Below are 134,879 nucleotides of genomic sequence, written 5' to 3'. Positions count from 1 at the left end.
TTTTGCCCATGTTCTCCTGGTCCCTCCCCCATCCCAATACATCACTGTCCATCACCTCAGGCCAAAGGGCTCGGTGCCTAGATGCCAGGAAATGCTCCCTGGAAGAAACCAGGCTCCCAAGTTCAGGGGGATTAATGGAGCCTAGACCCATGCCCAAAGGGCTTGACACCCTGCTTGAGGGTGGGCACTAAGACAAGCAGGGGTCTTCCCATTATTTCAGGAACAGTGACATTGATAGGGACCCCCTTCTTTGCTACCGGTTCTTCAGAACCTCAGACTAAGAAAAGGTTCTGTTTCCTTTGATGTTGTGGCCTCTCCCACCATGCAGGGGTCTCCAGGGGGTCTGCTCACTACAGTCTACAACTCCCCCAGGCGCCAGGAGTCACTTCCTGACCTTAGGCCCACACTCACCCCTCCAATGTTGGGGCTGTGGGGCAAGGATGGCATGAGCTCTTAACAAGCCCTTGCCCCCAGCTATGGCCACACAGAGGCCAGGTCTTGGTGAATAGCCGGCTTCTCAGAGCTGGGCAGGCAGGTAAGAAGCCACTGTGGGTCCTTGCTTGCTAATAAGACTGGGAGGTCAGGCCCCTGTGCCCTGACTCAAGCCAGAGCCTCCTGGCCTGGCAAAGGAGGCAGAAGTCACAGGCAGTCTTGGGCGCTCAGCTTGTGGAAAATGCCTGATAGTCTGAGCATTTGCCCAGGAGCCTCACACATCACAGCAACACGCACACACACGCATGCACGCATGTACACACGCAGACACACATGCGCGTGCATGCATGCACACACACGCCTTACAAAGAGCGACCAGCTCCATTCCCCAAGGAAAAACCCTAGTCTGCACCATGAAATGGGAACGATTTCCCATTTTTAACTCCCTGGAAATCTACTAGCGCCTGGAAAATTCTCTACCTGGGGGGAGTTTCGTGTACACTTTGCATGAATTTGTATTTTACACAGAAGCCAGCGTCCAAACCCAAGTCAAGCCCTGGCAAATAGCTGCTGAGTTTACCCAGGCCCCCGCATCCCTCAGTCAGGCCTCCCAGCAGATGCCCTCTTCCTGTGTGCTTTGGGGTGAGGGATGACTGAGCCCTCAGGGCCAAAGGAGAACCACGTTTCTGGGGAACCCACAGAGAAGGCTGCCCACAGAGGCGGAGACCACAGGAGCTGTGGGCCAGGTGATTTCTTCTTACTGTAACTTTTTACATTCTTAACAAACAAAAAGCACAATCTCACGTGCACACTGTCTGGACTGCACATCCAGACGGATTGCTTAGGGCACCTCTGAGTCCAGAAGAGACGTTGGGGCCTCTTTGTTGCAGTGGTTATGTACCATGCTTGCTCCATTCGGTGGGTGGGAAGGGATGGGAAGCTGCCGAAACCATTCCTGACCCCAGGACGGCTCATCAGCATGGACTCGGGACCTGGACTCTTGCCCCCGGAGCAGCTCTAGCACCTTCAGGCACGAGCAGCGCCGCGCTCCGCTCCCAGCCGCGCTCATGACCCCTTGAGAAGCTATGAGATTTCTGCACTAGCCTGACCCAAGCCCCTCTTCCCCTTTCTTCTAGCCTCCCCGCCCCCCTCCTTAGGGAAGCTCCCCCTGGCTTTACAAATTATTTTCTATGCTACATGTGCTCTCAGGAGGGGTGGGTAGAGCATGCGGGTCAGGCCTGCAGGGTTTCTTAAACAGTACATTTATTTTTCTGAGCAGCACTCCAACAGAGGACTTGAAGGGTGTCTGAATTAATGATGAATAAAATGTAGCCTGCCACCCCTTGAGCTGTTTGCCTTCTGTCTGTCAGCTTGGAGAATTGGGCTTGGGTGGGAGCTCCCAGAGGGGCTGGTCTACAAAACAACAGTGACATCCATCGGAGCCAGGGACACAAATGAAGCTTGAAGGCAGCTTGGCCAGACTGGACCAAGACCAGTACCTGACAGCCAAGGCCACTGAGGAAACTGGAGCTGCGGGAGTTGGGGAATGAGTCCTACTGCGGCCCTCATTTTTATAGCTGTGCACTAGTCTTTCCAAAGGCACCTTTAAAGATACTGATGCCCAGGTTCCCCCATTCCCACTCCTTCACCCCTGAGATTCTGATTTCAATGGTCTGAGGAGGAGCACAGGCAGGCAATGGAATTTGGGGGAAGCTCCCGAGATGATTCTAATGGGCAACCAAAGTCTGAAGCCACACTTTAACACGGAGCACTCACGATGTGGTGTGGAAAGGGCACCTGCTTAGAAGCTAGGAGGTCTGAGCTCTGCACCTGGCAGTCACTCTGCTCGCTCAGACCCTCAGTCTCTCCATCTCTAAAACAGGATAATGATGTTGTCCCCCACCTCCCAGGAGTCTTATGAAAAGTAAATGAGAGGCTGGGAACTCTGAAAAGTATAAAGTGCTCCATAAATGCAGTGTCACCACTGTAAGAGGCACTTCATGATCATAAGGGACCAGGCAGCCCCTATCACTTCTGCTGGGGACCCTTTCTGCAGGGCCAGCTGGGGAAGCAGGATCCATCTAGATGATAACTTCTGTTCACAGGGCCCTTGCAAACCTCTCCTTTTTGACACCACCTTAACCACCATCATAATAGTGCAAACTCCACAGAGGCACACTCTCCCCTCGACAGCCCCCTCCCCAGGTCATCCTTTTCCTTCAGGTAGCCTTAGACATGACAAGTAATTGGCAGGTCACTCAAGTCCAGACCCTACCCACCTCAATCTGCAAAATCACTCTAGCCTCCTCCAACCCGTTTCCTTCAACTGCAGTGGCATCCATTCTGGTCTTTTTAATGCTGGTCAAAGTAACTAAATTGATTTCATGACCTGCCTTTGAATCACTGCCAGCAGTTTGAAAAACACTGGCCTACAGCCTTTCTGGAAAGAAACCTTCCCATTGATTTGCTTCCAGCTAAGACCCATTAGCCAGCTGTGGCAGTGAGGGTCTGGGCTCCGGTCACCCATCAGCCCTCCCCTCCCTCCGGGTCTCCCGCTGCAGCTGTGTAGTCAGCTCGGGAAGGTGTTTCAGCTGCATCTTTGTTTCAAGTTCTGAGGCCCGTGATTCCTGTGACATTTTAGACCCCCAGCCAGCATCCCTGGATGGACTGCCAGCCCTCTCCCTTCCACGGTCAGTTACCTTTCTGTGAAGATATCTGTTTTCCTAATGAGGAGAAAAGAAAAAGGAACTTAAGTTTACCCAGTCAGGCCCTTGGAAAAGAGATTTGCATATTTATCTCACTATCCCCTATCACCCTAGGGATTTGGTACTTTTCTTCCATTTTGTCCTGGGTCAGAGAGGTTCAGTAATTTGCCTAGGTGGGGGCCGGCATCCCATGTTAGAGCTGGAGAGACAGGGTGAGAAAGATAGCACGGTCCTCAGTCCTGAACTGCAGACTCAGGAGGGGCCGACGGCACTGAGCGTGGCAGGATGAGGGCTCCGTGTCACATCAGTCTGGGCTGCCAGGGGCACCCAGGGACAGGCAGTCAGGGAAGGATCGCAGAGACAACTGTCCCAGCGGAGCCTGAGAGGGAGCCCCACGAGCCTGCTGGTAGGGCAGGAAGTGTCCAGGAGCAAGGAGCAGGATGTGAGAAGAGACAGGAACTGTGTGCAGAACCATAGGCTGGAGCCTGCACAGTGCTCCCTTGACTATAAAATTGGAGTCCAGCCCGGCCGGTGTGGCTCAGCGGTTGAGCATTGACCCATGCACCAAGAGGCCGCCGGTTCAATTCCCAGTCAGGGCACAGGTTGTGTGCCCAATCCCCAGTGGGGGGCATGCAGGAGGCAGCCAGATGATGTTTTCTCTCATCGATGTTTCTATCTTTTTCTCCTTCTTCCTTCCTCTCTTTGTCTAACATCAATAAAGAGGAAAAAACATTTTTTCAAAAAAACAATTGGAGTCCAGCCCTGGCTAGTGGCTCAGTTGGTTGGAGCATTGTCCCATACACCAAAATGTTGCGGGTCCAGTTCCTGGTGAGGGTACATACCTAGGCTGTGGGTTCGAGCTCAGGTCAGCAATTTTCTGACCTAATCTATGTTTTTCTCTTTCTTAAAAATACTTAAAAAAAAAATCAATGAAAAGATACCCTCGGATGAGGATTATAAAAAAGGAATTGGAGTCTGGGCAAAGAAAATTACATTCCTGGCCCCTTCCTATCCATTTTGAAGGAAATGTTCACAGGAGGGGTGATGGTGGAATCTCTAAAGGCTTAACCATAAGGCAACAACACTTGGTAATAAGAGGTCGCTTCTGCTCACTTCTGGGACTGTGAGCAGATCTCCCCTCACTAAGGCTCCGTCCCCATGTCAACAAAGTGAGGGGCTCACCTTCTGACTCACGCTGAGGCTCGGAGGAAGGGGAGGAGAGATGTAGGAGTTCCATGGAATTCCTATGAAGAACCACCGTCAGCAAATATCTGCCAAGTGCCTGACCCCACATGGACAATGTGTGCCAGTTCTTTCTCCACGGACTGAGCTGAGCAGGACCCGCCATCTGGATAGAGGATAGAGAAACGTGTGTCCCGCTGAGGACTGGCCAGCTTCCTGCTGAAAGCTGCCACTTCAACACACATGCCAACCCTGTGAGAACCTTCGTGAGCTCCAGGTCTCTCCTGGCCCTGGTCTCCACTTCCTCTAGAACAAATAACGTCCATTCTCTACTGCTGTGCTGTCCAGTGCGGTAGCCACTGGCCACACGTAGCTATTTCATTCTAAATGAATCTAAATTAAATTTAAAATTTAGCTCTTCGGTTGCACTAACCACACTTCAGGAGCTCAGACAATTAACACCAGCGTTTATAGACCTCTTTAACCCACACTCCATCCTCTCTGCTCCTCCACCTAAAATTGCTTCAGATCAGGTTCGTAAAGTTCATTTTCCCATCGTCAGCTCCTCCACCTAAAATTGCTTCAGATCAGGTTCGTAAAGTTCATTTTCCCATCGTCAGGTCACAGTCTTCCTCTGCCAGGGGGAGTGTCTGCCTGCAGGACGGCAGGGGGAGCCGCTGTGCAAAGGGCCGCAGAGCAGGCCTAGCTGCTGGCCTGAGCCCAGCTGTGGCCACTGAGGCCTGCCTGGCACCTGCAGTTCTTCCTCCACATCTGGGAGCTCCCTCAGCTTTCTTCCCACCAGTGTGAGCCAGTAATTTCCACCTTTGCCCATGGGCTGAATTAGGTTATCTTGCAACTGGAAACACTTGAGCCAACACTCTTTACCCAAATAAACTCCTTCCTTGTTCCTTGGGGCTGAAATGCCTGTTATAGCAATAGCAACTTCCATGGAACAGCTCAGTCTTGGAATGCAGACATCCCTGATACATTCACACTAAAGTGTAAATGACTGGCAGTGGAGCCTCTCCTGAGGCCAGTTTCTGATGGAGCAGAAAGGAAAAGCTTTGGTTCCTGGCAAAGGGAGATGGGAACCATACGAATCAGATAAAGGCCATAGAAAAGGCCGTTTGAGGACATCATGAATCAACCTTGCTGACTCCTGGCTTCAGAGAACTGACGCTGAATGTAAACTCTAACATTCCTTCCTTTAAAAACACATTTCTAGTCATCCCCTGATACATTTCTAACAAATGCTTAATATTTGTTGACTTGAAATTTATGTGACAGGGTCTCTGCCTGCACCCCCCCATCCCCCACCCCCAGCTTCTAATACTATTAACCAAACACTCCACATTCACAGGAGTCTCTCAGTCTGTCTGCTTGTTTCATGTTCCAACTTCCTCGATCTCCTTGAAGCATCCGGAGCAGGAGAGCGGGAGGGAGATCTCGACTGGCTGGAGAGCCAGAGAGCACCTGTTCCAGAACCTTGGAAACTTTGCCCCTCCCAGCCCACCTAGCCTCACCCCACCCTCCCTAATAAGGAATTTCAATTTCCTCTAGTTAAAAATCAAAATAATGAAAAGGGGGAAATGTATTATTCTCACAATTTTGTTCATACTAAACAAGTCAATGAGAATGTTGCAAAGCACTAGAGGCAGAATCAAGCTTTTGGGCCCAGAGACATCTTAAGGTGCAGCTTTCTCTGGATATTGCAGTCCCTCTCAACCTCTGTCCCTGAAGTCACCAACACCCCTCCCGTCCCCCTGCAGCCTCACGTGCACCCCGCCCCCACCCGGGTCCTTTCTGCATTGTGACTGTGGGGCCTGCACCTGGACTCCAGGCTGGGTTCGTGCCCGGCAGCTCCGCCACCGTTGCAGTTCAGGGCTTCACTCCTGCTGCAGAAATTCCAGAGAGATTTGCTGCCATGTCCCAGTGTCCCCTTAGCGGCTGTGGTAAATAAGCCATCTGGCCACAGAAGGAGCAAGCCGAGCATCACTGGCCTTTCGTGTCATGCTTGGGCTCACCCACCAGGGAGGCTGCTTAGAGCCACACAGGAAAGCAGCCTGTGGACAAGGCCGATTCCAGCCTGGTTCAGCCACTCTCCTGGAAGGGAGACGGATGCACAGGCTGCCTTCAGCCACGGTCTAGTCTGATCCTCCTCTCTTACAGAGGGAGCCTGGGCAGAGAAGAGAAGCGACGTGCCCAGCCTCCTGGTTGAATCTGGGAAAAGCCAGACTCGAAGCAGACCTGCTGGCACCCCTGGCAGAGAGCCTCTGCTTTTCCACACACCAGCCAGAGCCAGAGAACACGTCTTGACCCCTAGCCCCAAGGGCAGACCACACTGCGCTGTTTGTGGGTTACCTCTCTCCTAACGTTTCCTCTCCATTACTCACTTCAAGGCCTTCAAGGTCTAATCCCAGGTGACCCCAGTCAACCTGGCTCCCAAGCCCCTCTGTCCACTGGCTCTACAGTGTCATACCCAAAAGTACTTCTCCCCACAGAATTCCCAGGTCCAGTGCAAGTGCCTTAAGTCTTTGCAACCTCACAGGGAGTTTCCTGGATGCCTGTCAACCCCCTGCTGGATGTGAGGGGCGATCTCTGCCCTCCATCCCAGCGATGTGTTCCAGGCACCGTGCACCCACTAGACGGCCACAGGGGTGTATGCCAATACTGCCTGGGCCTGCCAGAGTCATCAGGTTAAGCGCAGGAGCCCCCAAAGGGGTACAAGTAAAGCACGGTTATAATAATCCATGCCCAAAAGATAGAATATGTGAAATAATAATGTCTACAGTTGAAGGCATATGAAGAGAAATGAGGAGGATTACCCTTCTTTTGCTGACAGAAACGTTTTCTCCACAATACAGTGATACCTCGGTTCTCGAACATAATTCGTTCCAGGAGGACGGTCGAGAACCGAATTGTTCGAGAACCGAAGCAATGAAACCAATAGGAAAGCGTGACTCCACAAAGCGTGACTCTCTCTCTGCACTCACACTGATGACGCAAGCAAGGCGCGCTGGGCCGAATGAACGCCATTCGGCTCAACTCGGCTCATCTCGGAAGTTCGAGTTCCAAATATTTGTTCGGATTCCGAGACAAAAGTTGCTCGAATCTCCTGGTCGAATACCGATTTGGTCGAAAACCGAGGCGTTCGAGAACCGAGGTATCACTGTATGCCGTGAGGTGTAAATAACCAGAAAGAAAGGAGATATTGTGGTTCCCGCTCACACTACCATGCCAAGGAATGACTGAACCCTGCAGAGGGCTGCTAGGGCAAAGCTAAAGGGGGCTAGTGGCGAGGGGTAGGCTGGCACAAAGGCTCGAGAGCTTCATGGTTTGACAAAGGCTCACAGACCCAGCCTCAAGGGGCAGAGCAGTCCCGGCAGCTTGTTCCATCGGGGTGGGCCCTCTGATGGGAGCCTCAACCCACAAGTCACCTAGACAGGACTTCTGTGAGGGACAGGCTCCAGCGGGGCAGACCACAATCACACTGGGCAGTCACACCAAGGGTCAGTCTCCAGAACCAAATCCACAGTCAGGGCTCCCAAACCCTTCTGCCTGTTGGCTCCTGGCCCTGTCTCCTCTGAGAGTGACATCAGCTTGAGGCCAGGCCTGGCAACATTGTTCCTGGGCAGAGTTCCCACGGTGTGGCCTCATCTCTCCTCCTCTGAGAGCAGCCCATTTAGCTATCGCCTGCTCTCGGCTTTTACACTCTGGAGTAAGCATTTGGAGTCTGTTGCCTGTGGGGAAGGCAAGGCTGGGGGCCATGGGAGGGGAGAAGGGCCCAAGATAGGCAGGACCAACTAGCCTTGACCTGGGCTCCACCTGTCCCAGCAACTGCATCATAAGGCAGGTTGTTGGGAACGTGGCCACACCTGTCCTCAGGGTCTCTCACACCAAGGAGGGTAACAGTCTTCTGAGTGTTCCATGTCCTGGAGAGGCCAGCTCTTCCCTCCGCCCTTACAGCAGACTCCCGGTCATGCCCGAGCCTGCTCCACTTTAAGCCACTTTAATCCGACATCCACATGCTTTCTGAGTAAACATCACAAAAATCAACTTTTGGTGTCTACTTGGTGCTGGTTGACTTTTAGAGCGTGGTGGGTTTTTGCATTCAGTCTGACCTAGATGAGGGTCCCATTAAGCAAATTCCTTAAAGCTCTCTGAACATCAGTTTCAGCATCTTGGAATGGGAAAACAAACCTATCTTACTGCATTAGTGTGAGAAGTCATTGGATGGTGGTTATAAAGTGCCAGACACAATATCTGACAGAGACTTTCAAATGCATATTAGCTCCTCTTCTTTCCTTCCCTTACCAATCTATAAATTATACTTTTCCTGTGTCAATATTACTATCGGGGCTATCCATTCATCCACCCATCCAGCCATCCATCCATCCATCCATCCAACCATCCAAGTAACCATCCAACCATCCATCCAACCATCCATCCATCCATCCATCCATCCATCCATCCATCCATCCATCCATCCATCCAACCATCCAAGTAACCATCCAACCATCCATCCAACCATCCATCCATCCATCCATCCATCCATCCATCCATCCATCCAACCATCCAAGTAACCATCCAACCATCCATCCAACCATCCATCCAACCATCCATCCATCCATCCATCCATCCATCCATCCATCCATCCAACCATCCAAGTAACCATCCAACCATCCATCCAACCATCCATCCATCCATCCATCCATCCATCCATCCATCCATCCATCCATCCAACCATCCAAGTAACCATCCAACCATCCATCCATCCATCTACCCATCCTTGCATTTATATTACATCATTTATTGAGTACCTTTCATGTAAAAGCTGCTGCAAGTTGTCTACAGACACAGATAATAGAAGCATACAATCTAGAAGCAAAAATTAAATAGTAAGACAAGGATATAAATAACTTGGCAGAAAGTGAAAAGTATCATAAGGGAGGTACAGAGATGGTGTTGGGAGATTAAATACTCCCAGGCCTCCCTTTAAGCCTTCAAGCTCCAATAGAAGAAAATTGCCAGGATTACATTTTATTTGATAAAACATTTCTCTTCCTCTAATGGAGACCGCCAGCACTTTTTTTCCTCCTTTTACAGAAGGATGAAGCTTCAGATCCTAATTATCCGAACCTGGCCAATGGCTTTGTCCTGCCTTTCATTTTACTGTGTTCAGCAATTAGTTGCTCCACTGAGGACCATGTTCAGAGCCCAGATTCCTTCCAAGATTTTAATTGGACCGTCCATGAGGGATTTCAAAGCCAACACAATGAGCTAAATGAGGAGATGATAGATACATTAAAGACAGCTGCCTCAGGCCAGACATTCCCCACACAACAGTGTGCAGGTGAGGGCTTTGCAGCGTCAGCAGCCAACCTCTAGCCCTTTAAAGACCTCTCCCCACCACCTGAGTCCTGCTCACATTTACATCAACCCCAGGAAGAATTAGGGGGACAATATCTCCCTATGAAAGATATGTCATAAACAGCATGGAGTTGCATTTCTCAGCAGATGAAAGAGAAATTGTGTTGCCACAGAGAAGCAATGACCCATCATCGTGATGAATGAAACACTGCATCGTCTCTGCAGGCTACTCCTCACCTCTGCAGGAGGAATCTGGCTGCAAGATTCCTGCAAACATGTTGCTAAGAACATGCTGCTAATGCTGTTAGTCGAGTTGATTGGTGTGGATTTAGAAACAGAAGACCCAGCTCTGCCACTTACCAGCACAGGTGTGGGCAGGCACTTCAGCTCTGAGCCTCCATTCACAAATCCACAGGTGAGAAACCACCCCCGGTAGGAAGCCAGTCCTCCTACCACCCATTAGCTCAGTGACCTTGGGCAAGTGACTTCCCCTTTCTGAGCCTCCATTTCTGCATCTGTATAGATTACAGGTTTGTGTGCAGATTAAATGATATTATGTGCAGAAGCAATGGTGCAAACCAGATTGCTTTTTGGTGTTTGTTCCCTTCCCGTAGACCTTTGCTATCCGCACTCAGTCCAATTTCCCTGGTTCCAGAACAGGAGGTAAGGGTCTCCCTGAGTCCCAAAGCTAAGGCCCACATCCTTTACTAACACCCCAGGCTCAATATCTGCTGGAACCTAGAAAATGATTTCCCAAAACTCTTTCTCATTTCACTCTTCCACCAGGCACAAATTCATGCTCTAATTCAGCCTTTACAAGACTTGAGTCATTTTCCCAGTGCTGACTTCTGTGAGTTCAGGGATTTTAGCTCTTTGAGCCTCAGCACAAAGAAATACTCTTCTTCCTAAAGGCCACTGCTTGGTCATACCCAGCCTCTGTGGGAATGAGAACCAGGCGTCCTCTGAGCACACAAAGCCCGGGCCAGCGCATACAGTGGAGGGAAGGCTGGAGAGTAGCCCACGCAGCCCCTAGCGGCTGCCCTCATGCAAGGACAGATACACCACATCCCCACCCCTGTTCCTTCTACTTCCCCCTCTCCTCTCCCTCCACCCCCAGCAGCTGAGGGCTTGCTAAGAGCCAGGCACTGCTCAGTTTCTCCCAGGCTGTGTCTGTTCTAATCCTCTCTAGTCTCCTAGAAAGAAGTGTGTGGACATGTGCTGTTTTCTTCAGCCCAGCACCTCTTCTTCATTTCTTTGGATCTCGGTACTCCCCCTTTCCTCTGGGGAACCTCTCTGCCCCCCGTTCGCCATGGATCTGGTAGGGTTGCCCTGGTAGCCTTTGCCTCAGGCTAAAGTGACTGGAATCCTGAGATTTTAAATATGCTTTTTATTGTTTTATTGTTTTTTGAGAGAGAGAGAGAGAGACATCGATGTGAGAGAGAAACATCAGCTGCCTCCTGCACGGCCTGCACTGGGGATAGAGTCCCCTGACCAGGAATTGAACTGGGACCTCTCAGTCTATGGGACGATGCTCAATCCACTGAGCCACACCTGCTGGGCCTTCCTGGGACTTTAAATGTAGACCCTGAAGACAGAGACCCTCTTCCCTTTGGATGGAGAGTTGAAAGGATTTGACCCTGTTGCTGTTGGTTGGTGGCCATGACCCCTCACCTGAAGGAACCCGAGGACAAGGCGGGCACTCACAGAGGCTGGGAGAAGAGAGGGAGGCAAGGCCACGCTGTCACTGCCCCAGACTCTGGACCAGGTGGGCCTGAGATCAGCAGCCCCCAACCTAGACAGGTCTTTTTGTATATGTTAATATGGGCTGGATTTCTCTCACCCAAAAGCAAAATGTCCTCATTATTAGTAGATAGACAAGTAAATTAGATTCTATTATTACTCTCATTTCACAGATGTGGAAAATGAGGTTAGGTGTCCGAGGTCCAGGGCAGAGCAGAGACTGCTGCATGACTATATTCGTTCTAGTTGAGTGTCCAGTGTGGCCACATGCTGGACACTGTACAAATAGAACAGTGTAGGAGCGGTTATTTTACTCTTAGAAGTAACAATCTAGAAAAGAAGTCCAGTCACGTGTTACCAACATAACCCTGCTTTGATCAAATCCATGTGTGTAATATCACATTTATGGTTTGCAAGATGCTGCAAAACAACTCACATCCTTGGTGCATTGAGTGCATTTGGAATCTGAGTAATTCACAGAAGTATGAGTCTCAGATGTCTCTTTTGAGACCCATTAGGATTCGGTGGTCATGGGTTTTCGTTCTGGCACACTTAGTACATGAATCATCCAGGGACTCTTTGGTCACAAGCAAAAGAAGCCAAAAAAGAATTGGTGGGCTTAGTGACTCAGACCCCAAGGACTCCAATGACCATGGCCAGCTCACTTTTGCCCCTTTCCCCCCACCCCTCCTAAGAGCTCTCCCCTCTGTGTGCTGACTCAGTGTGTTCCCCACGGCTGACAGGCTCCCCGCGATGGCGGGGTGGGTGGGGGAAGGTGAAGGAAGGTGAGAGGCATGCCCACAGACAGCTGCAGGCAACGTCCCCATTTAACAATCTTGGAGGGAGGATGGTTCACTGGCCCATCTCAATGGCCAGGACAACAGGCCCTGTGACCGGCAGCCCCTTCAGATCTGCAGAAAGGGGCTTCAACAAGACACGTGAGGCGGGAATGTTGAACAGACAAAATACCAGCTATCACCTCACTGTCAGTGCGGATTAGGGACCAAGGAGGCTTAGGGAGGTCATCCTGTCCCGCCTCCCCCAGACACCTAGGGATGGGGCACTCAGGTGCTTACCATCTTCAGTCTTGGCAATTCCACCTCATATCACCTGTGTGGCCTTGGGTCCTTGGTTTCCTCATATCTAGTCAAATACTTGAATTCGATGGAGTTGTCTGAAGACCCTCCCAGCTCTGATCATCCAAGGACTGTCATAGCTACAAGAGACGAAGCCACCTTGGGCTTGAGCCCCAACATCTGCAGGAGCTGGTGCTGAAGAAACTGAAGTGGGGGCTGGCCGAAGGCAGGCAAGGGTAGGACTGAGGCCAGGACGGAGAGGCCAGCCCAAGCAGAGTGAAGATCAGGAAGTCACCGGGCCTGGGTATAACTGGAAGATTAAATTGCTTGTGAATGAAGAAGAACTGACGTCAGTCCATTCAAAGTGGTCAGGGTGTTCCAAAAACTTGGTCCTTAGGCTGCCTGGGAAGGTTATGGGGCCAGGATGGCAGAGATTTGTAAACCCAAGAAGAGGAACCAGAGAAGGTAAAAGCTCTGTGGCGTGAAAGCAACTCAGTTTCAAGCCAAGGAGGTTGGATCTTTCCTTACTTGGCTGTTGGGCTGCCAGGGCCCGGGTGGGATGTACAAGAGAATGTCCTGAAGCTAGAAGAGGCTGAGTCCCCAAGGCTCCCATGGGATGGTACCTTCTCTTGAGCTGTCCCCTGGGATTTCTGGTGACTATAGAATCTGGGCAGGAGTCACCATGGGCCCAGCTCTGAGGGAGACTGAGATGCCTCCACAAGCTCTCCTGGCCACGTAGATGGAATTGCTCACTAACCCCGAGAGACACGGAGGAAGGGCTGCCTTTGAAACTTGAGAGACCAGTTGAGGACAAATGGGAGTCTACCTCACATAGGAGAAACCAAGAGATGGACATGGATTGATTCCAAGCAGTCTGAGAAATAATGTTATTAAGAGAGCCACAAATATCTACGGAGAAAAGTCAGGAGAAAGCAGAAATGGCCTCAAAAAACCTAATGAGGTAACCCTGAGACTATCAGCAGGAATCTGAGAAGGAAGGAATTTGGCCAATAGCCACGTATGTCCTGAACTTGCCATTCTTCCCCCAGAGTTTGCTCCCCAATGACATGTCCTTGAAGCACGGTTTCTTCTCCAAAGGGAGCACAGTACTTACAGTGCTGCCCCTTAGAACTATGACACAGCTTCTAGAACAGAGACTGTTCTTTCTTCCAGCTCCTTTACCTTCTGGCCTGTCAGTTCTCATACCAAGGGAAAACCTGGTGGGAGGATGGATGAGAGAAGAGGGTCATCTTTGTAAGTGTTATGGTCCTTCTGAGAGTCCATAAAACAAAGTAAAACTCAGTAATTACCACATAGATCTGGTGCTCAAAAAATCAGTTCAGGCCCTGGCCAGTTTGGCTCAGTGGTTAGAGCATCAGCCCGTGGACAAAAAGAGCTGTGGGTTCAATTCTGGTCAAGGGCATATACCTCGGTTGCAGTTTGGTCCCCGGCCCTGGTTGGGGTTGTGCAGGAGGCAACCAATTGATGTGTCTCTCTCATATCGATGTTTCTCTCTCTCTGTCTCTCTCCCTCCCTCTCTATCTGAAGATAAAGGAAAAATATCCTCAGGTGAGAATTAAAAAAAAAAATCAATTTAGGTTCATTATTTCCAGCTAAATTAATCAATCCCAAGAGGAGGGGAGGAGAGAAATAATTTCCAAATACATAAGTACCAATTTCTTTTCATTTTAATTTTTATTGAATTTTTTGGTATGACATTAATAAAATTATATAGGCTTCAGGAGTACAATTCTACAACACCCCATCTGTTTATTGTACTATGTGTTCACCACCCCAAGTCATCTCCTTTCATGACCATTTATCTCCCTGTACCCTCTTCTACCCCCCCCCCCACTTTTACCTCTGGTAATCACCATACTGTTGTCTATATCTAAGAGTTTGTTTTTCTTAATCTCTTCACCCCTCTCACCCAGCCCCTCCAACTCCTCCCCTCTGACAGAGGGAAAAGTACATATGTTGGGGTGTATCAGAGTCTCCGCTCAAAGTGTCAATAATCCACAGGGAGCCGACCCTGCACAAGTGTTTCCAGAGAAGGGACTCCATGTCTATCTACTGTGCTCAGAACTGTGGGCAAGACAGACAAGGTCCTGAGTTTTCAGATTAGTCGGATTCAGTGGAAACAGTGACCACAGAACAGAGTGGAGTCTGAAGAAGTTAATTATGAGAAAAAGAGAAGGAAAGAACAGAAGCCAAAGGATTCCCTGAAGGGAAATATACTACGTGGGGCTGCAAATACTGTGGTTAGAAGAGGAAACAGCACCATCCCAAAGCATTTACAAACACCAAATTAAAAATCCCTTGTCATTCCTAAAACATAATTTTCAAAATGAGTTTTGGTCAACGGCCCCTACGAGGTAGGGAAAGACTTCCCCGGGCTCTCTGTGTGGACACGCAATGCAGTTCTGGCCAAGACGCAAGTGGAAGCAATGTGTACATCTTCCATGCTTTCTTACAGGTGGGAAAGAGTATCCTTGCACCTTCCCCCTTTCTACTGCCTACAATGTGGGTGCACTGGTTGGAACTCCCAGCAGTTGTTTTGGGCCATGAGGAAACTTTGGGAAAATAAACTGTGCACAGTGGAGAAACAAGCTCAAAGGACCCAGGATTCTCATGGAGCCACCTTACCTAGATCTCCTACGTCCAGACTTCTTTTACATGAGAGAAAAATAACTTCTATCCTAATCTCATGTATGATAATTTTAGGCAAATCACTTAGCTTTTTCTCTATACCCCAACTTCCTCATTTGTAAAATATAATAATAATATATCTACCTAATAGGTCGTCGAGAATAAACTGAGTGCCACATATGGAGCACAATAATTATTACATCTTATTTAAGCTACCATGTTTATTAACAATTTAAACATACCATATTATTTGCCCATTTAAAGGGTATATTCGGTGGATTCTAGCAAATATCACCACTAGCAAATATCACCATAATCTAGCAAATATCACCATAATCTAATTTTAGAACATTTTTATCATCCCCCAAAGAAACCCTGTATCCATGAGCAGTTGCTCCCCATTTCCCCCTTCCTCCTCTCCAGCCTTGATATATATATATATATATATATATATATATACACACACACATATATATATATTTAAATAATAAACTCTAGTCACAATTTTAAGGGTACTTGAAGATATTTTGATAGTAGATACTACTTGATTTAAGATAGACAGATTTTTTATTAATTTAGATTGTCTCCAGGAGAAGGACCTGTTGGATTTTTCTTTAGATGTTAACATGCAAAGTAAGAACACTATTTACATATACTTTTAGATAGTTTTGTGTTCATTTTTAATTTAATATTGATTTTTACCAAAGTAATAAACATAATTTTAAAAGTCTAATTGTAGTATCATGAGGTTTATAATAAAAAAACAGCAGCCCCGTCTCAATGCTGCCCCAGTGGTGGCCACTTTCAGCTCTGCGCATCCTCTAGCATTTATTTCCACATTTAAAAATAATGTGCTTATACTTATTCTTATACCCTTCTCCATCCCAATATAAGTAGTTGTTTACTATTTTTCTTAAATCACTTGTTGGTGTTTAAATATTATAACTAAATGAGTAAATTCATTTACAATCATATTTACTTTTTTTTATTATTATTATTATTATTTTTTTATCCTCACCCGAGGACATTTTTCCATTTTTTGTTCAGATAGAGCGGGAGGAAGAGAAAGGAAGAGAGAGAGAGAGAAACATCGATGTGAAGGGACACATCGAGTGGCTGCCACCCACACGACCAACCAGGGCCGGGGACAAACTGCAACCGAGGTACATGCCCTTAGCGGGAACCGAACCCGGGTCTCTCTGGACCGCAGGCCGACGCTCCAACCGCTGAGCCAAACTGGCCAGGGCCATATTTACTTTTTAAAAATAATGTTTTGATATTCCTGGAGTTAATAATCTACCCCACCCCCTACTCACCCCCAGATTTTTTCCCCAGTTGCTGTTTCTTTGTACCTATTATTAACTCAACTCAACTCTTCTCACCACGCTCAAACACGCAGGCCCATTTGTTCCATTTGTGACTTGTGTCTGTCCTTCCAGGGACTCCTGTCCTCCAGCTGGTTGCTGTCTAAATTTGTTTCAAGCTACTATTTTTCAGTCTTGAAGGTTACTTATGTTATATCCAATTCTGAAGGGTATTATCTACATTATTTCCTCCTCCCTACTATGAAGGGCTTGCCCCCAAATCTAGACAAGCTCATGGAGCTGGAAGAGGCTTGGAAGTGCTGCTTTGATCTAACTGGCTTTCCCTGCTTGTCTCAGAGGTCCTCTCCCATTCTATCTGCTTGGAATTCACTGGGTCCTTTTTCCTCTGTGTCTGATTCTAGTGAAGGGGCCGCCAAAAGGATTTCAGGGAAAAGTATCAATGGATACTTCCAAGGCCTCAACATACTTGGATCACAGTTAATGAAAAATAAAGCAGCAAAGTGCTCTGTTGCTGATTAGAAAATGGGGAGTTAGATTATTAACATGGCACTTAAAAGGGGAGGGGTGAGGGCGGGGACTCCTCGGGTGGCTATTTGGATGCTGGCATAGGTTAATTGCAACAGAGATTTGAGCTTTTTTCTTCAGCACATATGGAAGAATCATTTTGTATAATCATGAGATATCAGATACCATCCCAGAGAACACAAACTGATGGCCTTTGGACAAAATCAGAACTGCAAACAATTTTCTTGGCCAGCAGTGCTTTTAAACTTTTGAATGCTTTCAGATTGGAGCATTCACCTTAACCCCACTATTTTTTGTACCCCACACCTGCCTCACCCTGCAGATATGGCAATTGAGAACTTTAAGAATCTAACCCTTGTTTTGTTTTTAATCCTCACCCTAGGATATTTTTACATTAATCTTCAGATAGAGCTGGAGGGAGAGAGGGAGGAAGAGAAAAACATCGATTGGTTACCACCCGCACAAACCCAATCGGGGCCAGGGACAAACCGCAACCGAGGTACATGCCCTTGGCTGGAATCGAACCCGGGACTCTTTGGTCCGTGGGTGACGCTCTTACTGCTGAGCCACGTCGGCCAGGGCATAATCCAACGCTTTTACATTACAGAACGGGGAAAAATCCAAGGAGTGATTTCAAGACACCAGCTAAGTGGCAAAGCAACGATGACCCCAACTCAAACAGCTTTCCTGATACACCACATTGCTGGCCACTCTACTCCATGTGTACAGGCCTGTCCGGGCTCACCAAGCACACACTGAGTGATGGAGAAAACCTCCAGGGTTATTCCCTATAGACTGGTTAAAACATTCCTGGCTGAAGACAGAACAGAACAGAACCTCCAAGTCAAGTGACCAGAAGACTGGAGTGCATCAGCTTTAGCACCTTCCTCCAAACATTGCTGACATTTAATTCTAACTCCTCATTTTCCAGGCTTCTGGCTGGCTGACTCTCTTTTCATTTAAACATAATCATTTGTCCAAACACAGTGGGATGCAATCACTTGATTAGATGTCAACATTTGGTGACTGGTGGACTTGTGAAACAATGCAGCTTAATTGCTGTTTCCCAGGTGGGCATCAGGGGCCCAAGGGAATGCCTTTTGCAGTGTCCATGACAGCCAAGAGACAGGCCTTCCACAGGAGTGCCAGCTTCCACAGCAGAATCAGAACTACAGTACTTAACATCTGCACCACACCTCCCTCTACTTTCCTTAACTCCTGTTGCATTGCCCACGCCACTCATTTTGACTTGTTGAGAAAGATTACATTTATCACATGTGTATATCTCAGATTCCTAAATGTATTTTGAGCCTCTGAATGAAAAAAAGGACAGCTCTCAGAGACAGATTGCAGGGGTTAAAATCCCAGCTCTGCCACTTATGGCTGTGTGACCTGGGCAAGTTACTGAATCTGAGCCTATGGGTTCTCATCTATGGAGCACAGATAATAGAAGTATGTTCCTACCTTTTAGTATTAAGAGGAGGAGCCTTTTCAGGAGCCCAGCACACTGCCTTGCTCTTTTCAGATGCTTGCAAAGTCTTTAATGTTGCCAAACTGTTTATCCACATTGTAATATTAAAAATTCAATGTGGAACGTCATTTTCATGATTGATTTGGCTGAGCCAGACAATGTTTAGTAATAAAACATCACTGTGTGAAGAAAAATGGGTAAAAGACATCTTGCTGGATGGATGATGCATATTAAAATTGCAGATCAGTGGCTGAACTGAAAATAGTTGCTTTAATTAGATTTAACTATACTTAATTTGGTTTTAAGCTATCTTCATTCAAAATTATTCATAACAGTAAACTGGTAATTATAATTGAAAATTGTCAACAAAACTCTACGAAATAAACACAATAGTAATAGTGTGATAATACAGGTTAATTGCTATGGCTGTGTTTACTGTTGACTCTGAATACAGAGGAATTCATTACCTCTGTTCTTTTGTTAGAATAAGAAATGGGCCAGACAAAATTTTCCCTCCTTCTAAATTTAACCATTGAAGGGAGTTTATAATTTCATTTTACCTCTTTGAGGTGAACCAAAGACAGCGGCAATGTCATCTTCCATTCACCAAGCATTGACAGTAAGAGCAGATGGTGCAGTGAAAGCCACCGACATCCCACAGTCCATGCCACTGCCGAGTTTCCCACACAGCTGGATGAAAGATGTGTGTGGGTACTTATCTGCACAAACCATGTGCCAAACTATGCTAACATACACTGAATTTGGACCATGTTCTGAATGTTGTCTGACACCACGGATGCTGTACTTCCAGGGAGGTGGGGAAGCTGCTGTGCAAAGGCCAGGTGAGAACTCCCTGTCCCCTCCTCAGAACTGGAGGCACTGTTACTGGCAGAGACTTCTTCTACCTAGCATTGCACCAGAATGTTCGGACATCTGAAAACTGGCAAAGCAGGTAAATTCTAAAGCAGCACAAGCAGAGAAAGCAGTGGCTCCATATTAGCAAGGAGAGTAGGGAGAGCATCAGGCAGAAAACTTTAAGTTGGACTCCACTTCCAGTTTTAGTCTAAAAATATGTGTATCATTCTGGACTTTTCCATCACCTTCCCCGGCCACACCCTATCTCCTTAACCCAACACACTAGGAAGGCAGTAAGAGCTTTTCTTTGTATACGAAAATTCTCTGTTTCCCTTTATAAGCTGATTAACATTGTTTAGTTTATTTCAGATCAGGGACTGGTTTTTCTTCGGACTGATCTGCACACCATTTTCTTCTGGGCACCATTTTAATCAACAGAAAACTAACAAGCTTTAAGAGCCACTCAGTACTGAATCTGCAGCTCATACCATATGCTGTGCGTAAAAACACACTTCCCAAAAAAGCTAAATGCAGAAAGACCAAGGATAGAAGATGCATTTAATACTCAAGAAATCTAACAGGATGTGCTCAGTATGTGGAACACTGAGATTTTAAGGAGAAAAAGTTATTTTTAAAAATATATCTATCCTAAAACATCTTTCTTCTGTTCTGTTACAAAGAGTATAGTAAGCAGGGGGGATCAAATGAATTACCAAAACAATTGCATCTTGGATGGATTCTTAGTGCTAATTTTTAAAAATATAAAACAGTCATATATTTTCTCAGAAATTTGGTTATGTGGCCAACAGATTTCATGATAAACTGTGGTTGTTAGAAATCTTTGATATTTATATATTTGGCTTTATTCTGGCATTTTCCAAGTTCATGTTTGAGTGAGGAGGGAAGGAAACCATATTGCGATTAAAATCTTGAAATCCATTGTCTTTTGACAGATCAGAAATTAGTTTATCTTTTGCTTTACTTACATCACCACTCCAAAAGGAAGAAGGCTCTAAGTGAACGCCTGGTGGATTCATTAACATATCCACGTCATAAGCACAGCTTGTGTCTGAAATATCTTAAACAGGTTTATTATGTGTTTTTTTTTTACCTTTGTTGAATGTATTACAGATGTTCCTCCTTTTTCCCCATTGACCCCCTCCTCTCCACTCCTGGCCCCCTCCTGCCTTTTCCCACACTGTTGTCTGTGTCCATTGGTTATGCACATATTCATATAAGTTCTTTGGTTTATTTCTTCCCACCCCCCAACCCCTTTCCCTTTGAGCTTTGTCAGTCTAGCAATGAATTTGTACTTCTTAATCCCTTCACCTTTTTCACCCATTCCCCCAAATCCCCTCCCAATCTGGCAACCAACAAAATGTTCTCTGTATCTATGAGAATGTTTCTGTTCTACCTGTTCATTTTGTTTGTAGATTCCATTGTTGATAGATATGTATTCATTGCCATTTTGTTTGTTCATATATTTTATCTTTTTCTTCAAAAAGACCCTTCATCATTTCATATAATAACGGTTTGGTGGTGATGAACTCCTTTAACTTTATCTTGTCTGGGAAACTCTTTATATGGCCATCGATTCTAAATGACAGCTTTGCAGGATGGTTGCAGATTTTTGTTTTTCAGCACTCTGAATATTTCTTGCCACTCCCTTCTGGCCTGCAAAGTTTCTTTTGAGAAATCAGCTGACAGCCTTATGGGAACTCACTTGTAGGTAACTAGCTGCCTTTCCCTTGCTGCTCTTAAGATTCTGTCTTGAACCTTTAGCATTTTGATGATGATGTGTCTTGGTGTGGGCCTCTTGGGGTTCATCTTATTTGGGACTCTCTGCTTCCTGGACTTGTATGTCTGTTTCCTTCAAGTTAGGAAAGTTTTCTGCCATTATGGTTTCAAACAGGTTTTCAATTTCTTGTTCTCTCTCTTCTCCTGGCACCCCCAAGATGCAAATGTTGGCACGCTTGAAGTTGTCCCAGAGGCTCCTTACACTGTCCTCATTTTGTTTAATTCTTTTTTCTTTTTGCTGTTCTGATTGGGTGTTTTTGCTTCCTTATATTCCAAATCAATGTTTTGCTTCTTGGATTTACGTACTCTACTATTGAATCTGTGTAAATTATTCTTTATTTCAGTTAATGCCTCCTTCATTTCTGACTGTGCATCCATAATTTCTGACTGGTCCTTTTTTATGCTCTTGAGGCCCTCACTAAGTTCACTGAAATTCTCACTAAGTTGAGCATCCTTATAAGCAGTATTTTGAACTCAGCATCTGTTAGGTTGCTTTTCTTGGGGTTTTGTTCTGTTCTTTCATTTGGAACCTGTTTGTCTCATTTTGGCTGCCCCCCTGTGTTTGTTTCTGTGTATTACTTAATGAGCGGTATTGGGCTAGCTGAGACCAGATGCTGCTTGTTTGAAAGAATTGAGGAAAAACCTGAAGCAGAATCCAAGATAGGCCAATCCTATGGTTAAGCAATTGGCAACAGCTTGGGTGGGCCTGAAAGTTGGGTGGGGCAGGGCCTCAGGGAATCACCTGGGCAGGGCAACCAGTGTGAGCCAGGTTGCTGGAGTCCCAGATATGGTGGCTGTCTGCTGCCCCAGGGAAGGGCTCACCAAAGGAACAAAGGCCTCTGACAGCACGTTTGTCCTGGAGAAAGCCCCCCTCTCCAGCCCTCGCTCCAATGCCAAACAGCCCAGTTCTTCCCTGTATATCTCTGGTACCCCCCCGAGCTGCCTCTCCTCTAAGCTTAGAGGGAGTGAGTTCGATAAATCTGTGCGCGGGCCCTTTAAAGAGCTGCCTGGGGCTCCAGCCGCTTCAGCTTCCCTGAGCCTCAGTTCCTGCTGGTTTTTCCAGCCAGAAGTTATGGGCAATTCTCTTCCTGGCATTGGAACCCTGAGCGGGGCACCTGGTGTGGAACGGGGGCCCCTCAGTCCTCAGGGAGGACCTTCCCAGCTGAGGTGTCCTCCTGATTTTTATCCGCCACACGTGGGTGTGGGACCAGCCAGTCATGCCTCTGCCCCTCCTACCAGCCTGGATGTGGCTGCTGTTTTAATTGTAGTTGTAGGACTTCCATTCAGCTTGATTTCAGGCGGTTTTGAATGATGGTTGTTCTGTAGTTTAGTTGCAACTTTGATGTGGTTGTGGGAGGATGTAGTACCGCCATTTTGACCGGAAGTCCAGCACTGTCACACTTTAAATGACTGTTAATCTGGGGAAAGTCCTGAGAGGTAACCAGACATGGTGTTCATTTTTGACTGGTGATTAAAGAGGTCACTGGTTCAATTCTTGGTCAGGGCACATGCATGGGTTTCAGGCTCGATCCCCAGTGTTGGGGGCGTGCAGGAGGCAGCTGATCAATGTTTCTCTCTCATTGATGTTTCTATCTCACCCTCTCCCTTACTTTCTCTATAACAATCAATAAAAATGTTTTTAAAAATTATTTTAAAAAATTTTGAAGACTCTTGAGTGTCCATTTTTTCAGTGATTTTATAGAAATTCTTTATATAGTCTGGATATAAATCCTTTGATATTTTATAGCTAAGTATATCAAATTTTATGGTGTTTATGACTTAAATCTTTCAGAGTTAAGATCATAAAACTATTTCCCTGTATTATTTTCTAAAATATTTATCTAAACACTATAAGCTTGGTGGTTTTGCCTTGTACATTTGGGTCAAAATTCACTGGAGTTGATTTTTATATATGATGCAATTTCACTCTGTTCCTATATGGACAAGCCATCATCCCATCACCATTTTTTGAAAGACTTTCCTTTCTCCCATATTCAGCAAAGCCAGTCACTAACTTTTAACCTCTCCATCTCTTTCCTGTAAAACAAGAGAAGTAGACTAAGTCATGGTTCCAATATAAAAGGTTTTGTAAAAATCCAGATTTCTAAATCTCTTCACAGACTGGAGGCGGGAGAATGGCAGACAGGGTGGAAATCACACTAGGTAGGACACTCTGGATTTATAATAAGTTCCTTGGCTAATGTGTATGCAGCCAACATGACTCCTGCCAACAGATGGACACTCTGGGGAATCACTGGAAATGATTTCCATGTTTTCTTCCAACATTAAATTCCTTCACTTTTACCAAGTTTCTGTGCTACTTATTTCTTTCATACCATTTGGGAATAAATATGCGTAGAAGCCCTATTACAAAGAAATACAATGCATATCAAATTCCAAAAACTACGTGATTTTATTTATAAAATTCAACATATTGCCTACTAATGCCCATGTCCATTTAAGTATTCTTCAGTAAAAACTATCACTTTACAAAATAAAGATCTGTGAAAATGTACTCAGGTAGAGTGAAGCATTACTAAATATTTTATTAAGTTGATATCCCATGGGCATCAATTGTCAAAACTATGGGAAAAGGATTAATATAAAACAATACAAAAGTATTACAGACAATAGCTTATCAATATTATTTTCATTCCATCAGTGGGATTTTCTCATGTAGTAACCTTTGTTCGTGAAATAATTTCATTTACAAACCCATTATTCTTCGCTATCACCTCAGTTTTCAGCTGTTTTAACTTCATTATGATATTTTCTTCTGACATTTCAGTAAAAGGCATTTGCTTCACCTTGGACAAAAACTCTTGAATAATTTTTTCACCTTGCTGAAAAACAAGTGAACATTCCATTAGTCTTTAAAATGTCTTTTCTAAAAAGTCACATTAAATATGGCCAGGAGACAAATGAAGAAATGCTCAACATCACTAATCATCAGAGTAAATAATATTCAAGTGTTCCATTAAATTTCCATCTAAACACACCACTCAGTATTTTTTAAATGTTCTTTAAATTTTAAGTGTGCACTGTCTAGAATATGCAGTTGACCCTTGAATATAACGGAGGTTAGGGGTGCTGACCTCCCTAGGCAGTTGCAAATCTGTGTATAACTTTTGACTCCCTAAAACACTACTGATAGCCTGCTGATTGACCAGAAACCTTACTGATAACATAAATAGTCAGTTAACAGACATTTTGTATGTTATATGTATCATATACTGTATTCCTAAAATAAAGTTAGCTAGAGAAAAATGTTATTAAGTCAAAGCAGTATTGAAAAAAAATCCACATGTAAGTGTACCCATGCAAATTCAAACCCCTGTTGTTCAAGGATAAACTATATAGCAAAACCCTTTAGTGACCACATTTCTTTATAGCAAGACACTGAGCCCTGGCCAGTCTGGCTCAGCATTTAGAGCATCAGCCTGAGGACAATAAGTCACGGGATCAATTCCAGTCAAGGGCATGTACCTCGGTTGCGGTTCGTCCCCGGCCCTGATTGGGTCGTGCAGGAGGCAGCCAGTTGATGTGTCTCTCTCACATTGATGTTTCTCTCTCTCCCTCCCTTCCTCCCACTCTATTTGGTGATAAATGGAAAAAATATCCTCAGGTGAGGATTAAAAAAAAAGGCACAGTAAGGACATTCATAAATATATATTCAGCTGCTAATGAAAAAGGGGTTGGATACTTTAGTAATTCCCAAATTCCTTAGTTTTTATTTATTTTTTTATCCTCATCCAAGGACATTTTTGCATTTATCTTCAGACAGAGCAGGAGGGGGAGAGAGAGAGAGAGAAACATCGATATGAGAGAGATACATTGAGTGGTTTCTACCCATACGACCCCAACAAGGGCTGGGGACCAACTGCAACCGAGGTATGTGCCCTTAGTGGGAACCGAACCCAAGACTCTCCAGGCCGTGGGCTAACACTCTAACTGCTGAGCCAAACCGGCCAGGGCATTCCTTAATTTCTATAAGTGATATATATAAACTTAAGTCTTCTGGGAGAAAAAAAACTCAAGGTTTACAAATACTATAAGGCATGAACAGTAACTGAAAATTTAACACTCATAGACAGGTTATTTCTCTTTAGATTTATTTTACTGCCCAGTTATTACCATTTCTAAAGAATGCTTATTACTTGCCATGTGACCTGTGGGCAAATTTTTTTACCCACATTCCTCATCCATAAATGAGAATAACACTACCAACAACACAGGGCTATTGTGAGAATTAAAGAGTTAGTATGTGCAAAGTGCAGTATCTGGCAAAGGTAAGTGCTATGTAAATGATTATTACTGTATATGAAGCAGGTCTGCTTCGCACATAGGGAGCTAGTTGGTAATAAGTACCTTAAAGGTGAAAGAAAGGTAGATATCAAAATGATAAGAAGGGGAAAAATACTTCTCTATTAAACAAGAGCACTTTTGTCTCCCTTTGCTTAAAATTTTAAAATACATTGTAATTAATTTTATCAAAAGTACATGACTTCTGTTCCAATTGGAAGCCAGGGATTATATAAAAAGCCTACCTAATCCCAGATCACTCAGAGCTGTGGTGCTGATACCAAGATCATTTCATCTTCAGGATGGCAACCTTCCATCCTTAAAGCTATCAACAAGTTATAACACATTTCTCCTGATTACATAGGTACAATAGATCAAATCATACATTTAAGCTCAAAAACCATATACATCATTGATTACTGTAACAATCAGCTATCCTTCAAGTAAGAAGAACAAAAAATTCACTGGGTAAAAGCTAAAAATGTGACAAATAAGTTGTCATGCACTGGCAGGTTTTGCTTAGCGGTTAGAGCATCTCAGGTTCGATTCCAGTCAAGGGTATGCACTTGGGCTACAGGTTCGATTCCTAGCCCCAGTCGGGGTTGTGCAGAAAGCAACCAATCAATGTCTCCCTTCCTCCCTCCTTTCCTTCCACTCTATCTTAAAAAAACAAAAAACAAAAGAACAGTGGAAAATAACCTCATGTGAGGATTAACAAAAAAGAAAGTTGTGCCCTGGCCGGTTTGGCTCAGCGGTTAGAGCGTCGGTCTGCAGTCCAGAGACCCAGGTTTGGTTCCTGCTAAGGGCACGTACCTCGGTTGCAGTTTGTCCCCGGCCCTGGTTGGGTTGTGCGGGTGGCAACCACTCGATGTGTCCCTTTCACTTCGATGTTTCTCTCTCTTTCTCTCCCTCTCACTCTATCTGAACAAAAAATGGAAAAATATCCTTGGGTGAGGATAAAAAAAAGTTGTCACAATTATACCACAGCAAACATTGCCAGAAACTAGCAGTGAATTAAGATTCTTTTATTTTCACTGTTACAGAGAACTAAAAATCCTTTAATTTTTTTAAAATCCTCACCCGAGGATATATTTCCATTTATCTTCAGATAGAGTAGGAGGGAGGGAGAGAGGGAGAGAGAGGAACATTGATGTTAAAGAGACACATCAACTGGTTACCTCCCACACGAACCACAACCAAGGTATGTGCCCTTGACCAGAATCGAATCCACAGGCTGACGCTCCAACCGCAGAGCCAAACCAGCCAGGGTAATCCTATAGTTTTAAAAAGTACGTTGGGCATAGGCTTGTGCCTTTCTGTGTGAGCCTCTAAATTTCACCCATCCCTCAGAGAAGGCCCATTTCTCCTATGAGAACTGACATCCCGCCCACACAGAACTTTCCTGAGTAAACATTTGTCATATGCCACTTTATTTTCTATGACCATGATTATTCATTATTATTACCTCTCCAACTATATTCTAAACAACTGGAGGACAGGAACTATTTTTATTTCATTGGTATCATCTTAACTAAGCACTAAGTAAATATGCAACTTAACTGGACATGTATTCACTTGGAATTAATCAAAGATCTATCTGGACATCAATTAACTCCATTGAATTACTTATTTTAAAGCTAGACAAAGAGCCCTATCCTCCTACTTTTAAAATTTGGTACTTGAAATGTTATGTTTTGATCATGTAGATGTTTATATAACGCAGAAATCAAAATGATATAGATGAATTATTTGCCATGTAAAGAAATGTAATTGAACATCAATAATGAATGATCAATAAGTAAACATTACAATCATATAGAAAAAAAAATTCATCTTGGTGACCCGATATATATAAAAATACAGAGGTTAAATAACTACAGAATCATTCTGACCTCTCTTTCCAGATAGCACCTCTTTGCCGCTGGTTCCATTTCATCATTTTCTTGTGATTCTCTGATACTCTGAAACTCCTCTAGTTCCAGAGCTTTTTGTTTGGCACACTCTATTACATGCCTAGGAAAATTTGCAAGCTCTGCAACATGAATCCCAAAACTTTGATCACAGATACCTACAAGAAAGTGGGGAGGGCGTTATGGGGAGAGGGACAGGGTAGGAAGAGATAACAGTTTATGTAAATGAAACTTATCCTTACTTTGTCATTAGAAAACTCAATTTTGTATTATTTCAAACACATTAGCCAAATGTTTCAGAGTAACAGAGATAAAGGGATTTTAATTAAGCCTCCAGTGAAAAGTGATTATGACTTGGCACAGTGCTATATTTTATCCTTGACAAATGTAGTAGAAAAATAAAAATGAAAAAGAAAAGGCTTGACAGATAATCCTCAAAGGCCTAGACAAATATCTGAATCTAAAGAAAAATTAATCAACTCTATCTCTCTGAGGTTTTCCCATTTCATAAGGGAGAAATTAAAGTACTGAGAAAAAGAAATAAATGTAAAAGTGTCACTAATTAAGAGGAGCATTTAATTAAAAATATAGTGACTTATTATTAGTGAATGGTCTATCCTCTGGATCTGTCTACATTATTTTCTAGAGATGGTGACTCCAGAAAACTGGCCGGATAAATAAATTTTAAAATAAATAAAAATAAATAAATTTAAATATTTACAATACCTTTCTTAGAAAAGTTAATTACCATTTTTATATAATCTCATTCTGATTCTAAACTATTACAAACAAATGACAAAGAAATTTTTTTACCCAAATCACTAGTAAATTTACAGACTAAGTAGATGATCGTTATCTCCATTTGCAGAAAATAAACTAAAACATTCCTTCCAAATGTTTAATATAAATAATGCTTGCACTTATTATGGAGTTTCCATTTTTGCTTCAATTATATATCAACTGTAAATTGTTGGGGAGCTACTTATATATCTCATGCATTCTTAAGCTGGACACTTACACAAGAGAAACAAATAAAAACAAAATAGAAGCATATGTTTGATGAACATACACAGTGAAGGACAAACTTATTCCTATCTTCTCTGTACTTCATCTGTTTTTTTTTTAATCTTCTGAACTCATTTCTATATCACACAAAACAATAATTTAAGAGCAAAACCTCAACTTTAAGCTAAATGCCAAATCCAACTAAAAGTATCTATATTTTATGTTGATGATAATAATGTAAACACAGTAACTCAAAAACATAAATAACAAAGGATAAAATAACCAAAAATAATTATCTCACTTATGTACAACCTCCTGGTGTAGAAAAACATGTTCACGGAAAACCAGAAAGCCATCTGAACAAGTTATTCCGATGATTGGTGAAATGTTCAATAAAAATTTTACAGAACATTAATTTGATCTCATCAAATCACTAATCTGATGAGCTGCCAGACCCCACAAACAACAAACTTTTCTGAAAGGATGAAATGCCAACAAATAAGTCATTCCTTATGTGTTAACTAACAACTTCAGGAATTCTGGAAAACCCAGCTTTAAATGAACCTGTTTATGTAATACAACTTTGACATAATCAGATAATTATAACAGTCTAATAAACAGTAACAGCTAGAGCCTTGGAACTTCAGAGCTTACTGTTGCTATCCAATAAGTAATTTGATAAGAAAACATACTGTCATGGGAGGTAGTATAAAATTCCTTTGTGGTGATGTTCAAGAGTACACATTATTCTTTCTGTGATGGTTTTAGAATGAGTAGTTCTACTATAAGACATAGAAACAAAGATAATATACCATGTCCCTGCTCCCAAACTGTGAATTAAGAGATAAATGTGTTCTATAAAAATATCAGTAATTCATACTTAGAATAAGGCAACTGCTGACAACTTCAAGGAAGGTTCCCATGTCACACTTTGAACTCTCAGTATAACCAGTGGTCTACACTCACCTTTCTTCACCTGATAAAGCATAGTTAAGGTTTCTTCAGTAGTTAGTGCTGTGACATGTAGATTATTAACAGTTGGTATCTGATTGGCCAAGGCAGTAAGTTCATGAAAATGGGTTGCAAACATGCAGAAAGCACCGATTTTTGTTGCAATGTACTCTGATATAGCCCATGCTAACCCAAATCCATCGTAGGTAGAGGTTCCTCTTCCTAATTCATCTATAATTATTAATGAATCTTTGGTCGCGGACCTGAAACACATAATTATGTGAAATTTTCCCAAAACATAATAATGCAAGAAACAAAATTAAGACAACATAACAGAAAAGATATACCACATACGTAACATATTCACTATTTTAATGTTAAACATTTCAACAAAGTCAATACAAAGCAATAAAACTTCAGGAGAAAACATGGGCATGGACATGAACAATGGATAGAAAAAGAAACAAATGGTGAATAAAACAAATCAAGATTAAAAAATAATAATAACAATAATACTGGCCCGGCCAGGTAGCTCAGTTGGTTAGAATGTGGTCCCAATACACCAGGGTGTGGGTACGACCTCTGGTCAGGGCACATATAAGAATCAAGCAATGAATGCACAGGTAAGCAGAACAACAAAAATCGATCTCTCTCTAAAATCAATAAATAAAAAATTTTAAAAATATAATACCACATGAAGATGGGACAAGGATATAATACTATGAACACTGGACTACACAGCTGATGGTCATGAAAATTTGTGTTCCTGCCACAATACTTAACCAAATGTAAGAGGGAAAAAATTTTTTTTTAATTGGAGAATTTGACAATTCTTCATATAAGTATTGGTCATTTCTTTTTTCTGTGAATTGCCACTGACATCTTTTGCTTATTTCTTTCATCTTTTAAGTTTTGAATATTAAGTTGTTGATTAATTACTATACTGAACAAATAATAATCAACACGTAATTTACTAAGGACACCAACAACCAAAAGGAATAGCCTCTGTGCCTTCAAAGAAGTTCCTGAAAACTAAAATAAAGACGAGAGATTTCAGCCCTACTGGTGTGGCTCAGTGGACTGAGTGTTGTCCCATGGACTGAGAAGTACCAGTTTGATTCCTGGTTAGGGGACATACCGGGGTTTGGGGCTTGATCCCCAGTGGGGGGCATGCAGGAGGCAGCCGATCAATGGTTCTCTCCCACATCAATTTTTCTTTCTCTCTCTTTCCCTTTCTCTCTAAAAATATCAATAAAAATATATTATTTAAAAAAAGACAAGAGAGTTCAGTAACCTCTAAAATAAAAACCTAATAGATATCAGACATGACAGAGAGTTCAATGTGGACACATTCATGACCTTAGGTTCATGTGACCAGAAATAATGATAATAATCATCACTGGAGAGGTAAAATTTCTGTCATTAGGTTCTGTAAAGATTGGAAAGGACTTGGGTAAAGGGCAAGGAGGGACCAGTTCAGGTAGTGTGAACAGTGTAGGCAAAAGCATGGTAGTGGAGGAATATAAGGTGAAGAACTACCAGAAACCTTAAGAAGACAACTTTAAAAATCAAAGCTTTCCGTAAGTATCACCAATCACCCATTTAAGATAATATAAAATACAAAAAGTTCACATAAAAACTATTACACTAGATAAAAATCCTCAGATGTTTTACAGGTGAATCTACAAATGTACTTCTCATAGGACAGGGACATTCATTTCCATTTTCCGGGGACTAGGAAATGCACTCACCTGAGAATGGAAGCCGTTTCTAACATTTCAGCCATGAAAGTAGAGACTCCTTTCAGTTGACTGTCACCAGCCCCTACCCGAGCCAAGATACAGTCCACGATGGACACTTCTGCTGACTCACAGGGCACAAAACACCCTATTTGGGCCATGAGAACTATGACCCCAGTCTGGCGAATATATGTTGATTTACCTCCCATATTGGGGCCTATAAAACACATTATATCAAAAAGATTATTTATTTCTGCTAATAAATTGACCGTTAGTCCTAAATTACACATTGTTGACTAATCACCTAGGTAATATGATGACATAAAAGAAGCAGAAGCATAAGCTACCCAAGGATGTGGACAATGTTGCTGCCAATACTACTTCCCAAAGTAATGCTATTTTCTCTTCAGACTAACCTATACTGCTTCCTCATGGAGAGGACCCACAAAAATGTATTTTACCTATAATCTGACTACGGCCTAGAAAGACCACACAGACATTTTCCACAACTCACGGAGCTGCCTGCAAAATAATTTTATGACATCCAGGATAGTAGTATAGGCCTAACTGACTAAACACTAACTCATTAATAAATGGGCTATTAGTGAATAGATCATTATGGTCAAATCCTTCAAACCACTTAAACTCCACATTGAAACCCCAAGACATAACCCTACTTGTATAAACAACTTGAAAATACATTTGGGGAAACAGGATTGAGCCCAAAGACTCCTAACTCCTTCCCCTTTGTTTTTTGGAATCTGGTTAAGATCTCTCACAACACTTCAGTTTGAGACATGCTACATTAGTCTGTAAGTGTCATGTCTTTAAAAGAACTGCTACCCTAAACTGAGGTCATTCCAGCAGCCCACTCTGCTTGATCTTCAACGACCTCACTACTGAAAGGTCTGGCTCAAAGGTAGCTTTGACGAAAAAAGGGTGTTCATTTTTAAATGCCCTGAACTCCAGGAACAGAAGTTTCTTATAAATACAGTATTTTCTCATAAGCCTCTACCTTCTAATCCAAATGTGAATACATTACTCATTAATATGAATGTTTTTTCTAATATCAAAAACTACGATTTTCTTCACCAATTTTTACTCCAACATTAAAAAAAGAAACATTACCCAAAAAGCCTATAAACTAGGATTTTTTTTTGTTTTTTTACCAGTAATGATGTGAAACATCTGTTTATCTTTTTCAAAGTGAACATCATTGGGAATAAATGCAACTTCATCTTGAACTTCAACACAAGCATGTCTGGATGCTTTCAAAATAATTCTTCCTTGTCCTTTCTCTAAAATGACTGGTCGTACATATGGAACAGGTGCTCCATTTGACACATGAGCAAAGCTGACAACAGCATCTAGCTGAGCTAACACATCATTGAGTGTCTGCATTGGTTCCACATAGCCTATATAAAAACAGAAAATGTTGACAGGAATATTGAATTAAAAAAAAACACACATAGGCAGCTATAAGAATACATTTAACTTCCCCATTTGGGAATTCAAACTCTATTTCCTAATTTATATATATATATATTTTAAATTAACAGAAGTTTGCCACAACTACACTTGAAAGGAACACCTAAAACTCAACATAATGTTAAAATGTGTTGCTACATCTTCCCCCACTATGAACAGATTTCAAAAATACAAAGAGTATGATGGCCCGCCTTACCAAAATCCATTAACATATAGAAGCACACAGCTGCTTATAAAGAAATGAGGCAGATTTTTAAAAAAAAAACTCATCTGGCTCTTAACAATATCAGCTTTCCTGGTTTAATAGCAAGTTAGAAAACTACAAAAATGATCCACTACATTTTTAAATTTAATTTAATTTTTTTTGCATTTATCTTCAGATACAGCAGGAGGAAAAGAAGGGGGAAGAGAGAGAAATATCGACATGAGAGAGACACATCGACTGGTTGCCACCCACGCGACCCCAACCAGGGCCGGGGACAAACTGCAACCGAGGTACGTGCCCTTAGCAGAAACCGAACCTGGGACTCTAATCGATGAGCCACACTGGCCAGGGCCAGGGCTACATTTTTAAATAAAGATAGTTTTAAATGTGTATGTTAGACCAAGAAGAGGTTTCATTTAAATTCAAGGTGACTCCAAATACAATACCTTCTATTTATTTATTGATTTTTGAGAGAGAGGGAGAGAAAGAGATAGAAACAGCGATGAGAGAGAACATCGAATGGCTGCCTCCTACATGTCCCCCCACTGGGGACTTGGCCCACAACCGGGGCATGTGCCCTGACTGGGAATCGAATCGGCAGCCTCTTGGTGTATGAGTCGATGCTCAATCACTGAGCCACACCAGCTGGGCATCAACATACTTTTTAAATGACTTTTACCCCCAAATAATTCAGCGTGCATATCCCGAGAACAAGAACATCCTCCTACTTAATCATAATACACATTCAAGAAATGCGACACTGATACCACATTATTTCACATTAAATTTTGCAAATTTGGCCCTGGCAGGTTTGACTCAGCAGTTAGTGTTGGCCTGCGGACTGAAGGGTCTTGGGTTCGATTCCTGATCAAAGGCACGTAGCTGGGTTGCAGGTTCGATCCCTGGCCTGGTCAGAGTAGTGCAGGAGGCAATCAACTGATGAGTCTCTGACATCAATCTCTCCCCCCCTCTCGCCCTCCCTCCTTTCCACTATCTAAAAAAAATCAATGGAAAAATATTCTCGGGTGAGGATTAACAACAACAAAACTTAGCCAATTTGTCCCAATAGTGTACTTTATAGCTATTCCCCAACTCCTAAATCCTTCATCCAGTCAAGGTTCATCCACTGCATTTAACTGTCCTGTCTCTTTTAAGTGTCCTTTAATCTAGAATAGAGTCAGCCCATTCTTTTTTTTTGCTTCCATGACACTGACATTTTTAAATAATTCCAGCCTTTAAAAGAATGTGCCACAATCTAAATTTACCTGATTTTCTTATTTATAATCAGATTAAATGTTTTTTGTCAAGAATATTACATAGATGGTATTGTGTCCTTCCCACTTCATCACATCAGGAAATGTAAAATGTCATTTGTCCCATTACTGTGATGCCAACTTTGATCACTTCGTTTAAGTGTTTCTTTGGTATATTTTTACAAGGCACAATAAAGATTACAGTCAATATCCACTGATGATAGGCAAAGCCTTCCAGCTTAACACATCTCCGCATACCCTGTGCCAAACATACATTCATTCCATGCGAAGGGCTATACCATGATGCCAAATCATGCTGTCTCTTTAATTATAAAACAATCACCTCAAACAATGCCTCTAGAATGGACTCTTAAACTCTATAAATTGCACGTAGAACTTAAAAGGGCTTGCTTGCCTCTTGTATAATTTATATTTGCTTTTCAGTGGTATTTATTTCCATAACCTAGAGCATGAGCTCATAGATAACAGTCCTTGGCTTCTTTCCCTTGTTACAACTATAGTAAGTTTTGTGCTTTTTTACACATCTTTGTTTTTCAGGGTATTCCCATTCCTTAGCCAGTATTAGCTTATCTTCCTATGTACCAGAGTAATTTCCAGTTACTTTTCCTACCACAATACATATGCATTATTTGGAAGGTGGACTAACATAATTAATAGTGTAACAGCTTTTTAAAAGACCAGTTTTCAAACATCCTGATGTTCTGTTATTATAAAAAAACAGGTCATATTCAGAATGTATTCGCTCTGTTATTACCTGAAGAAATATTGACAATTTCTTTAACAATGGCATCCTGGGCTTCCTCGTACTCAGTTTTATTTTTGGTATATTCTTCATTAAGAGAAGTCAAAGCACTGCAAATCAAGATGATATTATTTTTTTAATGAAAATATGTACTGAAGATAATGTACACTATATAAAACATATCCAGACTATTCATCCTATGAAGCATCAAAACAATAATTAAAATGGAAATATCAGTAGAAAATGAGCAACTCATTAGGGAATGATGTGGTTGGAATTCAGTGCATTAACATTTATGCTGTTTGCAATACTAGCATAATTATTTCTCTAAGTTATTCCATTGAATAAAACTCTGATCTGTGACCTTTTCTAAAATATTTGAATGTATTAAATCTTCATCCTTACTTACAACAGAGGCCACCCCCCCCCTTTAAAATACATACACACAGTTTCTCTCATTATTATAGTGTACTTGTCTTTTGATACTAAAAGTTGTCAAAGGAAAGTATTTTGAAAACTAAATCTTATTGAGGAATTTAAAGAGAAAATAAAAATCAAAGCTTAAAAAAATACAGAAGATGAGAACAAAAGTGAAAAGTATTCATTCACTGGTATCAAAGGGAAGGATTAAAATTAAAAACAAAAACACAAATGAGGGCACATAGACAAAAAGAAGACTGGGAAATACTTATCAGTAAACCAAGACAATCACTGTGAATTTGATGAAATTAACCAATGACATAATACATAGTACACAGCTCAAGAACAGTACATGGGCAAGAGTCAGCACAAAAAGACTGCTACAGAATATGCAAATTAAAGGAATTACAGAAAGAAAAGCAAGAGGCAAAGATGATAAAAATGAGACTGCTGTGTGAAGGAAAGAGCTGCAAGAAATAAAAGCAGAGGTGGGCAGGGACCAGACTGTATAGGCCATAATAAATATTTCAGTTTTCTGGATGACAGACATTGGAAAATTTTAAGAAAAGAAAACTGTATGATCAGATTAGATACAAAGCAAGCAGTCAATCTGGAGAAGAAAAATATCAAGGAATTTTTCACAATTTTTGGAATCACTGTGGTCATTCAGTTCAATCTCTGTTACAACTAGTAAATGGGTGGCTTGAAGATGATTATGACACCCCAAAAGTTCTATCTTATCTAAGCCAAAATATATATATATATATATTTCTTAGATCAGGGATAAAGCATGATGGGAAAGCAACTACTACATTTAGCAACAGGAGACCTAGGTTTGAGTACCTAGCTGTCTAACCCTGGGGAATTGGGAGTTTCAGCTTCTTCCTCTAAAATATGAGTGAAATATACCCAACCTATTTATTTCAGAGAACTGTTATGAGGAACAAACTAAACAGACTGTTTTATCACTGGGGTGTCTGAACACCTAGAATATCTGCACATATTAGACACTCAAAATACTTGTTAAATAAATTGCCCTGGCCATTGTGGCTCAATGGTTAGAGCGTTGGCCCTCACACCAAAGGGTTGTAGGTTCGATTCCTGATCAAGGGCACTGACCTGGATTGCAGGTTCGATCTGTCCCAGGTTGGGGCTTGTGTGGAAGGCAACCAATTGATGTGTCTCTCGCATCGATGTTTTCCTTTCTTTCCTTCCTTCGTTCCTTCCTTCTTTCCTTCCTTTCTCTCTCCCTCCCTCCCTCCTTCCTTCTTTCCTCTCTCTCTCTCTCTCTCTCTCTCTCTCTTCCTCCCTCCCATTTTCTCTAAAAATCAATGGAAAAAATATCCCCAGGTGAGGATTAACAAAACAACAAAAACAAAACAAAACTTGTTAAATAAATGAAGGAATGAAGGGGGATCATATAAACAAAAGTACTGGGGCCCCGGCCAGTGTGACTCAGTTGGGCATTGTCTCATGCACTAAAAGTTCGCAGGCTTAATTCCAGTCAGGGCACATGCCTAAGTTGCAGGCTGGATCCCCAGTAGGGGGCGTGTAGGAGGCAGCTGACTGATGTTTCTCTCTCCCTTCCTCTCTCTAAAAATCATTGAAAAAGCTGCCCTGGCCGGTTTGGCTCAGGGGTTAGAGCGTCGGCCTGCGGTCCACAGAGGCCCGGGTTCGGTTCCCGCTAAGGGCATGTACTTTGGTTGCAGTTGGTCCCTGGCCCTGGTAGGGTCATAGGGGTGGCAGCCACTCGACGTGTCCCTTTCACGTCGATGTTTCTCTCTCTCCCTCCCGCTCTATCTGAATAAAAAAGTGGAAAAATGTCCTCAGGTGAGGATAAAAAAAAAAAAAAAAAATCATTGAAAAAGCTTTAAAAACCCACACACAAAAAAATTTTTTTTTAATGTACTGGGAATATTCGGGAGAGGTGAAATTAAGGCAAGCCATAAATTCTAGTACACAGGAGAAAGGATAAATGCTCCCCCACCCAAGTCACAGAAGATTTATTTTAAAATAACTTTCTTCATCTGTGAATAATTTGCCTCAGGAACTTCCTAACATCAGCAAAGGAAAATTAGGACAAAACTGGCAAGAGATTTTTCAACCTGGACCACGATTTTTTTAAAAGCTGTAATCAGCTAGGCCAGTGTGGCTCAATGGATTGAGAAGTTCTGGTTTGATGGCCAGTTGGGGCATATGCCCAGTTTCAGGCTCGATCCCCAGTAGGGGGTGTGCAGGAGGCAGCCGATCCATGTCTCTCTCTCACATGGATGTTTCTCTCTCTCTCTCTAAAAAATAAAAATAAAAACACATATTTTTAAAAAGTCTAATCTAATGAGTAGACATCTCCCTAAACTAATTTATACAGCCACTTAATATACCAGAAGAATTTTTTCACTTGATAAATGATAGCAAAGTTTTCTTAGAAAAAATTAACATGTGAAAATATAACTAAAGCAGAGATAAGAGGGGGAACTAACTCTGATATGGAAACATACTATAAAAGAAATATAATACAATCTATTTCATATTGACAAAAGAATCATGAGACAGCTATGTGACAAAATTATCTTAAAAATAGACCAAAGTGCCACTTTGGTTAATGAGGAAAAGAAGGATCATTTAACAAGTGGTATTGGGACACCTGACTAGCCTCATGTGAGAATATAAAGTTTTAACCTTACCTTATGCCTTATCTCAATTAACAGTTTCATGGTAAAACTTCCTTATCATAGATCATTCACATTTCATCAGAGAATAATTTAGTTCTCTGGAACTACTGAAGACTTAACAATATAATAGAGGCTTACAAACCTGTTGGTAAATTTAACACCATTCTTCTGGATATCTACGGTACTGAAGTTTTTATTGTTACGAAGGACTTTTTCTTCTTTACACGTTACGCGAAAATAATATCCAAACTGTGAATTAGAATCTAGTTTAATCTGTTTGCCAGATTCCAAACCTTTATGATCAGGAAAAAAAAAAAGTCTGTCATAGATATCAATGGCCATTTCTCCATGTAAATGTTTAAAATAACTAAATCCAAGGAGTGAAATACATATTTTTATTACATGATAGCATACTAAAAATTATTAATATTATTTAGCTAGGAAAGATACAAATCCTACTTCACTCAAAAACTACACTAAGGATATCTATAAGACCCTTAAACTCCCTTAGTGTTAGCTTTGATGTGGAAGTGCTTTCTGGGTAAACCCAACCAAGGATGCAGAGCACCAGCAGTGGGAAGCACAGCACGCACTGTTCTAGATGCTGGGGGCATGAAGATGAATAAGACATAGGCCCTGCCCTTAAGGAGTTCTGCATGAGGGTTCTGTAACCAAAGCATTTCTCTGGAAGATAGAGCAAATGAAAGTGAACAAATACACTTTCCAAACAAAAAGTGGAGACTCTGACAATGAAACTCTAGAAAAACTAGGACAAACATTTTTTTGTTAAATGTAGAAAACTTCACAAAACAAGTGATGATAGATTAGCTAAATTTTATGAACAAAGATTTTTGAGTTTTTAAAAGTCTCTCCTCTCCTCATAATCTCACTCATCAAAATGATGTTTAGACCACAAAATAGAAGAGAGAGACAGTATCTACAAATTCATTTGATGAAGCATAGCTATCAAATGTTGTTAACAGCAAACAACTAAAGACAGACCTCACTTGACTGGAGAGCAAAGGGACTTTAGAGAGCTATGATGTGAGGAGGGTAAATTTCAATATTATTCAAAGGCAAAGATTGACTCTAGAATCCAGTCCATATATAGATTCTCCACAGAAACTATGTGCACATTTTTAAATATAAAGATATGGGCATATTTCTGAGAGGAGGATCCATAACTTTCCTCAGATTCTCCAAAAGTTTAAATATTGCTGCTCTGAGGGGTCTTCTAGTTCGAATGCAAAGATTCATTTATCCATTCAGCACACATATGAGTGATGCTCAGAACAAAGAGGCTTACAAATTTATAACAAAACAGTGTGAATAGTGTGAGACTAATTAGGGAATTAATCTAGTATAGCAGGCAGACATTTTATTTTATTTTATTTATTTATTTATTTATTTTATCCTCACCCAAGGACATTTTTCCTTTTTTTTTTTTCCAGATAGAGCGGGAGGGAGAGAGAGGAAGAGAGAGACAGAGAGAAACATCGAAGTGAAGGGACACATCGAGTGGCTGCCACCCACATGACCAACCAGGGCCGGGGACAAACTGCAACCGAGGTACGTGCCCTTAGCGGGAACCGAACCCGGGTCTCTCTGTACCGCAGGCCGACACTCCAACCACTGAGCCAAACCGGCCAGGGCAGCAGGCAGACATTTTAAAAATTGGTATTAATGAAATGCTCAGGAACTCCATAGCCAAATAAATGAACTATATCTAGTAGAATAAGGTTTATAGAGGGGAAATCTAAAACAGATCTTTAGCCCAGCCGTGTGGCTCAGTGGTTGAGTGTCGATCTATGCACCAAGAGGTCGCTGGTTTGATTCCCGGTCAGGGCACATGCCTGGGTTGCAGGCTCGAGCCCCAGTGGGGGATGTGCAGAAGGCAGCCAATCGATGTCTCTCTCTAACATGGATGTTTCCTCTCTCTCTAAAAACCAATAAAAACATATTTTAAAAAAACAAACAAACAGGTCTTTATTTAAAAGACATAATGCAAGGGCCTGTTAGGTTATTTGTTTGGCATGAATGGGGTGTCATACTGGGGTTTGGGGAGTTAGTAAGAGATAAGTCTGGAAGAGAAGGTAAGGCTTTGAATGTAAAGTACCTTGTGTGCCAACTGTGTTTGTAATTTTATTCTGTAGAAAAAGCATCTCACACTTTAAATAAGGAAGTTGGCACAATCAACTGTGTCTCCTAGAAAAGAAATTCTGACACCTGTGTGGATATTATGTAGACAAAAGAATTATTCAAACCCTCAACAGCCCATTCTTACCTAGATCTCTAGCTGTACTTATTAATGTTGATTGCATCTTCTTTTCTAAGTCATCCATTATTTCTCTTAATTCACTCAGATTAGGATCAAATGAAGGTTTTACAAGGAATTCATGGTTTTCCACCTGTAGACAGAACAAAGAGTAGTTAAATTTTAAGATGGAAGTTATGAGGCAAGTATATACTTTAACTTACTTATTAAATTTCACTGTTTTGAGTTAAATGATTCACTACCCATAAGTTACTCAGTCACCATTCTAAGAGCCTTCTATTTATTTATTTATTTATTTTTAAATATTTTTTTCTTTATTGATTTTAGAGAGAGGAAGGGAAGAGACAGAATTCATCGATGAGAAAGAACATCGACTGGCCGCCTCTTGCATGCCCCTGACTGGGCATTGGGCCCACAACCTGGGCTGTGCCTTGACCAGGAATCAAGCCAGCGACCGGTAGATGGGTCGATGCTCAACCACTGAGCCACAACGGCCAGGCAAGGCTTCTATTTATTAAGAGATGTAAAGTTCCGTTATTAGGAGCTTACAGCTCTAAACGTATAAAATTATCCATGTGAAACAGACATGGCGCTATTGATGCATATGTCACCAATAGTATTATTTTTATTTACTCTTCCCCTAAACAATGTTCAAAACATTTGTTTTTCTTTATCGATTTTTAGAGAGGAAAGGGGAGAGAGAGAAAGACAGAAACATCAATGAGAGAGAACACTGATTGGCCATATCCTGCATGCCCCTCCACTGGGGATTGAGCCCACAACCTGGGCATGTGCCCTGACTGGGAATCACTGGTGACCTCTTGGTGCATGGGTCAACACTCAACCACTGAGCCATACCAGCTGGGCTCAAAACATTTTTCCTAAGCATTACTAAAGAATGCTCCATGTTCAAAGCCTGTAACAGAATGTTTAGTTTATGCCCAAACCAAGGATCCACCTTAGCAATCTCAAAAAATCAGCTCTAAAAAAAATTATAGAATTATATATATATTTTTTTCCCTCACCTGAGGACATTTTTTGCATTTATCTTCAGATACAGCAGGAGGGAGAGAGGGGGAAAGAGAGAGAGAGAGAGAAACATCAATGTGAGAGAGACACATTGACTGGTTGCAACCCACATGACCCCAACCAGGGCCGGGGACAAACAAACTGCACCTGAGGTACGTGCCCTTAGCGGGAACTGAACCCAGGACTCTCTGGTCCGCGGACTGACGCTCGAACTGCTGAGCCAAACCAGCCAGGGCTGAACCACTTATTGAAAGAAAACAAAATGACTAAAATTTAAAAAGCAAAATTATGAAAGAATTAAAAAATAAAGCCTACCCTTATAGATATTAATGACTATTAAAAATAATTATAAAAGAATATGATAGTTTTCTAAAAAAGAAGATTTTTTAAATTTCAATGACTTGGAATAATATAAATTCCCAATTACTCTCCACTTATTCAGAGCACACATTTGTATGAAGACCACAAAAATAAGGAGTTAAAATCAAATTACAGAAAAGCTAGCAAAAGAGAAAATAAACTCTCAATTTAAACCAACAAAATGAATTATAGAATTAATTATATAACATTAAAATTTAAGTTATTTTAATAAACCTAACTTTTAAGTATTATTTTATTGCGTTTTTAGAAAGGAAGGGAGAGAGATACACACATCAATGTGAGAGGGAAACATTGAGCAGCTGCCTCCTGCATGCCCCCCACTAGGGATCAAGCCTGCAATGCAGGCATGTAGCTGCGACTGGGAATTGAACCGGGACCTCCTGTGGACTGACACTCAATCCACTGAGCCACACCTGCTGGGCATAAACCTAACTTTTAAAAAGACAAAACAGCTCTGGCTGGAGTGGCTCAGCAGTTAGAGCATCAGCCGGAGAACCAAAGGGTCATGGGTCCGCTTCTAGTCGAGGGCACGTGCCTGGGTTGCAGGTTCGATCCCCTGCTCTGGTCAGGCACATGTGGGAGGCAACCAACTGATGTGTCTGTCTTCCCCCCACCCTGTCCCTCTCCCTTCCATTCTCTCTAAAAATCAATGGAAAAAAAAACCTCCGGATGAGGATTAACAACATTTATAATATATAATTTTCTTTTATAACAGCACTTGTTTACATGTATGAGAAAAACAGCAAGGTCATTAAATGTATAACATATAACTCACAGATGAGAAAATAGGTAGTAAATAATCCCAAAGGAAAATACTAAAGCACCATAATGATAAAATGAATATTTAAGCAACTCTAAGATGTTATTCTACAGCTTTTTTTTTTTGTAAGAAAAAAGAACGCACCACCAAATCCTAATGAGGCTACAGTGAAATTAATGTGCTCATTCATTTCTAGTGAAAATCTAAGTTGGTATAACCTTTAAAACAGAAAAAAAGCAATGTGACAAAACTGAGATATCTGTTATATTCTGACACAGCAATTCTACTCATAGGAATTCAAACTAAGGATATAATACAACAAAAGCAAAACAACACAGGAATTAAATCTGTGCAGATTTATTTGTTATAGCAAAACCCAGAAATAATAAAACATCAAATATTTGCATAATGGTACATAACAGAATATTATACAATTACTTACAAAGACAATGAAGATGATCTAGAAACAAGGACCAAGACTTATACTGATAAGTCCAGGGGGAAAATATTATGCTACAATTGGTGGGATGACACTGCTACAGAACTTGCCTCTCAATGAATTTATGAAAAGTGAGGCTGATTGGCTGGTGTGACTCAGTGGTTGAGTGTCGACCCATGCACCGAGAGGTTGCCAGATAGATTCCTAGTCAGGGCACATGCCTAGGTTGTGGGACCAATTCCCAGTGGGGGGCATACATGAGGGGGCCAATTAATGTTCTTTCCCATCGATGTTTCTACCTCTCTCCCCCTATCCCTAAAATCAATGAAAAGAAACAAGATAAAAAAAATGAGGAAGGAAGTTTGGACCTAACAATATAATTAAAGTATAAATAAATTGCCCTGGCCAGTTTGGCTCAGCAGTTAAAGCATCGGCCCGCGAACCAAGGATTCCCGGGTTCGATTCCAACCGAGGGCACATACCTCGGATGCGGTTCATCTCCAGTTAGGGTCGTGCGGGTGGCAACCAATCAATGTGTCTCTCTCACATCGATGTTTCTCTCTCTCTCTTCCTCCCTATCCCCTCCCACTCTATCTTAAGATAAATATAAAAATATCCTTGGAAGAGGATAAAAAAAATTTTTTTAAGTATAAATGAACACAACATAGCAAAGAAATCTATTGAATCAAATGTCTTGTACTGACATAATAGAAAGACTTGATATAATCAGAAAATTCACATGAAAGCTAGAGATTAAATTAGAAAGGAGAAAAAGAAATATGGAGAATACTATGTATCTTAAAAAAAAATAAGCTCCATTATCCCAGAGAAACTAGATAAAATATGAGCATTTTTCAAATAAATGTATAGATAAATTAGAGTTCTGAATTCCTGCGAAGAACAGAATCTACAGCATAAGGGAGGGGAAGCATTTAAAACACTCACCTCATGATACATAGCAAAAATAGGGAAACCTGCCTGGGATCCTGGGAAAGGGAAGGTGGGGGTAGTAGTAGGACTAAAGGCCCGCCTTCCCTGGAGTTCGGATTTCAAACATCTGCTATTTGTTTTGGCAGTGGAAAAGGCTGCTGGTTGTTGGCCATTTCTATTAGCCCCACCTTCTACAGTGATAGAACTAACAAATTTTCACAGGAAACATAAATACTAAGAACAAAGATGACATCTTGCAGGTAGATGTGGGCAAGACTAAATTCTGGTCATTAGAATGTGACCAGAGCCCTGGCCGGTTTGGCTCAGCGGTTGGAGCGTCGGCCTGCGGTACAGAGAGACCCGGGTTCGGTACCCGCTAAGGGCACGTACCTCGGTTGCAGTTTGTCCCCGGCCCTGGTTGGTCATGCGGGTGGCAGCCACTCGATGTGTCCCTTCACATCGATGTTTCTCTCTCTCTCTCTCCCTCCCGCTCTATCTGAACAAAAAATGTCCTCGGGTGAGGATTAAAAAAAAAAAAAAAAAAAAAAGTTTATTCCTAGAATGTGAGCAGAAATAATGTGTGCCATTTCCAGAATATGTCCTCCTCTTCCCGTTTTGTCTTCTCCCATTGGTTGGAAGGAAGGTAAGGTAGCAAAAACCACCCCGGACCTTAAAGATGAAGGCAACATCCTAAGGATGCTGGAGCACAAGGACTCACACAGTGGGACTGTTCTGTCAGCCCTAAGTTACTATATCCACACTGTTGACAGAATTTTAAACCCCTATTCTTATTTAAGCTACCATTATATATTTGGGGTTTATTTTTTAGCAGCTGAATCTTCATCCAAACAAATCTAGAAAGCTCTAGGCTGAGAAATTAACTTAAAAGTGTTTCTAGGTTTTTTACATTGTGGGGTATATGGCAAAAGCAAAAGCAATTTTCTTTTTTTTTAATCCTCACCTGTGGATTTTTTTTTTCCCCCTCACCCGAGGACATTTTTCCATTTTTTGTTCAGATAGAGCGGGAGGGAGAAAGAGGAAGAGAGAGAGAAACATCGACGTGAAGCGACACATCGAGCTGCTGCCACCCGCACAACCAACCAGGGCCGGGGACAAACTGCAACTGAAGCACATGCCCTTAGCGGGAACTGAACCCGGGTCTCTCTGTACCGCAGGCCGACGCTCCAACCGCTGAGCCAAACCGGCCAGGGCCCGAGGATACATATATATATTTTTTTATCCTCACCCGAGGACATTTTTCCATTTTTTACTCAGATAGAGCAGGAAGGAGAGAGAGGAAGAGAGAGAAACATCGATGTGAAAGGGACACATTGAGTGGCTGCCACCCACATGACCCAACCAGGGCCGGGGACAAACTGCAGCCAAGGTATGTGCCCGTAGCGGGAACCGAACCCGGGTCTCTGTGGGCCGCAGGCTGATGCTCTAACCGCTGAACCAAACCGGCCAGGGCGGATATTTTTTACATTTATCTTCAGACAGAGTGGGAGGGAGAGAGAGAGAGAAACATCAATTGGTTGCCACCTGCATGACCCCAACCGGGGCCAGGGATGAATCCCAATGGAGGTACATGCCCTTGGCCGGAATCAAACCTGGGACTCTTTGGTCCGCAGGACAACGCTCCAACTGCTGAGCCAAACTGGTCAGGGCAAAAGCAATTTTCTTTTCTGGAAAAACATATGATTTGCCTGGATAATTTGCACAGACAGAACCCAGATAAATGAGAATTCATAATCTAAACACACATAACAAGCAAGGAAATAAGCCAGTCAGTAGAAACAAGGAGCAGATTTAAATCCAAGAAAATTTAAATATGTAATATTAACAGTTTAAAGAAATATGAGAGACTGGAACACATGAGCAAAGAACTAAACACTACTTAAAAAAGACTAGGACCCTGGCTGGGTGGGTCAGTGGTTGGAGTGTCATCCAGTATACCAAAAGGTTGCAGGTTCGAGTCCCAGTGAGGACACGTGCATAAGGCAACCAATCAATATTTCTCTCCCTCTCCCCTTTCCTCTCTAAAATTAATTAAGGAAAACAAAACAAAACATATCCTTGGATGAGGATTTTTTAAAAAGTTCACAAGTTGATTGTCTAACAGACAAATTATGAACAGGAAGAAGAGTGTGATGGGGGCACAAACAAATTATATTAAAAATAAACTGGGAATATATCTGCAAATACAGCAGCACTTTTACAAATAGGAAGTAATCACTATGAAAAACTTTGGCAATGGGAAAACTCCTAAAGAAATGTATTATTTTCTAGAAAAGGAGGCTAGTGTCCAGAATATATATAAAACTCTTATAAATTAACAAAGACAAAAAATTTTTTAAAATTTTTCCCCCTTTTAAATATGTTTTCATTGATTTATTTTTTAGAGAGAAAGAGAGCGAGATAGAAACATCGATGTGAGAGAGAAACATCAATTGGCTGCCTCCCACACATCCCCTACTGGGGATTGAGCCTGTAACCCAGGCACACACCCTAACCAGGATTTGAACTGGTGACCTCTCAGTGCATGGGGTGACACTCAATCCACTGAGCCACACCAGCCAGGCTTCCCTTTTTTTTCCATTAAATGTATTGGGGTTACTTTGGTTAATAAGATTATATAGGTTTCTAGTGTACATTTCTATGATATATGATCTGTATACTGCGTTATGTGCCCACCACCCAAAGTTATCTGCAGAAACATTTCTCCAGAGAAGATAGTCAACAAACAAGAAAAGATGCTAGATGCTCAACATCATTAGCCAACAGGGAAATGCAAATCAAAACCACAATTAAATACCACTTCACATTCACTACGATGGCTATTTAAAAAGGCAAAAAAGAAAATAAAAAGTATTAGCAACAATGTGGAGAAACTGCAATCGTCATACATTGCTGGTGCACATGTTAAATGGTGCAGCCTTTTTGGAAAACAATTTGGTGATTCTTCAAAAAGTTAAATATAAATTACTATATGACATAGCAATTCCACTCCTACATACACACTTAGAAGAATTAAAAACAAGTACACAAATACTTTACATAACTGTCTTAGCAGCACCATTTATAAGAGCCAAAAGACAGAAACAACCTAAATGTCCAGAACAAGTGAATAAACAAAATGTGATATATCCATACAATGGACTGGACTATAAAAGGGAATGAAGCACTGGTAATGCTACAATGTGGATGAACCTCAAAACATTCTTCTAAAAAATATCCATTGAGCCCGGCTGGTGTGGCTCACTGGCTGAGCGTCGACCCATCACCAAGAGGTCGCCGGTTCGATTCCCAGTTAGGGCACATGCCCAGGTTGTGGGCCAGATCCCCAGTGGGGGGCATGCAGTAGGCAACCAATCAATGTTCTCTCTCATTGATGTTTCTATCTCTCTCTTTCTCCACTCCTCTCTCTCTAAAATCAATAAAGAAAAAAATATATATCCATTGAAGTCCACAGAGACAAATAGAAGATTAGTGTTGCCAGCATATGAGCAAACAGGGCAAGGGAAGTGACTGCTAATGGGTATGGATTTTCTTTTAGTGATAATGAAAATATTTGGAACTAGACAGAGTTGATGGTTACACAACATGGTGAATGTACTAAATGCCAGGAAAGATTATACTTTAAAATGGTAAATTTTATGTAGCTTCATCTCAATTAAAAATAAAAGGTAAGTGCCCTGGCCAGTTTGGCTCAGCGGTTAGAGCGTCGGCCTGCGGTCTGGAGAGACCCGGGTTCGGTTCCCGCTAAGGGCACGTACTTTGGTTGCAGTTTGTCCCCGGCCCTGGTTGGTCGTGCGGGTGGCAGCCACTCGATGTGTCCCTTCACGTCGATGTTTCTGTCTGTCTCTCCCTTCCTCTCTCTCCCTCCCACTCTATCTGTACAAAAAATGGAAAAATATCCTCGGGTGAGGATTAAAAAAAAAAAAAATAAATAAAAAAATAAAAGGTAAGCAATGGGGGGGGGGGTGGAATACGATGTACATAGGCAAGTACCTTCCTTATGCCACCCCAACTTGACTGGGCATGTGTCTTATCTTTCCTTCGTTGGATTCCTTCCCCCAGTGTTTTGCAGAAAATTGGCCAGGAGAGTTCCTTGGAGAGTGAAAAATTGCAGCTTCCTGGTGAAGCTGCCCAAATGACATGCCTATGTCTGGCCTTCCCTTTACACCTTTCCTATTATTAATAACTAGCTAATTACAATGGTATCAATTTCACTAATATTGAATAATAATACTCTCTCGTCTCTTCCCCCAAAGCAATGCCCTAAGTGGAAAATAAAAAAGTTGTCTTCTCTCATGTTCCATATTTACCTCTATCCTCTACCCTTTTCCAGTGATTATACTTTTCCTTCTCTCTTGGAATTAAAGTAAAACTCAGCTTGCATAGGTGAAATCTCTTATTTATGAGGTTTCCTTTACCCAGACTAATTATACCCAATATTCATTTCCTCTTTTAATCTTAATTTTTATCCACTGAAATTGTTATTTTAAAAAAATCTTTCCCATTACTTAATTTTACATCCACTATCTCAAATGAGCCTCACAAAAGTGCCAAAATTAAATACTAAAAAGAGAAATCTGAAAAGTTTAGATATGCCTTTGCTTTTCAAAAATATTCTGCTGCTTGAATTAGAGTATATTACATACCTGATCCATATCTAAAGTTGTTTCTATCATTTCCTGAAACTTGGAGAAATCAGACCGAAGATCAATAAGGGGAGTCACAAAAACTGCCAACAACAATGTTTGATGTTTTCCTAAAAGATATAAAAATATATATAAATGAAGTCGTATTTTTAAAAATACAAAACTACAGATCCCAGAAATTTGACTGAGATAATAAGCATCATTTAATCCAAAAACACAAATACCACAGCAGGTCTCCAAAGTTACTATTTACCCAGGTAGTCAAATGTGTTTAGTACTTGTCTTATAGAAAGGGAGATAATCTGGTACTCAAAGCTTCCTAATAAAACACTGCCTCTCCCGTCTGTCTCCCTCATTAGGAATACTAGAGATGCAGAGATGTGACATTAATTATAACTAAGTAAACTGCATTTCTTTTGTAGATTTAATAATTCAAAAGTCATTAAAATAAAATACCTCTAACATATTTTATATCCCTAATTTTCATTAATAATACTAGTGTTCCAATTAAAAAAGAGTAAATCAAGCCAAGTATTTACACTGGAACTTTGCTTTTTGCTTTTTAAGAGTAGATGCTGGGGCCCTGGCCAGTTTAGCTCAGAGGTTAGAATGCCAGCCTATGGAGCAAAGGGTCTCAGGTTTAATTCCCAGTCAATGGCATGGGTTGCAGGTTCCATCCCTGGCCCCAATCAGGGTCGTGTGGGAAGCAACTAATCAATGTGTCTCACATCGATGTTTTTTCTCTCTCTCTCCATCCCCTTCCACTCTATAAATAAATAAATGGGAAAATATCCTTGGGTGAAGATTAACAACAACAACAACAAAAACAAAGTGCATGCTGGGAAATTATGTGGGGAGTAAGTGAAGTAAAAAAGTCTACATTGTGAAAAGTGTGAATCAAAACCTAGATGCCAATCCCAGCTCAGTTACCTACCAGCTTTTGTAATCTGAAGCATGTTACTGAGCCCCCCCTTTCCTTCTCTATTATAGTGGGAATAATAACAATAGCTACCAGAAGATGAATAAATGAGGTAACTATAGACAACATTTAACATAGTGCTTCACACTTAACAGAAATCCAACAATTACCATGTATTTCCTTATAAGAATTCTGCAAGTGACCTCCAGCACTCTGTATTTCACTGCTAAGCAATAGTTCCTAACCTCTTCCAGAAATATCAGTAGCTCCTTTATTTTTTTATTGATTTTTTTTAAGAGAGGGAGAGGTAGAAATATCCACCTAAGAGAGAAATATTGATCAGCTGCCTCCTGCAGGCCCCCTATTGGGGATCAAGTCCAAAACCCGGACATGTGCCCTGACCGCCCCGGGACCTCTCAGTCCATGGAACAATGCTCAATCCACTGAGCCACACTGGCTGGGCCATCAACATAAATTTTTATTCACATTTCAAGCATTTTATTGAGGACAATGATTCCTTTTTTTTTTTTTAAATCCTTATCTAAGGATGTTTTTATTGATTTTAGAGAGATGAAAGAAGAGGGAGAGAAGGAGAAAAGGTGAGAGAGCGAGACAGAGAGAGAGAAACAGAGAACCCCAGGAGGCTCTGCTGGAGAAACTAGATACAGGACAGGATTATGCCCATGAGGCCAATAAAATAATATTTTTTTCTTTATTGATTTAGTGGGAGTGGAAGGAAGAGAGAGAAGGAGAGATAGAAACATGATAAGACAGAACATTGACTGGCCACCTCCTGCATGCCTCATACTGGGGATTGGGCCCACAATGTGGGCATGTGCCCTGACCAGGAATCGAACCGGCAACCTCTTGGTGCATGGGTCAATGCTCAACCAGTGAGCCACACCGGTCGGGCCAATAAAATAAATATTAAAAAGCCCAGCTGCCCTGGCCTGTTTGGCTCAGTGGTTGAGCACTGGCCTGCGGACCAGAGAGTTCTGGGTTCGATTCCCACGAGGGGCACGTACCACAAAAAATGAAAAAATAAAAAGCCCAGCCAAGACTCCATTTTAGGCTCCCTGGTTGAGATGCTCTTCACACATTGGTAGTAACTGATTTGAGAAAGAAAGTGTATCTCACCATAGACCTTTCAAGGAAGGACAATGGGAACCTGCACATGACCTCTCTGGACACCTTGCTATGATGGCCTTTAGCTATAATGCATACATGTTTACTTTAGTGCTACTGTTAGATTATATCCTTTTCCTAGAGCAAACTATAATTTTGTAAGCACTCTCATTTTGGGTCCTATGAGTCTTTTGTAGCAATTGAGCCCTGTTCAACTGCCATTGTGGGTTTAATAGGCCTATTAATAAACCCAGTAACCCTAACATTCATTTCTAAAAAGCAAAAATCCTAAGTTGTCTCATGACTTATAAACCACTTATTAGAAAAACTTAGTCACCAGAACCACATTTGTTCTATAAGGACAGCACATTTGCTAAGTATATCGATAGTGAAGGAAAACAAAAACAAAATTATTGTGTTACCTTCATATTTTTCCAGAGCCTGTATAACATTAGGGAGTTGATTTATACCCTGATAGAGTCGGTAACAATCTTGTAAGTTTGCTGCTTGTCTCTGAAATTTCTTAGCAAGTCGGTTAAGATCTGGAAATCGACGAAGCAAATCTTCTTGTAAACTCTGTCTCAATTCTGCATCTTCTACAAAAGCTTCCACTAAATTTAATCTGAAATAAATTACACTAGAATTAATCTTAAATATTTTAGTATAGAATTAAAATCTGTCAACTTAGGTACATAAGTCTCAATTAAATGAACTCAAAAATTCCAGGTAAGGCGTTTGAATGTATTCTGAAATGTTAGCTTTTTATAGAAGATAGAAAACTCTGTTAACATTGTAATGAAAGCAGTTTCTAATTAGTTGTTAACCAAATTAATGTTTAATTGAATAGTCTAAGACAGTAAAATATACCAATTTTGTTTAACTTTCATCAGACTGACATTTCTTAAATAGAAGTTTCATGATTAGGGCATTGTTGTTTCTGACACATAATGCACATGTAAACAATAATCTTTTTTTTTTAAATCCTCACCTGAGGATATTTTTCTCTTTATCTCCAGATAGAGTGTGCGGGAGAGAGAGAAGCATCAATGTGAGAGGCACATATCAACTGGTTGCCTCCCGTATGAGCCCAACCGGGCTGGGGATGAACCACAACCGAGGTACATGCCCTTGGCCAGAATCGAACCCGCAACTCACTGGTCTGCGGACTGACACTCTACCACTGAGCCAAACCGGCCAGGGCTGTAAACAATAATCTTTAATGAAAGAGAATTATAATGCAAAAAAGTTGTCAAATTCAGTGTTTATTCTATCAGAGGTCTTACAAATTTTCAAAACACATTCAAAAATTACCTGACAGTACAAAGCAAAAATTTTCTAATCGAAACCTGAAATAAGATTGTTGCTTCCCAAAGTCAATAAATAAAATCTTAGCTTGTTTCAAGAACTATGAAACATGCAGTTCATATTGCTTTTGCAATTTATTGGAATCAGTAATTTTCCATTTTGTTTTCTACTGTAATCCACAGCAAGGACTGTTGTTACATCATGACCCAGCACATGCATGCATAGATACTGTGGGGGCCTCAAAATATGCCACTATAAGAACTACTGTGAGTTGAAAACAACTAAGAAGCAGAAAAAAGAAAAGCTCTGTCTTTTCCCTATTTGCATAAAAACAGGACAGAAATTTATCTAAGTTCCTTCCACCTCCTTAATTCTTTACCAGGAAGGACAAAAGTTAATCTCCTAGATAACTTTAGACCCTTATCAGCCTGGATATGGCACCAAAGGAACCTATGTAACAAACTTTACTAGTTTCCCAAATATTTGGCCTTCCCACAATTTGAGCCCTAGAAACTCAGTCTTGTCACGTCTCTAAATAGTTTTGGTCCTTTGCGAAACTGTTATATAAGGCCAAATTCTAACCAACCCCAATATTATTCATCTCTGAGTGTTCCCAGGTATAAATGTAAACTTCTGTTTTGCTCTTGTTAACCTGTCTTTTGTCAGTCCAATCTACAGGGCCCCAACCACATAACCTAGGAAATTAGAAAAAATAAATTTTCCTTCCCTACATAATTAAAATAGTTGTCATAAAACAATGCTAACTATATGTGATGCAGTGTTATTTTCCTATCATATTTGATTTTTCATCCACTACACTATTTCACAACCCACTACTGGGTCACAACTTGCAGTTGGAAAAACAATGTTGTAGATGTTACTGACGTTAACAGCTGAAAGAAATTTTAACAATCAAAGGTAAGGAAAATGGCCCTTGGCCAGTGAGGCTTGGTTGGTTGGGTGTGGTACTGTGCACTGAGGGGGGGTTTGATTCCTGGGTGGCCTGGAGGGGCACACAGGAGAAAGCCAACTGATGTTTTGCTCTTGCATCAATGTTTCTCTTTCTCCCTTCCTCTCTTTTGGAAAACCAATTTTAAAAATCTTAAATAAATAAAGTAGGGAAAGTGGCCATGGGTATAGCAAATGACCTAAGATCAGAAGGCTATCAGATAAGCAACCTTTTACTTATCTTTGTAAACTATATGAGCAGTAAATTAACCCACAGGGTGTTACACAAGACAGGGTAAAGAAACAAATTAGCTTTTTAAATCAAGTCTTAACTATTTACTGGTCTCTCCATCCGCATTTATAATTCCTGCAACATCAAAATGTTCATCCAATATATCACATGGGGAAAAATATGCTGCCCCCAGCATAATCACATGATTGTATATATTTTAAAGCAGGATTTCTCAACCTCAGCAATACTAACATTCTTCGTTGTAAGGGGCTATTTTGTGGTGTTTAACAGCATCCCTGGCTTCTACACACCATACTGTCTCCAGTGTGACAACCAAAAATGTCTCTAGGAACTGCCAAATGTCTCCTATAGGGAAAAATTGTGCCAGGTAGCACTGGTTTAAAGGTACTCAAATAAAAATTTATGTTTTACAAGATGAAAATAAAGAGAAAAGTAACTAAAAAACTCTCTAGAAAGCCAAGAAAATATCTAGAGAGTTGACAGCAAATATATTTATTGTGGCAAATGCCGAATTAGTGGGAAAATAATCTGCTACCAAGCTTGTATTATGAACCAGTCACTGGGGCTATAAACAAACATTGAGAATAATTCAGGCACTTACTGCTGCAGAAAAATTTCCATGTACTTAAATTTAAAAAAAAGAACAACAAATGCAGCCACAGCCAAGTTACAAAATCCAATAAAGCAAATGTGGGCCTTCCAAGCGATGCCTCTGGCTCTATTTGGGCTTTTTCAAGTTTGGTCCAAGATCACCAGCATCAAAATCACTTGGAGATGGATAATATTACAGAATCTGGGGTGGGGCACAGCTATGAAATGTCAATGACTTTTATGCACAAGAGATTCTTATGCACACAACAATTTGAGAAAGTCTGAGTCCTAACAATCATAAGATATTCCTGAGTTATCTGGATAAAGAGGGAAGAGCCCGGCTAGTGTGGCTCAGTGGTTGAGCACTGACCCATACACCAAGAGGTCGCTGGTTCGATTCCCAGTCAGAGCACATGCCCGGGTTCCAGGCTTGATCCCCGATAGCGGGTATGCAGGAGGCAGCTGATGGATGTTTCACTCTCACATCAATATTTCTCTCTCCCTCTCCCTTCTTCTCTCTCTAAAAATCAATAAGAAACATTTTTAGGAAAAAAAATTTAGTAGTAAAACATCAAGGAAAAGAAAAAGCTTCTAAAACACACAGTAAAAGGCAACATACACAGCCCCCTCAATCTTTGGTTTGGGTATCATTAAAAGCTTAATAGCCCTGGCTGGTTTGGCTCAGTGGTTATAGCATCGGCCTGCGGTCCTGAGAGACCTGGGTTCGGTTCCCACTAAGGGCACGTACCTCGGTTGCAGTTTGTCCCGGCCCTGGTTGGTTGTGGGGGTGGCAGCCACTAGATGTGTCCCTTTCACGCCGATGTTTCTTTCTCTCTCTCTCTTCCTCTCTCTCCCTCCCACTCTATCTGAACAAAAAATAGAAAAATGTCCTCGGGTGAGGATAAAAAAAAAGCCTAATAAATTGCTAGTTTCACAAGTCTATTCACTATGCCATTTCAAAATTAATTACAGTGTCAGTTTATGTTCTGACTAACAGACTTTTTTTAAAATGATTGCTCTGCTAACTGCTTCCATGACAATGCCATTTTTACATCACAATTTTAGAAGTACCAAAGTAACTGTTGGCATAACAGAAGTATACCCGCCAACCCTACTCAATAAAATTATTCAGCTGTACACAATTTACTACATTGATTTTCAAACTGACTAGAATACAAGATAATATTTTAGGGTCAGTTAATCTCTAAAATTCCAACAGATTAAATCATGAAATTTTTGGTATTTTGAAAATCAACTTTCTGTCCTTACTTTATAACTAGCATTTCTGATTTCTCATTGTAAGAACAGATGACTGAAACTTCATGATAGTATACATGGCTAAGAACAAATTTGATACCTAAAGAACAGCAATTTTAAGTTTTGAGTTTCTTCATTTATTCTTTACATAATTTAATGCAAGCAAAACCACTTATTTGATAAATTATGTAGCAAATATTCTGCTAGGCCTAAGATTTAAAATAAAACAAAAAACATTATGACAAGATAAAAGAAATGCTTTCAAGGAATCAAGGAATATTCAATCTAGTGGAGAACAAGGACATATTCCATCAGTTAGTGCTGAGTAACAGTGAAATATAAAATTCGGTACAATGTATTATAAATAAGAAAGCAAGGAATTCCCATGAGAGCTGGGAAACTTCATTTTGAGGTATTTCATTTGCCAATATTCTGAACAGTTGGGATTTATAGAGGTAGGATTTGGGGGAAAATACTTGGGAAAAGACAGGCAACAGCTTAAAATCTTCCCTCGAAAATCTAAAATGGTTTTATAGGCAAACTCCACCAAATATCAAATATGCAAGTAATTCCAATGTTACACAAACTATTCCAGATTATAGAAGAGACAAAAGAGGGGGAAGCACTCTAACTCCTTTTATGAAAAATAACCTTGATAGCAAAATCCCAAAATATCACTGCAAAATAGGAAAATTACAGGCCAAACACACTCAACACAGATGTGAACATTCCTTAAAATATTATCAAACTAAATCAAAATTAAATTTCTATAAACCAGCAATAAATAAAGCAATCACAGCCCAGCCAGTGTGGCTCAGTGGATTGAGCATCAGTCCCATGGACTGAGAGGTCCCAGTTCGATTCCCGGTCAGGGCACATGTGGAAGGCAACCATTTCATATATTTTTCAAATCGATGCTTTTCCCTCCCTCCCGGGTTTCTGGCTCGATCCCCAGTGGGGGGCATGCAGAAGGCAGATGGTCGATGTTTCTCTCTCACATCAATGTTTCTATCTCTCTCCCCCTTCCTCTCTCTCTAAAAAATCAATAAAAACATATTTAAAAACTAAACAAAAACAAAGTAATTATACTGTTAGTAATAAATAATGGAAACAACCCAGATGCCTATCAACAGTAAAATGGTATTAGAAATTATGGTATATTAATAAAATGGAGTCCGGTCGGTGTGGCTCAGTGGTTGAGCATTGACCCATGCATCAAGAGGTCGCCGGTTTGATTCCCGGCCAGAACACATGCCCAGATTGTGGGCCCAATCCCCAGTGGGGGGCATGCGGGAGGCGGCCAATCGATGTTCTCTCTCATCGATGTTTCTACCTCTCTCTCCCTTTCACTTCCTCTCTCTCTAAAATCAATAACGGAAAATAAATAAAATGGAGTATATTCAGCAATGAAAATCAATAAAGTACATCTAACAAGCCATAACATCGGTGAATCACTAGAGTATAATACTGAAATAGTCATGAAAGACATATAATAAAATTCCACAGGAGAAAGTTTTTAAACATGCAAAATCACTAAACATATGTGACAAAACTATAAAGAAAAGCAAAATCCAAAATAGTGCTCCAAAGGGAAAACAAGGTAATAGGATCAGAAATAACAAAGGTAACAGTAATGTTCTTTTCTTTATACCTTCTGCATACTTATATGCAACCCTTCATAGCCCTGGCCAGTTTGGCTCAGCGATCAGAGCGTCGGCCTGCAGACCGAAGGGTCACAGGTTCAATTCCCGGTCAAGGGCACATGTGGAAGGCAACCATTTCATATATTTTTCAAATCGATGCTTTTCCCTCCCTCTCTAACTAAAAATCAGTGAAAAAAAATATCCTCGGGAGAGGATTAACAACAAAAAAAGCAATCCTTTATAGTTATTCAATATTGAACTTAAAAAACAGAAAACTATTAACAGAATGAACAACTGATAGCTCCTCGCATGGTTCTCTTCCATCTCACATGCTCAAAATTTGTCCCAGTGTTGGGAAGGACTGACTATGGCTTACCATTCCATAACAATAGGTAAGAATTTTCTCAAAGCTCTTGTTCTTTTTTTTTTTTTAAGAGGGAGAGAGAAACATTGATCAGTTGCTTCCCTGACCAGGGATCGAACCGGAGAAGTAGGTACGTACCCTGACTGAGACTCGAACCCAATACCTTTGGTGCACAGGGACGATGCTCCATCCAAATGAGCCACTGCAGCCAGGGCTCCAAGTTCTTTTGAATGTTTTGTGTTTTTTTTTAAGAAATTCAGGAATAGCCCTGGCCAGTACGGCTCAGAAGTTGGAGCGTCGGCCTGCGAACCAAACAGTCCAGGGTTCAGTTCCCGCTAGGGGCACGTACCAAAAAAAAAAAAAAAATCAGAGATATATGCCAAATAGAGTTTGTTCACAATGTTTTTAACTAGCCACATATTAAAACAGCCATCATTGCCCTGGCCGGTTTGGCTCAGGGGTTAGAGTGTCGGCTTGCAGACCAGGGAGTCCGGGTTCGATTCTGGCTAAGGGCAAACACCTCGGTTGCAGTTCATCCCCGGCCCTGGTTGGGGTCATGCAGGTGGCAACCAGTTAATGTTTCTCTCTCTCTCTCTCCCTCTCACTCTGTCTGAAGATAAATGTAAAAAATATCCTCGGCTGAGGATTAAAAAAAAATTGTTTTTAAATAAATAAAACAGCCATCATTTGCTCTGAAACATACTTAGTAAAATAACAATCTTACCATATTCTATTACCATGTAATTTTTAAAACTTGAAAGCTATTCAAGCTTTGCCAAAGTCAATCATAACATAAAAAATTGTTCAGTGATTTTGGAATTTACCCAATCCAAACAGTACAGACAGAAAATTTTTGCTTGAATTAAAAAACAAAATCTTCGCCCTGGCCGGTTTGGCTCAGCGGTTGGAGCGTTGGCCTGCGGTCCGGAGAGACCCAGGTTCAGATCCCGCTAAGGGCATGTACCTAGGTTGCAGTTTGTCCCGGGCCCTGGTTGGGTTGTGCGGGTAGCAGCCACTCAATGTGTCCCTTTCACATCGATGTTTCTCTCCCTCTCTCCCTCTCTTTCCCTCCCACTCTATCTGAACAAAAAAATGAAAAAATGTCCTCCAGTGAGGATAAAAAAAAACAAACTTCAATTTTAAACTAGAAGGCAATTAAGAATACCAAATTCAACATATGCAAGTTATTTTATCAGCAATTTCATGAGTGAATTATTTTACATGCTAACACATAGTCAACGTTCTTTAGAGAATTCTAACTGAAAAAATATCAAGGGTTCAGATGAATCTATGGAAAGATCCCTCCCCTCGCCCCAAAAAACTTTGTAACATTAAAATCAACAGTCTTAGCATACATGCAAACATGAAAAATCTTGGGACCTATCAGAAAGTAAGTGAAAAAATAGTAATATGGACACAGTTCTCATTATAATTTCTAATTTGACTGTTGGATATAAAGTACACATAGCTATATATTATAAATATCAAAGAAATTATCTATCCCAGGAAGAGAAAATGAGGGAGGAATATATTTAAGAAGGAGGATCTTACTCTTCCCATTCCTTGGACCAGCAGGAAAAGAGGGAAGATGTGGATAGAAGTCTTCCTTTTCCCCAGGGTTCCCTCTTTTGTGCATTACCAATTAAGAAAACAGCACCCCTTGTTGTTGGTGCTAAGTGATCAGGAAAGAAACTAGGGAGGGGCAGGTCTGAGGTCTTGGTCAGAGGAGGGAGAGGAGTTAGTTTTCTAGGCTCACCGGCACTTAGTTTCCCCAGGAAAGGGGTCACAGCCCCATGATTTTTATAGTGGTGGGAAGATCAAGAAAGGGGCTGGGCCAAGCTCCAGAAACAAGTGGATAATCCTCTCTGCCTGGGGAGGAAGGATTAGGGTGGGTTGGGCTTCTTCAATTAGCCCCTCAAAGACTTTCCATTTCACACAGTTAACATTTTTAAATCCAAGGCCAGGAGAGAAGAATCCAAAAAACAGTATTTTTATCACATGCCAAAAACAGGGGATAGAGAGGAGTGGTAGGCCTAGGTAGGCCCTTACAATTGTCCCTTGGGGGTTACTCCTCAACCCACCTCAATATGGTGCTGGGTAGAGGGGATATCTGGGTTCTAACCTCTAAATAGGGGAGACCCCTACCTGTAGATAGAGGCCCTTATATTTTTTATTCTGATTAGCCATTAAAAATATTTCTTCCTTATTGATTTGAGAGAGGAAGGGAGAGGGAGAGAGAACATTGATTGGACGCCTCCTGCATGCTCCCCACTGGGGATTTGGCCTACAACCTGGGCATGTGCCATGACCGGGAATCAAACCGGTGACCTCTTGGTGCATGGGTTGATGCGTAACCACGGAACCACACCAGCCAGGCAAAAGTTTAACATTTAAAGTATTATTTCCTGGCATTTAGTACATCCACCATGTTGTGTAACCATCAACTCTGTCTAGTTCCAAAATATTTTCATTACCACCAAAAGAAAATCCATACCAATTAGCAGTCACTCTCCTTGCACTGTTTCCTCAGATGCTGGTAACCACTGATCTACTATTTGTCTCTGTGGACTTCAATGGATATGTATGTTTTTCTTTATTGATTTTAGAGAGAGAGGGAGAGATAGAACCATCAATGAGAAAGAACATAGACTGGCCGTCTCCTACATGCCTCCCACTGGGGATTGGGCCCACAACCTGGGCATGCACCCTGATCAGGAATCGAACTGGCAACCTCTTGGTACATGGGTCAATGCTCAACCACTGAGCCACACCGGCTGGGCCTGATTAGCCATTTTAAACCAACGAGGAATAAAAAGAAATCCTGATCTAAAAAATAAATAAAGTACAAAAAGTAAGAAGTACCGCCCTGGCTGGTTTGGCTCAGCGGTTGGAGCGTCGGTCTGTGGTCCAGAGGGACCTGGGTTCGGTTCCCGCTAAGGATGCGTACCTTAGCAGTTTGTCCCAGCCCTTGTTGGTCATGCAGGTGACAGCCACTCGATGTATCCCTTTCATGTCGATGTCTCTCTCTCTCTTCTCTCTCTCTTCCTCTCTCTCCCTCCCACTCTAACTGAACAAAAAATGGAAAAAAATGTCCTCGGGTAAGGATTAAAAAAAAAAAAGTAAGAAGTATCCTTCTCACTAGAGATAAAAATATTTAAGCCGTTAAAAAGTATTTGCAGTACAATAAAGTGATTTCCATGGATATAACTTAAATAAAAACCAAAATAGTAGTTTCACTTCTGATAATAAAATCCAATTTAGGTCAAATTAAATACAACTGATAGTACAACAATTAAGGGCATGGGCTCTGGAGCCAGACCAACCTGGCTTTAAAATCTAGTCTCCACATTACAGGTGATGAGCAAGAGATGCTTAGCAAAGTACCAGGCACAAAGTGAATATACCAGTCTTATCATCCTCCTCCCCCTTAATCGCATCACAATCATTTAGAAGTAATCCCATTTTCATCAGTATTCTTGAAACTGTGTAGAACTGGACTACAGTCCTTGACAAGATGTATGTACCAAATTCAAAGATCTGGTCACACTTGTCCCTATCTCTGCTTTAATAAAAATTAAAAGAGAGAAATCTTTGCTTTCCTTTTTGGAATTCACACCACAGCCACACACTTTTTTTCCTTTATTGATTTTTAGAGAGGGAGGAAGGGAAAGGGAGAGAGAGAGATAGAACATTAATGAGAGAGAAGATCCACTGGCTGCCCCTGAGATTTGGCCCACAAATGGGCATGTGCCCTGACCAGGAATCAAACTGGCGACCTCTTGGTGCATGGGTTGACACTCAACCACTGAGCCACACCACAGCCACATACTTTAAAATTAACTCCTCACTTACCGTTCCAAGAGAATAAAGATATTTCCACTATCTTCTCTTCTGGAAAATCACTCCCAAACAATAACAGTAAGAAACAGAAAAACATGATTTGATGTCTAACCTTAAAGATCAATTCTAAATGCTTAGAGAAGATCACAGGTTTGTCTTGAGAACCCCAGGAAAGCAGCATTAAGTATCACAGCAGGTGGAGTTGAGAAAGGGTGATAAAAACATGAAAATTATTTAAACAAAAGCCTGCATAAGTACAACTTTTTCTCCCTACTCTGAAATTTCAGCAGTTGGCCTTGAAAACCACAAACCTTCCTACTGGCTTAAAAAAAAAAATCTCACCAAGAGAAAATGGAGAAAATATTTCCTCTTATCCTACAGGTGCAAAAATCCTCACAAATTTAATTTCTAATAAATAGGTCTAGTAAGACCACTAAGATTTTAGACATTACTGCTATGTCCTATAAAAATAAGCTTTATTTACCCTTTAAAGACTTTTAATTGGGTATCTTGCCTTCTAAATAATTTGTTACTCTGGTAATAATATGTAAGCCACATCTCAGGTTTCTAAACAGTCTAAATATATGCATGCTCTAGTTGTTAAGCCTTAAAGGGCCTACTGACACTTGCTCTGTTCTCACAAGTCCTAAATTAAAAATATACTCAATGTCCCAGAGCTTGAGACTTACTTAAATTTTGCTTGTTTAGCCACAGAATTTCCTTGGAAGAGTACCCATGAAACTGGTAAGAGTGACTGCTCCCAGGGCAGCAGTGGCAATTCACAGAGTACAGTAAGAAATGCCCCTGTGAGTTCCCATAAGGCTGTCAGCTGATTTCACAAAAGAAACTTTGCAGGACAGAAGGGAGTGGCAAGAAATATTCAGAGTGATGGAAAGCAAGAACCTACAACCAAGATTACTCTATCCTGCAAAGCTGTCATTTAGAATCGATGGCCATATAAAGACTTTCCCAGACAAGAAAAAGTTAAAGGAGTTCATCACCATCAAACCGTTATTATATGAAATGATGAAGGGTCTTTTTGAAGAAAAAGATAAAATATATGAACAAACAAAATGGCAATGAATACATATCTATCAACAATGGAATCTACAAACAAAATGAACAGATAGAACAGAAACATTCTCATAGATACAGAGAACATTTTGTTGGTTGCCAGATGGGAGGGGGTTTGGGAGAATGGGTGAAAAAGGTTAAGGGATTAAGAAGTACGAATTGGTTGCTAAACTGACAAACCTCAAAGGGAAGGAGGCTGGGGGGGTGGGAAGAAATAAACCAAAGAACTTATATGCATAACCAATGGACACAGACAACAGTGTGGGAAAAGGCGGAAGGGAGGCGGGAGTGGGGAGGAGGGAGCCAATGGGGGGAAAAATGTGGAACATCTGTAATACATTCTACATTCAACAATAAAGATTTTTTTTAAAAAAATCACAAGAACAAAAAAAAAAAGAAAGAAATGCCCGTGTGTTGCCTGGTCAGTGTGCTCAGTGGATTGAGCATCGACCCATGCACCAGGAGGTGCCTGGTCAGGGCACATGCCCAGGTTGTAGGCCCAATCCCCAGTGGGGGGCATGCAGGAGGCAGCCAAATCGATGTTCTCTCTCATCGATGTTTCTATCTTTCTTTCCCTCTCCCTTACTCTCTCTCTAAAATCAATAAAGAAAAAAAATTTAGCCCTGGCCGGTTTGACTCAGCGGTTAGAGAGTCAGCTCAGGGATCAGAGAGTCCCGGGTTCAGTTCCCGCTAAGGGCATGTACCTCGGTTGCAGTTTGTCCCCGGCCCTGGTTAGGGTCATGTGGCTGGCAGCCGCTTGATGTGTCTCTCTCACATCAATGTCTGTCTGTCTGTCTGTCTGTCTCTCTCTCTCTCTCTTTCCCCTTCCCTTCCTCCCGCTCTATCTGAAGATAAATGCAAAAATGTCCTCGGGTGAGGATAAGAAAAATAAAATTAAAAATAAATTTTAAAAATTTAAAACAAAAAAATGCCAGTGTGGCTCAGTTGCTTGGAGAGTCACCTGGTACACCAAAAGGTGGCAGGTTTTATTCCATCAGGGCACATACCCAGGTTTGATCCCCAGTCAGGGTGCATGCAGGAAGTAAACGAATAGATCTTTCTCTCTCTCTGTGATGTCAGAAGGACAGTGATTACTCTGGGAGTGAGAAGGGGTAGTAACTAGCAAGAGAATCAAGGGGAGTTTCTGGGATGCTAGTTATTGTTTCGTGACTTATGTTTACACCAATGTGTTTACTTTGTGAAAACCCATCAAGCACACTTAAGATTTGTGCTGTGCCCAGGTCAGCTTGGCTCAGTGGTTAGAGCGTTGGCCTGCAGTCTGGAGAAACCCAGTTTCAATTCCCGCTAAGGACACGTACCTCGGTTGCAGTTTGTCCGCGGCCCTGGTTGGGTCATGTGGGAGGCAACCACTCGATGGGTCCCTTTCACGTTGATGTTTCCCTCTCTCTCTCTCCCCCTCCCACTCTATCTGAACAAAATATCAAAAAGTGTCCTCAGGTGAGGATAAAAAAAAAAGATTGTGCTGTTATGTATATTATATTTCATTTTAAAAGTTTTAAAACTCAGCCCGGTCGGTGTGGCTCAGTGGACTGAGCATAGTCCCATGGACTGAGAGGTCCAGATGCGATGGCTCCATCCCCAGTAGGGGGTGTACAGACGACAGCCCATCTATGTTTCTCTCTCATTAGTGTTTCTCTCTCCCCCTCTCCCTATCTCTCTATCTAAAAAAAAAAAAAAAAAATCAATAAAAAATATATATATAAATCATCTGAAATATATGCTTAGACTATCTTAGTCCTTTCTAGAATAATCAAGTGCTTCCTATATGCCAGATCTTGTTCAAAGTACTTTATATATATTAAATCACTTAATCCTCATAACAACCCTATGAATTTGGTATGTTATTACTGTTATTTTGAAAGTGAAGAAACTGTGACACAGAGGTTGAGCAATGTGCCCAAGATAACACCTAGTAAGTGGCAAAGTCAAAATCTGTACGAAGGTACTCTGGCTCCCAAGTTTATGCTCTGAAACATTATCCTTAACATCTCTCCAATAAAATTTTACTTTATAGTGGAAAAAAAAACATAATTAAGAAAATAAATTATTTAATCAATCTAAATCATTGCCACTCTATTACTACTTAGCTCTCCATTCAGTTAGATGCTAAAATACAGGTGCAAAATTGCATATAAGAGTAAGTGTCATGCCCTGGTCAGTTTGGCTCAGCAGTTAGAGCCTTGGCCCAGGGACCAATGAGTCACAGGTTCAATTCTGGTCAAGGGCACTTACCTTGGATGCGGTTCAGTCCCTGGCCCTAGTCAGGATCATGTGGGAGGCAACCAATAGATGTGTCCCTCTCACATCAGTGTTTCTCTCTCTCTCCCTCTCTCCTACTCTCTCTGAAAATAAATGGACAAGTATCCTCAGGCGAGGATTAAAAAAAAAAGAGTAAGTGGCATAATCAAATGGAGTAACTGCATATTACTCAAAGCTCAAAAATTATACACTAGTAATATACCTCTCTTCTATTCTGTTCTTATCCATGAGAGGCTGCTTAATCCACTGGTTAACCAGTCTTTGTCCTTGAGGGGTTTTGCATTTATTCAGCAATGCAGCCAGAGACTGAGAGCCAGTGGTATCTTCAACAGAACCCTAGTAAACAAAAAATAAAAAAGAATGGCATTCTCATTAGTGAAAATTTTACTGTGCCATGAAAAATAATTTTAAGAACAAGAACATTTAATATTCTTCAAATATTAAATGAGAAATCAGCACAAAAGTTCTAAATTAAATTTTCAAACTGTGAGTCTATATTTTCTGCTGTGTATTCCCCTAAACCAAAACCACTTTATAATTATTGCAGTTTTAGACACAAAACTTATTAACATGTATATATTAAAAACTGCTGTAATAAAGAAAGTTTTCGCATGCCAGTGTAGCTCAGTGATTAAGCATAAACCCATGCACCAAGAGGTCACCAGTTCAGTTCTTGGTCAGGGTACTCGCCCAGGTTGTGGGCCCAATCCCCAGTGGGGGGCATGCAGGAGGTGACCAATCAATGTTCTCTCTCATCAATGTTTCTATTTCTCTTCCTCTCCCTTCCTCTCTAAAATCAATAAAAGGGGGGGAAAAAAGTAAGCCCCTTAAAAAGATACTTCAGGATATATCAGAGGAAACAATTTTAACCATTCAATGTTTTCAAGACAATTTTCTTTTTTAATAATCATCTGTATATTGTATTGTGTATTCACCATCCCAAATCTTCTTCCATCACCATTTATCTCCCTTTACCCTCTTCTACCTTCCCCCACCCCCCTTCCCTGATAATTACCATACTGTTATCTGTATCAATGAGTTTTATAATTCAATGTGTTTTTTTCTTAATATATTTTTTATTGAATTTTTTGAGAGAGAAGAAGGGAGAGGGAGAGAGAAACACAGCGAGAGAAAAAGAAACATCGATCAGCTGCCTCCTGTACACCACCTACTGGGGATCAAGCCCACAACCCAGGCATGTGCCCTCAGCAGGAATCAAACCAATGACCCTTCGATGCATGGGATGACACCCAATCAACTGGGCCACTCCAGCCAGGGCAAACCATTCAATGTTTTTAATCCATGTATTATTACATATTTTTTTTACCTGGAAAAGGTTAAGGGCTCTGACTGCTGCAATATCCAATTTCATGTACTGGCGAAAGTCAAAAGTAGTCAGTTCAAATTGTCCAAAGTTTGAATCATCTGATAAGAGTTCTAAAAACTTGATAACTGCAGACAATGATGAAACTGCAACCTAGGATTAAGAATTCAAAATAAAAGATTGCCATCATTAGAATTCTAGAGATTATTTTAAAGACAAATGGAAAAAAATAAATGAATTCCAAATACATCATTTCCTTGGTGTTTCTTCTCAATCCAAACCAACAAAATCAAAGTTTAAATAAATCTCTTAATGTTAGAAAATCATTTTTAGAAAATGGAAATATACTGCAATACCAGCACTGTTCATAATAGAAAATACTCAAATGTCCTTTAAGAGCAAAATGGATAAAGTTCGGCATGTTTAATGGTCACCCTAAGGAATACTACACACAATATAGGCAAAAAAAAATCCACAACTACATGCAATATGGATAAATCTCACAAACATAATAATGAATAAATGAAACCAGAGGCAAAGATTATATATACTATGATTCTATTTACATAAACTACTGAAATAAGTCAAACTAATCTACACTGTCAGAAGTAAGAATCAGGGTTACCCTGTATAGGGGTAATGACTGAAATTCATACACTTTCCTACGTGTATATTTAAGTAAGATATTTAAATAAATTATTGTGTGTGTTCTGACTGTTCCACCAACCAGCTGTTCCTCTGGTCTCTCTCCTCAGGCCTCCCTCTTTCCGGAGACACTGAAATTAAGGTGATTAATAACCCTACAATGGCCTCTAGGTGTTCAAGTGAAAGGAAGAGCCCCACGTCTCTCACTTTAAATCAAAAGCTAGAAATGATTCAGCTAAATGATGAAGGCATGTCAAAAGCCAAGATAGGCCGAAAGCAAGTCCTCTTGTGCCAAACAGGCAAGCCAAGTTGTGAATGCAAAGGAAAAGTTCTTGAAGAAAATTAAAAATACTAATCCAGTGAATGATAAAAAAAGCAAAGACTTTTTACAGATATGGAGAAAGTTTTAGCAGTCTGGATAGAAGATTAAACCAATCACAACATTCTCTTAAGCCAAAGCCTAATCCAGAGCAAGACCCTAACTCTCTTGACTTCTATGAGGGCTAAGAGAGGCAAAGAAGCTGTAAAAGAAAAGTCTGAAGCCAACAGAAGTTGATTCATGAGATTTAATTAAAGAAGGAAGCTCTCTCTATAACATAAAAGTGCAAGGTGAAGCAGCCAAGTGATAATCTAGAAGCTACAGTTAAGTTTCCCAGATCTAACTAAGATAATTAACGAAGTGACTACACCAAACAAAAGATTTCAATGTAGATGAAATAGCCTTATATTGGAAGAAGATCCCATCTAAGGGTTTCATAGCTAGAGAGAAGTCAATATCTGGCTTCAAAGCTTCAAAGGACAAAATGACTCTCTTGTTAGGGGCTAATGCAGCTGGTGACTAAGTTGAAGCCAGTGCTCATTTATTATTCTGAAAATCTTCAGGTCCTGAAGAATTACACTGAATCTACTCTGATTGTGCTCTAAAAATGGAACAAAGCCTAGATGACAGCACATCTGTACTGAATATTTTAAGTTCACAATGGAACTTACTGCTCAGAAAAAAAAGATTCCTTTCAAAATATTGCTACTCACTGACAATGTACCTGGTCACACAGAAGCTCTGATGGAGGTATACTGACTAGGTTAATGTTTTTATGTCTGCTAACAGAACACCCATTCTGCAGCCCATGGACCAAAGAGTATTTTCTACTCTCAAGTCTTATTATTTAAGAAATAAGTTTCAAGCCCTGGCCAGTTTGGCTCAGCGATTAGAGCGTCGGCCTGCGGTCCGGAGAGACCCGGGTTCGGTTCCCGCTAAGGGCACGTACCTCGGTTGCAGTTTGTCCCCGGCCCTGGTCGGTCCTGCGGGTGGCAACCACTCGATGTGTCCCTTTCACGTCGATGCTTCTCTCTCTCTCTCCCTTCCTCTCTCTCCCTCCCATTCTATCTGTACAAAAAAAAATGGAAAAATATCCTCGGGTGAGGATAAAAAAAAAAAAAGAAAAAAAAAAAAAAAAAGAAATAAGTTTCAAGCCCGGACAATGTGGCTCAGTGGTTAGGCATCAACCCATGCATCAAGAGGATGTCAGTTTGATTCCCAGACAGGGCACATGCCCAGGTTGTGGGCCAAATCCCCAGTGTAGGAGGTGGCCAATCGATGTTCTCTTTCTTCGATGTTTCTATCGCTCTCTCTCTCTCCCCCTTCCTCTCTCGCTAAAATCAATAAAGAAAAATTATTAAAAATAAATAAATAAATTTCGCCCTGGCCGGTTTGGCTCAGCGGTTAGAGCGTCAGCCTCCGGTCCAGAGAGACCCGGGTTCGGTTCCCGCTAAGGGCACGTACCTTGGTTGCAGTTTGTCCCCAGCCCTGGTTGGGTCGTGTGGGTGGCAACCATTAGAAGTGTCGCTTTCACGTCAATGTTTCTCTCTCTCTCTCTCTCTCTCCCTCTCACTCTATCTGAACAAAACATCGAAAATGTCCTCGGGTGAGGATAAAAACAAATAAACAAACTAAATAAATAAATAAATAAATTTCAAAGGTTATAGCTGCTATTAATAGTGATTCCTCTGATAGATCTGGGAAAATAAACTGAAAGCCTTCTGGAAAGGGTTCACCCTTCTAGGTGTCATTAAGAACAATCTTAATTCATGGGAAGAGGTGAAAATAAACCTCAACAAGAGTTTGGAAGAAGCTGATTCCAACCTTCAAGGATGCTTGGAAAAGTTCAAGACTTCAGTGGAGGAAGTAACTGCAGATGTGATGGAAACAGCAAGAGAACTAGAATGAGAAGTGAAGTCTGAAGATGTGACTGAATTGCTGCAATTTCATGATAAAACTTTTAACAAATGAGGAGTTGCTTCTTATGCACGAGCAAAGAAAATGTTTTTTTGAGATGGAATCTACTCCTGGTGAAGATACTGTGAAGACTGTTGAAATGACAACAAAGGATTTAGAATATTACATAAATTTAGTTAATAAAGGGGCAGAGTTGAAGAGGATTGACTTCAATTTTGAAAGAAGTTCTGCTGTGGGTAAAGTGCTATCAAACAGTATCGCGTGGTACAGAGACATCATTAGTGAAAGAAAAAGTCAATCAACATGACAAACGTCATTGTGTTCTTTTTTTTCCTTCATTGATTTTAAGGAGAGAGGAAGGGAGAGGGAGAGAGAGATTGAAACATCGATGAGAAAGAACATTGACTGGCTGCCTCCTATAGGCCCTCCACTAGGGATTTGGCCCACACCTGGGCATGTGCCCTGACCAGGAATCGAACTGGCAACCTCTTGGTGCATGGGTCGACGCTCAACTACTGAGTATGTCACACCGGCAGGGCCATTGTGTTCTTAATTTAAGAAACTGACACAGCCCTGGCTGGTTTAGCTCAGTGGTTAGAGCATAGGCCCACAGACCAATGACTGGCGGGTTCAATTCTGGTCAAGGGCACGTACACCTTGGTTGCGGTTTGTCCCCAGGACTGGTTACGGTCATGTGGGAGGCAACTAGTTGATGTGTCCCTCTCACGTCGATGTTTCTCTCTCTCTCCCTCTCCCATTCTCTTACTCTACCTGAAGATAAATGGAAAAATATCCTCCGGTGAGGATTTAAAAAAAAAGAAATTGACACAGGCATAGTTAGCACCCATTAACATAAAAGCAAGACCCTCCACCAGCAAAAAGATTACAACTCCCTGCCGATTCAGATGATAGCTAGCATTTTAGCAATAAAGTATTTTTTAATTAAGGTATGTACACCATTTTTTAGAATGCTATTGCACTTAATAGACTACAATATAGTATAAATATAACTTTTATATGTACTGGAAAATAAAAAAATTCACTTTATTGAGATATTCACTTTAATGTGGTATTCTGAACTTAACCTTTAATATCTCCAAGGTATGCCTATACTAAACATAATATAAGTTCAGGACAGTAAACTGACAGCCCAATGACAAATTCTACTCATTAAAATATACTTGATACTAGATTCCTTATAAATGTACATATTTTTCCTAATTGATAACTTAGAGTTTGGAAATGGCAGATAGATAACTAACAAAAGTATAAGGCTGTCATAAGAATCTCCTGTCACCAGGAGACACAGATAAAAACAGTTTCTAATAGCCTTAAAAGCTTCTTCATATTTTCAACAGAGAGATAAGTTTCTCTAATACTGGAATCAAAATCCATATTGGCTTTTGATTATGTCACCAAAAAAAATGTAAAAAAGATAAATTTACTTTATAAGGAAGAAACTATTATGTGGTAAGCAATCCCTATAAAATCATGAGTCATAATAGTCTCAGTTCATTCGAGTTGAAAACTACTTTGAAAATTACAAAGTTTGTTCTGTCTTATTAAATATACAATAGAATTTTCCATTTTGCTCCAGTGATCCACAAATATCTTGTCAATAGCTTCCAATATTTTACCATAAAAATACCTCTCCCAAGCCATACCCACCTCGAAGAGTTGAATATAAGATAAACTTTAACCACTGAAAATCCCACAAAGTTACATTTTTTGAGCCAATTTGTTTAAATGTAACTTTTACTATGCAGTCATTATATGCCGTCTACATTTTCACCCTTATTACTTCCCAACCTTCCTAACAATCCTTAGACAGGTATTTTTAATCTTATTTAACATATAATGAAAGTGCCTCTCAGAAAGGTGAAGTAATTTATTAATGATTCCACAGTTTATACATTAAAAAGCTTTGATAGGTCTTTTCCCTCTCTCTAGTCAATATGCTTCCTCACATACTTAAGTGACCTAATCAGGCTTTCACACAAAACCAATAAAACTCTTCCTTTTACCAGGGATATATATTTTGTAAATATGATGGAATTATATTTAAGGTTACGTTAAATTTTTCTAGACATTTGCTTGAGTTTTCCATAGGCTTTATCATAGATAAAGTAAGCTTAATATCAGTGATCCACAGTTTAGATTTGAGACATATGTGACAGAAGGGGCCTTCTTAAAAAGTCAATTATTACAGTTTAGGACAAATTCACATTTGTAATCCACATACCTGATTCTCCATTTCTGGCAAGACAGCACTATTCACCTGTTCTCCTTTTTTGCCTTTCAACAACCGGTTAAGGTCCTGATAAATATCTTTTGTGGAAAAGTCAGCTCTTTTTCTTTCTGTGATAAGAATACCTCCTCTGTGAATAACCTATTTTACAAGAAATATCTTAAATTACTATAAGAAAAGCAGTAAGAAAAAGAAAACTATAACAATGACAAATACAAAGTGACAATAGCTAAAAAATTATTAACCTACCTTAAATTTTCATACAACATTCAAGACATTGGTAAAACGTGTATTAAGATGTGTTTTAAAAATCTATAAACTAGCCCTGGCCGGTTTGGCTCAGCGGTTAGAGCATCAGCCTGCGGTCCTGAGAGACCCGGGTTCGGTTCCCGCTAAGGGCATGTACCTTGGTTGCAGTTTGTCCCCGGCCCTGGTCGGTTGTGCGGGTGGCAGCCACTCGATGTGTCCCTTTCACATCGATGTTTCTCTCTCTCTCTCTCTCTCTCTTCCTCTCTCTCCCTCCCACTCTACCTGAACAACAACAAAAAAATGTCCTCGGGTGAGGGAAAAAAAAAAAAAAATCTATAAACTAAATTTTCATGGATATTTAAAATTATGTTCACATAAAACTTTCAAAAATATAGTCCCAAAGGTAAAAAAAATCTTAACAGAATAATTCTCCTCAAAACTTGTTTAGATACTTATCTTCACTAAAAATGCCATCACAGATTTGCCATCTCTCAAGCAGTTCTTACAGTATTTGAGGCCCATAAAAACAAAAGAATCCTTGGGGAATACAACATATCCCTTTAGACTTACCTAACAAACCATACACTTATACAAATGGCACAATCAAAAATTTTTGTTTTTATTTTTTAATCCTCACCTGAGGATATATTTCTACTTTTGTTCAGAGAGAGTGGGAGGGAGAGAGGAGAGAGAGAGAAACATGGACACAAGAGACACATGGACTAGTTGCCTCCCACACAACCCAACCAGGGCCAGGGATGGACCGCAACTGAGGTACGTGCCCTTGATCGAAATTGAACCTGCAACTCATTGGTCCACAGGCTGACACTCTAGTCGCTGAGCTAAACCGGCCAGGGCCAATAAAAATTTTTTTTTAAGTATCAGGCAGCCCTGGCCAGTTTTGCTCAGTGGTTAGAGCATTGGCCTGCAGACCAGAGAGACCTGGGTTTGGTTCCCACTAAGGGCACGTACCTGGTTGCAGTTTGTCCCCAGCCTCAGTTGGGGTTGTGTGGGTGGCAAACAGTCAATGTTTCTCTCTCTCTCTCTTCCTCCCGCTCTATCTGAAGATAAATGCAAAAGTGTCCTCAGGTGAGGATAAAAAAATAAATAAATAAAGTATCAGGCAAAGTTCCACCCAAACTTTTCAAAAAATCTTGACAGTGTGGTGATACTAGGGGAAGGGGAGGTGGGTAGAGGTGGAGGAGGGTATAGGGGAGATAAATGGTGATAGAAAAAAAATAAAATAAAGCAAAAATAAATCCTAAAGAATTGTATTTTATTTATTTGATAAATCCATGCTAGATACAGGAATAAATTGGTTTTTTGGTACATGCCCCTACCAGGAACCGAACCCAGGACTCTCTGGTCCACAGGCCGATGCTCCAACTGCTGAGCCAAACTGGCCAAGGCTAAATTGTTTTGTTTTGTGTTTTTTTTATCCTCACTCGAGGATATTTTTCCATTTTTTGTACAGATAGAGTGGGAGGGAGAGAGAGGAAGGTAGAGAGAGAGAGAAACATCGATGTGAAGGGACACATCGAGTGGCTGCCACCCACACGACCAACCAGGGCCGGGGACAAACTGCAACTGAAGTACGTGCCCTTAGCGGGAACCAAACCCGGGTCTCTCCGGACTGCAGGCCGACGCTCTAACCGCTGAGCCAAACTGGCCAGGGCTAAATTGGTTTTTTTTTTAAGTGGCCCTTTATCCCTGAACTGTGAAAACGTTCTTTTTTATCAACTGAACTGATTTGAATGCTTTATGGCTCAAATTCTGTTACTCTTAAGGGAGGGAAGGAGGGAGGAAGGAAAGGAGGGAAGAGAAATGATATGAAGTAGAACAAGTCCTAAATAAGAAACAACTTATTCTAGCCCGGCTGGTGTGGTTCAGTGGTTGAACGTCGACCCATGCACCAAGAGGTCACCAGTTCAATTTCCGGTCAGGGCATATGCCCAAGTTGTGGGCTCCATCCCCAGTGGAGGGCATCCAAGAGTCGGCCAATCGATGTTCTCTCTCACTGATGTTTCTATCTCTCTCTCTCCCTCTCCCTTCCTTTCTTTCTAAAATCAATGAGAAAAAAAAGTGAAAAAAATAAAGTCCCATTAAAGACAAAGTTTTCATCAAGGATAAAAATCAAAATATGCCTCAAAATAAAACATTACTATAATTAAAGTTTTAAAAAATTTGACTTTTAAATCACTTTTTTCCCTTAAATAAAATAGTATCATGTTAATTAGAGCCTTTCCTAAGTTTGGTTTGTCTATCACTAGACTAATAATTCCCTTACCTGCCTCAGTTTTCCCATATCTCCAGCAGTCTCTCCTCCTGGTAAAACACATTCCTTTGGTCCAATTTGAATCAGAAGAGCCTCCAGATTGGAGAACTGATCATTATCAGGGAATTCACACAATCCTAGCTTCCTCTGTATGGAGTCAACATACCCAACTCCGACCTGTCTTTGGCCATCAACTGTAGACATTTTAACACCCACAACACCAATGGAAGCTGACATATCATTGTTACCAAAGAGAATATCTTCAAACTGAGAAAGATTACCAGGAGAAGCCTAAGCAATGATAAAGAAAAAGTTTAAGAAACTGATAAATATACTTTAAATTTTTATTAGCAAACAAGAATTACACAACCTGGATGAATTTAACAAAATGATATTTTACTTAAAAAAATTGCTTATAACCATACATTCCAATAATTATCACCAATTTTCAATGAAGAATCCACACTGCTTTCCCAGTTATTTTCAGAACACTTGGGCATATTTGAAAATCACTGTATGAAGTGATTTTCGGTTTGAAATTTAGAAGTTGATATTATACACAATCAAGAAACCCAAAATGGTCATCCTGTCAATGCAAGGTTTAAATTTCTACATTCTGCCAAACCACTGCTGCACTAAGCAGCTATTCCACACAAGAGAGCAGGATTACTAGTTTAAAACTGACCTTGAAAAGTCTCTCTATATCAATATACTTGTGTGTAAAATGCAGATTGTTCTAGCCCTGGCCAGTGTGGCTCAATGGTTGGAGCACTGGCCTGTGCAACAAAGGGTTTGGGGTTCGATTCCTGGTCAAGGGCACAGAACTGGTTAAAGGTTCAATCCCCGGGGGGGGCAAGTTCAGGAGGCAACTAATCCAAGTGTGGCTCTCACATACATCTTTCTCCTTCTCCCTCCCTTTTACCCTTCCACTTTCTCTAAAAATCAATGAAAAAAATTTCCTTGGGTGAGGATTTTTTTTAAAAAGTGAACCAGTAGCTAATAAAACGGGATTATTGAGGATCCTTGAAAATGACATGACTGGTAATCTATGACACAGATAGTATCTAAGGTCCTTTCCTGCTCCAAACTTACAAACTACTGAGAACATGGAAAAGAAATCAATCGCAGAGATCAACTATTTTAAATATCACCAATACTTCATAATAGAACCAATAAGCTAAAAAATATAAGATAAATCCGTTTTAGTGCAGTACTTCTTAAAATGTCAGGATAAAGATACCTTTTTAACCTGATAAAGATACATATTTTAACACAGACACACACACAAAAGAAGTAAAAAGAATTCATCTTGCCCTAGCCTGGTAGTTTAGTTAGAGTGTCATCCCTGATATACCCAGGTTGTGGGTTTGATCCCCAGTCTGGGCACATACAAGAATCAACCAATGAATTCATAAGTAAGTGGGATAACAAATCCATGTTTCCCTCTCTCTCTTTTGCTCTCTCTCCCTAAAGTCAATAGATTTTTTTAAAATTTTTAATTAATCTTGAAGGATTCTGACATGACATAAAGGAATGAGGTGTGACAGACTGATTAACCATGGTAGTCACTTAAACTTATGATTGTTGTTGTTACTGAGTTCTGTGAGGAATGAAATAAAAGAAACATCCTTTGTGGTATCCTCAATTTTCTATTTTTTTTTCTTTTTTTTTTTTTTTTTTAATCCTCACCCGAGGATATTTTTTCCATTTTTTTGTACAGATAGAGTGGGAGGGAGAGAGAGGAAGGGAGAGAGAGAGAGAAACATCGACGTGAAGGGACACATCGAGTGGCTGCCACCCGCACGACCAACCAAGGCCGGGGACAAACTGCAACCGAAGTACGTGCCCTTAGCGGGAACCGAACCCGGGTCTCTCCGGACCGCAGGCCGACACTCTAACCGCTGAGCCAAACTGGCCAGGGCTCAATTTTCTATTAAAATCTTTCAAAACATAGACTAAAACTCTAAAATTCACTTTTCTTAGTATAGTATCAATAAAAATTACCAGAAAGCTCCATAATATAGAATGCTAAAGTCTCCCAGATATAATCCTCATTAAGTGTCTATTCTTACAAATGGGGTGGGGGTGGTAATGAAATAAAGACTGAAAAATATTATATTTGCCCTAGCCAGGATGGCTTAGTTGTTTGGGCGTCATCCTGTGCACTGAAAAGTTGCTGGTTCCATTCCAAGTCAGTACACATGCCTGGTTACAGGCTCAACTCCCAGTAAGGGGCGTGCAAGAGGCAGCCAGTCAACGTTTCGTTCTCATGTTGACGTTTCTCTCTCTGTCCCTCTCCCTCTCTAAAAAAAAAAAAAAATCTATAAAAATATTTTTTTTAAATAAAAATATTATATTTGAAGCAGCACCAACATCAAATGTTTAAGTATTGCTTTAAACTCCACAAGAAAAAACACAGAACTTTCAAATTAAAAAGCATCTTAAAAACTTTCTAATTTTACTATTTATGAAGAAACAGACAAAACAGAAGGTTGGGATATTTGCTAAGGTCACTCAGAGACAGAGAAAAAAGAAAACTGCTTGTAATAACTATGAATGGTGCCAGGCGGGTACTTGAAATATCGGGGGGATCACTTTGTAAATTATCATTGTCTAATCACTATGCTGTACACCTAAAACTAATATAAAATAATATTGAATAAAAATTAAATAAAATACAAGCAAAAAAAAAAATTAGCCCAGCCAGTGTGGCTCAGTGGTTAAGCATCAACACATGCACCGAGAAGTCACGGGTTGGGTTCCTGGTCAGGGCACATGCCCAGATTGTGGACCAAATCCCCAGTGAGGGGTATACAGGAGGCAGCCCCATCAGTGTTCTCTCTCATCAATGTTTCTCTCTCTCTCTCTCCCTCTCTGTTCCTCTCTCTCTAAAGTCAATAAGGAAAAAAAAAAGAAATGAAATCGACTGACTACAAGCTCAGAGCATTGTCCCCTTTCCATACGCACTTATTCTCTCTAAGAAGATATCTCACATCCCCAAAAACATTTTAACCATTTACTGAAAACCTACTTTGTGCAGGTATTATGTGTGAACAAACAAAAGCATGATTTTATAGACTAACAAGAAAGACAGCTACTAAATAAATAAAACAAAGTAGCACTATCTCCTTGAAGGCATTAAAAGCATGCATGTTAATGAGCTTTCCTAGGCACACCACACTTACAAAAAAATTACAATCTAATGGAAGAGAAAGGCACATTCAAAAATACAAACACATGTGTACAAGTGAGATATTTGGAAGACTGTAAATTTATGTAAAATTACTTTAAAAACAGTAAAATCAAATCCTTACTTAATGCTGTATTCAATTTTATGTAACAGGTATTTATTATTTATCTTCCAGAGACAGTGACAAAGATCAGAGTGTTCATACTTATAATAAAGATCTACTAAATTCCTGAGTTATTATTAAACTGCAATTCTTAAAAATCAGATGCTAAAGATTAAAATTTCTCAAAGCACTTTACTATTATACCTGGTAAAATATTAAAACACAAATAAGAATTCCCTTACATTTTAATTTTTTGTGTGCTTAAAAATAAAGGAAGAGAGATAATTACCTTAAATGCCAAATACCAATCATTCTCCTTGGAGGCCTTATTTCCAGCTCTATTCTTATAAACTTCAACTCTATACTGACGAACTAGAAGAAGATCTTTTACAAAAGACTCAAAATTCATTTTACTAAGCACAACACTCTCCAGAGTCTTTGCTCCTAAAGAAAAATATTAAAAATAAGTTACCGATTTGAAGATTTGAAGTAATGTGTTCCAAGTACCTAACACAGCGTTGGCGGTATAGTGGTGAGCATAGCTGCCTTCCAAGTACCTAACACAATATTTCCCCCCAAACTACATGGTTCTCTCAGTAATTCCTTCATTCAATAAACTGTTTATCAAGCAACTATTATTATATGTCCTAAGGACTTTGGTAGATGAGAAGTATAAAATGGTGAGTAGACACAGCCTCCTGCTTCTGTGAAGCCTATGAATCAAAATAAAAAATTAAGAAGATACAAAGATAAAAGAACGAGTAAAAATATATAGCTAATCTTCTTTCTTGTAATTCCTTTTTCACAATTTTGAATACAACTCATATATTAACTATACAGTATTTGTACAGAATGAAATCAATTTTTTCAAAAGGTTCATAAAAATGAATTTGTCATTATGCATTGCAAAATACTCTAGGTAATATACTCACATAGCTAAAAATTGAAAGGTTCAAAATGAATGGCAAAGTTCCTCTTTCACCTCTTCCACTATCCCTTAGACATCTAGTTTACCACCATAGTTTTATTAGTTTATAAAATATATGCCCAAACATAGTCTATGCATACACAGCAAATATAAAGCATTACTTTTTTCCTTTTACATAAAGAAAAAAAGTTCTGTATCTTGATGTTGTTTTATATATACATATATAATACATATGTGTGTGTGTGTGTGTGTGTGTGTGTGTGTGTGTATTTTTTTTTGTATGTGCCGCTAGTGGGAACCAAACCTGGGGCTCTCTGGTCCGCAGGCCAACGCTCCAACCACTGACCCAAACCGGCCAGGGCAACTTTAATATATTTTAAACATTGTTCCACCAGTACTTAATCAGTTTCTTTTATTTCAGAGCTACAAACAATCCAATGACTCTAAGGATGTTCTATAATTTAGTCTTTTGCTCTGGTCGGTTTGCTCAGTGGTTAGAGCAACGACCCACAGACCAGAGAGAGAGTCCTGGGTTCAGTTCCCTCTAAGGGCATGTACTTCAGTTGCAGTTTGTCCCAGGCCCCAATTGGGGTCGTGTGGGTGGCAACCACTCAATGTCTCTCTCACATAGATGTTTGTTTCTCTCTCTCCCTCCCTCCCTCCCGCTCTATCTGAAGATAAATGCAAAAAATGTCCTCGGGTGAGGATTAAAAAAAAAGCCCTGGCCGGTTTGGCTAAGCAGTTAGAGCGTCGGCCTGCGGTCCAGACAGACCCGGGTTCAGTTCGGGCTAAGGGCGCGTACCTCGGTTGTGGTTTGTCCCTGGCCCTGGTTGGTTGTGCAGGTGGCAGCCACTCGATGTGTCCCTTTCACGTCAATGTTTCTCTCTCTCTCTCTCTCTCTCTTCCTCTCTTTCCCTCCCACTTTATCTGAACAAAAAATGGAAAAATGTCTTCAGGTGAGAATAAAAAAACATTAAATAAATAAAAAAAGTTTTTAGTCTCTTACTGATGCATGTTTTTAGTCTTTGTTATATATAACAATGCGATCTGAACAGTCTTATCTGTGCTTCACTCTAAATATGTGAGCATATCTGTGTTTTGTTTTGTTTTTTTATGTTTTTACTGATTTTTTTGAGGGAGAGAGGGAGAGATAGAAACATCAATGGGAGAGAGAGAGAGATCAATCTGCTGCCTCCTGCATGCCCCCTACTGAGGATGGAGCCAGCAACCTGACAAGGAATTTAACTGGAACCTCTCAGTCCATGGGAGGACACGCAATCAATTCAGCCACACTGGCTGGGCTGTAAGATAGTCTTAAAACTGAATTTTATCAAAGGATATGTGTGATTTTTTTTTTTTATCCTCACCCAAAGACAGTTTTCCATTTTTTGTTCAGATAGAATGGGAGGGAGAGGAAAAGAGAGAGAGAGAGAGAGAGAGAGGGAAAGAGAGAAACATCGACGTGAAAGGGACACATCGAGTGGCTGCCGCCCGCACGACCAACCAGGGCCGGGGACAAACTGCAACCGAGGTACATGCCCTTAGCGGGAACCGAACCCGGGTCTCTCCGGACCGCAGGCGGACGCTCTAACTGCTGACCCAAACTGGCCATGGCCGGATATGTGTGATTTTGATAAATATTAGTAGACTATGCCCTGGCCAGTTTGGCTCAGCGGTTAGAGCGTCCGCCTGCGGTCCGGAGAGACCCGGGTTCGGTTCCCGCTAAGGGCATGTACCTCGGTTGCAGTTTGTCCCCGGCCCTGGTTGGTCGTGCGGGCGGCAGCCACTCGATGTGTCCCTTTCACATCGATGTTTCCCTCTCTCTCTTCCTCTCTCTCCATCCCACTCTGTCTGTACAAAAAATGGAAAAATGTCCTCGGGTGAGGATGAAAAAAAAAATATATGTATATTAGTAGACTATTCCCTGGTTGGCTGTGCCAATTAACATGACCATCCATAAAGTATTAATGCATATACTTTTTTACCCTGTCCAGTGAACAGTTTTCAAACTTTCTGGTCTCCATCTTAGATCATTGATCCTCAACATGGGGTGATCTGGCTCTCCTAGGAGACATCTGGCAATGCCTGGGGCCATTTGGATTGTCACAACTCGGTAGTGGGGAACACTAATGGAATCTAGTGGGCAGAGGCAGGGATGCTGTTAAACATGCACAGGACAACCCCTCACAACAATGAATTATTCAGTCCAAAATATCAATATTGCTGAAGTTGAGAACCCATCTTAGATGGAAAATAAGTGTCTCAGCTTAGTTGTGATTTGCAAGCACCAATTTCTTTACAAAAATAAATAAAATCACCCATACTACCAAATAAAGTCAAAACTGAGCCCTGATTGGTTTGGCTCAGCGGTTAGAGTGTCGGCCTGCAGTCCAGAGAGACCCGGGTTTGGTTCCCACTAAGGGCATGTACCTTGGTTGCAGTTTGTCCCCGGCCCTGGTTGGTCGTGCAACACTCAATGTGTCCCTTTCAAGTCGATGTTTCTCTCTTTTCCTCTCTCTTCCTCTCTCTCCCTTCCTTTCTTTCTGAACAAAAAATGGAAAAAAATGTCCTCGGGCGAGGATAAAAAAATAAAAAGATTTTAAGAAACCCTAAATTTTCATATAAGTAATGCCAATTATTCACTTACAAGCAATTCAGAATATTTTCTCAATCCACTGAAACACACAGGCCAGGACAATTTAAAAAAAATTTTTTTTTAATGAGAAAGTATATCAGGCAAAGGAGGAATCTCCAGGTCAGAGGGAGCAGCTACTCAGCTCCAACCCACTGCTTAAGTACGGGTATATTTTTGCCCAGTTTCCACTGTGTCAATTTTTCAAAAAAAAAAAGCTCAAAGCCTTGGCTGGCTAGCTCAGTATTAGAGTGTCTAGCTCAATTGGTTAGAGTGTCGTCCTGATGCACCTAGGTTGCAGGTTTAATCCCAGGTCAAGGAACATACAAGAATCAACCAGTGAATGCATAAATAAATGGAACAACAAATTGATATTTCTCTCTCTCTCTCTCAAATCAGTAAAAAAATTTTTAAAATAAAAAGCTCAAAATCCAAATTTTTTCATGAACTTTCCCAATCTTTGTAACAAAATTTTTAAGTTACAGGCAATTAATTCAAACTTTATCAAAACACCATTCAGGCCACCAATTTTTGAACTTCAAGACAGCCACATTTTTCTTCAATTTGAATAGTAGACTGCTTTCTTTGCTTGCATTTAAAAAGCAAGTTGAAAAACGAAAACAAAAAGCAAGTGGAATGAAAATTATGTTTACCCCAGAATCCCATTCAGCAAGGCATGTACTCATAGTTTCACAGGCATATGCAGGAATTTAGGCCTATCCAGGCCGCAGCACTCACATCTCCCAATACTCAGAAGCAGAACCTCAACATGAAATGGCAGGCCCCATTTAAATTCTTTCCTGTTTTTGCCTAGCACACATGCTGGTTTGCCCAATATTTTTCCAGTTTTAGTACTCAAAGTCCAACATCCGAGGAGCCCTCTCATTCCTAGGCAAACCACAATGATTGGCAAACCCTATCAGCCATCTAACTGAATTCCACATAAATAACATTATTCCTATCATGATACATCATCATAAAAAGACAAAAACAAAACTTGTTCAACAAAAGTACTGAACGAGAGTTAATACAAAATCAGAGAGGAATTTCTCCCAGAAACACCTATAAATGCCATTGTGAATATAGTCAGCAGCCTCTAGTAGATACAGCAGTGAGTTTCAAAACAGTGTTTTTCAGTATCACCCTTCAATTTGGAAGGCAAAATATAAAGTGCAACCCAGCAAAAAAAATTCTGGGGAAAGGGAAAAAACACACTGATCTGGCATAATTCTTAAACAGCTCTTAAATAATCAGTCCAGTAGAATAGCCAGCAGAATTGTCTAGCCAATAATGCTTTTTAAAGTATTTGAATTTGTATACTTATCACAGGAAGAACAAGCATGCTCAGACCTACAAGCCCCACCCACCACTCCCTATTCTTACACCTGACTACTTTGCACATCAATGTTATCTGCCGAGTGAAAATATCCAGAGCTGCAGTTGTTTTATTGACACATTTAACAAAACATTGGCTGGCAACTGTGGTGATGTCTTAACAGTGGGTGGGGACGAGGCAGTGAATGAGGTGATTCCCCTCCCTCCCAAGGCTTCTTCCTTTACCTCCATTACTAACCTACAGATAAACTGCCCAAACTCCAAGGTTATCCTCCCAAGATAATGTCTCTCAAAGGGGTTTTTGTAATACATTTGGGTGGCAGTTTTGGGTTTTTTTTCTTTATTGATTTTAGAGAAAGAGGAAGGGAGAGGGAGAGATAGAAATATCATGAGAGAGAACATTGATTGGGGTGGCAGTGCATTTTAAATCATACTTACCTCGGAGTACCTGAAGTGCAGCTATTTCCTGGTGAACAGCTAGCTAAGATCATATACTTTAAGTCAAAATAGCTGGGAAATAGGACTGACCTCCTGATGTGATATAAGAGGAACAGGAAAAGAAAGCTACCCAGCCTCCACCTGGGTTATAGCAGATGGAACAACCTTAGGCCAGTACAACATTCATCTCTTCAAGAATAATGTGGCCCTGGCCAGTTAGGCTGAGTGGTTAGAGCATTGGCCCTCGGACCAGTCTCGGGTTCAATTCCTGTCAGGAGCAGATACCTCGGTTGCAGTTCAGTACCCAGCTCTGGTCAGGGTCATGAGGGAGGTAACCAATCAATGTGTCTCTCTCACAGATGTTTCTCTCTCTCCCCCTCCCTCCTACTCTATCTGAAGATAAATGGAAAAATATCCTCTGGTGAGGATTAAAAAAAATTATAATAATGTGGAGCTCCCCATCTTCATTCAGCTCACAATTACCATGTGGGCATTGTGCCAGGTGCTGGGGTTCAGAGGTGGAAGCTGATTATAAAGCAGTTCCTGCCCTACAGAAGCTTTCAGTTTATTGGAAGAGATGGAAAACAGAGTAGAATAAGTGCTATGTCTAGGGCAGGAAGAAGGTCCTGAGGGACAGGGCAGGGGGCAGGGACCACATAAGAGGGACAGTCTTAACATGGGAGTTAAGAAAGGCTTCTAAGCTGAGTTCCAACACCAAGAGGCAAAAGATAAATAACTTTCTTTTGCAGTGACTCAAATTCCTTATTTATAAATTGGAAATAGGTACTAAACCATTTCACAGGGCTTAATTCTAATAATGTATTTCTAGATCTTGAAGATTAAAAGAATGAACCAAAGAGAGAGAAAATGACCAACAGAAAGTCACCTGAGCACAGCAAAAGGCTCATCTTTTCACTGGTACAATACAAAAGAAGGAAAGAATGGGTATGGATGAAATTAAAAGTATCGGTTCAAGAAATAACCCAAATGTCCATCAACTGACGAGTAAACAAAATTTGGTACATCCATATGATGAAATATTATTTGAAAATAAAAAGAAAATGAAGTATTGCTCTGGCAGCTGTGGCTCAGTTGGTTAAGTGTCATCCCATGCACCGAATGGTCACTGGTTTGATTCCTGGTCAGGCACATAACCAGGTTTCAGGCTCAATACCAGGTATGGGGTGTGCAGGAGGTGGCCGATCTATATTTGCTCTCACATGGATGTTTCTCTCTCCCCCTCTCTTTCTAAAATCAATAAAAACATTTAAAAACAGAATGAAATATTGATAGCCCAGATGAACCTTGCAAATAATGTTAAGTGAAAGAAGCCAGTCACAAAGACTACATATTGTATAATTCCATTTACAGTCAGCCCTCTCTGACTGTGGTTCTGCATCCTCAGATTTAACCAACCTCAGATGGAAAATATTTGAGAAAAAAAAAGATATTGTTGCTGATGTTTACTATGCAGTTACTCCTACAACAGGTTGTATCTGTATTGAACATATACGGACCTTTTTTCCTTGCCATTATTCCCTAAACAATACAGTGTAACAACTATTTATATAGCATTTACATTACATTAGATAAGTGATTCAGATTATTTAAAGTATATAGGAGGATGTATCTAGGCTATGTTCAAATACCATGCCATTGTATATAAGGAACTTGAGCATCTGGATTTTGGCATGGGGGAGAGGTCCTGAAACCAATGCCCTGTGGATACCAAAGGACAACTGCTTATGATATGTCTAGAATAAGCAAATCTGGACATGGAAAGTAGATTAGCAGTTGCTCGGAGTTGGGAGGATGGGAGAGAAAGGGTGGGACAGATAATGGATAAAGGGTTTCTTTCTGGCGGTGATAAAAATGTTTTAAAATTTATTGTGGTAATAGTTCCTTCACTTTGTATATATACTAAAAACCAGTGAACTGTATACAGAGTGGGGCTAAAGTAGGTTTACAGTTGTTCCTATGGAAAATAATACAGTAACTAATAAATAATACAAGAATAAGCTCTGTTTCGCATACTCACAATTGTAAATCTCCTTTTACCCCATCCTGTACTTTCAGTGGGTGAATAGTATTGCATGTGAACATCTCAACAAACCTGTTATAACTTTGAGGGCAGGAAATCCAGGGAGTTCTCTTTTAATGATATCTATTTTCAATAGTCAGAGGAAAAATTGACTGCTAAAGAATGTAGGGAAACGTGAAAGGGTCCAAAATTTAAAACTTGGAGTGCAAGGGATCTTCGCTACGTATTTATAGTTCCTAGAATCCAGATGTAATTTACCAATCTGGGGTCATTTTTGCAATAAGCAATGCTACCTAGACACACAGCTAACCTTCTTAATCTTATCAGATTTCCAGAGGAGCAAGGGAAAAGGTTTTCTTAACCCTTTACCCAAGTGTGGTAAGAATTCCTCCCAAGAAACAAGTTTGGCAGCCTTATATCAACATACATTATAAAAAATATTCTCAGAGAGGTATCACCTCACACCTGTCAGAATGGCCGCCATCAACAAATCATCAAATAAGTGTTGACAAGGGTGTGGAGAAAAGGGGACTCTAGTACACTGCTGGTGGGAATGCAGACTGGTGCAGCTACTATGGAAAACACTATGGTGTTACCTCAAAAAATTAAAAATTGAACTGCCATTTAACCCAGTGATCCCACTTCTAGGAATATACCCTAAGAAGTCTGAAACTCCAATCAGAAAGAATATATGTACCCCCATATTCAAAGCAACACTATTGACAATAGCTAAGATCTGGAAACAGCCCAAGTGTCCATCAGTAGACGAATGGATAAAAAAGCTATGGTACAGCCCTGGCCAGTTTGGCTCAGCAGTTGAGTGTCAGCCTGCGAACCAGGGAGTCCCGGGTTGGGTTCCTGCTAGGAGAACGTACCACAAAAAAAAAAAGAAGCAGCTGTGGTACATATACACAATGGAGTACTATGCAGCTGTAAGAAAGAAAGATCTCTTATCCTTTGAGATGACATGGAGGGACCTGGAGAGTATTATCCTAAGTAAAAACAAGCCAAGCAGAGAAAGACAAGTATCACATGATCTCACTTATTTGTGGAATATAATGAACATAACAGTCTGAGAAACAGGGTAGACCCAGAGACGCGGAAGCACGGTATAGACTGACAACCCTAGGGGGTGGGGGGATAAACCACAGAACTTATATGCATGTATGCATAACCAATGGACATGGACAACAAAGCTGGGGACTGGGTGGGGGGAATGGGGAGGAGGGTGTCAATGGGAAAAAAAGAGAAACATCTGTAACAAAAATAAATTTAAAAAAATGTGTGTGTGTGTGTGTGTGTATGTATATTCTCAGAGCCCAGTCGGTGTGGGTCAGTGGATTGAGAATCATCCCATGGACTGAGAGGTCCCGGTTCAATCCAGGTTAGGGCACATGGCCAGGTTGCAGGTTCAATCCCCATTGGGGGGGGGGGGGGGATGCAGGAAGCAGCTGATCGATGTTTCTCTCTCATATGGATGTTTCTACCTCTCTCTCCTTTCCCCTCTCTAAAAAAAAAATCAATTAAAAAACATTTAAAAGATATATATATATGTGTGTATATATATATGTATGTATATGTATGCTTAGTCACATTTCACATTGGACAGTAAAAACTGCAAAGCATCAGCTTTTGAGATCAAAGATGCTTTTTGTTTTTGAGCCCTTCCCTTTTTCAGCTACTTCAGCAAACTTCTAGTAAATTACCCATCTTTTTAGAACTCTTTATTAATCTATTCAAATAAATATTAGGACAATCCTTTACCTAAAATGTTCCTTTGGCATAAATCTCTAATTAAGAAATTGAATCTTGAGAATAACTGACATTCACTCTTTTTAATGAGTAATTTTTTTTAATTTATTGATTGATTTTGAGAAAGAGAAAGAAAGAGAACGAAACACAGACTTGTTGGTCTACTTATTTATGCATTCATTGGTTGCTTCCTATATGTGCCCTGACCAAGGATTTAACCTGCAACCTTAGCTAATTGGGACAACACTCTAACCAACTGAGCTACCTGGCTGGGTCCTCACATTCACTTCTAATCACCTTTAACCACATTCTCAATAGGATTAAGACCAGGTGACTGTCTAGGTTACCTATTCTTAGAAATATCCTTGGCAAAAACCAACATTCTAACTTTCACTGGCAACAAAAGGAAAAATTGTTTTTAAAAAATCTACACCCAACCCTGGCCGGTTTGGCTCAGCGGTTAGAGCGTCGGCCTGTGGTCCAGAGAGACCCAGGTTCGGTTCCCGCTAAGGGCACGTACCTCGGTTGCAGTTTGTCCCCGGCCCTGGTTGGTCGTGCGGATGGCAGCCACTCGATGTGTTCCTTTCACATCGATGTTTCTCTCTCTCTCTGTTCCTCTCTCTCCCTCCCACTCTACCTGAACAAAAAATGGAAAAATGTCCTCGGGTGAGGATAAAAAAAAAAAAAAAAAAAAAAATCTACACCCAATATTAAAGATTCCTGGATGTTCATACTAAATTTCCTTCCCAATAAATGATGTAATGCTTAGCATTCATTCATTATTCCTTTCACAATCTAAATTAGACAGAAAAATAAACCTATTTGATTATTAACAGGTACTTAGAAAAAATCAGTCATCCAATTTATACAAGTATGTTTAAAACTTTACACATTTTAAATGCTTAAACTATTCTAAACCACGTAATAGAAAGTATACTAGCCTAGAATAACAGGAGTCATATCATCACTTTAAAGTGGAAAGCAATTCAGACAGTCATTAACTATGAAGCCACCCATAACACTACCTCTAGCTGGTCTTAACTCGTCCCCACACCTCTACTCTTGCCCCTTCTGCCCCATCCTCCACACTACAGTAGAAATGATCCAACACACCACTCCATCTTTGCTTAAATTAAGTCTTCAGACTTCTCACTGCCCACCTACAACATAAAATTCTAACATCCCAGCACAACATAAAAAGCTTTTCATCATCTGACCCCACCTACCTGGGCCACTCTCCTCACTCATCATTTTCTGCTCGGCAATACCAATCCACCTCTTTTCAGGCCCTCTCCCCAGCAAACTCTTTGTCCAAGACTCAAGTGGAATTGAGCCTCTCACACAATACCTCCCCAGATGTCTCCAGTCTTCGGAAGTCCTGCCTCTACGCCTCTTCAACAATTTGTTACGGAGCATGCTCTTCACCTTGAATTGTAATTATTTATGCCTTGCTCACCACTAGAGTGAGCTCTGTGAAGGCAGAGATACTGCCTTTTCATCTGTGTTCAGCGTCCCATAACCCTGGCTGCCATGCCAACAATCAAGAAATTCCCACCTAATGAATGAAACATCTTTTATCAGTAATATCCAATTTGCACGTGGCAAAGGCAGGAGGAGAAACCCACAACTCCTTACTCCCCCTAGAATGTTCTTTCCACTATCACAATGGAGCCAGGGAGGAAAAAGAACTTACAGAACACCTAGCCCACACAGAGTGAGAAGTCTGTAGCTTTCCAGGGAGAGATGATGCTGGAGATGAGATGGGACCGAGTTAGAGGGCACTGAATGCTGATCTGCGGCACAAACATACATTACTAGCCCACGGTCACACAGCTAAAAAGTGGCTGAGCGGCAACTTGAACCCAGGCACTCTGGCCCCAGACGGAGTAGGAGGTCCTGACCACTACGCGACACTGCTTCTCCACAGTCCATGCCCCTGTGGTATAAATCGTGTGGGCAAAACGATGTTGTTGACATAAACCGGTCTCCCAAACCCACTCTATCCTAAATCTCTGGTGTTTATAACAGAGATCTGGCGTTGCTTATGAGACTCACAGGGCCCAGGTGGGGATGTAGAGCAGAGACCCACGCGACTGCTGTTAAATAGAGTCATATAGTAAAACGCTGCCTACGTGTTTGTTATTGGTTCGGCTTCGGGGCGGCTGCAGGACAGACTCAGGGCGGAGGTAGGGCAGGGTGCGGTGGCGCCCCACAAAGCCAGGCAGGGGCCAAAGAAACACAATTCTCCACAGGGCACCTACGTCCCCACCCAGGCCCTCCCCGCCCGAACCCGCTCGCCGCCCACTTCCTGAGAAGACCCCACTCCGCAGGGTCCGTCCGGAGCCCGCACCCTCCAGATCCTCACCTGCTGGCCCCATGTACCTGACCACCCCCTGGGTCTTGAACACCTCCCGGGCGGCCAGCAGCGCATCCTCACGGTGCGCCGTGTAGAAGTCGCCCCGGTCGAAGAGGCGCACCGTGGTGGTCGGCTTCTCGGGCATGCTCTGGAAGAAGCGTACAAAGCCAAACTCAGCTGCACTGTCCAGCTGCAGCGTCTCTTTGGGCTGCACCGCCATTTCGGAACCTCTCCACCACCTGGCTGAGGGAACTGCGCGACCCCACACCCACTAGGCTGTTTCCCGCCTCCCCTCCTTTGCCCCCCGTGCGGCGTAAGGCCTCTGCAGCCTGCCCAATCAGCACCCAGCGCCGCGTTTCGGTGGGTGGGAGTCCACCGCCGCAGCCAATCACAAACGGACGCGGCCCAGCTTCCCGCGCACGCTGATGACTGTCTACTGCGCATGCGCGAGCCTAGGTCGCTTTCGGACCCTGGCAGACGCCCATCCTAAAAGTAATTCGGAAAAAAAATAAAATAAAATAAAAGTAGTTCAATTTTCCAGGTTTTCTGGACTGCACGGACTAGGATCCGATGGGTGGACAACGGCCAGAGGAGGCGGTTAGGTGGGACATGTCGACAAGTTTTGCGTTTTTTAGGTATCCAGAAGCGTGGAAGTGGAATTCAGAAAGAAACTTAAAAATAAGGAAAAACTAGACTTCTCCATTCTCAGTAATTTTTTAAACCTACGGTCTTGCTCGCCCCCCCCCCCCATGTGGCTCAGTGGTTGAGCGTTGACCCATGCTCCAAGAGATCCCCAGTTCGATTTTGGGTCAGGGCACATGCCCAAGCTGTGGGCCAGATCCCCAGTGTGGGGCATGTAGGAGGCGGCCAATGGATGTTCGCTCTCATGATGTTTCTATCTCTGTCTACCTCTCCCTCTCTCTCTCTCAAATCAATAAAGAAAATAAATAAATAAAGAATAAACCTGAGGCCCTCTCCCCCACCCCCAACTGCCTCCCTCTTTCTTTTAAAAAAAACTGCCAACATCAAGATTACAAGTTTAAGCCCTGGCCAGATAGCTCAGTTGGTTGGAGCGCCTGATAGCCAAGGTTTCGGGTTTCATCCCTGGTCAGGATACATACAAGAAGGAACCATCAATGCATAGATGTTTCTATCTCTCTCTCTCCCTCTCCCTTCCTCTCTCTCCAAAAGTCAAAGAAAAAAAAATTATTTTAAACAAAAATCCAGTGCCTTTGTTCAGCTTACATCCTAAAGAATGGATTCAGCATATATAGTAAGTAAACTAAATGGTATGTTAGAAGATAAGCATTTAGGTAAAAATAAATAAATAAATTGTGCTGGCATGTTTATAACCCCATAATTGATGATTGGTAAATTATTGTGCTGCTCTATAATTGATGATTGGGAAGTCACTGTGTGCCCTCTAACTAAACCTGTTTAGTCAAAATAACCTCAGTAAATTGGAATACTCCCTGAACCAAGAAGTTGTTGGGAGCCGGCTACATGTTTGACAGAGTCCACGGAGCCTGGAGGTCTTGAATCAGACACTGGACCTCCCCCACAATCTTAAGGAATTAGGCTTGCATTGTGTTTGTGCAGCTCGGGGCTAAGAGTGACCCAATGTACCTTGAAATACCTGGATGTTCCTGGATGGGCCTGGGTAGGCCTGGGTGGGCCTGGGTGTTCCTGGGTGGGCCTGGGTGTTCCTGTTAGCCGTAAGGCAAACTAATTCCATACAGCATTGCTGTGGCCCTGGGCATTATATCAAGAAGATCCTATTTGCTATAAGGTATAAAAGGCATGTAATAAAGCATATCGGGGATGATGTCGAAGACTCTGTCACAGAGGTGTTCGGAATCAGACGCTGGCTGGCTAATAAACGGCTCTTATTTGTTTGTTTTTATCCTCACCTGAGGACATTTTTCCATTTTTTGTTCAGGTAGAGTGGGAGGGAGAGAGAGGAACAGAGAGAGAGGAGAGAAACATCGATGTGAAGGGACACATCGAGTGGCTGCCACCCGCACGACCAACCAGGGCCGGGGACAAACTGCAACCGAGGTACGTGCCCTTAGCGGGAACCGAACCCGGGTCTCTCCAGACTGCAGGCCGACGCTCTAACCGCTGAGCCAAACCGGCCAGGGCTAAACGGCTCTTATTTGGACTTCAGCTCTTGAGTGGTCTTTTTTGACTCTGTAGCACCACAACATGTGGAGGCCCCAGGGCTGGTCCCCGAGAACTCAGGATCAGTCTCCGGCTGGCTATGCTCTCTGTTTGGCTTTAATTTGGCCATGGTGGTCTCGGTTCTCTCGCGCCACAACAAAATAAAGGTGAAGAAGAGGGGTTGAAATTTTTTTAAGTGTTGATCAAAAACCTGAAGGAGGTCCTGCACAGTAACTGCCTTTCTGCCAAGGAAGTTGCCCCAAACCTTGATTCAGCAAGCACCTTGATTCAGCAAGCAGAATGACCCCAGGGGCTTTTCAAACTAATTCCTGAGCTCCATGGGTTAGAATTTCTGAAGGTGCAGTTTGGGGATCTTTTTTTTCTTTTTATCCTCACCCAAGGACATTTTTCCACTTTTGTTCAGATAGAGTGGGAGAAAGAGAGAGGAAGAGAGAGAGAGAAACATCGATGTGAAAGGGACACATTGAGTGGCTGCTCCTGCATGACCCCAACCAGGGCCAGGGATGAATCTCAACCAAGGTACAAAGTACATGCCCTTTGACTGGAATCGAACCTGCAACTCATTGATCCGCAGGCAAACGCTCTAACTGCTGAACCAAACTGGCCAGGGTAGTTTTGGGATCTCTAAAAAGCTCCCTAGGTATGCCTGGTAATCAGCTCAGTTTAAAAACCATTGGCCCACAGATGAAAATTCAAACACCTTACAAAGCAGGAAGCAAAGTTTGGATCATCTGATTATTGACTACCCAGCAGGGCTAATTCCAGCCCTTTTCCCTCCTCTCACCCAAACTCTATGATGTAGGGCAATAAACTTCCCCTTCCCTCTCAACACTTGTGACTCCAACACGGACTGTCCCTCTACTCTGGAATGGCCCTTCCTCTCCCTTACAATCACTTTGTGTAACAAACTCATAGTCATCCTTCAGCCCTCAGCTCAAATATCTCCTCAGAAAAAAGCCCAGTCTCCCCCAGCGGAATTAGTTGTATTATCGTCTTGCTGCTTAATTTTACTCAGTCCTTCCACCATCACCCTCCAACATTGCTGCATTATTTTAGAAATATCTCTTCATTTTTTTTTTTTATCCTCACCCGAGGACATTTTTTTGTTTTTTGTTGTTGTTATTGTTCAGATAGAGCACGGGGGTGGGGGGAGACAGAGGAGGAGAGAGAAACATCAACGTGAAAGGGACACATCGAGTGGTTGCCACCCACATGACCCAACCAGGGCCCGGGATAGACTGCAACCGAGGTACATGTCCTTAGCGGGAACTGAACTCGGATCTCTCTGGACCGCAGGCCAACGCTCTAACCGCTGAGTCAAACCAGCCAGGGCAATATAAAAACATTAAAAAAAAACCAAAAAATGACAAAATACAGATTAACAGGCATATAATTTTTATTAATATTTATGTGCACAGGAGTGCACAGAAAGTAAGTAAATTTTTTTTATGTTTTTATTGATTTTAGAGAGGAAAGGAGAGGGAGAGAAACACCAATATGAAAGAGAAACATCCATCGGTTGCCTCCCACACATGTCCCAACTGAGGATCAAACCCACAACCTGGGTATGTACCCTGACCAGGAATTGAACCCGTGGCCTTTTGGTGTGTGGGACAATACTCAACCAACTGAGCTACACTGGCCAGAGAGAAAAGAAGTAAATCTTAAAGAAGCAGTTAGACTCAGGGGCTTATATACCCTTTACCAAAGAAAAAGGATTTTTGGTTCAAGGGATGATAAATTGTGGGAAGCAATCAGGAATATATGAGAGATTTAATGGAAGAAAAGGCCTATTTTATTAAGGTCTGTTTATGCAAACTCCTCTCAGTGTGGACTCTACATCTCTGATGATAAGTTGCTCTTCACTCCCTGGTACAAAAGGAAACACCTTCACAAAGGGAAATGTATGTCCTGCACAGTTTAGAGGAGGACAGAGAACTCTTCCTGCATCTGATGATTTTAATTGCCTTCAGTTTGGGGGGTGGCATATCCTGATCCCCTTCATGTTGAAAGAAGTAGGAAGAGCTGAGGTTAATGTGCTAAGCTTTCATGAAAGAAAGGGATATTAACCTGGGCCTTGACTAAGTAGAGATTATAGTAGGAAATAAAGTAGATTGTGACCAAATTTCAGTTGTTCTGGAAATGGAATACAAAAAAAAGCTTGAGAATGGGAAGAGCTTGGTATTAGGGAAACCAAAAATCACCCCATTGTGGGTGCCCATGAGTGTCTTCTCAACTCTTCTTCCTTCTTTTTATTATCAGATTCCAAGTCCTACATGAAGGTCCCTGTGCCCTGGCTACTGAGAGAAGAGGGGGGATCTCTACCCTTAAACTTCTGCAGAGGGAGGCGGAGAACTGTCTCTCACTAATACCATACACAGAATCCTCCACAAATTGAAGAGAGGATGGGGTACTGGACAGCCAAAAGGAGAAAGAATGCCCATTACAGGGCCAGACTGTGATAGGCCTTGTATACCCCTCTGGCAAGTGACAGTAGTAAATTTCATGTAATATAGAATGCTATAATCCCTTTAGGAAATAATTCTGGAAGCAATGTGGGGTTTGGGCTAGAGAGAGAATAGCTTGGTGGCAAAGAGAACGGTGAAAATGTGTAAGAGAGGGCAGGATTAGAGGAACATTATTTCTGAGGAAGAATCACAGGGCCCAATGACTAAAGGAACAGAGAAAAGAATTTGGGACTTGGTACATGGTGATGTCATTAACTGATTCTGAGAACACAACAGGTGACTAGGTTTGTGAAGGAAGATGGCAAGATTATTAAATGCTTGTTAAGTGAAACAATTTAGTGTAGAATTCAGGATGAAGGGCAAAAATAGAGATGGTATTTTTATTATCATCTAGGCTTAGAAGGTAACTAAGGCAAGGGAATGGATGAAATCTTCCAGGAAGGGAAAAGAGGAAAATTAGAAGGATAAATCCTGAGAACATCAGTATTTCAGATTCAGTAGAAGAGGAAAACAACCAGAGGAAACTAATGTCAATGAAGCCAAAGAAGAAACTTTGTAAGCAACATACTGGGGTAGGAAATGAAGCAGTAACGTGGTGATAAGCTGTGGAGATCAAATGATGGAGCACTGGGGAGAAGGCCATTGGCAATTAGCAGGTCAGTGTTGACCTTAGCAAGATTAGCTTTATTAGAGATCAGGCAGAAACTAGAGGACACTGGGTTAAAGAGTGAGCCCCTTACCTATATACCGGGTTAGCTCCAAATTCACTTCTGTCTGCTCTGTAAAAATGGATCTGAAGCTTTGTCAGTAGAGGGTGCTGGAGAAACACTGCAAGGGGAGAGTTGTTCCCTTGCAGCACCATTGTCTTCCCCAGTGCCCAGCTCCTGCAGACCCAGGGCTTTTCCATCATCTGGCTCTTACAGCATGGGTGGCTTCTCCAGCACAATGCTGCCCTCCAGCAGCTTCCCTGAGAACCCACTCCACACTCCAACTATAAAAGGTAGCTTTATAGAGTGGCTTTGGTGTCTAGTAAGATACCTTCCTATAAATGGCTTTCCCCAACACTCTAAAGTACAGGTCAGCAAACTTTTTCTGTAAAGGACCAGAGTAAATATTTTAGGCTTTTGCCAGCCATTGATCTAGTCTGTCACAACTACTCAACTCTGCCCATTGTAATTTGAAAGAGCCACACACTTTATGTAAACAATAAAACTTTATTTATGGACAGACATTTTTATTCCATCTAATTTTCACTTATCACAAAATATTCGTTTCCCCCCCAACCATTTAAAAACACAAAAACCAATCTTAGCTCCTGGGCTGTATAAAAACAGGTGGTGGACCCCTGGAATTGGGCAAGGAGACACCTGATTGGTAGTGTTGCTCTAATAGCAATCAGGGAAAAACAGATGTAAAGTCCTTAGTTCATCCTAGCTTGATGCCAGTATTGGTGGCCAGAGCTGTTTCATGCATTAGACACATAAAATTAATTTTTCATAAAACAAAAAACAGGTGGTGGGGTGATGGGCCAGCCTGTAGGTTATAGTTTGATGACTCCTGCCCTACAAGGAAGATTTTCATCTAGTTCCACAAGGCTGATTGTCCAGTGCTGCCAGTACCATACTGCAGCAACCTCTCTGCTCTTCAGAGAGCCACAGTGCCTCTCCCTCAAATTCTGGGGTTCAGGATATGGGGCTTAGGGGCAACAGAGGTCTCTTCCTTGGGTGTTCTATTCCTATTTTCTTTGAAATTCGTGTTACTTTCTACTAACTATATTAATTTCTATCACTGTATAACAAGTTATCATGTTTTAGCATGTTAAGACAGTAAGTACTTAATATGTTTCCAAGGATCAGGAGTCCAGGCATAGCATAACTGGGTCCTTTTCTCAGGATTTTAGATTGCTGAAGATGTCAGCCAGGGCTGTGATGTCCTCTGGAGCTGGGGTCTTCTTCAAGCTCACTGGTTGTTGGCAGAATTCAGTTCCTGTGTCTGAGTCTGAGGCCCTCAGCTCCTAGAGTCTGCCTGCTGTTTCCTGATAGATGACCCTCTCCACAACATGGCAGTTTGCTTTAAGGCTAACCTGTGCTATTACTGCTTAAGTCAAGTCCCCACAGTAATCTCCCTTTCAATTCAGTCAACTTATTAGGGTTTCTAATTAATCTGCAAAATCCCTTCACCTTTGCCATATAATGTAATTTAATTTTGGGAGTGCTGTATATAGGGCATATATATACATCAGGGGTAAGAAATCTTGGGGACCACCTAGAATTCTGCCTACTACATAAAGGATAGAAATCATGCTTAGCCCTGGAGAGTTTTGCTCAGTGGTTAGAACGTCAGCCCATGAACCAGAGTCGCAGGTTCGAATCCAGTCAAAGGCATGTACCTCAGTTGTGGTTCAGTCCCCAGCTCGGGGGGCAACCAATCGGTGTGTCTGTCTCACATCGATGTCTCTGTATCACTCTCTCCCACTCTATCTGAAGATAAATGGAAAAATATCCTCAGGTGAGGATTAAAAAAAAAAATCACGCTTAAATACACTTTCTACATTTTCTTTTTCTTTGTTAAAAAAATTTTTTTTTCCTTTATTGATTTTAGAGAGAGGAAGAGGGAGAGATAGAAACATCGATGAGAAAGAATAATCCAGTATAAGAAAGAATATCGATTGGCTGCATTCTGCTGCCCCCTGCTGGGGATCAGACCCACAACCTGGGCATGTGCCCTGACCGGGAATCGAACCAGTGACCTCTTGGTGCATGGGTCGATTCTCAACCACACTGAGCCACACTGGCCAGGCATCTTATACAACTTTTTAAACGTATTTATTGATTTTTTAGAGAGAGGAAGAAACATCGATCGGCTGCCTCCTGCACAACCCTACTGGGGACTGAGCCTGAAACCCAGGCATGTGCCCTGACTGGAAATTGAACTGGCAACCTCTTGGTGCATGGATCAACACTCAACCACTGAGCCACACAGGCTGAGCATCATAGTATTTTTTAAATTCTCCTATCAAAAGGAAAATATTTAACTTCATATAAACTACAGGATGGGGCAAAAGTAGGTTTACAGTTGTGAGTACACGCAAGTTTATTCTTTTTTTTTCTTAAATCTTCACCCAATGACATTTTCACATTTATCTTCAGATAGAGAAGGAGAGAGAGAGAAATATTGATGTGAGAGAGACACATCGAGTGGCTGCCACCAACACAACCACAACCGGGACCAGGGACAAACTATAACCGAGATACGTGCCCTTAGCAAGAACCGAACCCAGGACTCTCCAGTCCGTGGGCTGACGCTCTAACCACTTAGCAAACCGGCCAGGGTGAAAGTTTATTCTTGTATTGAATAATTATTGTACTATTTTCATACGAACTGAAAACCTATTTTTGCCCCACCCTGTATACTTGTATCATAATTATTCACTATGTAAGATGTTGGAAAACTGGTGCTTCTAACTTGACCAACCATAGAATTCGTGGTTCGTAACATTCTGTATCAATTCTGCCTCAAGACACATATTTGCTAAAATGCCAATTTGTCTAAAAGAAAATCTTTAGAGTCATTCTGAATAAAACTGATTTTTCTGTGTAGAAGTTATATAATATAGGTTACACATTTTATATTGAATACACATGATTAGAAGTACTCATGTAAAACTCTAATTTGTAGGTAGCATTCAAAGCATTTCTTAACCTGTTCTTATGTGCATACTATGAAATTTGATTCAGTATGATTCAAAGTTAAGAAATTCAGTTTTAAAATGTTTATTTCATATTCATAAAAAACGTTTTTATGTACAAGACTCAAAAGTAAATAGGAAGGCAGTTTTCAATCACAAATGGATGAGACAAAACTCTACTGAGGAAGTATATTTAACACACAATCCTCAATGTTTTCTATAAATAATTTTAACTCTGCAGTCCAAGTTCTGGGACTATCAGATTCTGGGATATCAGATCTGCATGTATATGACACCTGTGGTCAAACTTTAAGATTGGTAAAGTCAATTTTAAGCTGTTTATATTTTGAGTACAAGTTTCACAATTACAAATATCTGTTAACTAAAATAGTCTTCAAAGATTTCTCTGTCCCATGCTCATAAATTTATAATCTGAGTCCATCTGCTGATTTCCCTTCTTCCAGTTACCATTCAAATGACAGCAGTTATCCATGGAGTTCCCTATGCATCTCACCCATCTCCTTTACCTGAAATAGAGGAAAAAAGAGAAAAAAAATTAAATAATTTTCTTCTTTTTAAAAAATCTTTATTAATTTTTTATTTTATTTTTTGGTACATGCCCCTAGCGGGAATCGAGCCCAGGACACTCTGGTCCGCAGGCTAACGCTCCAACTGCTAAGCCAAACTGGCCAGGGCTTTATTGATTTTTTAGAGAGACGAAGGGAGAGGAAGAGAGAGACAGAAACATAGATAAGAGAGAACATTGATTGGCCTCCTCCTGCATGTCCCTCACTGGGGATTTGGCTCACAACCTGGGCATGTGCTCTGACCGGGAATCGAACCAGCGACCTCCTGATGCATGGGTCAATGCTCAGCTGCTGAGACACACTGGCCGGGCTAAAATAATTTTCTAATCTTTTATTCTTTCTGAAAAGTTAAAAAAAAAAAAGACTAAAGAGGAAAGCAAGATGTTCTCTGCCACATTTATGAGATTTATTTAAATTTTAAAAAAAGAAAGCTATCTTACAAGGAAGTGTGCATGGGATACATGATTCAAACTGCTGTTTAGAGAGCTAACATGGCCAAAGTGACAGGGGAAAGTAGCAGGTAACCTAGATCTTTAAGAATGGATAAGATTTTTTATTAAATGTATACTATTTTTACATCTAGGAAGAACCAATACATTTTCTACTAGCAATCTTTTATGGGTGAGGAAATTGCAGTTCAGAATTAAGTGGCTAGTCCCAGATCACATAATTAGTTCTAGACAGAAATGAGACATGGTGCCAACTACGGCAAACATTTTGCTCTGTGGCAAGCATGAGACAAACACTTTACACGGGTTACTTTGTCTAATCCTCATAACGAATCTGTACTATCATCTTCACTTCACAGAGAAACATGGAAGCTTAAAGAAGTTAAATAACTTGTTCAGCTAATAAGTGGCCAAGCACAAGTCGATATTGTTCTTAACCACAGTACCACACTGTCATCGACTTTCTGTTATGATTCAGTTCAGGGATAGCCCTCTAAACCAGTGGTCACCAAACCAGGTAAGCCAGATGATTTATTATGGTATGGGAAGAAAATGTTATTAACTTTCTGGTTCCATTAGATTTTTTCAATAGTCTTTTATATTTATGTTATTTGGTAAAACCTCAGTAAATAGCACACAGGCAATTATAAAAAAGCATAAATATACAAAATTGGTGGGTATACTGAAAATGTTATTGATGGATTCAAGGACAAGTGAGTTCATATCAAATTCCAAATGACTGAAACACACTAGCAATCTCACACTTAGATTTCACACTAGTGTTTGTGATCAGTTAGTATGCAATGATTTGACTAGGACATAAATTAAGTTTATTTTTAATGATTATTTCACTGGCATAGAGACAATAAATCAGGTGACCAGTCATACTGAGTTTCTCTAATATGAATCTACCAGAGTATGCTTCTAAAAGATTCAACTAAATGTTAACACTTAGTAAAAAAAATCATAGGCATCCTATCCCATTATTCTACGAGGCAGAATTCATTACAAGCTGGTTTGCCATGAAATCTGAGCAAGAAAATCTAGGTAAGGGAGCACGGTAAGACTATCCCTAAGACACTATAAACAGTATTACAAAGGACTCCAGTGTAATTGAGACCTGTCAGTGTCCAGGAAGATACAGTGATTATTAGGAGTAAAAAAATTAAACAAAGCCCCTTTTATTAAGTAATCCATTTACCTCAGCCTTCTCATATTTTGTTGTTCTTTTCTTTCTGGAAATAACCTGAATGGAAGAAAAATGATTACAATTTTAGGACTGTTACCCAAACAAAAAGTTGGTCTAAATCAGAGACTTTATTTATTTTAAATTTTAAAATTATTATTATTTTTACTTTTTATTGTTGAAAGTATTACAGATATTCTCCCTTTCTTCCCTCATTAACTCCCTCCTCCCCACTCCCATCCTCCTCCTGCCTTCCGCACACTATTATCTGTGTCCGTTGGTTATGCATATAAGTTCTGTGGTTTATCTCTTTCCCACCCTCTCATCCCCCTTAAAAGGTCCTGAAATGTAAAAAGTATATATATATATATATTTTAATTGATTTTAGAGAGAGGAAGGGAAAGGGAGAGAAACATTGATGAGAGAGAGAAACATCCATCGGCTGCCTCTTACACACCCCTACTGGGGATTAGACCCACAACATGGGCATGTGCCCTGACTGGGAATCGAACTGGTGACCTCTTGGTGCATGGGTCGACGCTCAACCACTGAACCACACCGGCTGGGCTAAACTCACATATTCTTAATGCACAGAATTCTTATATGAACAAATTTAATTTTAAAATACAAGTAGCCCTGGCCGCTTGCTCAGTGGTTAGAGCGTGGGCCTGTGGTCCAGAGAGATCCGGGTTGAGTTTTCGCTAGGGGCACGGACCTCAGTTTCAGTTTGTCCCCGGTCCTGGTGGGGTCGTGCGGGAGGCAGCCACACGATGTGTCCCTTTCACGTCAATGTTTCTCTCTCTCTTTCTCTCTCCCCCTCTCACTGTATCTGAACAAAAACTGGAAAAATGTCGAGTGAGGATAAAAAAATAAAATACAAGTAAAGACATTTCTTAAATTAAAATTCACAACTTAAAAAAAAAAATGTTGCCCTGGCCGATTTGGCTCAGCGATTGGAGCGTTGGCCTGCGGACCAGAGTGTCCTGGGTTCGGTTCCCACTAGGGGCACATACCAAAAAAAAAAGTCTACCACAACCAGTGAAACAAACCAAAAACAATGCACTGAGAAAACAAAATCATCTTCAATGAAATTTAACAGCCCGGTGTGCATTTTCTCACATATTGTTCCATTGTAATACAAACATAAACATATGGAATCATGCAATAGATTTCACAGCCTGTATCGTCATAGGAACCCTACCAGATCAAAAACTATAGCTTGAACTCATTCTTTTCAATTGCCACTTTATTCCATAGCATGAACATACCATGCTCAGGTTGTTTGCAGATTCACCATTACTTGCAACACTGCAATATATAACCTGACCATGACCACTTGTGCATTCATTTATACAGTACAAATCCAATGATTTCATGACTAATCTTTCATGTTTATTATTATCTATCCATATCTGTGGCCATTTTTCTTTAATTTCCTCATTAATTTGCAAGAGCTTGTTATACATTATGCATAATACCCTTGTTTTGTTTTATGCACAGTGAATCTTTTCCCCCCAGCCTATCACTGATATTTTCTACTTCACAGTATCTTTGCCATACAGATGCTAATTTCAGTGAAGTCAAAGATGTATCTTTTCCTTCACAGATTCCAGATTTCTTGCTTTACTTGGTTTCCTTTGCCACAAGGTTATTTCAACACGGGTGCACTGCCTGACTCCTTTCACATTTGCTTTGCCATTCACACAGTTGAACAATGGTGGGGTGAAACTGTTGTAACATGTCATTGAGATAACCAGAGATGCACAGCTGAACTGTAATGGAGCACTTTATTTGCCAGCGGACTGGGGGGATAAAGCTTCCCCAAATCCTCAGCCCTGAGCCTTCTTTGTTGCCCGCTTTTAAAGGCACAAACTACAGGGGGAAAAAAAGAAAAACTGCATTCTCTTGGTGCTGCTTTGGGCACCGTTAAGGGGGGGAATTGATAGAAGAGGGGCAAGAGGAGCTGTTACAGAGGTCAGGGCAACCATTGTTTTTCTTTTCATGATTCCTTTGAGTTTCCCAAGGCTATTATTAACCCCTTATCTTTATAGTTTTCTTTGGGTTTCTGAAGGCCCTTATGTTTACAAAGAAGGAACTGCCAGGGTGTGTACGTGCAGTAACTGAGGGTCTGAATGGAGTTATTGCGAAACGAATTCAACTTTTGTTTTCTTTCCAAGTGGACAGCCAAGTATGAAAATTCCACTGAACTGAAAATGTAAATTTCCATACACCCTCAAATCTATTTCTGAATTCTTTATGTTGGTAAGATTTCCTGATGCTAAAGCATCCTTACATTTCTAGCATAAACCCCGCTTGTTCATGTGATACAGCCTTCTTCTGAAGCACTGCTAAATTCAATTTGCTACTCTCTAATTTAGAATTGCTGCTTCATATTTATTACTTTTATAAAATCTTTATTGTTGAAAGTATTACAGATATGTCTCTTTTTCCCCCCAATTAACCCTCTCCTCCCTGCTAATATTTATCACTTTTAACTTCTTTCTATGCTAACCTTAATTTGTATTCTGTTGTTTCATTTCATTGAATGATTTGGGAGTTCAGGTATTTTGCACTAATCCTGGCAGGAGTGTTGAACTGTTTGCAGTGAGAACTGAATATCATTTGCTGCTTGACAGCAACGTAACTGACTTGTGAGGCGTTCAGCTACAAGCTTTACTCAGATTAGTTTCCTTCCTTGCTTCATGAGGTGATTGTTTTAATAAAAAGGAACCAGAAATGCATTAAATGCACTCACCATAGAGAATTATTATTATTATTTTATCTTTATTTTTATTTTTTTAAGTGCAGAAACTTCTGTGTACACTTGATGCTTTTATTCTTTTTTTCCCCCCTCACCTGAGGACATTTTTGCATATACCTTCAATTAGAGCAAGAGGAAGAGAGGGCAGAAGAGAGAGTGAGAAACATCGATGTGAGAGAGATACATCGACTGGTTGCCACCCGCACGACCCCAACCGGGGCCAGGGACAAACTGCAACCGAGGTACATGCCCTTAGCGGAAGCCGAACCGGGGACTCTCTGGTCTGCAGGCCAATGCTTTAACCACTGAGCCAAACTGGCCAAGGATAGAGAATTATTAAGAAAAAAAATTTTTTTGTTTCAATTATATCATTTTGGAACACTGATGTAGCCTTTCGATACTGTCGCCTTTCTTGAAAGAATACACCCTTAGCCCTGCCGGTTTGACTTAACAGTTAGAGTGCTGGCCCAATGACCAAAGAGTCGAGGGCTTGATTCCTAGTGAAGGCATGTACCTTGGTTATGGGTTCAATCTCCGGCCCCTGTTGGGGTTGGGAAGGAGGCAACCAATTGATGTGTCTCTCTCACATTGTTGATTCTCTCTCTCCCCCTCCTCCCAGACTCGATCTTAAAAAACAAACAAACAAAAACAACCCTTAAATGAAATTTTACTTGTTCTATACTCACCAGAACAACGATTCCAGCAATAAGTGCTATTGTTACAACCACAATGACAGCAATAATACCAGCTTTTAGTCCCTGCATTGAAAATTCAGGTGGTTTTTCATCAATATAGTAAATTGCAGTTCGACCAGGATCCAGATCCAGTTGTTCCCCATCTACTTTCAGGTCCATTCTCTTGGAATGAAATAAGGATTCATCTTTAACCTATATTGAGAAGAAAAGCAATTTTATTTTTTAAAATATTTTTTTCCTTTATTGATTTTAGAGAGAGAGGAAGTCAGAGGGAGAGAAAGATAGAAACATTGATGAGCAAGAACCTCGACTGGCCACCTCCCGCATGTCCCTCACTGGGGATCGGGCCCACAACTTGGGCACGTGTCCTGACTGGGAATCAAATCAGCGACCTCTTGGTGCATGGGTCGATGCTCAACCACTGAGCCACACTGGCCGGACGAGAAAAGCAATTTTAAATATTGAATACTATAATGAAGTCCCATGTACCTATCACCAGATTCAACAATATAATCACCTGACTGATCTTATTTTACCTGTTCTCCCTTCTATCTTCCCCACCCCACCTTCCCCAGACCAGATTATTTTGAAGCAAATCCCAGATTTCATCTAAAATAGCTTATAAGCTATAAAGCTTAATGTTATCACATTAGTTACACAGCATTTCTCACATATATCTTATTCATGAAAATAACAAGGAAAGGCTATACACAAAAACCAAATAACTACCAACGAAGAGGTAATAGATAAGAATTATGTGAAGAGCCCTGGCCAGTTTGGCTTAGCAGTGAGAGCGTCGGCCCATGACCAGAGAGCCCCGGGTTCAGTTCCTGCTAAAGGCATGTACTTCGGTTGCAGTTTGTCCCCAGTTCTGATTGGGATCGTGTGTGTGGCAACCAGTCGATGTGTCTTTCTCACATTGATGTTTCTCTCTCTCCCCGCCCCGCCCTATCTGAAGATAAATGCAAAAAAAAAAAAAGAATTATGTGAAGATATTCTAGGCTGAACAACTTGATAAAAAGGCATAAATAGCCCTGGTCTGTTTGGCTCAATGGTTAGAGCGTCAGCCCACAGACCAGAGTTTTGGGTTCAATTCCCGATCAAGAGCATGTACCTTGGTTGCAGATTTGATCCCCAGCCCCTGTCGGGGTCAAGCAGGAGGCAACCAACTGATGGGTTTTTCTCAATATTTCTTTCTCTCTCCTCTCCGTCTCTCCCTCTCACTCTATCTAAAAAGCAATGGAAAAATATCCTCAGGTGAAGATTAAAAAAAAAAGGTGTAAATATACAAACAAGTAAGAAAGGTGCATGAAAGTGACAGGGAAGACACATTAATTACAGCACAAGAACTACTAGAAAAACAGTTAAGATATGGTTGATCTACATGGAGAAACAGATGATGAAAGATCTTGAATCCACTGAGGCATGACAAACAACATTACATTTTTAAACACAAGAATAAAACAAGGGAAGATTATACTCACATCTTTCTCAAAATAATAAGCCACATCAGCTATGTCCACATCATTCTGAGTTTTCTGAGAAGAATTTTGCACCAGATCAATAGTGATAATATCATTCTCATACTAGGGGAAAATTGAAAAAAACAAAAAACAAAAATGAATATTAACCAAAATCATGAAAATATCATTGTTTAATAATTAGAACTTTTATAATAATTTAATAATTCACTGTTTGCTTTTCTATAATCTATACGCATCAGTGTTGTTTCAACTAGTAGATAGTTGAGTTTATCATTAATAATTAAAATAAAAACCTTTGGCCCGGCCGGCGTGGCTCAGTGGTTGAGCGTCGACACATGCACCAAAAGGTCGGCAATTGGATTCCCAGTCAGGGCATATGCCCAGGTTGTGGGCCCAATTGTCAGTGGGGGGCTTGCAGGAGGTGGCCAATTGATGTTCTCTCTCATCGATGTTTGTCTCTCTCTACCTTTCCCTTCCTCTCTCTCTCTAAAATCATTAAAATAAATACATAAATAAATAAGTAAATAAGTAAAAATCTTTGGGTCCTGGCTGGTTTGGCTCAGCGGCAGAGCATCGTCGTCGTCCTGCGGACCAATGAGTGGCTGGTTTGATTCCAGCCAAGGGCAGGTACCTTGGTTGCGGTTCTTCCCCAGTCCTGGCTGGGGTCCTGTGGGAGTCAACCAGTCGATGTGTCCCTCATGTTGATGTTTTTCTCTCTTCCTCCCTCCCACTCCATCTGAAGATAAATGGAGGAATGTCCTCAGGTGAGGATTAAAAACTAACTAAATAAATAAATAAAAATAAAAATCCTTGGGAGGTTTTAAAATCTATCCAAGGGAGCTAAGACAACAATACAATGATAATTACAATGTATGTCTTCTTTACCAAGAGAATTTTCTTCTCCAGAAAAGATTTTAGAATAAGATATTAAAGCACCGTATTTGGTTAAAACTACTTTAAATAAAACTAAAATGCTAAAGAAGTGCAACCCAAAATGCAGTATGCATTTACCATGATCTGCTGTTAGGAAGCAAAAAAGTATATTCCTTCCAAAAAGTCTCTAAAAAATATCAGTTTTAACCTAGAGGAATTTAAGAATAAATTCATACTGCTTTGAAAGAGTTCCATCACATTATTCAAGCAATTTTCAGAGTTGAAAAAGTTAAGGAAGGGCTAACTGGTTAAGGAGTAGCTCCTGAAACCAGAGGAGATGGGAGGTAGGGGCCCAAAAGTAAATATGTGTCAATAGCAATCACAGAGAGAAGTTTTCCATGGTAAAAAGACTGGCATGTGTTTGGAATACTAAGATACTATATTTTCTTTAAAGGTAAATTGAGGTTTCCATAGGCAATAGAAGACAAACAAAACAGGAAATTTGCTTTATGAAGTGCCCAGGGCTGAAACAACAACTCAAATGCAATTTAATGAGTACCAAAAACCAGACCCAAACCATACTGCTTCACCAACTTTCTGCTAAAGCTCATTTATTTAAAAAACAAAACAAAAAACCTTACCAGAATATTTGTGATAAATTTTGAATCCAGTTGATAACGAGTTGTGATTATCTCCTTGAGTGCACTGTAAATAATTAAAAATCATGTATTTTTTAAAAAATGGTTGTACTACACAACATTAAGAAGCACTACCTTTTTTAAAATTGATTTTTAGAGAGAAAGGAGGGGAGAGAGAGAAACATCGATTGGCTGCCTCCTGCACATCCCCTGCTGGGAATAGAGCCCACTACCTGGGCATGTGCTCTGAGAATCAAACCAGCTACCTCTTGGTGCATGAGATGACACTCAACCAACTGAGCCACACCAGCACGGCAAGAAGCACTACCTTTTTTTTTAAATCCTCACCTGAGGATATTTTTCTATTTATCTTCAGATAGAGTGGGAGGGAGAGAGAAGGAGAGAAAGAGAAACATCAACGTGAGAGGGACACATACTGGTTGCCTCCTGCATGACACCAACCAGGGCTGGGGACGAACTGCAACTGAGGTACGCGTCCTTGGTTGGAATCGAACCCGAGACTCATTGGTCCGAGGGCCGACTCTACGCTGAGTCAAACTGGCCAGGGCGAGAAGTACTACTTTTTAACTAAGCAGATAGCTCAAGGCTTGGAAATGTCATTAACCAAACTTATTGGAAATTGTATGCCATTTTGCAAATATAATAATTGATTCATGCCCAGCCGGTGTGGCTCAGTGGTTGAGCATTGATCCATGCACTAAGAGGTCACCGGTTCGATTTCCAGTCAGGACACATGCCCAGGCTGTGGGCCTGATCCCCAGTGGGGGGCATGCAGGAAACAGCCAAATGATGTTCTCTCTCATCGATGTTTTTATGTCTCTCCCTCTCCTTTCTAATATCAACAAAGAAAAATAAATAAATAAATAAATAATTGATTCAGGCTAGAATCATTCATTTGATGCTAAACAGTTAAGTTCCACTTTGATTAGAAACAGGGTATCAAGCATCTGCCTACAGATTATATTTATTAATTAAAAAGAAGAAAAAGGCCCTGGCCGGTTTGGCTCAGCGGTTAGAGCGTGGGTGGCAACCACTCAATGTGTCTCTCTCACATTGATGTTTCTCTCTCTCTTCCTGCCCCCCCCCCCCACTAGCTGAAGATGAATGCAAAAATGTCCTCAGGTGAGGAAAATAAATAAATAAATAAATAAATAAAAATACATAATTGTTTAAAAAAAAAAAAAAAGAGGAAAATGGGGCCCAGCCAGTGTGGCTCAGTGGTTGAGCATTAACCCATGCACCAAAAGGTCACCGATCTGATTCCCGGTCAGAGCACATGCCCAGGTTATAGGCCAAATCCCCAGTGGGGGGCATGCAGGAGGCAGCCAATCAATGTTCTCTCTCATCCATGTTTCCATCTCTTTCTCCTCTCCCTTCCTCTCTCTCTCAAATCAAGGAAAAATAATAATAATAACTATCTTGGAGAAACCTGGCAACACTACCTTAACCACAGTTAACACCAATACAGGGACAAGATGACATCATGTCCTTCCTGATGCGAATACTCTGAAGTACATAATATCACTTAAGTGATTTTTCTGTCAAAATGTATAATCTGCTTGCCAATGTGGCTCACTGGCTGAGCATCAACCCATGCACCAAGAGGTCACCGGTTTGATTCCCAGTCAGGGCACATACCCAGATTGTGGGCCAAATCCCCAGTGAGGGGCATGCAGGAGGCGGCCAATCAATGTTCTCTCTCATTGATGTTTCTTTTTTTTTTTTTTTATCCTCACCCGAGGACATTTTCCCATTTCTTGTTCAGATAGAGTGGGAGGGAAGGAGAGGAAGAAGAGAGAGAGAGAGAGAAACATCGATGTGAAGGGACACATCGAGTGGCTGCCACCCGCACGACCAACCAGGGCCGGGGACAAACTACAACCGAGGTACGTGCCCTTAGCGGGAACTGAACCCAGGTCTCTCTGTACCGCAGGCCGATGCTCTAACCGCTGAGCCAAACCTGCCAGGGCTCATTGATGTTTCTATCTCTCTCCCTCTCTTGGTCTTTCTCTAAAATCAATTTTTTAAAAATTTAATTAAAAAAAGAAAAGTATAACTTGACAGTCACTATATTAAGATGATGTATGTATCCCAGACCTAGTTCCTTTCCTAGGACTGGTTTTATAAATGCTGGTGATAAATCAAGAAAAAGAAAAGAAAAATGTATACCCTGAACTAAATTAGAAGGAAACACCACACAAACAAACTTTGAGGTACGCTCCATAACACAACTTGCCCAGCCCTGGCTGGTGTGGCTTGTGCACTGCAGGGCCACAGATTCAATTCCTGGTCAGGGCACATACCTAGGTTGCAGGTTCGACCCCAGTCAGGATGCACAGGAGAGGCAACCGATCGAATGGAAAAAAAAACAAAAAAACTTGCTCATATTCTTCAAAAATATCACAGTCATGAATGACAAAGAAAGGCCAAAACAGTGTTCTTGTTAGAAAGAATAAACAGCCATGACAACTAAATGCAATACATGATCTTAGACTGGGTCTTGGGTCAGAGGATAAAAAATTGTTACAAATTGTAGGACAACACTGGGAAAACTAGCACAATATGGTAACTAAAGTTCTCTGAATTTGGTAATTTTACAGAGGTTATGTAAGAGAATGCATTTTGTTTCTAAGGAAAGATATACCACAGTATTTAGGAGCATGATGTCTACAATTTATTCTCACATGGTTCTGGGAAAAAATATACATGCTTAGATAGATATACAAAGCACACACACATATAAAGAAAAAATGTGGCAAATATTCATTGGTGAATCTAAGTGAAGGGTACCATAGAAATTTGTACTATTTTACAACTCTATTTTAAAATAAGGCTTAAAATAGTCTGCATAGTATCTTTTTAAAAAATACAAAAAAGCACTGAGACGTGTTTTAGTTTTTCTAAAGTAGGATGGAAGATCTGAGTATTGACTGTGCAAATATAATGCACTGAATAGTACTTACGTCTGCAAACTTTGAATATCATAAGGTTTTTCTCTTGTTTTGTGTTTTAGTTCAATAATGATCCAGCTGTAAAGTAAAAAGACAGTATTGACTATCGGGACTTTTACATTTTTAAAAATTTTATTCAATGATTTTGAGAGAGAGAGAGAGAGAGAGGTCTATTGTTTCACTTATTTATGTATTTACTGGTTGATTCTTGTATGTGCCCTGACCAGGAATGAAACCTGAAACCCTGGCATTGCGGGATGATGACCAGTTGAGCTACCCAGCCAGGGCTATATTATTTTCTTAATAAGCTAGTAGAGGTAACAGAAAAAGGATTTATGCAGTAGACATGCCTTTAATTTTTTCCTTGGCCCTCACATATCTTTCGTAAAGAACTCATCTAGTGGCTCTCTCTGTGGAGCATGCCCACCCTTCCCTCCCCTTCCACCCCTCTCTCTTTCTCCTAAACTCCAAGGGCCCTTCTTTTGCCTCTATAACTTGTTTCCTGAACCTATTTCTATGACTCACCTCTTCTACCTCTGTAACTTTCTAAAATAAACTTTTCCTTGTATTTGAAAAAAAAAAGAACTCATCCAGGAGGGAAAACCCTTTCTAACACTGACCTTCCGGCCTCTGGCCACAATACACAAGGTTATGTGAAGTCAAGGCCTGTTGGGCCCTGGTCAAGTGAAGACACAGAAAGGCACTGAGAGAAACCAAAAAATAATCCTGAGGCTCCAGAAGACAAAATCGTAGAGAGAGCCTATCTTGGTCTTGATACCTTTTCAGTTTCCAGTTCTTTCCAATAAACGTTTTTGCTTATGGTAGCCTGAGTGTGTTTCTATTCTTTTTCATTACACAATCCCCAAGACAACCATATCTCACTTTAAAACACTATAAATGAGCAAATATATAAATAGCTTAAATCATTCATATACATTTAATACTAATACAACTTTAAAATACTGAACAGTGTGCCCGGCTGGTGTGGCTCAGTGGTTGAGCGTCGACCCATGCACCAAGAGGTCACCTGTTCAATTCTGTCAGGGCACATGCCCAGTTTGTAGGCCTGACCCCCAGTGGAGGGCATGCAGGAGACAGCCAACTGATGTTCTCTCTCATTGGTGTTTCTATCTCTCTCCCTCTCCCTTGCTCTCTAATGTCAATAAAAAGGGGGGGATTAAAATACTGAACAACGTTAAGTAAAAATATAAAAGGAAAATTATGTTTCATATGCTACCATAAGAAAAAAATAAAAATATAGCCCTGGCCAGCTTTGCTCAGCAATTAGAGCATCAGCCTGTGGATGAGAGAGTCATGGGTTGGATTCCGGTCAAAGGCATGTGCCTCAGTTGTGGTTCAATCCTGGCCCTGGTCAGGGTTGTATGGGAGGCAATCAATCAATATGTCTCACATCAATGTCTCTCTCTCTCTCTCCCTTCCCTCCCTTCCTCCCCCCTACTCTATCTGAAAAATATCCTCGGGTGAGGATTAAAAAAAAATTTGCTATAAAAATTCATAAAATTGTCCTGGCCGGTTTGGCTCAGGGATTAGAGCATCGACCTGCGGTCCAGAGAGACCCGGGTTCAGTTCCCATTAAGGGCATGTACCTCGGTTGCAGTTTGTCCCCGGCCCTGGTTGGGTCGTGCGAGTGGCAACTACTCGATGTCTATGTCTCTCTCTCTCTGTCTCTCTCTCCCTTCCTTCCTCCCTCCCACTCTATCTGAACAAAAAATGGAAAAAATGTCCTCGGGTGAGGATAAAAAAAATAAATAAAAATTCATAAGATATCTCTGGAAGGTTGTAGGGTAAACTGGTGACATCAGTTCTATGGAGGTAGGCTGGGTAACTGGGGGACTGAGACAGGATGGGAACTTTTCACCGTATCCTCTTTTCTATCTTTTAAATTCTAAATCATTAAATTGTACTACATATTCGAAGTTTAATTACACAAGTCTGAAAAGCATGAAACAATATAGGCAGCCCAACTCACTAGGTCCTCACTCGTTCAGAGCAGGCTTTTTCAGTGTCCTTATCGGTTCTTCTGACCCCAGCAGTGTTCACACACCAGCACGTGGTGGTGCCATTGCACTGTTTGGCTTTAAAGTGTCCATTCTCATCACAGTCAGGATCATAGAGTCCGTCATTATTCTGAATAGCGTCGTCGGGTTTTGGTCTTCTCCCAGACTTTGAGTGAGACATTTCTGCCTTCATCACCAAACATTTGGTAGCCACTACAAAAAAAGCGTAACGTCATACTGAAAAGTAACTGCAGTTTTATGCTTAAGAAAATTTTAATTTACCTCCAAACTCCTAGGGCCATTAAAAGGCTTCCCAACTCAAAACACACTGAATAAAGAAATATAAGTAAAAATAAAGTTTAAAAGCAATGAAGATATTCTACTCACATTTTGAGCAAATGACGGAATGTTGTGTACCAATTGAAGTACACTGGCATTGACCTTGAGTGTTCATAGAGCAGTTTGTGGTCAGTTTGTAATTTTCACAGACACATTCTAGGGGGAAAAAAAATCCACTTTAAAATGTGAATCCATGTCTGGCCAGTGTGGCTCAGTGGATTGAGTGTCGTCCATGGACTAGAGGTCCCGGTTCGATTCCCAGTCAGGGCACCTGCCCAGTTTACAGGCTTGATCCCTAGCAGGGGCGATTCAGGAGGTAGCTGATCCATGTTTCTCTCTCACATCGATGTTTCTATCTCTCCCTCCCTCCCTTCCTCTCTCTTACAAAAATCAATCAAATGTGAATCCAACTATCAACTCCGGTGTCCCAGCTAAATTATGTTCTGACAATAGTGCCCAAGTTACAAGGACACAAAGCCACAAAAAGTGGTCCTGAATGTTCTATTTTTCAGCTATAATTAGAGTAGCTGACATAATCTGTACAAATTATATAGTCTAATTTGCACACATTCTGTTTTGATTTTTTAAACCAAGAATACAGCCCTCCAAATACCATATTCAGATTAGCCCTTCCTGTTCTGCTAAGCCCTTTCCTGTCAGTTACCTCTCCCCAAAATTAGCAATTCTATTCCCTTCCTTTCTACCCCATCTGATTGATTTTCTTATTAAGAGATGCTTGCTTTGGGGCTTAATGGGAACATAGTCAGCCCTGGGACTATATTATATCTTAGAAAAATTATACTTTCCAACTTTGCTGTCCATTCTGAGTACTGATGTCAGTTTAATAGTTATATCCTTGACCATCTCAAAAGTAAATTTAAAAAAATTTTTTTAATTTTCTTTATTAACTTTAGAAGAGAGGGAGAGATAGAAACATCGATAAGAGAAAACATCAATTAGCCGCCTCCTGCATGCCCCCTAACTGGGGATTGGACCCACAACCTGGGCATGTGCCCTGACCGAGAATCGAACTGGCAACCTCTTGGTGCATGGGTTGATGCTCAACCACTGAGCCACACCAGCCAGGCTCAAAAGTAAATTTTAACTTCAAATTGGCAAGTCCACATAATTTCTTTCGCCTGGCTAAGAGAGTACAATCATTAAAAACAAAAAATAGTATAACAAACCAAAGAATTTTAATATTGATCCTTCATGTCCCAAGTTGGCTTTAATTTTTCCCTGTTTAAATGATAACAGTAACAACCTATATAATCTGACCAGCACTAAATTCAATGTTAGGGTCACAAATGGAGAGAGTATAGTGATTATCCTCAAGGAGTTAAAATCTTATGCAGCACTATACCTGCTCAAAGCACATTTTTCATGTCCAAGCAAAGTCAAACTTAAAACAGACCAATCAGGTACAGACTTTCTGAACACAGGCCTATAGCAGCTATCATCGCTTTAAAGTGATTTAAGATTTCAGTATTTAACCCCAGATGGAATGAAGAAGACCATGAGTTGGTTAAACTGCATTATTTTGAAAGTGTAATTACTTAGGCTATGCCCTGCTGGTAAGGGTATAAAAACCTTTCCAGAAAATTTTGGTCAACTGCCATATCACTTCTGCCCACCATCTTATAGATGATAGTAGCCAAGATGTTTATCACAGAGTAAGAAAAGCTGGAATCAAACTACAAATTGGACATTTGCAAAATGGTGTGACCTTCCATGATACAGACTGTTCTGTCACCATTTAAATAGTGTTTTTCAAGACCAAAGAAAATGGAAAACTCTGGATGTGATATGGGTGGTGTGGAAATCAAGATATAAAACTATATGTTTAGATTTAGGACAACGTTTAGAGCTATGTTTATTGTTTTTATTTTTTAGATAGAAGCATCGATGAGAGAGAACATCAATTCTCTGCCTCTTGCATGCCCCCCACTGGGGATTTGGCCCACAATCTGTGCATATGCCCTAACTGGGAATAGAATGGAACCAGCTATCTCTTGGGGCGACCTCTTGTGCATGGGTCTATGCCCAACTCCTGAGTCACACAGGTTGGGCTAGAGCGATCTTTAAAAGAAAAATACACCCGCCCTGGCTGGTTTGGCTTAGCGATAGAGCATCCGCCCGCGGACCAATGAGTGAAGGGTTCGATTCCGATCAAGGGCAGGAACCTCCATTGTGGTTTGTCCCCGCCCTGGTCAGGGTGGTGCAGGAGGTAACCAGTCGATGTGTCCCTTTCACATCGATGTTTCTCTCTCTCTTTTCCCCCTTCTCTTCCTCCCTCCCACTCTATCTGAAGATAAATAGAAAAAAAAAAAATATTTCCTCTGGTGAGGATTAAAAAGAAAGAAAAGGCCCTGGCCGGTTTGGCTCAGCGGTTAGAGCGTCGGCCTGCGGTCCGGAGAGACCCGGTTCGGTTCCGCTAAGGGCACGTACCTTGGTTGCAGTTTGTCCCCAGCCCTGGTTGGTTGTGCAGGAGGCAGCCACTCGATGTGTCCCTTTCACGTCGATGTGTCTCTCTCTCCCCCTCCCACTCTATCTGAACAAAAGATTTTTTAAAAATGTCCTCGGTGAGGATAAAAAAATAAAAAGTACACCCAATTATTAATTATGAGATTCTATTAAAGTGTCAGAATTATGGATGTTTTACCCTATAGGGTGATCCATATTTCTGGGTTCCTTACAACGAACTTGGCGTTACTTACATGATACTTAGAAAAAGGAATCACCTACATGCCTTGTAGTCAAAGTCTAAGAGACTTCCTCCCGCGCGCACGTAGGGAGCGGCCCGGTGGCCTCCCCGCAGCCACCTGTCCCCTCCGGAGACCGACATCCGGGGCCGCCGCAGGTGCACCGGGAAGGGCGGGCTGGAAAGTCGCCGTCGCAGGCTCCCCTCCCGGACGGAGCTGGTCTCCGCCACTCCAGAAACTCGAGTGCGCCCCGACCCCCGTCGCACACACTGAGTCCGAAGAATCCCCAGTGGTGGCCACTCGGTTCCCTGACTGCCCCTCGGTCTCTGCCCGGACCACTTCCCTTAAAGAGGGGTGCAAAGCCGCCAAGAGGATGCTCCCTCCGCCCCGCGCGGGTGGGCGCCTCGCACGGCTTCCCCGACGCGGTCCGGTCTCTAGCCAGGAAAGCGCGGCAGCCCTCCCCTTCCCCCCAGTCTCCGTCTCGGGTGCTGGGAGCCAGGCCAACCCCACAATTCCGCTCCCTACCTTTCTGAGCCGCGGCCACCGCCGCCGTCACCAGGAGCAGCAGCCCGAACGACAGGGCCTGGGGGGGCGCCATGCTGCGCACACGCCGAGGAGGGCGCGCTGAAGGAGTCGGCCGACTGGAGCCGGCTGGAGGGCCGGCAGGCGCGAGCGTGGGGCGCGCGAGTGCGGAGAAGACCGCCGCTGGATGCTCCTGGGGCCCTGGGCACGACGTGATGTCGCCGAAGGACTGCGCACTCTGGGCGCGGGGCGGGGCAGAGCGGACCTGCCCGACCTGGCGGCCCCGCCCTCGGCGCCGGTCGGGGGCTGCTCACCTCTGCTCGCCGCTTCTCGGCGATGAGTCACCGTCCCGGGGCGGGGGCGGGGCGGGGGCAGGCTCCCCTCCCCCACCACCGCGCTCCCTGGGGCGCAACCCCTATCCCGGTGTGCCTCCTGCCCCGCAGGGCCGCCAGGTGCTTTCTTCCGCGGTGGCGGGGATGGCCGTGGGCTGCAACAGTGACAGCCGGTAGGGATCCTCAGTGGCCACGGAGAAGGTTTGAAGATAAAGCGACTTCCTTTTATCGGAGAGCGCACGACTCTGAAACTTTGAAGAAATGGGGCCTGGAGGAGAGAGTGAGGCGACTAGGAACTGGAACGTGGAAGCAGAAATGGAAAACAAAGGAGAAGCTAAAGCCCTGGGACCGCGCGCGCGCGCACACACACCTTTGAGCTTTACCTAGCAGTTTAATTGTACTTCTTTGAAACTAGAAAAAAAATCTCCCTGGCTGGTGGAGGATGACAAATTCGTGTGCTTTATAATTATTCTCAATAATTCTTTCTCCCTTTTTAGCCCTTGGAAATGTAAGAAAAGTTGTTCCCATTGAGCCAAATGCTGGAAACTGAGATTATTCCGGTTTTTAGTAATATTAGAAAACAATATTGATGAGTCTTTCAAAAGTATAGTGAAGTATAAATGACAGGCAATAATTTATTTTAATGCAAATGACTTCAAATTACGATGTGCTATTATAGTCTTAAAATAATTTTAATGACAGCATTCAATAACAAAATATTAAGTGCCTTTAAGTTTTTTTTGTTAGTTAAAATATCATTGTAATCTGTTATTTATTTTTGAATCTTTTTTTTCCTTTTATCCTTACCTGAGGACATTCTTTTCCATTTTTTGTTCAGATAGAGTGGGAGGAAGAGAAAGAAACATGGACATGAAAGGAACACATCGAGTAGCTGCCACCCGCACGACCAACCAGGGCCAGGGACAAACCACAACTGAGGTACGCGCCCTTAGCGGAAACCAAGCTGGGGTCTCTTTAGACTGCAGGCAGTTGCTCTAACTGCTGAGCCAAATTGGCCAGGGCTATTTTTGAATCTTTATAAGAGTTTATTTGAGCCAAAACTGACCACTATTGCACAGAAGCAATATCTCAAATGCTCCCTAATCTGCTTTTTTTTGTTTTTGTTTTTTTATCCTCACCTGAGGACATTTTTCCATTTTTCATTCAGATAGAGTGGGAGGGAGGGAGAGAGAGAGACAGAGAGAGACAGACATCGACGTGAAAGGGACACATTGAGTGGCTGCCACCCGCACGACCCAACCAGGGCCGGGGACAAACTGCAACAGAAGTATATGCCCTTAGCGGGAACCGAACCCCCGTCTCTGCAGACCACAGGCCAACGCTCCAACAGCTGAGCCAAACTGGCCAGAGCAACTAAGTTAATTTTTATAAGTATATATCCAGTTAAAAATTATGTTTTTATTGAGCAATCATTTAAGTGTGTTGTACTCCCCTGTTGAAAGCGAATTAATGTAAATAGTCACATTGTTACAGTAAATAGCTGTATAATTTGAATTTTACTTGGACATTAAATAAGCTATTTACTTGATTATTATTTTAAAATTTTTTAATTTTTATTTTTTAATTGATTTTTTAGAGAGAAACATCAGTTTGTTGTTTCATCCATTCATGCATTCATTGGTTGATTCCTGAATGTGCCCTGACCAGGGATGGAACCTGTAACCTTGGGTTATGGGGATATCTCTAACAAACTGAGCTACCCCACCAGGGCTTAGTTGATTATTGAGGTTTTAAGAAATCCTATCACTGTTTTAAAACTGTAAATCTGAATTGCTAGACCTAGTTTTGGAACTTTGCGATCTGTTCAGCAACTTGAAGTTAAAAGAATAGTACTATCAAATCAGGAACAAGTTAACCAGATTGTTGTCTTCTGCATTTTGGATGCTTTCAGGAAGTTGCCCACAGCCAGACTCCAAACTACACATACTTTAAACCAGAATAATCTAACTGCTTATTGTGGCTTTACTTGCAAAAGGTTCCATTGTCAGGTCTTACTTAATCTGTTACCTAATCAAGAAGCACCTCATCTTCTTATAAAGTTGACAGATGTTTATTAAATTGTCCATTGCAGTAAAGTGAGTTGAGTAAACATGTTTATTAAATAAATGACAAAATACCACACAAAGCTCTGACTTATAATATCTGAGTATCCATCTAAGATATTTATTTTTTTAGCTCTTTAACACCTCAATTTGTTACTGTTCAAAATTACTCTCATTTTATGCCATGATTGTAACTTTTGTATAGTTCCAGTGCTATATTTAAGAATATTTCTTAATATTTTTGTAAGATTTCATACCTAAGTATATTCCTTAAATTACTATTAAATTTTATAGATGTTGCTCTTTAATGTTGACAAGTCATTTTGACAGATAATATTTGACTAAGAAATATGACAAGATTAAAAACTATATAAAGATATTTTTTGAATTTTTTTAACTTCAAAAATTATTTTTAAAATTATTTATTTTTTTCTCTATTGATTTTAGAGAGAGAGGAAGGGAGAGGGAGAGAGAGATAGAAACATCGATGAGAGAGAACATCAATTGGCCGCCTCCTGCATGCCCTCTGATGGGGAATCAAACCAGTGACCTCTTGGTGCATGGGTCGACACCCAACCACTGTGCCACACTGGCCAGGCAATTTATTTATTTTTTAATTGTAGTTGTCATATAATATTATATTAGTTTCAGGTGCACAACCCAGTGGTTAGAAATTTATATAACTTAACAAAGTAATCACTCCAGTAAATCTAGTACCCTTCTGACACCATCCATAGTTATTACAATATTATTGACTATATTTCCTATGCTATACTGTAACTTCCAATTTGTACTTAATCCCTTCAACGTTTCACCCATCCTCCCAACCCCCTCATCCCATCTAGCAACCATCAAAATGTTCTCTTTATCTATGAGTCTGTCTCTGTTCTGCTTGTTTATTTTATTTTTAGATTCCACATATAAGTGAAATCATATGGCATTTGTCTTTGACTAATTTCACTCAGCACAAGACCCTCCACATTAGCAGTTTTCAACCAGTGTGCCGTGGCACACCCATGTACAGAAAGAATTTTTAAAACTGCTGCATAACCTTACCCTCATTATAATAGTAAAAAACACACCCCTGGGTGGAGAGTTAACATGCTAATGAAACATGCGATGCATGAAGAAGTATGTAGTTCCACTTCGCAAGCTCAAAGAGTCCTTGCCTCTACATACTTTGACATCACACTTAGACATTATCTTTTCTGCCTCAATTAAAAAAAATTTTTTTATTGATTTTAGAGAGAGGAAAGGAGAGGGAGAGAAAGAAACATCAATGAGAGAGAACATCAATTGGCCGCCCACTGGGGATTTGACCCACAACCTGGGCATGTGCCCTGACTGGGAATCGAACTGGTGACCTCTTGGTGCATGGGTCGACACTCAACCACTGAATCACACTGGCTAGATTGTTCTGCCTCAATTTTAAAACTGTTCCCCTGATTCAGGGAGTAGCAGTCATTTCTTTCTCCCTTTAGATGCTGTTTTCCTTATGTGCATAAGCTTTTTTTATTAATCTTTACCTGCCTGGCCAGTGTGGCTCACTGGTTGAGTGTCAACCCATGCACCAAGAGGTCACCGGTTTGATTCCTGGTCAGGGCACATGCCCAGGTTGTGGGCCAAATCCCCAGTGAGAAGCGTGCAAGAGGCGGCCAATCGATGTTTCTATCTCTCCCTCTCCCATTCCTCTCTCTAAAATCAATAAAGACAAAAAAATTTTTCTTTAATATATAATATTAATCCTCACCTGAGGATATGATTTCATTGAATTTTAGAGAGAAGGAGGAAGGAAGAGAGAGAGAGAAACATTGATTGATTGCCTCCCATACACGTCTGTATCAGGGATGGAACCTGAAACCTAGGTATGTGTCCTGATAGGGAATTGAGCCTGCAATCTTTTAGTGTATGGGAGGAAGCTCAAACCAACTGAGCTACCTGACCAGGGCCACATGAGCTTTTTACTTGTTTTAATTAATTTATTTATCTTTAATATTTTTAATTGATTTTTTTTTAGAGAGCGAGGAAGGGAGAGAGATATAGAAGCATCAATGTCAGAGAGAAACATTGAGTAGCTTCCTCCTGCATGCCCCCTACTGGGGATTGAGCCTGCAACCAAAGTATATGCCCCTGACCAGAATGGAATCCTCAACTCTCTGGTCTATGGGTTGACACTCTAACTGCTGAGCCAAACCGGCCAGGGCACAGCCTTTGTTTTATTTATTTTTATTGTGATTTTTAAAAAAAATTTCTTTATTGATTTTAGAGAGAGAAAGGGAAAGAGAGAAACACTGATGTGAGAGAAATATCAATCGGCTGCCTCCTGCACTGCCATCCCCACAATGGGGACCGAACCCAAAACCCTGACCAGGAATGGAACCAGCCCTCTCAGTCCATTGATGATGATCAATCCACTGAGCCACACCGGCTGGGCTAAATCAGGAGTTTTAACATCATCTCTAGTGCTTTCAACTGTCACATGGCCATAAACCAAAGATTCTAATAATTTTAAATGATCAGATACTATTTAGGCAATAGTTTTCATGCATCAGTACCTTTAATGTTGGGTACATAAAATTATAGTAAACTGATGACTATAAACAAGATGTAGGCCCTGGCCGGTTTGCTCAGCGGTTAGAGCATCGACCTGCGGTCCTGAGAGACCCGGGTTCGGTTCCCGCTAAGGGCGCGTACCTCTGTTGCAGTTTGTCCCTGGCCCTGGTCGGTTGTGCGGGTGGCAACCACTCGATGTGTTCCTTTCGCATCGATGTTTCTCTCTCTCTCTCTGTTCCTCTCTCTCCCTCCCACTCTACCTGAACAAAAAATGGAAAAATGTCCTCGGGTGAGGATTAAAAAAAACAAAAAACAAGATGTAGTCCCTCCATTTCCATGAACAGCACACTGCATCACAGTAAAGTTTATATTCCACCTTCAAGTGTGGTCCTCCCATTAGTTCACTTTATTTTATTATTTTCTAAAATCCTCACCTGAGGACATTTTTCCATTTTTTGTTCAGATAGAGTGGGAGGGAGAGAGAGGGAGAGAGAGAGAGAGAAACATCGACGTGAAAGGGACACATTGGGTCCTGCAGGACCCAACCAGGGCCAGGGACAAACTGCAACCAAGGTACGTGCCCTTAGTGGGAACTGAACCCGGTTCTCTCTGGACTGCAGGCTAACGCTGTAACCACTGAGCCAAACCGGCCAGGTCCATTAGTTCACTTTAAAAGGGTCATTGAGAATCCCCCCCACCCCCACCCCCCGCCAGTGTGGCCCAGTGGGGATCATGCAGGAGGCGGCCAATCGATGTTTTCTCTCATCGATGTTTCTATCTCTCTCTCTCTCTCTTCCTCTCTCTGAGATTAATAAAGAAAAAATTTTTTAAAGAATATCTTCAAATCCAATGGTCTCAGCATTACCTTTCAAAATATCCAGTGAAGGGTCTGAGCTTGAAAGAAATGGAAGACACTGAACCTGTTGCACTGCCTTAAATACTATTTGCAATTTTAGTCGTGCAAACAGACCCTGAATTTTTTTCAGTGTGGGAAAATTAATTTTATCTTGGTTGACATGGAATTTTTTCTGATAGTTCAAGAGAATGACTGGGCAAAAGTTCATTTTTCACACAAGAAAAACGTTTTTGAAGAAGATCATGACTTTCAAAAGGTCTACTTGCTGAAAGTTCAGTAACTGGAATACTGTCCTTTAGTTGAGATCCAAGTCCTCTGGTATTCATATTCAGCCCAACTCTGTTACCATCAGACAGCCCTGCTGCTCACTTCCCGTTATTCATATTTCTTATCTTTTTTTTTTCTTCTTCTTCTAAAAGAAGATCCTTTAACATTTTATGTAATAGTGATTTGGTGGTGATGAACTCCTTTAGCTTTTTCTTTTCTTTTTCCTTTTTATTTATTAACAAGAAGGGCTAGGAAGAAACCTTTAGCTTTTTCTTATCAGGAAAGCTCTTTATCTGTCCTTCAATTCTAAATGATAGCTTTGCTGGATAGAATACTCTTGTTTGTGGGTCCTTGCTTTTTAAACATTGAATATTTCTTGCCAATCCCTGCAAAGTTTCTGTTGAAAGATCAGCTGACAGTCATGGGAGCTCCTTTGTAGGTAATTGATTTCCTCTTGATGCTTTTAAGATTCTCTTTGTCTTTAACCTTTGGCATTTTAATTATGATATGGCTTGGTGTGGGCCTCTTAGGTTTATCTTATTTGGGACTCTGTATTTCCTGGACTTTTATGTCTATTTCCTTCACTAAGTTAGGAAAACTTTCTGTCATTATTTTTTCACATAGGTGTTTTTTTTTCCTTTCTTTTTATTTATTGATTTTTGAGAGAGAAAGGAAGAGAGGGAGAGAGAGAGAGAGTTTTGTTCTATTTATTTATGCATTCACTGGTTGATTCTTGTGTGTACCCTGACCAGGGATCAGACCTGCAACCTTGGTGTATCGGGATGACGCTTTAAACAACTGAGCCACCCAACCTGGGCCCAATTTGTGCTTCCTAATCCCTTAAACTTTTTCACCCAGCCCCTCCATCCCCCTTCCATCTCTTTATCAATTATTATTTTTTGTATTTATTTATTTATTTATTTATTTATTTATTATCCTCACCCGAGGACATTTTCCACTTTTTGTTCAGATAGAGTGGGAGGGAGAGAGAGAGAGAGAGAGAGAGAGAGAAACATTGACATGAAAGGGACACATCGAGTGGTTGCCACCCACACAACCAAACCAGGGCCAGGGACAAACTGCAACTGAGGTACATGCCCTCAGCGGGAACCGAACCCAGGTCTCTCTGGACCGCAGGCCGATGCTCCACCACTGAACCAAACTGGCCAGGGCTTATCTCCCTTTTATACCCTCTTCTACCTCCCCATATCGCCCTCATTTTATTTTCTTTTTTCTTTTTATTTTTTTATCCTCACCCGAGGACATCTTTTTTTTTTTCATTTTTTGTTCAGGTAGAGTGGGAGAGAGAGGAACAGAGAGAGAGAGAAACATCGATGTGAAAGGAACACATCGAGTGGCTGCCACCCTCACAACCGACCAGGGCCGGGGACAAACTGCAACCGAGGTACGCGCCCTTAGCGGGAACCGAACCCGGGTCTCTCAGGACCGCACGCTGACGCTCTAACCGCTGAGCCAAACTGGCCAGGGCTATTTTCAACATTATATTATGAAAATGTTAAAAAATATGACAAAATCAAAAGCATTTTACAGTGAACACCTGTATGCCTGCCACCTATATTATACCATTGAAGTTTTACTATATTTACTTTATTACACACCTATTCGTGTATTACCTATTTTGATGAATTTTCAAATCAACTGCAGATTTTAGTACACATCTTTTTATAACTATTTTAGTATGTATATAATTAACTACAGGTCATGTTTTTATTTATTTTTTATTTTTTAAAATATTTCTTTATTGATTTTAGAAAGAGGGGAAGGGAGAGGGAGAGAGAGATAGAAACATCCATGAGAGAGAACACTGACTGCCGCTTCCTGCATGCCCCACACTGGGGATGAGGCCCACAACCCGGGCATGTGTCCTGATTGGGAATCGAACTGGCAACCTCTTGGTGCATGGTTCGATGCTTAGCCACTGAGCCACACTGGCTGGGCATAGGTCATGTTTTAAAAGAGTTATTTTCCTTTGCAGTAAAACAATAAAAAGCAAAAAAAAAAAATTGTGTAGCATTAATGAGTTTGGTAAATGCATACCTCTATGATCCAGGCTCTTATCAAGATAAATATGCCCTGGCTGTTGTGGCTCAGTTGGTTGGAGCATCATCCTGTGCACCAAAATGTGGCGGGTTTGATTTCCAGTCAAGGCACATTCCCAGGTTACGGGAGGCAACCAATTCATGTTTCTCTCCCACAATGATGTTTCTTTTTTTCTCTCTCTCTCTCCCTCAATTTCTCTCTAAAAAAGCCAATGAAATTTATTTTTTAAAAAAGATAAACACAGACCTCATTTCCAGAAGGTTTTATTTTTTCTTTCTGTTCTGTCCCTATTACCTTTAGATGCAATCCTAATTCTGATATATTTTGTTCCACCATAAATTAGTTTGTCTATTCTGACATTGAAAGCCAGATTCATGGGCATGCAACCTATGCAGTACATAGGACCAAGTACTTAGAAGGGCCTTACACTTGGTATAATGCTCTGCTGTAATAATTTTGAAAGTCTTAATATTTTAACAAGGGGCCCACTTTTTCATTTTGTACTAGGCCCTGGGAATTATTTAGCTGGTCCTACTAGAACTTGCATGTAAATAGAATCAAACCATATGTAATTTTTTTTTTTTAAACTTCTTTCGTTCAGCTTGTTTTTTATGTTTAATAATGTTTTTGAGATTTATCATGTTGCATGTGTTGATAATTTTTTCTCTTTTATTGCTGAGTAGTATTTAAATGTATGAATATGCCACGGTTTGTTTATGTATTCTCCTACTGATGGACATCTGGGATATTTCCAGGTTTGGGCTATTATAAATAAAATTGCTATATACATTCTTGTACAAGTCATTTTTATTTATTTTTTATATTTTTAAAAAATGTTTTTATTGATTTTTTAGAGAGAGAGGAAGGGAGAGAAAAACATCGATGTAAGAGAGAAACATCGATTGGCTGCCTCCTACATACTCCTCATTGGAGATCGAGCCTGCGCCCGCAGACATATGCCCTGACCGGGAATCAAACCAGGACCTCTCAGTCCATGAACGACGCTCAATCCACTGAGCCACACCGACTGGGCCAAGTCTTTTTTTAAAATATGTTTTTATTAATATTTTAGAGAGAGAGGAGGGGCGGGGGAGAGAGAGAGAGAAACATTGATGTGAGAAACATTGATCAGCTGCCTCCTGCACACCCCCTACTGAAGATCAAGCCCACAACCCCGGACATGTGCCCTGACTAGAAATGAGACTGGTAACCTATTGGTGCATGAGATGATGCTCACTCCACTGAGCCATACCTGCTAGGCCTTGTGCAAGTATTTTTGTGGACAGAAGAATACCTTAGATTAGGTGTCTCAATATGGGACACTTTTGGAATTTTGAATAGAATATTCTTCAAAATATTTCAAGGAAATTACCTCTACCCACTCAGTCCCTTCAATCATTTGGAAAACCTCAAAAGGCCTCTATAATCTCTAGCCCTCTGGGGAAGGAAGTGCCACTCTGATTAAGAATTACTGCCTTGGCTCTGGCTGGGTAGCTCAGTTGGTTAGAACATCGTCCTGATACACCACGGTTGCAGGTTTGATTTCTGGTTAGGCACATACAAGAAGCAACCAATGAATGCATAATTAAGTGAAACAACAAATCGATGCCTCTTTCAAAAATCAATGAAAGAGTTACTGCCTTAAATAATAGTATACTGTACTTTGATTTCAGCAATGTATTTGACCTAATTTACTACTACTGTAGATGAGATAGAAAAATGTGGACTATACACAAAGTATGCTAGAACAGAAAGGCAGTCAATGGGACTAGAATTTGGTGGTTGAAAGGGGAAGGGTTTGAGGACTTTAAAGGAGCTGCATGTTTAGAAGGAAAGTAAAGAAATAATTTGGAAATGGCAAGCAGAACATTTACTACACCTCTTAGCCCTAGGGTGCGGGATATGAGGGGACTGCTCAGAAGGGGTGGTAATCAAGGCCAGCCAGGTTCATTCTTCCAGGAGGGGAGGAAATGTTCAGAGAAGAGGAGGAGGCTATAAGGACCTTTGATGGTGACAGATCCCGAGTTGCAAAGGGCACAGTGGAAGAGATTGGGGAGGGTAGGGAGGGGTTCCTTCAGACGAGGTTAGGAACTCATGGGTACTGGGATGAATATCCAATGTTGATATCAAGTGACTTGGAAGCCTTGTTTTTCTGGCAATGACCGAGGTACATGGGACTATGAGGCACGTTAGGATTAGCCTGACAGGCTCTTGGAGTGAGATGGAAAATGAACCTGAGCTGTGTGGATTTTGAATAGTTAGTAGGAAGGTTAAGGAGCTCCAGGGTGACTGCCCTCCCCTGCAGAATATAGTGGTGGTGGAAGACTTTGCAAAAAGAGACAGAAGTGTTTTCTCTGAGAGGATATGGTAAAATAGGGGATATGGGGGACCAATCATAGCTTAATGACTACCTGAATGGTAGGACAATCATTTAACACTGTAAAAAGAATATTGTTCTTAGAGCCAGCTGAGAGAGGAACCAGTTGGCTCCAGAGATTGTGTTCTGGCTTAAACAGAAGGAAATAGAATGTGGCAGACAGAGATGAACCTTAACCTTTGCTTTATCAGGATCAGAGACGGGTGGGGTCTTAATGATGGGTCATTTGCAGTATATGCAAGTGCTCTGATAAAACCTAAGAGCTTTCTTCAGTGTTCTTTTTTTTTTTTAATATGTTTTCAGATGTGAAAGAGAAACATCGATTGACTGCCTCCTGCACAGCCCCTACTGGGGATCGAGCCCGCAATCCAGGCATGTGCCCTGACTGGAAATTGAACTGGGACTTCTCAATCCATGGGACAATGCTCAGTCCACTGAGCCACACTGGTCAGACTTCAGTGTTGTTGTTTAATGACATCTCTGAAGCAACCAATTATGCTACATAACTGTGAGGAAGTTCCCTCACCTGGTAACTGGACAGAGTCAAACAGGGCTGTCTCCATGGGTTCTTATGTTGCTGGTTGGGAACTATTGCAGTAGTGGTTTGCAAGGCATGATAAGGAAACAACAGCCCTGGCCGGTTTGGCTCAGCAGTTAGAGCATTGGCCCACGGACCAGAGAGTCCCAGGTTCAGTTCCCACTAAGGGCACGTCCTTGGTTGCAGTTTGTCCCCGGCCCCTGTAGGGTTGTGTGGGTGGATGCCACTCCATGTATCTCTCTCACATCGATGTTTCTCTCTCTCTCCTTCCCGCTCTATCTGAAGATAAATGCAAAAATGTCCTCAAGTGAGGATTTAAAAAAAAGAGAGAGAAACAACAAAGGAGCTCTGGCCAGTTTGGCTCATCAGTTAGTGCGTCGGCCCGCAGACCAGAGAGTCCTGGGTTCAGTTCCCGCTAAGGGCACGTACCTCGGTTGCAGTTTGTCCCCGGCCCTGATTAGGTCGTGTGGGTGGCAACCAGTCGATGTGTCTCTCTCACATCAATGTTTCTCTCTGTCTCTTCCACTCTCTCTCCCTCTCGTGAGGATAAAACAACAACAACAAAGGACATGTTATATTATCTGCATGTCTCAATAAGATGACTGAGATGTCTCTAGAAAATCTGAGTGTATGATAAGAATAAACTAAATGTTACAAACATAATGTCATTGGTATTCTTAGTCAGGATGAGTGAGTTATTGTGTCATAGTCCAGCTGAACCATGCACAAACACATTAATGTATACAATACTGACTCAGAATATACCAAACTTGATAATGATCCTGGGAGTCCTCTGTCCTAGTATTAAGGATCAGCAGTCATTGAGGATTGAGTGAATAAGAGAGAGAGAGAGAGAGTGTATGCTGTGAATTAGTAGAAGGAACTGAAAGAAGGAAATAAAAAATGTGGAATGGGGAGGGGAGGATGTCATGTCTTTGTTGGTTCCCTGTTTATAAAAAAAGAAGTGGGAACTTCAGGAGTCTGTAGGGAAGTCTTGTGAACTGATAGAGTAATGGCCACATTTCCATTTCTGTGCAGGATTTATAAGGCAAACTGGCAGCAGGTTACAATAGTGGAGTTAGTGGTGATGATGATGATATAAAATCCTGTAGAAAACAAATCTGCCCTGGCCGGGTAGCTCAGTTGGTTAGAGTGTCATCCTGAAATACCAAGGTTTCGGGTTTGATCCCCAGTTAGGGCACATATAAGAATCAACCAATGAATGCATAAATAAGTGGTACAACAAATTGGTGTTTCTTCCCCCCCCCCCCCTTTCCTCTCTCTCTCAAATCAATTAAAAGAAAAGAAAAGAAAGTAAACCTACAGTGAGCATTTTCCCCCCTTAGCTGCAGCTGACAGAACTTGTTGAAATACTACTGCAGCTAATGGGTGTTGAGTTGAGTCACTTACACAGTTGGAGCACTGTCAGGGACCAGGTTTCTATCTCGTTTTGGTAAAAAAAGATAGCCCAGAAAAAAATAGTATGTGGGTCTAAATGCTATAAATAGCTCAAAGAATATCTCAGATTGGTAAAGGGTTGGTGAGCCATTTTGACATGAGGACATCACATTTTGCGTCTATCCTTAGGTACAAAAGCCTTTGTAGGAAAAAAACAGAGGGTCTGTTGAATGGAGACTGCTAATCAGTGGAATTATGTAAATATAGATTAGGACATAGGCATAGCTTGGCTTGTCATTCAACCTGGCTCACTCCTGTAAAAATAGTCTGTCCATAAATTAATTTTTAAAATTTTATTTTTCAATTACAAATGACATTCATTATTATTTCATATTCATTTCAGGTGTACAGCATAGCAGTTAGATAATCATATAACTTATAAAGTGATCCCCCCGATATTTCAAATAACCCACTTGGCACCATACACAGTTATTACAATATTATTGACTATATTACCTATGCCGTACTTGACATCCCTGTGACTGTTTTGTAAGTACCAATGTAAATTCATTTGATGCATGTTGTTGGGCATACCATAGGGGCAAAAATGTGAAAGCTGACCTATGAATAAGCCTTAAAGGGATCCAAAATTAGCTAAGGATATTGGTATTTCAGGACTAATTGATGGGGAGAGGAGATAGAGTAATTCCGTTTTAATCAACAATCAAACTTTGAGGCTCCACTCTAGTCCTGTGGAGATTCAGATTCAATAAGAAAGGGCTTGCCCTGGACGGTTTGGCTCTGTGGTTAGAGCGTCAGCCTGTGGTCCAGAGAGACCTGGGTTCAGTTTCTGCTAAGGGCACGTGCCTCGGTTGCAGTTAGTCCCCAGTCCTGGTTGGGTTGTGTGGGTGGCAGCCACTCAATGTGTCCCTTTCATGTTGATGTTTTTTTCTCTCTCTCTCTCCCTCCCACTCTATCTGAACAAAAAAATGGAAAAATGTGCTCCGGTGAGGATAAAAAAATAAAAAATAAGAAAGGGCTCTTAGGATTCTTGGTCCCCATACATTCCCTCAAGGAGTTCCTAGCTTCAGTAGTGAAACAGATACCCACACCGATCACCAGTCCATAGAATCAATAGAATCAGGGTTGGTCTAGTTACCATTCAGTTGTAGATTATTGAAACACTGATGAAACAGTCTGCTTTTGTTTTCACAGCTTAACGTTTAGACTCTTCTGACTCTTGAGAGGTTTCGGAGCCTTATTTGGCTATTGGTCTGAAATCTTTCTTAATAGTTAATTCAGCTGATCATTTAGAAAGGAAGAAGGGAAAAATGAACACCTGATAAGCACTCACAGTATGCTTTCTTCACAGTATCTTATTTCATTTTCACAGAGATTGTATTACTTATTTCCATTTTAAAAATTAGAGAACTGGTTAGGCCAGGGATTTCCAATTGTGTGCTGCAAGAATTTTTAAAATATGTAATACCTGACTATTTAGTCAGGGACACTAACCTCTTTTCCCTTAGACTGTCAAATTAAAAAAGATAATGGCAACAGCCAACACAACAATAGTTGTTCAGTGTGAATGAATCAAAATTACAGCTTTTTTTTGTGTGTGTGCTCATATCAGCAAAAAATATATTTTTTGGTGTGCCACAGAATTTTAGTGATTAGTTTATGTGTGCCATGGGATGACAAAGGCTGAAAATTGCTGGGTTAGGCAAAGTTAGCCAATGCTCAACACCCCACTGGTGAATGGAGGTACTAAGGTTTGACCCTAGGTATGTGCAACTCCAAAACCTAAACTCTTTCCCCAGACTGTGTAGCTGCAGAGTTATCATCTCTAAAATGTATGTCTTAATAGTCAAAACTTAGAGAAATGTTTACTTGTGTATCAGATAAGCTCTGGCACTTAATAACTTCTCATTTATTCCCTAAGGAACTTGTAGTGAGCTGTGTATCTTTACAGGGGGCCTTTATTCTTTGAAATGTGTCACACGTTCTATCTGAAAAGCTATAAAATATTTTGTACTTTGCTTACTTGTAAAAACGCCCATAGGAATGAAAGTAATAAAGCAACAGCCAAGCCCTGGTAACCACAGGCACCTTCCCTGCCTGCTTCCTGCTGGGGGTTGGTGGAGGACAGAGAACCCTGCCTGGTGGCCATGAACTCCCCACTCACTTTGGGATGTTGCTGATTTCTGATTCCTGCCCATCACACTAGCAAGCAATTCACAAAAACAAATCCTGGAATTATATACACTGGGGCACTTAGGCATAGGTATATCACATGTGGGCATAGGTATGTTTTTTTTTTTTTTTTTTTTTTTTTTTTTTTTTTTTTTTATCCTCACCCGAGGGCATTCCTCCACTTTTTGTACAGATAGAGTGGGAGGGAGAGAGACAGAGAAACATCGACGTGAAGGGACACATCGAGTGGCTGCCACCCGCACGACCCAACCAGGGCCGGGGACAAACTGCAACCGAAGTACGTGCCCTTAGCGGAACCGAACCCGGGTCTCTCCAGACCGCAGGCCGACGCTCTAACCGCTGAGCCAAACCGGCCAGGGCGGCATAGGTATGTTTTTATACAGATCACTCAGAATTCAGAAGCTATATTGGTTGTGGGTCAAAGGCCACACCACATCAACCCATCCCCCCATAATTTGGGGAGGAGAAGGGCAGTTCCAGATGATAATTTGATTTAATAAAGCCCTCTGCTTACCCCATAAATTATTTCTCTCTGCTCCCCTACATTGGTCCTCATTGCAACTGCAATGAAATTAGCAGTTATTTTGGAATACAGAATAGACTGCAAAGAGCACTGGACTAGCTCCTAATCACCACTCAGACAATGCTCTGAGTGTAGCCTTGGTCATATGGGAACTCATCCACTTAAATACTTGGCTCATACACAGCAGTGCTGGATTAGTTTGTGAGGGCTCAATGTTACAGATCAATTCTGGTTGTACTGAGATGCATGCTAACCCAGTTAGGCATTCCCCTACTCCACCCCATAGGTGTCCACCCAGTGGACTCATGCTCCATGCTCTACCCTTCATCTGTCACAGCTATCGTTGGGGTGCTCCATCTAATCCACACCCAAAGGCGAGACCCTAGGTTCTCTGGCTCTTTCCCTGGACACAATCCCTACGCTCAAGCTCTTTGGTAGGAAACTATTAAAAACCATTTACTAGTGAGTGACACCTCCCAGATTAGATATTTACATTTTAATGCAGGCCTTCTGAATATAATGTTTTATCCAAAGGAGTCAAGTGATCGGAATTTTAGGCACAGAAGCATGTCATCGAGGGATGTGTTTGAGGCAGTAGGGTCAAATCATTCCACTGAAGCCCAGGGCTGGCATGGGATTAATTTGTACCTTGTTTACTCAATACATATTTACTAAGTACTTAAGTTACTGAAGTTATGAAACTCTGTACTAAGCATTAATGGTGGCCAGGAAGTAGAAGACATAGGACCTCAAGAACCTCCAGACCAGTTGGGAGAGATCAGACCCACATGAAGTTAAAAATTAAAGAGCTGCATATTAACACCAGACAATAATAGTAGGATACAACATTGGGCTTTTTCGAAGAAAGATACATTATGGTACCCAAATCCACCATGAGACTGGTGTCTAAGGAGTCCATAAACTAATCTCCAGGAGAATATTTCAGGGGAACTTAATTGCTTTTCTTTCAGGGCTCCAAAGTTCAGCCTGGCTACTGATGTCCTGAACACCAAAGAGAGTGCTCATTCATGGTAGACCAGTGGGTAAGTATTTCAGTTGAGAGAGAACTTAGACTAATAATTAAGCATCATTGTTATTATGTTTTTATTTCTCAAGCAAGTTCAGTTTTAACAAATTGTAACAATTGGACCTCAAGCTACATTTCTATAATTTGTGACATCATAGCTAGCCTTAACTCATTGAATGTTGTTATCAACCCTGTAGTTTACATCTGAGTCTTGAAAACTGAGAGAAATATTTATTTGCGTATTAGATAACTGTGGCACTTACTAACTTCAGATTCGATTCCAAAAGAAGCTTGTACATCAGGTCCTTGAATAAGTCATTGTGTTACAATGTTGATGATATTCTGTAGATAAACAAGACAGGGTGAATCTGCTCAAGGAACTCTGAGTCCAGGACTCAGGGAGGTGAGATAACTACAGCAAAGATAAGTGGTATGGTCAAGATGCTCAAATTGTCCTGAAGAGGAACAGGAGTTTGTCAGGCCAATGGAGCAGGGGGAGATGAGGGGAGAGCATCTGCAGCAGAAAGAAGAGCTTATAGGTCTAAAGATGGGGAGCTCTTTCCAGCTGGCACCAAGCCATAGACATCTCTCAGAAGCATTGCAAGACCAGAGGCAAGAGAAAGCCCTACCACAAGAAGGGAAAATATGAGCTGGGATGCCCTGCTGCCAACACTAAGATTGGGTGCCACCGCCCACACACAGTCCAAGTGCAGGGAGGCAGCAGGAAGTACCATGCCTTGAGGCTGGACGTGGGCAACTTCTCTTGGGGCTCAGAGTGTTGTACTCATTATTGATGTTGTCTATAAGGTATCCAGTGAAGAACTGGTCCACACCAAGCCCCAAGTAAAGAACTGCCTTGTGCTCATTCACAGCACATTGTACCAACAGTGACAGTGGTATGAATCTCACCATTCACTGCCCCTGGGCCTCAAGAAGGGGGCCCAGCTGACTCCTGAGGAGGAAGAGATTATAAACAAATAACAATCAAAGAAAATTCAGAAGAAATATGATGGAAGGAAAAAGAATGCCACAATCAGCAGTCTCCCAGAAGAGAGGTTCTAGCGGGGCAAGTTCCTTGCATGCATCGCTCCAACACCAGGCCATGGTGGCCACGCAGATGGCTGTGTGCTGGAGGGTAAGGAGCTGGGTTCTAGCTGAGGCAAATCAAGGCCTGGAAAGGCAAATAAATCCTCCTCCCTCCTATCTTGGCTCATGTTATAAAGGTATTTATTGTTCTAAACAATAACAGGGAAAACTATGTGACAAGTAAAAGTAGTTGAATATAGTGAAATTAAAGGGAACATAGAGGGAGATGATGGGAGATGAGGCTAAAGGTAAAGGTCAGATAATAAGGATATTTGCATTTTTATCTCAGTGATGACTAATCCAGGGAGTGATGTGGTCAGGTGTGTGGAAATTTTCCTTTGGTTGTTACACAGAGGACTGAGGCAGGGAGATCATATGAAAGGAGAGAGCAAACAAAAGCCTAAACTGACGTTGGTGGGGAGGAGGTTCTGGAAAAGAGAACACAGACCTATGAGATGCTTGGGAGGTAGAGTCAACAGGATGTAGGAGATAAGAAAAGGGAGCAAGCCCTGGCTGGATAGCTCAGCTGGTTAGAGCATCGTCCCAATACATCAAGGTTGAGAGTTTGATCCCTGGTGAGGGCACATACAAGAATCAACCGATGAATGCATAAATAAGTGGAACAACAAATTGATGTTTCTCTCTCTCTTTCTCCCTCTCCCTTCCTCTCTCTTTCTAAAATCAATAAAAAGAAAAAAGAAAAGGGAGCAATTTAGGAAGACTCTAGTTTTCTGGGCATGATGACAGGGTAAATGGTTGTACCATTTACAGAGATAAGGAACGAAGGGGAGGAAGCAGGTTGGGCAGTAGATTCTAAGGAGAAAATGAGTTTGTATTTGAGTCTGAGGTGCTTGGGGACAGATATTTTAGTATATGGTTAAAAACACATGTCTAAAGCTAAGAAAAATGTTTTCAGATGGATCTATGGATAGATATTGGAGTCATCAGTATCTAAGGTCATAATTGAAATTTTAAGTATGTATAAATTAATCACCTAGGAAGAGAAGGAAAGAAAGTTGAGCCTGGATCTCTGGGAATACCAACACTTAAGGGACAGAAAGAAGCACTAGAGTCTTTACAGGGTATTGAGAAGAAACAATTTAGAACAGTTCAAAGAAACTAATGTGCAGAGTTCAAGCTAAGGCAAGAACTAAAATTGTCCACCGTGGTTGACGACCAGGAGGTGGGAGTGATTTCAGCAAGAGAAATTTCAGTGGAATGTTGCAGGGAGCAGGGTGGGCAGAAAACAGAGTGGGTGGGATTAAATTGGAGATGAAGAGATAGAGGCACTGAGTATAGCCTTTCCCTGACCTTGGAGTAAAAAACTGTAGGAAGATACACTTCAGGTCTACAAACATTTGAGAACCTACTATGTGTCAAGCATTTGATTAAGGAGTGGGGGAGGGAGAAGTGAAGGAGATGTAGGAGACCTAGTCACTGCTATTAACAAGTGCTCATGCTAATGAAAGAGATGATCATAATACAGTACACTAAAATGAATGCCAGAGTAGAGGTAGAGACAAGGGATTTTGAAACCACAAGGAGGAACAGAGGAAAGGATGAAGGTGTGTGGCAATGAATGGTGTGAGGTGAAGGTGTATTTAATCAGGGTACCCAAAAACTCCCGAATCCTAGTCTCAACTAGCCACCCCTTTCCTACATCCATGCGTATACCCCTTCCAATTCATTCTTTTCATGGCAACCAGAGGAATCGTCCAAAACACAAATCTGATTGATTGCCCAATCCCCATCCTAGTGGCTTCCCATTGTCCTAAGGATGAAACCCGCATTCCTAACACCATCAAGGCTCTGCAAAGTATGGTCCCTGCAGCCTAAAAGGCCTCATCAAGTTCTTGCCACTCTAGTCTTCTCCTCCAGCATGATGTGCTCTCCCTTGCACCTCCCCATTCCTGCAGAACCTTGCCCATGTTCACCTGGCCCCCACATCCTATCTAAAATGCTCTGCTCCCTCAGTTTTGTCTAATTAGTGCCTACTCATTCTTCAAACTTCAGCATGATAATTGTTTCTTCAAAGAAACCTTTACTGACCCTACCAGGCAGGTCAGATCCTCTGAGAGTCCAAAATAGCTCTTTTGTGGTCTTATTATGTATGTAATTCTGTATTTAGAGATTATTGAATAATGTCCTTCTCTCATATCAGACTATGAGTTCTGTGAAACAAAGAGCAAGTCTTTGTTGTCCATGATATCCTTTTTGTTTTTGTACATGCCCCTAGCGGGAACTGAAGCCCGGACTCTCTGGTCCACAGGCCGATGCTCCCACCGCTGAGCCAAACCGGCCAGGGCAGTCCATAATATCTTCAGCAATCAATGCAATGTATTGTTTATGAGACAGTAAATATGTTATGCATGAATAAATGATAAATGAATGAAGGTCTTGATGAGAAATACATACACTGCCCTGGCTGGTGTGGCTCAGTTGTTTGAGCATGGTCCTGTACACCAAGAGATGGTGGGTTTGATTTCTGGTTAGTACACATGCCTGGGTTGTGGGTTTGATCCCCAGTCAGGGCCTGTGCAATCGATTTTTCTCTCTCTCCCTCACTCCCTTCCTCTGTCTCAAATCAATGATAATAATAGAAAAAGTATAAAAAAAAACAAGAAAAAACATACATAGAGGTCTGTGGTTAGAAAAGGAATATAATGTTATAGGTGAGGCTTTGGTAAGCAAAGACAGAAAATATGAGGAATTACTTTTGCTTGGGATAGGGGTGATCTAGGTCAAGAACCAAAACAGAGCTGCTTTTCCTTCTTGTCCCTTAATTTCTTGCCTAAATCTTGGCTCTTCCCCCTCCAGAGAGTAAAGACCAGTGATTCAAAAATGTGATAACCCAGGCCCGGCCAGGTGGTTCAGTTGGTTGGAGTGTCATCTCATGCACATACACCAAAATGGTTTCAGGTTTAATTCCCACTCAGGGCACATACCTAGGTTGTGGGTTCGATCAAGTTTGGGGTGCATATGGAAATAACCAATAGATCTCTCTCACACAAATCAATAAACATCCTCAGGTGAAGAAAGAAAAAAAAAAAAGACTGTGATAACCCAAACAATAACCATGGTGTTTGCATCTATGCTTGGAAGTTCTCAGGTAAAAAGTGATATATTTTCAAGATGGGCAAAATTTGAGCATACTTGGTAGTTGAGGGGAAGGCATCAAGGAAGAAAGTAAAGATATAGGAAAGAGAGAGAGTGGGATAAGCTTCTGCAGAACAAACATAATCAGCCTTATCCACATCTAGCCTTGCTGGATACTGCTGGAGGAAAACCACATCACAGAACAGTTTGGTGCAAATGACGACGCATACAGGGTTGGTGGTTTATAGAGCTGATGATCCAAGTGGACCAGGAAGTGAAGGTAAAATTCAAACATACTTTTCAAAAATTTAAAAATGATTCTGATACAAATGTAAAATGAACTCGTGTGAAAGATTCATCAATTAATAAGTGACCCAGTAAGATGGTAAAGCTTGTTCCAAGAGCATTGAGAAACTGCGTAATTATCAGGGGTGGGAGTGTGGGTGGGTGGGAAGAAATGTTGAAGGAATACGTTTATTTAGATACAAAACTGAATAATGTTTTCCAGGGCGACAAAATCATAATTTATCTTTCCCACCAGGAAGAAATCATTTGCATCTCTACTGGACAAAAATCTTTACACTAACAGAGTGCCTGGGCTGTAATGAATAGCAAACAGCAAAGTCAAACTTGGATTCCTTCTTCATGAAATAATCTTGGGTGAGCATGTTAAACCATGCTATACATCGAAAGGACAGGCAGTCATTCCCTTGCTTTGTTTCCAAGTTTGAATAATTTTCTTAACAGCATCGAAACTGCTGGCAGGTGATATTCTATGAGGCGTAGTCTGGAAAAGAGATAAAAGGAAGCCAGAGGAGGTGATGGACTGAGATAAAAGGGAGCAGTCAAGGGCAGGCAATCTAGATGCAGTCCAGGAGCAGTTGTAGTGAGGGAAAATGAGTAAGAAGATCTGAGGAACACGAATTTGTGCTGGGAGAAAGAGGGGGAGCAATTCCACACATTCTCAGAGTCCAGGGTGTAGCCACAGCAGAGGACTACCCAACAGGACTGCTGGGTTCCAAGTCTAAGGTTGTGGGCCAAATATCCAGTGAGGGGCATGCAGGAGGCGGCCACTTGATGTTTTCTCTCATCGATGTTTCTATCTCTCTCTACTTCTCCCTTCCTCTTTCTCTCTCAAATCAATAAAGAAAAAATAATAATAATAAAAATAAAAAGCTCCCAGCCTGTGTGGCTCAGTGGATTGAGCATCGTCCCACGGACTGAGAGGTCCTGGTTCGTTTCCCGGTCAGGTTTCAGGCTC

The 134,879-nt window shown here is 41.3% G+C and overlaps 2 protein-coding genes, 1 non-coding gene and 2 pseudogenes across 5 annotated transcripts; 3 read left to right on the top strand and 2 right to left on the bottom strand.

Annotated features, from left to right (window-relative positions):
• Positions 1-23,516: 23,516 nt before the first annotated feature.
• Positions 23,517-87,957, bottom strand: MSH2 (mutS homolog 2). 3 transcript variants are annotated; one of them, XM_036263110.1, is made up of 17 exons: positions 87,674-87,957; positions 76,472-76,626; positions 72,902-73,180; positions 70,360-70,506; positions 65,240-65,389; positions 64,115-64,248; positions 50,780-50,979; positions 48,314-48,423; positions 47,661-47,759; positions 40,120-40,243; positions 37,978-38,128; positions 34,756-34,853; positions 32,204-32,449; positions 31,047-31,251; positions 29,311-29,558; positions 27,322-27,497; positions 23,598-23,970 (listed from the first exon to the last, which is right to left on the bottom strand). In XM_036263110.1, exons 1-17 carry the CDS (start codon positions 87,882-87,884, stop codon positions 23,800-23,802), a joined length of 2,904 nt encoding a protein of 967 aa, XP_036119003.1. In that variant the 5' UTR covers positions 87,885-87,957; the 3' UTR covers positions 23,598-23,799. The 3 variants fall into 3 exon arrangements, with proteins under 3 accessions (XP_036119004.1, XP_036119005.1, XP_036119003.1); XM_036263111.1 differs by lacking the exon at positions 47,661-47,759 and having other exon boundaries at positions 23,517-23,970; XM_036263112.1 differs by lacking the exon at positions 72,902-73,180 and having other exon boundaries at positions 23,587-23,970; positions 87,674-87,938.
• A 5,696-nt stretch (positions 87,958-93,653) lies between these two features.
• On the top strand, positions 93,654-93,797 carry LOC118631308 (annotated as a pseudogene).
• A 2,333-nt stretch (positions 93,798-96,130) lies between these two features.
• Positions 96,131-113,303, bottom strand: EPCAM (epithelial cell adhesion molecule). The gene is made up of 9 exons (XM_036263151.1): positions 113,231-113,303; positions 110,052-110,159; positions 109,637-109,877; positions 107,659-107,724; positions 104,678-104,741; positions 103,164-103,265; positions 101,671-101,871; positions 98,239-98,283; positions 96,131-96,528 (listed from the first exon to the last, which is right to left on the bottom strand). Exons 1-9 carry the CDS (start codon positions 113,301-113,303, stop codon positions 96,487-96,489), a joined length of 942 nt encoding a protein of 313 aa, XP_036119044.1. The 3' UTR covers positions 96,131-96,486.
• On the top strand, positions 106,737-106,837 carry LOC118631291. The gene has a single exon (XR_004959777.1). It is a non-coding gene; the product is annotated as a small nucleolar RNA SNORA72 (small nucleolar RNA).
• A 400-nt stretch (positions 113,304-113,703) lies between the features above and the next one.
• Positions 113,704-130,623, top strand: LOC118631154 (annotated as a pseudogene).
• Positions 130,624-134,879: the final 4,256 nt, after the last annotated feature.

Source organism: Molossus molossus, unplaced genomic scaffold, assembly GCF_014108415.1.
Source record: "Molossus molossus isolate mMolMol1 unplaced genomic scaffold, mMolMol1.p scaffold_m16_p_15, whole genome shotgun sequence".
Taxonomy (NCBI): domain Eukaryota; kingdom Metazoa; phylum Chordata; class Mammalia; order Chiroptera; family Molossidae; genus Molossus; species Molossus molossus.
Note: the sequence above shows the minus strand (reverse complement) of the source record. Positions and strands in the feature narration are given on the sequence as shown.

Bases quoted from the DNA above. Each gene is read 5' to 3' on its own strand.
- MSH2 (XM_036263110.1), bottom strand. From the start codon at position 87,884: ATGGCGGTGCAGCCCAAAGAGACGCTGCAGCTGGACAGTGCAGCTGAG. The intron at 40,244-47,660 runs GTACTTGCCTAT...TTCTGTCTACAG, and splicing joins GTTGGGGTGGCATAAGGAAG to GTGGAAAACCATGAATTCCT. The intron at 34,854-37,977 runs GTTTGTAAGCCT...CTTGATTTGCAG, and splicing joins GGTGTTAAATTTACCAACAG to TGCTTTGACTTCTCTTAATG.
- EPCAM (XM_036263151.1), bottom strand. From the start codon at position 113,303: ATGGCGCCCCCCCAGGCCCTGTCGTTCGGGCTGCTGCTCCTGGTGACG. The intron at 104,742-107,658 runs GTAAGTACTATT...AATTATTTACAG, and splicing joins GATATTCAAAGTTTGCAGAC to TGCACTCAAGGAGATAATCA. The intron at 103,266-104,677 runs GTAAGGTTTTTT...ATTTTCCCCTAG, and splicing joins AATTTATCACAAATATTCTG to TATGAGAATGATATTATCAC.